General features: G+C 40.2%; 4 protein-coding genes and 1 long non-coding RNA gene across 12 annotated transcripts; 2 read left to right on the forward strand and 3 right to left on the reverse strand.

Annotated features, from left to right (window-relative positions):
* Positions 1 to 6650: 6650 nt before the first annotated feature.
* On the reverse strand, positions 6651 to 17286 carry NRPD1A (nuclear RNA polymerase D1A). 2 transcript variants are annotated; one of them, XM_089604551.1, is made up of 18 exons: positions 17157 to 17286; positions 15803 to 15919; positions 15415 to 15535; positions 15195 to 15319; positions 14778 to 14816; positions 14502 to 14693; positions 14266 to 14421; positions 14088 to 14183; positions 12110 to 13993; positions 11308 to 11477; positions 11156 to 11222; positions 10910 to 11028; positions 10199 to 10341; positions 9739 to 10001; positions 9115 to 9288; positions 8894 to 9031; positions 7967 to 8226; positions 6651 to 7433 (listed from the first exon to the last, which is right to left on the reverse strand). In XM_089604551.1, exons 2-18 carry the CDS (start codon positions 15887 to 15889, stop codon positions 7148 to 7150), a joined length of 4320 nt encoding a protein of 1439 aa, XP_089460677.1. In that variant the 5' UTR covers positions 15890 to 15919; positions 17157 to 17286; the 3' UTR covers positions 6651 to 7147. The 2 variants fall into 2 exon arrangements, with proteins under 2 accessions (XP_089460677.1, XP_089460686.1); XM_089604560.1 differs by lacking the exons at positions 15415 to 15535; positions 15803 to 15919; positions 17157 to 17286 and having other exon boundaries at positions 15190 to 15289.
* A 33185-nt stretch (positions 17287 to 50471) lies between these two features.
* On the reverse strand, positions 50472 to 62661 carry LOC149404300 (uncharacterized). The gene is made up of 5 exons (XM_089607482.1): positions 62519 to 62661; positions 56814 to 57306; positions 56647 to 56739; positions 56474 to 56575; positions 50472 to 50690 (listed from the first exon to the last, which is right to left on the reverse strand). The coding sequence occupies exons 1-5, from the start codon at positions 62659 to 62661 to the stop codon at positions 50472 to 50474; spliced, it is 1050 nt and encodes a 349-aa protein (XP_089463608.1).
* Positions 62662 to 93205: 30544 nt separating this feature from the next.
* On the forward strand, positions 93206 to 99130 carry LOC149404301 (lysine-specific demethylase JMJ26-like). Of its 5 annotated transcripts, none has more exons than XM_089602863.1 (14): positions 93206 to 94154; positions 94245 to 94345; positions 94437 to 94536; positions 94616 to 94757; positions 94887 to 94950; positions 95056 to 95770; positions 96144 to 96473; positions 96636 to 96827; positions 96904 to 97071; positions 97582 to 97654; positions 97786 to 97871; positions 98384 to 98503; positions 98635 to 98696; positions 98819 to 99130. In XM_089602863.1, the coding sequence occupies exons 1-14, from the start codon at positions 93297 to 93299 to the stop codon at positions 98934 to 98936; spliced, it is 3129 nt and encodes a 1042-aa protein (XP_089458989.1). In that variant the 5' UTR covers positions 93206 to 93296; the 3' UTR covers positions 98937 to 99130. The 5 variants fall into 5 exon arrangements, 4 of the variants coding, with proteins under 4 accessions (XP_089458989.1, XP_089459009.1, XP_089459001.1 ...); XM_089602883.1 differs by having other exon boundaries at positions 98833 to 99130; XM_089602875.1 differs by having other exon boundaries at positions 96916 to 97071.
* Positions 99131 to 101992: 2862 nt separating this feature from the next.
* LOC149404302 (uncharacterized) lies at positions 101993 to 103680 on the reverse strand. 2 transcript variants are annotated; one of them, XR_016295455.1, is made up of 3 exons: positions 103614 to 103680; positions 102957 to 103050; positions 101993 to 102300 (listed from the first exon to the last, which is right to left on the reverse strand). It is a non-coding gene; the product is annotated as an uncharacterized LOC149404302 (long non-coding RNA). The 2 variants fall into 2 exon arrangements; XR_016295454.1 differs by lacking the exon at positions 101993 to 102300 and having other exon boundaries at positions 102321 to 103050.
* A 14165-nt stretch (positions 103681 to 117845) lies between these two features.
* On the forward strand, positions 117846 to 119485 carry LOC149404303 (uncharacterized). 2 transcript variants are annotated; one of them, XM_089606716.1, is made up of 3 exons: positions 117846 to 118027; positions 118126 to 118275; positions 118870 to 119485. In XM_089606716.1, the coding sequence occupies exons 1-3, from the start codon at positions 118013 to 118015 to the stop codon at positions 119287 to 119289; spliced, it is 585 nt and encodes a 194-aa protein (XP_089462842.1). In that variant the 5' UTR covers positions 117846 to 118012; the 3' UTR covers positions 119290 to 119485. The 2 variants fall into 2 exon arrangements, with proteins under 2 accessions (XP_089462842.1, XP_089462843.1); XM_089606717.1 differs by having other exon boundaries at positions 117847 to 118027; positions 118121 to 118275.
* The last annotated feature ends 24694 nt before the right edge of the window (positions 119486 to 144179 follow it).

Raw genomic sequence — 144179 nt, forward strand, 5'->3', positions numbered from 1 at the left:
GATACCTAGAAGAACTATAGAGTCTCCAACTCTCAATGCCTCATAACCAGACATCATAGATTCTTCTAACAATCGTACTGAGGTCAATAGTCCTTTGACCCTTAGATTGTGAATATATCGTTTTAAACAAACTACGAAGAGTTTGTTCGTGCAAATCTACATTTGTCTCTTCGTAAGTTGTTTAGTTTGTTTATGGACTAAAAGACTAAGGTTTTATCATAAAGCTTCAAACAAGGAAGATTGAATGAACGTTTCAACTTTTATTAATAAATAAGCAGTTACAAGCAAGAGTCTTCGTAAGACTATATGACATCAAATGTACATAAATACACACTACAACTCTTCATGTGGGCACCATTGACAACATGCCTGTGGGAGGATTGATGCCGATGAAGATTCCTCTCATATAGGCGATAGCAAAATGGCCGAATATGACCCTTACGCCTACAGTGATGGCAGACCCAACAAGGTCTTTTGACAAGAGACCTGGTTGGTCTATAAGGATTCTGCTGATGCTGATTCTGGAACTTGTCACGACCAGATGTCTGAGACATATTTCGCGGCATCTGGGCAGCAGACTTTTGAGGGACAAAAGTAGTCTGAGACGTGGAAGCACCGTGAGTATACCCAAGCCCCGTCATGTTCTTTGCAGGCTTTCCAACTGTGAGAATTTTATCAAGACTGTCGGTGCCATAGTTCAACATCCTGACAGATTTTGTCATCTGGTCAAGTTCCCCATTTAAGCGGCTGACTTCACGCTTTAGATCGACAATGGTTTCTAAGAGCCTTGTCTTATCTTTAGTAAGAGCCAGTATGAGAGCACTTTGCTTGTCAAGAACCTGGGACTCTTGCCCATTTAGTATGTAAGACGTTATAAGCATCATTCATAACATCATCAGAAAATTCATCATCAGTAACAATTTTCTTTGAGGAACCAGCAACTTCACTGAAGGATTCAGAGTTATGACTAGGAATAGAAGTTGTGAAAGCAACAAAATTGCTTATCTGGTCAGAGTTGCTATCTTCTTCTTCCTCATCAAAGAGAGTGACCTTTGTAACCCTTATCTTGCTTCTTTAAAAAGTTAGGACACTCTTTCTGAATATGCCCAAAGCCTTCACACTCATGGCACTGTATGCCTCTCCCTTTTCCAACGGTATTGTGAGAACGTTCACCACCTTTGCCATTTCTGTGAAAATTTCCATTCTTCTGAAACTTTTGCTGAAAGTTGTCTGCGACATCTTGAGGGACATTCTTCCCGGTCACCTGGCTGAATCTCTTCATAACCCTGCCGTAGTTTTTGGCCAACATAGCTATAGTATCATCCATCTTATTATCCGAGTCAGAGTATACATGCTCCTTCCGATCAATGATAGAGCTTTTGAGAGCCACTCGTTTGTGTTTCTTCTCGATCTTGGGAAGAGATAGCTCGAAAGTCATGAGAGATTCCATAACTTCATCAAACTTCAGTTCTTAAGGTCATGAACCTCCTCTATGGCAGTGATCTTCATCTTGAATCTTGGACTTAAAGCTCTCAAGGTTTTTCTGACCAGGTCTTCATCCGTCATAGGTTTTCCAAGAGAGTAAGACTCATTGGCGAGATCTCGAATACGCATGTTGAAATTGGCAACCGATTCATCTTCAAACATGGTGATGTTGGAATTGATCTAGGGTTTAAGAAAAAGTTTAACGCTTCGTTAAGCGGCGGAATTTTAAAAATTTTCTTTTTCAAGTAAACAGTTTTTACTAACCTAGACAAAGAGCAAGCACATGCAAATAAAAACTAATATGAGCATAGAAATTTACTAACCTTTTTAGACACTTGAACGTTGAGAAGCTTTTGGAAAAAGGTTGCAACGTTCGTCTCTCCTCGCAGCACGTCTCTCTTCCTTCCTCGGCAACTCGAGCAACCACGAAAGTTTCTATCACTAAATCACTCGAGAGAAAAGGAATTAGTGTGTGGGCACTTTTAAATACTACGACTTAAGAACGAGTCTTGAAGTCACAGAGCTAAACACTAGGTCAAATGAGGACCTAGGTGCCAAAACAAAAATCGAAAATTAACTAGAGAGAGAGAGGAGTTCGGCCAAGTTCTAGAGAGAGAATCTCTCAAATCTCTTAAACTTGGATGAATGAAATGTATGGAATGAGGCTCCTATTTATAGGAGAGGTCTCACCTTCTATAAGGTAGTTTCCTCTTCGATAGAATATCACATATTCATGAGCCAATTTTCCTTTTTCCTTCATAGAGTCACACAGCCAACATAGGCTTCAATAAGCCTTGGATTTGTTTCCTATTTTGTTCCATGCCTTGCCTTTGACTCTCTCTTGGCCGAATATCCTCATGCATGCATGGGAAATTTGTTTCCTCTTTTTCTTGTGGCAAGTATCTTGATACATTTATGCACAAAATATTCTCTCTTTCTCTTGGGTAGTAGGCGCCCATTTCAACTCTAGATGGAGCTTCTAGAAGCTTCTTCATTTGTTCATGACAACATGAAAAAGACCCATTAAGAATTTTCAATAAAATTCTTATGAAATGAAATTAATCCACAAGGCCCAATGATCAAGTCATGGCCGAGTGTTATTAAGTCATCAAATGACATTGTAAAAAAAATTTATTGACATTCATTTCATCCTATGTCTCAAAAGACAAAAATACTCTTTTGACAATTTTCGTTCTTGTTTTGACTTAGCTTCCAGTTTAACTATTCCTACTCGATGTGATTCGTGACAGTGACCTCATGGATCCAAATGAACAAAGCTTGAGTTAAATACTTGGACTCAATAGTTCACAAACCTTTTCCAAGTTTAGCTTAATGTATACTGACTCCACTAAAGAGTTGACACTGAAAATCTCTCGGTTCAAATGAATTTATTTTCTACTCTAGAATTCAACCTAATTGTAATGAGTGGATCCACAGAATATTATCAGTGTTTACCCTTCATGAATATCATCAGCTAGTCGGGATTTACAAAATTACCCTTTTACCCTTCTAGCTGTTATTTCCTCAACTCCTTTGTCGCTTGTGAATAAGTTAGAAACAATGTATTGACGAGGAGCTAACAAGTCACATTGTTTCATCCAAAAGAGTCAAGACTCAATTTGGACATTGGCCAGTTCATTTATTCACACTCCAAGGAACAAAGCATGAGGTGATATACATTGCATTTCAGCAATCTTGTACATGAATTCCATATCTATGAGAACTTCACAAAGTTGCTCATGACATTCTCACAACTTAGTATTTCACCAATAGGCCATATTCGGAATCACATAGTGAGTCCGAACTCTGACTTTCTCAAATGAGACTACGTAAGCTGTGAAATGGCATGTCTCATTTCAGGATTAAGGTAAGCACGATGCAATTCATACGTAGTGACTTCGAGACATAAGAGGTTAAATGGTTTGTTCTTATCTTGTCTCTAGAAGTGTACTGGTCAATTCAGTACCTTCGGAAGATACCTAGAAGAACTATAGAGTCTCCAACTCTCAATGCCTCATAACCAGACATCATAGATTCTTCTAACAATCATATTGAGGTCAATATTCCTTTGACCCTTAGATTGTGAATATATCGTTTTAAGCAAACTACGAAGAATTTGTTCATGCAAATCTACATTTGTCTCTTCGTAAGTTGTTTAGTTTGTTTATGGACTAAAGACTAGTGTTTTATCATAAAGCTTCAAACAGACAAGGAGGAATGAATGAACGTTTCAACTTTTTATTAACGAATAAGCAATTACAAGCAAGAGTCTTCATGAGACTTTATTACATCAAATGTACAATATAAAGATTACAACTCTTCTTGTGCGCACCATTGACAACAGGTGAGCGCTTCAAAATTCGTAGTGATGTATTGAAGCTTCCGTTCTCGCACTTTAGTGGTTCCCTCATAGGCAACAGCAAGGATTTCTCAAGCTTCTTTGACACTCGTGCTGGTGTTTATAAGCCTGAAAACATTTTTATCAACCTCATTAAAGATAGCATTGAGAGCACGAGAATTACCCAAGGATGCCTCATCTTCTGTAGGACTCAAATTACCCAAGGATGCCTCATCTTCTGTAGGACTCCAGTCCTTCTCTGATTTGGGACCGGTCACTGCCCATTTATCATCAACAGTTACGGGAGCTTCCCAACCGTGGATCACAGCTTTCCAGGTCTTGTTGTCGAGGGATTTCATAAAGGCGCTCATTCTAGCTTTCCAATAAACATAGTTGGTTCCATCAAGAACTGGAGGACAATAGACAGACTCTCCTTCTCTGGAACTATCCATCTCTGGTAAATAGAATAAAATACCCAGGAAACCACCTAAAGATCTAGGTGCCTGCTCTGATACCAATTGAAATTCTGATTAGTCACAAAGGTAATATGTCGCACACAATGTGTTGACAATGTGTCCGACAACTTGCTTGAACACAGATAATGGATAATCAACAAACAGTGCGACAAATAAACGACACAAAATATGGTTACCCAGTTCGGTGCAACATCACCTACGTCAGGGGGCACTCTGCCAGTGGAAAGGATTTCACTATATAATAGTCAATAGTACAAGCAATGTCTTATATGATTACAACACAAAATCAACGCCCTAGAGACTACTACCACGAGTGAATACCTAGACCAAGGACTCCCCCTGAATTTGAGATCCTCCTCAATTCCAGTCTTCGAGCAAACGCTTATGTTCGGATGACTTCAGTCTTCAAACGCACGCGAGTCTTCAATCACGTAAACACAGAACCCATAATCTCACAAACACTTAATCTTCTGGAATAGTGTTTGAGGAATTACACCGCTCTTATCAATACACAAAGCCTCTCAATCCGCCGGTCTTGCACGTCTAGGAGCTCTAAGTATTTTGATAAAGCGTCAAAGATGCTAATGGGGTTGCACAGGGCTTTTATAGCAGTTGTACAATTACCTGGAAGTGTATCTAGGGTTTCCTTACTCATTCTCGCAAGAATATCACGCAGTAAAGTCACCAGCGAGGCAATCTGACAAAACCGGAAACTTGCCAGAAATACTGTCTGCGCACAGGAGGAAGAATGTCTTAACAGAAGCTGGAGCATGGAGACCAACATTTTTCCATACAACTTGCACTAAAAAATAAAGCCAACATATAACGTAACAACAATATGCACATTCCAATATCCCTCTATTGATCATTGCAGCGAGTCAAAATTTAATAAAGTTGTGAAAAAAAAAAATTCGGCATTGGATAAGTATTCTTGATGCCAAAAAAAAAAAATGAAACCTATACATGACAATCGAAAAAAAATATATATATTTTATTCTCAATAAATAAATAAAAAGCATTTCTTCCATGCACTGTAACACGGAAGTATCAATAATTTTTAAGATTTGTAACTAGTTAGCCACTTTAAACATGTGATTTTTTATCTAGCCTACATTTTACAATTTTTAGGGATATAGCCAAATGGCTTATGTGGCAATAATTAATGTCTTATTTGTCCTTATTTATTAACAAATCCGTCACTTTCTTTCTTCTATTTTTTTCAAATAATTTTTTTTACATCAAAACTTCGAAAATTCATATATTTTTCATACGAACTCGAAATTGAGTGATTTCTGATCCTACAAATTCATGGTGTCGAGATCTTCAAAAATAAACTCATTGTGTGTGATGAAAAATTATGTTTAATGCATCATATTTACGTTTCCATTTATTTTTTTTTATAATTTAAAAAAATTTCAATTATTTCCATATTTAATGTAGTAACATGATTTTTCTACATTTATGGTATTAAACATGACTTTTCATCAAACACAATGGATCTAGTTTTGAAAATCTTGGCGTCACGAATCCGTAGGATTTGGAATCACTCAATTTCGAATTCATATGAGATAAATATGGTTTTTTGAAGTTTTTATGTAAAAAAAATGTAAAAAAAAAAATAGAAGAGAGAAAATGACGAATTTGTTATTAAATAAAAGCTAATCAGACCTTAATTATTGTCACATAAACCTGTTGGCTATTTCCCTAAAAGTTGTGAAACGTAGACTAAAAACAAATTTCATGATTTTATTTTGGTTATTTTGCTACAGTGCCCATAATTTTTTTTAATTTATCCCTATGTCAAAGAATATTGTAGGTTTTCAGTCTTAGCGAGAGATGCATAATTAGTTAATATTTTATTTTATAAGTGTCTTACTACTTAAATGCGTTTGAGGTTTACCTAATATCCAAAAATAAAATTAAAAAAAAAAATTTGAATAATCTATCATTAATCGAGATCATAAAAAAAGTAATAGACAACTTTGGATGAAAAGAAAAATTAGTAAAAATTGATTAGCTTGTGTTAGCCGTTGACCAAAATTTTTGCTAATTTTTGGGTACTGATCAACTTGAACTAACCCGAAAATTAACCAATGTCTAGTGATCACCAGAAATTAATTTTCTGATTATTAAGAATTTTTTTTAAGTATACAAGGATAAGGGCCAACTTGTTTTCCAAGAGCCGTATTAAACAGACGATGAGACAACGTTGGGGCATTTAAGTTTTAGAAAATAATCAATTACGTAAACAACAAATAAATAATCTATATGCAAATATGGAGTTGGCGCTTGAGGCTGGTCCACAGAGAACGTACTTGCGCATTTATAACAGAAATAAGACACGCCAAATAAGACAATGCAATGCAGATGTAATGTAAAGCAGAAAACTCGAGGGCAAAAAAAATAGAGTAAAATACTGAATAATTTTCATTTGATTCAAAAGAAGAAAAAGAAAAGGCAAAATGGCCTTTCACAGCTTCTCTTTGCTGCTTCAACTACAACTTTTTTGCCTTGTTATGATTTCAAGGCAAAGAAGCTATAGTGGAAGGAGCAAAAAGAAGCTTTCCCAATTAAGGCCTTGGTGGTTACACTTATATGAGAAACTATAGCACAGTATATTACAACACCCAGGATAACAAAATGCTACAAATATGGCTACACTAACTACATGTGTGTACAAAACATTTGATCACCAAAAAATCAAGTCTCCACCATCATTCTTTTTTCTTTTCTTTTTTCTTTTTTTAGGGGAACTCCACCATCATTCTGTTAGACCCTGATAATCTATAGTTGGCTCTAAAAATGTTGCTTTCAATTTAAGGATAGAAGAGAACCGAATGACCAAACCTCAATTTTGATGGCCATTTTGCGACAATTTTGACTTATACTTGTCGGCTTCTTTGGGGTCAAGGATCTCAAAAGCGCCGAGTATGCACTTCCGGTACGAGAAATCTTCCATGGTTCCGTCGTCTCTCACCAACATGAAGCAACGCGAGCTTGGGTGTTTTGGGTGATTCGCAACTTTAATGGACTTAGCTCCCGCGCCGATTTTCGAGTTCATTTTGGGATGAAAACACAAACCCATCATTACGGTTGAGTAGTCAAGCTCGTTAAGGTTGCTGTTTATTTGGCACCTGCGTCGAAAAACGGTAGCAAAAACATGAAAAGAAAAAATACTTGGTATAAATGTTTCCTATATCATAAATATGTCCAATCACAAGGCTAAATAATAATAATAATAATAATAATAAACTTTAAATCCTAAAGTCCATTTGTTTTGGTCTTTTTGTACTCGCTTGTTCTTGTTTTCCGGCTTTTCCGTGTTGAATTAATAAAGTTCCGATGTTTCTTTTAAAAAAAAAATCCTAAAGTCCAACTACTCTGCCCATTTTTAATGTAGCTTTTCTGTTATTATACTCGGTTTTTTTTATTGTAATTTTCAGTAATAGGCAAAGTTTGAGGGAAAATAGAGCAGGAAATATTTTAAGTAAAAATGCATGTCTACAATCACAGGCTTAAATCATGATAAGAATAAATAATAAACCTAGAGTCAGAATTTTCTTGTCAAATTTTTTATGGAGCTTTTCTGGTATTAATCATACTCAGATTTTATTCAATAATAAAAAACATATCGATAATAAGCAAAGTTCAAGGGTATGTGACTTACTCTTGCAAGATATTGTTCAGTGCATAGTTGAGATTCCAAATATCTTTCACCTTGAAGAGCCTCCTTAGCATCTCCTTTGTGATACCCAACTTATCCTTGCCCTTTGAGGAATACCTTTTGTACTTGTTGTACAAAAGCTGAGCGAAATTTACCGTTAAATGATTATCAGCTTCGGGGTTTTTGACAGAATTAGGCTCCTCAGAACTCGTGCATTGCCTCAGTAACTCGAACACATCTTTAGGCTTATCAATCTCGTGACCCTGGTTCGGTGAAAATTCCGTTAAAAAATAAATAAATAAAGGGACTCGTACGTGAGAGAAGGGAAATAGAACATGCATTGATTTGGAAAATAAAAAAAAATAAAAATAAAAACACGACCCCGAAATCGTAGAACACATTCATTCTATAGCCCAAGAAAAATTACGTAGTTACAATAAATAGGAAGATGATGCGACTTCAATTTCCAGCTCCGTAGTCCCAGATAATATGACCATCAGGATCTTAGATAGGTGTTGGATTTAGAATAATTAGAAGTTCTTATTACCATTTATTCTAAATTTAGTTTCTACCTAAAAGTGTCCTAAACTTGAAACATATGACTCGTTGGATCCTTAATGGCTAAAAAGTCAGTGCAGCCGGATGCCCTTTTCTTTTTTTTTCTTTTTTGTGTCTAGCTGTGGTGAACAGTAGAATCATAGCTTGCTCTTCTAGTTTGGTCTCTAGGGGAATTTTGGTCTAGTCATATTTTCCCATTGTTTTACACTGTTGAGGTAGAAGCCATATTGCATGCGTTATTAGTCATATATTTTCAGATTCCTGTTTCCATAATAGCTAATAAGAAAAAACAGTATTTAGTGTGTCGGATCCAATATTCACATTGCAACAACCTTGAACTCAAACAAAACAGAAAGGGACAAAGAGTTTTACCTTTCCAGAATATAAAAGTTCAAATTGAGCCCCAGTTCCAAGAGGTGGGATATTCCCCCACGAAAGAGCTTCGATAGAACCTTCGAGACCATCTATCACCTCATTCTTTGCGGCTTTTATGAAGCAATTCGCCGGGGTCTGCAATGTGTTACAAAAGCGAAGTTGAAAAGCATGTATCTATTTGTTTATAACTACAACCGACGTTTAGTTTAAGGACTAACCGAAAAACATGCTTGCACAAGAGGCGACGCAGTAGACGTGTGATCTTTCTGTTGAGCAAAGCCCTTGGAATTTAGCCCGACAAATTCTCCGGTGGCCGACAGAGAATTCGCAACGAGTATTAGATGTTGCGGAAGTACGCTCTTTCCCACATCTGATACGGCAGACTCCAAGTTCTGCACCGAGAAAAATGTTATTTTGGATTATTTAGTAATATATTGATCTGTAAATAGACTAAAAATTATAACCTTTTGGGAAGAAAAGCATAGGTTGGAGTAAATTTGGGCTTTTTCAAGAGTTTTGAGTCTCATATACCAGTTTTATCTTGGAATTTTTTTTTTTTTTTTTTTTTGGTTGCTCGATGATTTCTCGTCAAAATTCTTTCATTGATTAAATGCTCCCTACACTAAAATATAATAAATAAATAGAAATTTATATTTTGTTCTATAGATAATACCTGTTTCACCTTTTTTTTTTTTGCTCAATGATTATTTATCAAAATGCTTTCAACGGTATCGATTTGTAAGTACATAATAAATAAATGCAATTTATCAATATGCTCACACAAATTACATAATAAAAAAACAATTTGTAATTTTTTTTTTATGAAGAGAGATGAAACTCACATTGAGAAAATGTTTAAATCCAGCACCGATTCCATAGGTGACACAGAACTCGTTTACATTCTCAGGACGACTTCGTGACCAATCAATCAAATCCATTATTGGAAGACAGTTGTCTATAAGCACACTCCAGAATGTTCTAGATCTCCGGCCTCTTTTGCCCAACATAGTAACTCTCATGTAGAGTTCACCACAATGATTCGGAACAGTAGATTTCGATGCCCAGTCTTTCCACAAGATATCAACTCGCTTTATCTCTTGGAATCCTAAATTTACCATTAACGAACATGTAAGAAATTCAGGGACAAAAAGAAAAGTTTCGAAAGATGAGATAGCCTTTACAGAAATCTACTATACGCCCGAGTGCAAAGAGATATGATATTAGGATATACATAGGATTCTCAAGGCTAAATTCGCCCATACACCAGAAACAGCTGATTTTTATATTAGTTTGGGACCGAACCTTTTACAAATGTTCCAAGGAGGTAAGGTATGATTAAATTCTGAATAGATTTCAACTCTACTGTTGAATCTGTAGAGCTTTCACTAACCGCCACAGAAATGCAATATGTATCATCGTCTTCCACGTCAGACACAGTACAACTCCTAGAAGCAAAATGTATCAACAAAGTCAAAACTAGAGAGATATAGGTAGAATAATAAAAGTGTGTGATAATGGCAAAATGAAGTATTGAGACGGTAAATTTTTCATGCAAAACATTGTATTTTTTTTTAAAGATTACATGATATATTAGCAGTGCAAAGCGCATCTGAAACTATTGACCAATATTACATAATTTATAATAAATCTTAAGGAGACATGTATTTCTGCAACTCATGAGACTCGAACCCATGAGCTCTCCGTCGAGATATGTGTGAGATTACCCATGCAAAACATTGTATAGTTGCAAGTTTTTTTTTTAAAGAAAGATTCAACTATGGAGAAAGAAATCGATTATTGTTACGATTCTATTGTGTAAAACAAGCATTGTAAATACTAAGATTCTAAAATAGGACACGTTTTAGCTATAGTATGAAGTAATTATAAAATGCATTTTTTTTTTTTTTGAAGAAATAAATTCTTTTATTGAAGAAAAATATTGGTACAAAAAAATAGTAAATATTTTTGTTTGTATATAGTAGAGAGCCATAATATAGAAGAGGAATAGCTTACTTGCTAGTTATCAGCATGTTCGGTAGGACAACTTTTGATTTTTTTGTCGCACTGCTACACCTCTGGTACATTGAGTCAATTACCGATTCCACATTCAATCTTCTTTTTGTCAGAGCATTCTGAAAAAGGTATCAAACGATCTTTAAACCAATACACTACACCATTTGAAGAGGAAAAACTAAACAAGACAAAACAAACAAAAAAACAAAAAAAAACAAAAAGAAAGAGTTTAAAATTATTAATCACCTTGCATACATGGAAATGGCAAACCCAAGGACTCAGGCGGTTCTTGCCACTAGACCGCGGCGTGAAGCTGAAATCAACACAATACAATCAATTAGACAGACGAAGAAAAACAAAAAAGACAAAATCCCAAGCAACAAAGTTCAGAAACAAACATAATCGCGACCGAAGAAGTAACGTCCTTGAGCAAAACTCTCTCCAAGTGACCTTTGACTTTCAGAGCTCCTAATTCGAACCCGTGCCTCAATCTTCCAAGTTCGCCGGATAAATACAGCGACATGGTTTGGTCGCCGGTACTTTTTCTCGAACCGCACTCGAGCGCGTTCTGTTTCACCAAGCGATATACAGTTCATATTACCTTTTCTTGTTACTGTATTGTATGAGATTGAATCTCGTGTTGTGTTGAGATTGTATTCAAAATAGGATTTTCAAACTCAGAACATGCATGAGATAAATATTCAAGATGGTCTAGGAAGCATAACATAATGAAAACGAGTGAATACAGAAGAAAAAAAAAACTACACAGAAGAAGGAAAAAAAGTAGCGCAAAAGATTATTATTAATGCATTTAATTCCGACCGAGCTGAGTCGAGCCGAGTTAAGGAATCCAATGTAAGAACTATACAATACTTAATGGCATGTAATGTAATTGTAAAGGGTACATTTTGGAGCAATGTTGATATCAAACTCAGACCACGTTCAATATGTATTGGACATACACAGAGTCACAAAATAACATAATTACAAGCATCAAAACAATAAACATTTGTAGCATGAATACATCAATCGAAACACATATCACAACCATAATCTAAAGACGCTTCGCTCGATCTTTTACACTTACATTTGTATATTTTTTTATGTATTTATGACGCATGAAGAAATACATTCATTTTCTGGTTGTAAAATGTGATGAATGGAATAAACCCAGAAAACAATAGAAGATGTTTCGCATACCTTCAGATTCAACAGCGGAGACGTTTCGAGCAAGCTAACGGGCTGATCTAAAGCACTGTACGCGGCTTCCGACAGAGCACAACCAGCCAGAACGCCGACAGGATGGCCTGCGATGGCACGATCAACATCGCCGACGTTGTTAGTATTGTACGAGAGCTGAACGAGCTGATTCCCGTAAGCGCTCCTGACTGTGCCGTCATAGGCCATGTAAATATCTCGCATGAAGAACATGAGCTTCCGCGTGAGAGTCCCGGGAAGCTGAGCATTGTCGCTGAACGAGCTGTCCCGGGTCGTCACGGAGTGAGCGAAGGACTCGAGCGGGTTCAACCCCGTCAGGAAAGAGCTCTTCACCACGCCAAACGGGACGTACTTCGCGTAAGTCTCGCGGGAGCTCGCCGACTTGTGGTCATTCCATCCGGCGCACGAGAGCTCGCGGGGGAACCGGAACGAAAGCGGAGTCAGCGAGCTCACCGCGCCGAGGCACATGCTCTGCTGGACCAGCTTCATGATGTTCCCCTTGCTTCCGGATTTGAGCATGGCGAGCAGAGAGTTATCTCTCTCGGCGTATTTGAAGACGCGTGTACTCACGTCCCTGAATACCCTCTTGAACGCTTCGACCGAGGCTTGGCTGACTGCAGCCGACGTCTGTCTCTCGAGGCACAACTGCTCGGCTTGGTCATAGAGGGAGCTCGGGCTTGGAAGATCAACGAATCTCTCGGAACTGTTCAGGAGCTGCTGGTAAGCACACGCCCTTTCGGCTTCCTCTAGGCCTGAGAGCACTTCATTGGTCAAGTTCTCGCGGGAGCGAGGGTCGGCGGCGAGGCTCAAGTCGAGAAGAGAGACGCTGAGACCGACAGTCGAGAACCACTGACAGAGGACATCTTGTGCGGTGTAGAGAGTCTCGAGAACCTCTCCACCAAAACGCTTTGCGAGGTTATGGAAGAGGTTTCCGTCTGCGTTGTTACTAAGCCATGAAGAACCGTCTGACGAAGCCGATATGAGCAGCCCGTTCTCGACACGGACGCCGCTTGGCTCGAACGAATAATCAAACCCCCGAGGCAGGATCATGTTGAACACCTGCTTTCCAGTCCAGGCAGGAGTGCCGACATTGATCGACGGAGCTTTGATGATCGCCGGAAAAAGCTCGGGCGGGTCCCGGCAGAGCATCTCCAGCTGTTGCTTGTTGTACAAGTCAACGACACAAGTGTCGTCCAACATCAGGTACGCGGCAGTGAGGCTGTCGTGACTGAGCGAGAGGAGACTCTTACCGCTCTGCCCATTAAATAATTGCTTGTCCAGAGCAACGAGGTCTTTCAGTTCGCTCCTTGTGTCGACGGACTGAGGCACGTAGCCGTGAAGGCAGTCTCCGTCGAAATCTCCGCGGAACGGTGAACAGCAGAGCGGATTTAGTGACAAGACTGAAGAGGTTTGAAGTACCTTCGCCGATAGAGCGATCATCGAGTGTTGGTGAATCGACGGAGGTCGGTTCACCAACACCGTGTCTCCGTCGCACAGAGGCCGGTAGATCGTATCCCCAATATGTAGCTTATCGGTCGGCCGAACCCGAACAACTGCATGTTCCCTTTTGACAAATATCGCTCCCTCCTCGAAGAGACTCAGATTCCAACCCTCGCCGAGCTTTTTGAGGTTTCGCCGATTCAGAATCTCGGGAACAAGCATCCTCTCTGCTATGTGAGACGGTACACCGATTTCGGTTAGCTTTATCTTGGGGTCTCCGTGAACCACCATTCTGAAGCAATTATCGCTTCGTTTGGCCAGAACGACTTCTTTGACCCACTTCAAGCCGGAGATTTGCGAGGGACAGTCTGTTTTCTCTTGTTGGGGCATAATATGATCATCTTTCAAGGATTGCCCAGAGTAAAGCTGAAATCAAGGAGTTAGACTTTCAGTTAGAAGCTTCCTTTTTTTATAGATTATTTACATTATTTACCCAAAACAAAAAAATAGGTAGGCTTGCCTTAGAAGCTTTGAATGTCTCATAAACACGAGAACCCAACTCATTAGCTGTCCCCCGAAATCCTACCACTCTCCTGTAACCGCTCGTGAGTTTATCCTAGAATCAATAATTCGCATGACTACGCAGTTATGAACCAAAATCAGTCAAGGAAAAGTAAGTACGTATGAACTTGACTTACAAAAGTCAGCCGGCGTTCATTAGAAACTCCATGAACAAACTCTTTGACGCGATGGCGATTCGGAGTTACCGGAAAACAGTTCACATACATTGACTCGGGGCTCGGAATAAACTTCTTGAGGAAGTTGGAATCGAGATCTTTTATCAAGAAATGAACCTAAAATCAAGCAATAGGCATTGTCATTAAACAAAAATCAGGCAATATATTTAAATTAAGTGAAAGAAAACACATAATACCTGAGCATGTGACAATACTCTCTTCATTGTATTTGCGCTACATTCTTCTAAGTGAGGATCAGTTGGTAAAAACTTCCAATATGTTTCGGAAATTTCTTTTGATCTCCTTTGTGCACATATCTCTGCAACGATCGAACTTTTTTTGAAGTCTTCGGCCGAGGAGACTTTAAATTTCATTCTCGGGTAAGTTCCCTGCAGCATTGACAACAAATTTAGATTTTCCTTTTTGTGGGAGACAAGGATAGAAGAAATAAACAAAGAGCTTTACCGACTTACATTGCAATGATTGCAATCCGTTTGTTGATCAACAGGCACCTGGAATTTTTATCAACAATGTATGTTAGAGATTTTTACTTATTGTCGGATTCTTTAGAACAAAAAATTACTTTCTGATGATAAAGTTTAATTGATTGAATATTGTATGAATATTTCCTTGCGTTAAAAAATTGTTACTTATTAACATTTAACAACAATATAATACAAGCTTCAAAAAAATAAATTTAGCAATGCGTCAGGTAATTGTCTTTTTTGAACTACGGATAATATTCGTTGATCTCAATTATACAATTTAAATGAAAAGGAAGAATCTTTTTTACATAACTGAAAGAATTTGTTGCATTCCTTCAATAAAAAAAACTTAGAACAAACTTCTAACGCATTCAATCTATACAGAGCATGAAGAGTGTACCTGACCTTGGCCCGATTTTCTTTCCGGATAGATTTACACCCCGGACAAATCTTATTTAGAATCTTGGTGATTTCCGGAAGAAAATGAGGATTTAAAACGGTAGACACTAAATTTATACGTCCAAAATGGCCTATAAGAAAAAGAAAAAAATAAATAAATAAATAACACATTCTAGGTTATCTTCAGCAAACAATGAGAGTTCCATGTAAAAAGTTACATCCATACCTTCGCAGTACTTCATATTTGTGGCGCCACATGTTAAACAAGTGGCTGATGGATTAGGAAGGCCCAACCTTGAATCGGTTACCTCACTTGATGACTCAATTTGCACAGCACAACTATTTTCCTGATTTAAGAAAAAAAAATCTATATCGCATCTCATTCAAGTCATCACAAAATCCAATTATACGTGTACTCTACAAATTTACTTTTGTTACTGCAAGTATAATTTATGCACAAGTCGTGGAAGTAACTTCGGACCCATCCTATACTCAAGAGCTTACCTAAAATTCGCTCCGCTCGACAAAATTTTAAAAAATTCATATATATATATATATATATATACCTAGTTATAAGTATAATATACTGTAAATAGAAGATGATAAAGGCTTACAATATCATCTTGAGTTGCGATGCCAAATCTAATGCCCGTCAAGCGACAAAGGGGGAGTCGATCTTCTTCACTGAGTCTCTTCTCCATTGCTAGGCCGTCAGAAACAAATCAAGCACCCTGAAAAAGAAATGGCCAGATTCAAATAAACAAGTTACCACACACTTACGCATTTCAATCGGTAGATGAAAACAAACTCAGAAAAGTGCCCAAGAGAGAGAAAATATGAACTTTAACGAGAAAAACCCAAGAATTATCTAATGCCTAAAGTCTCAGTATGTCAAGCATAGTTTCTAGACATTGGATAGTCTAAATCATGACACAGTAATTAATCACAGCAAACCAAGAACAGGGATGAAAACAGTGAGCTTATATTCATAATGATGTCCTGTCCATTATGAGATAAAGATGTATAACAATCCTATATAAAAACAAATATAAAAAATAGTACAAAAAAAATTAAAAACCTTTAACCCCCTGAAGAAATAAAATAACTAAAACCTCTTGTTCACAAAGGCATATCACAATTCATCAAACATTCATCTGCCAAATAGTTAATATTTTAATGGAAAAAAGAATGTAAAGTTTACTTGAATGACCAATCTCCAAAATCAGATGCAAATACAGACGAAACGGAATTAACTTCTCGAGTTTCAGAGAGTACAAATAGTGTTTAGATGTCAAGATCCTTTTACATTCATATGTCGAGTAATAAGGTCAATCCAACGATTCGCTCTCCAAAATAAATAATTAAAAAAAAAAGGACTTAGTTATGTTGAGGAAGAGAAAGAGAAAGGAAGCCTACGAACACTGCAACTTCCGGACTAACTTATTTTCTACACAGTAACGGAGAAAGATAAGAAGCAAAGAAGAAGAAGAAGAAGAAGAAGATGAAAATCCGAAAACGGACAAAAAAAAAAAAAATACTTACGGGAAACTCAAGCTATGATCCACTCTTTTAAGTGTTTATGTAGAAGATTCAGAGTATAAAAACGAAATGACAACATGCCTTAAATAGAAAAGGAAACCCTAACAAATATCAAGGCGTTACAGAAATCCTTTAGTTCCTACCAGGAAAAAAAAAAAAAAAAAAAAAAAACTCGTAAACTTCCACAAGCCTTTTGCTAACCACATTGACCAATCACAACATGCAAAGAAGCGAGTTTAACAAAGAGGCGAAAATTCATCGGCTGCGAAAACTCAGAGCCAGAGCAATAATAGATTTTCAGTTTCGCGAAACCAGTGCTTATGATCAAATCATCCAAATACAACCAAACAGAACATTTGCGAGATAAAAACAATGTTAACAATCACTCTCATGGTTTAACACCTAATATGCAGAGAGAAAGAGACTGACCGAGTGCGAGCTTGTTTTCTGAGGCCTGAGAGACTGTTGATTCCCAGACTAGAGAGAGAGAGAGAGAGAGAGAGAGAGAGACGAATAAAAAGACGAAAGGTTTCTAAATAGTACTCAGTTTACGACTGAAATCTCTGACCACTTCCCAAGAAATTGTATTATTTGGCCTTTTTAGTTTTTTTTTTTTTTAGTGCACGTCATTTTTTTTATTTGCTTGTTATTCATGATGCTCCATTTTCCCTTTTCGTACGAATTTTCTTTCAAAATAATGGAAAAATAATATAACAATGACATTTGTAACTAATTAACACATGTGATTTTGTATCAACAATTTTTAGGGATATTGCCAAATGACTTATATGGCAATAATTTAAGGTCTGATTTGTCTTTATTTATTAACAAATTCGTCACTTTCTCTATCCTATTTTTTTCAAATAATTTTTTTTTCATCAAAACTTCAAAAATTCGTATTTTTCTCATACAAACTCGAAATTGAGTGATTTCAGATCCTACAAATTCATGACGTCGAGATCTTCAAAATAGATCCATTGTGTTTGATGAAAAATTATGTTTAATGTATCATATTTACGTTTCCATTTATTTTTTTGATAATTTCAAAAAACTTCAGTTATTTTCATATTTAAGATAGTAACGTGCTTTTTCTACATCTATGATATTAAACATGATTTTTCATCAAACACAATGGATCTATTTTTTAAGATCTCGGCGTCACGGATCCGTAGGATTTGGAATCACTCGATTTCGAGTTCATGTGAGATAGATATGATTTTTTGAAGTTTTTATGTAAAAAAATGTAGGAAAAAAGTAGGAGAGGGAAAAAGTTGGAATCACTTAATTATTGACACATAAACCTGTTAGCTATTTCCATAAAAGTTGTGAAACGTAGGCTAGAAACAAATTTCATAGTTTCATTTTGGCTATTTAGCTACACTGCCCTATAACAATTAGTGGTAATATTTAAAATCTCTTCTTCTATTGGATTTATTTGTATAAAATAAATGAATTATTGTATATGCTAAATATTTAAATTAAAAATAAATGTATAATTACAAAAAATAACCAATGTTTTAATAATGATGACTACATATAGTCGGACTTGGAAAGAGGCTTGTCAATGAGTTATTTTACATTTTGAGTTACTTTACATCAATGAAGGGGAGTAACTCTAATTCAAGGCTATGAAAACAATGAAAATGATATTTATCAGCGCCATCAGCACGCTGATACGGACACATAAGGTGGAGTTCATTGATGTATCTTACAATGATAGCGTTGAAGCTACCAATCCCTAAAACGGACTATGTAATGTACTTTATCCGCTAGTAGGCATTTTAACAGATGTTTTTTTTGTATCAATATGAATAATGCCTAGCAATACTCTGAAAACAAAAGAGAGAACGCTTGAAATTGAACCACAAATAAAATTTTAAAATATATGTGTATGCACATGTTTACAAAACTACCCAATAAGTCTAACTTACTCTAGCTTCAAAAGAGAAATCACTTGCCAATAATTTATTTTGCATTTTGATTTTTTAGTACACCTAATGTAAAATTCCCTTTTGTTTTATTGTTTATATTCAATATCGCCGATTGTCCTTGTCGTTTGACATTTCATTGAAAACGAGAAAAAATTAAGAAAGGTTTATTTTGACACGTCTATATTAAACTATGAAATTAGTTTCCTACTTACCATTTCTTCGTGACCGATTTGGTACTAGATGTGTCAAGATGGAATATAACTAGGGTTCAAACTTTCATTTTATAAAAGCGATTTGTAACAAAATAGCCAATTTGAATGGATGCAATTAAGAGAATAGCCAAACTACGGGTTTTATCAAGAGAATGGTGTTGGTGATTAATGCACCTTAAATAACCAATTTAATGTGGAAAAGAATAATTACGCTAACAAGAGCTAATTATTAACATGGTTATTAAACAAGATCTAGATTACTTAATTAATTAATCATAAGAAACTTCATCAAGCAACCATATAAGATAAAAGACGAGTTTAAGAAAACTTACAGTTTTTTGCTCATGAACCGAAAGCTTTCACAATCTGTCTTCGCCTTGAACGTACGAGCATCCACACGATCAGATATGGACCTCATCCTTCAAGGACTCGATGTGATTACACCAAAGTCTTCCGAAACGTAATCTTCAAGGAAGATAAGACAAAAGAGTGGGCTTCGTTATATCTCACTAGATCAGAAAACGGGGTGTTTCGATCTTTCTCTCTTATTTCTAAGAATGGAATTGAAGAAATTTCGAGGGGAAGGAGTAGAGGAATTAGGTCGGCACACTCATGGGAGAGAGGCCACGAAATTCCTTGGCAATTTTGGTTAGATTTTGCTTGACAACAGCCATCTATATATAGCAGTTTAAAAGGTATCTTTATAAAATATTCCAGAATATTCTAAAAGATATTATTTCATTTTATTGTGTTCACACTAGTGGATTAAATCTAAGCCATTGGATCTCAACAAGCGAATCCTATTTTTTCTCTCATCCGTCAGATCAGTATCTATGAAACGAGTGAGTTATGAGTTCAGCAGTGTTTCGGTACTCAAATTCGGGTTACCTGTCTCGAGGGGTCGAGCCTCGTATTTATAGGCGACCAAGGGACGTTTTGAAGGCCCCTTGGCCGAGTGAAGTTGAGCCGGACATTGGCTGAATGAGGCTCACTCGGCCAATAGCCGAGAGAAGCGTTTGGGCCGGCCAATGGCCGAGTGAAGATGGGCAGGCCATTGACCGGATGAGTTTCGCTCGGCCGAGTGCCGAATGAGTCGTCTTGGCCGACCAATGGCCGAGTGAAGCTGGGCCGGCCATTGGCCGGGTAAGTTTCTCTCGGCCTAGGGCCGGGTGAGGCGTCTGGGCCGGCCAATGGTCGAGTGAAGCTGGGCCGGCCATTGGCCGGGTGAGTTTCTCTCGGCCAAGGGCCGAGTGAGAGGCCTGGGCCTGCCAATGGCCGAGTGAATCTGGGCCGGCCATTGGCCGGGTGAATTTCTCTTGGCCAAGGGCCGAGTGAGAGGCCTGGGCTGGCCAATGGCCGAGTGAATTTGGGCCGGCCATTGGCCGGGTGAGTCCGTCCGGTCGCTCGAGCAGCCGGTAGCGTTGTCGGGTCTCCCTGGGCCGATAACATTAGCCCCTCGAGTTTGCCGCCAAGCGTAGCCCGTGCGGTAAACTCAAGTGAGCTTCGTCTCGTCGGATCACCTCTCGTTGAACCGGTAAGTCCCTTTTCCTTAGTTATTTTATTCTTTTTCCGATGTCTTTTCTCGTTACACGTGCTCATGGGGTCCCCCAATCACCTATCGGCACGTGGGCCCCCTGAGGACATTTTCACATTTTTCCTTGACAATTCGCACGAGACCTTAGACGATCTCTTGGACCAATTTTCACCGCCTCCCATTGATCATCAATTCCTCCTGACTTTGGGCTTGGATTTCTCCGGCCGGGCGACGATGGGCTCGGGCGACAACGACTCTTCCTCCGTGGATGCGTGGTTGACAGGTGAGGACGTCCAACCGGCGGCCGGCCACGCTATCGCGCCACCTAGGCCGGCCGAGCAGGCCCCGGGCGACGCAGGGCGGGGAAGGGCCTGCACGTCCCGGACGACGGGCGCACGACCGAGGGACGCGCCCAGGAGCGCCTCGGCGGGCCGCGCGCGACAGACCCGACCGGGACGTGCGCCGATGAGGCCGTCTCGCTGCGCACTGGCAGCGCTGGGGGACTGTCTGCGCCAGGCGGGGCCGCGCCGGGCCGGGAGTGCGCTGGGGACGAGGCGCCGGTGCCAGACAAGGGCGGTCGGGTGGATGCTAGTGTCGGCGACGGGCTGCGCCGACTGGGCGACGCTGAGGGGCCGCGTTCGGCCGGGAGCGCGCCGGAGGTGACGCGCCGGCGGAGGGCGGCCGGGCAGGCGCCGGTGCCGAAGACGAGATGCGCCGGCTGGGCAACGTTGGCCGGGGGGCGGCGGCCGAGGTGTTGCCCGCCCAAACCCTAAGGGTTGGCGGGCTAGGGCTGTGCGAGGACAGCCCACCCAGTCACGGGACGGGCCACGCTGCTGGGTCGGAGGGGTGCGTCCCTAGGCTGGGGAGGCGCGCCATTGGGCCGGGGGAGAGCAAGGGAGGCCCAGACGACCTACGCGCGCGAGGGGGTACCCCGGCCGGGCCTATCACCCGGGAGTTGGGCCCTGTTGGGCCGAGCGTAGGTGAGGCCGGCCCAATGGTTTTGGGCGCTCAAGATGGGGGCCCGGACGGGTCCATTGGGCATGGAGCGCACGAGGGGTTCTGCCCGACCAGGCCAAGCGTAAGCGGGGAGGCCCTTCTGGCCGGCCCGGGCGCGGGCGAGGGAGCACGACCCGCCGGCCCGGGTACCGGCATGGGGGACCACCCGGCCGGCCCAGGCGCGGGCGAGGAGGCCCGACCGGCCGGCCCGGGCGCGTGCGATGGAGCACGACCGGCCGGCCCGGGTGCCGGCGTGGGGGACCACCCGGCCGGCCGAGGCGCGGGCGAGAAGGCCCGACCGGCCAGCTCCGCCCCGGCAGCCCGCCTTGCCGGTCCGGGCGCACGCCGAGACGATGATCTCACCGACTCGATGGGTCACGCTGTGGATGCCCCGACCTGCCTTGAAGACTCAGCGAACCCGGAGGGCTCAGGTGAGTCTCTTCTACTTCGTTCGTCGACGACCGAGGTGCGCACTTTGACCACCCGAGAGGAGGAGCGCGCCTCGTCATTCCCTATCGGAGAATCAGCGATTCGAGGCGGCTTCGACTGTTCCGGAGTTGACTTCCCGACTTCCCTTTCACTCGCAAGCTTCAGGGGCCTGAGGAAGCGATTCCACATCCCGTCATCGGTATCGTTATTACGACCGCTACCCTACGACCTTCCGACTCGTCCGCGACGGGGATACGCCGTTATCCACGAGGCGAGTCTCCGCGGGGGGCTACGGCTGCCTTTCCAGCCCGTGATCCAAGATCTTTTAGTTCGATTGAACGTCCACGCGTCGCAGATGTCCCCATCTTTCTACCGTGTGGTGGCGGCGTGCCACATGATGCTTCACCGAGCGAAGGGCCAAGCCCTGACGGCCGACGATATCAGGAATCTTGTGTCCGTCTACGACGTCCCCGGGAAGCCTGGCTTCTACAAGGTCCAACATCGCAAGCGCTTCCCCTTACACACCAAGCTATCTTCCAAACACCGTTATCCTTGGGTGTGGGTATCCAAATCCACCTTTGGGGCGGCGCCTCTCGTCTTTGGCCCTGCGGCCGACTTCCTGGCCGACCGGGGCACTGAGAGCTCCGAGCTCGCGCTTGTGATTGGAGCTGTTCCGGACTCGAGGCAACAAGGGTCGCTCTTCAAATCCCCGGATCTTATGGCGACTACCAGATGGTTCGTGCCTGGAGATGAAGCTCCCCGATGCCCTAGCCTTGGTGCAGAGGTTATGGAGGACCCCGAGTCTGAGGCGAGGGGTTCGTCTGCTCCCCTCCCTGACGTGGGGGGTACTAACCATATATATGCTTTTGCGCTATCGCAGCTTTCTATTGTTTACGCTTAATGTTATGTTATAACCGATTGACGCCTTTTCTTTTCTTTTTTGGCAGATACCATGGTCCGGGATCGTTCGCGTGCGCGAGTGCCAAGGGTAGAACCTACTGCCGAAGTTGTGGCCGCGGCTCGTTCCCGAGTTGAGGTTCGTCGCGGGGGATCACCGGTGCGGGCGAGGAATGAGGCGATCTCTTCGAACAAGCAACCGTCGTCATTGATCTCCCTCGGTTCACCCTCCAGCCATAAGCGTGCTCATACGTCGGCAGTGCCAGACGGCATGGATTCGATGCTCCTAGCGGAGGCGGCGGAGCTGAGAGGCCAATGTTCCCAGGGAATCCTTGAAACCTCCCTACGAGATTTTAAGGGTCTCCTGACGACGAGCGACCTCGAGTACTTCCAAAACAGGATCAGCGACGCTCAAAGGTATGATCCGCTTGTTCGACTTACATGCAGCCATTACACTTATCCTGATTGTACGTACATCACCCTCTTTCGCATATGTTTGCGCGTCAAGAACAAGGCGACCGCATTCTCCGAGACCTGTTGTGGTGAATGCAGATCATGAAGACGGACATGGAGAGTGCGGCCGCCGACCATGCCGCCGCTCTAGTGGGGGTCCGGACTGCCCAGGAGTTTCAGGCGCTCGAGGAGGAGTCGAAGCGAACCCGCGAGGAATTGATCGCCGAGAGATCACTGCGTATGGCTGAACAGGCGTCTCGGGAGAAGGCGGAGCAAGCGGCCGACATTTTCTTGGGGGAGACGAAGAAACTTCAAGCGGCGCTCTCAGGCCGAGACGAGGAGCTGAAGATCGTTCATGCTCGGCTATCGGCGAGCGAGATCTCTCGCGTCAAGGCGGAGAGGGAGAGGGATTATTCTACTAGTGGAGATGCAGACCCTCATCGAAGAGAAAGATGACATCGTGCGATCCAAGGCGGACCTAGAGGATGATTGGGACCTCGCGTTGGAAGAGGCTCGTTACGCGGCGGCCATACGGGTTCGAGACGCGACCGCGAAGGAGAACCCGTCTCGCGGGACCACCTTTTCCTTCTTCGATGCCATATTTCCTCCTTTGGACGACGCGCCACAGGTGGATGACCCACGTCCCCAGGCTCCCGCGGAGGCTGCTCAATCAGCGAACCGCCCGCTCGACGAAGAGGCCACCAATGGGTCGGGCGCCCTTTTCCCCGAGAACGATGAGGAGCACATCGACTTCGGTTCTGAGTAGTCGGCTTTATTTTGGTTTCCCGCGCACTTGTTTAGCGCTTGCCTTGTTTTTCCTTTCGGATATTTGTTATATTTTCTTTTGTTGGATATTTGTCGTATTTCCTTTTCTTTCCGTTGGGTTGTTTATGCAACATTGCTTGTTTTAGCTAAAGCTTTTTCCGGTTTATCATGCGTCTTATTTTCTCGATTTACTATGCTTAGCGTAATCGATTCGCGTAATCCGACTAGTGCGTGTCTTACGACCCCCGGTTTACTATATCTAGCGTAACCGGTTTACACGGCTTAGTGCCACACTTGGCGGCGAGGTTTTCCGCGGACGCAGGCTAGACCAGTTTCGCCGGGCAGCTGCGAGTATTTGCCGTTCATTCGTGACTCGCTGCCTATCGGCGCGTGCGAGCTGAACGGCTGTCGCGCCCATCTTCCTGCACGTACGCTACATGTCGACGTGCGTGTTGTGTGCCAGAACGGGCTCGAGGCGAGCGCAGTTCGCAGTGAGTGCGATACTTGTCGGTACGCGTATCACGTTTTGGGTTTTGGCTGCCAAGATCAACGGTCCGGTGCGCGGACGCGATCAGTCGACGCCCCACTACCTATCGGCGTGCGAGGCGTGGAATCGTGCGAGAGTGTCGCGCGAAAGACGTGTAGGGTCAGAGGTCCGGTGCGCGAATCCGACCCGTTGGTGTCTCGCTACTTTTCGGTGCGTGAAGCGTTGAATCGTGCAAGGGTGTCGTACGAAAAATGCGTGCCTGTTACCTGTTACTTGTTAGCCCCCCGAGTTTCTTGTGTACTCGTAGAGGAGATTAGAAATTATAACACTATAGGATAAAGGTTTCGAGGCGAAATGTAATCCGATTGCCATGTCAAAATAGTTAAAAATTACATTCCCAGACCGTTGACCTTGCTTAAACTTGACATTGTCTTTCATTAACATCGAAAATAAGATGAAAACAATCAAACATAAAGAAATCGAGAGCGGGCTTCTATTGGTAGTATTGCCGCAGATGTTCCGCGTTCCACGGGTGAATGAACACGAGCCCTTCTAGGTTCTCGAGCTCGTACGTGCCGTTTTGTATGCGCACGCGGTACGGGCCTTCCCAGGTGGGACCCAGGACTCCCGCTCCCTGCACTTTGGTGTTTTGGAACACCCTTCTGAGGACGAGGCTCCCGTCAGCGAATTTCCGTAGCTTGACCTTGGAATTGTAGTACTTCTCGACCTTCCTCTTTTGTGCGGCAAGGCGAGTGAGTGCGTCCGCCCTCTTCTCATCTATGAGGTCCAGCTCGAGTTTAATTGCTTCGTTGTTGGCGGCTTCTTCGTACTCTTCGGTGCGAAAGGTGGGCAGCTTGGTCTCGACGGGTACCACGGCCTCGATGCCGAATGCAAGTATGAAAGGGGTTTCGCCGATTGCGTTCCGCGTGGTGGTCCGGTACACCCAGAGGACCATGGGGAGCTCTTCGGCCCAAGCCCCATTTCTCTCTTCCAGCTTCTTCTTCAGGTTTTCTTTGATTGTCTTGTTAACCGCCTCGACTTGACCGTTGGCTTAAGGATGGCGGGGAGAGGAGAAAGTCTTGCTGATGCCCAACTGTTCACATATGTCCTGGAGGCGCGCATTATCGAATTGCTTTCCGTTGTCGGTCACAATCGATGCGGGGATTCCGAAGCGGCAGACAATGTTCTTCCAGATGAAGTTAGTCGTATCCGCCTCCGTGATCTTTGCCAGCGGCTCTGCCTCTACCCACTTTGTGAAGTAATTAATAGCCACGATCGCATGCTTGTACTGTCTTGGGGCCGTGGATAGCTTACCTATGAGGTCGATTCCCCACTTTGCGAAGGATCGAGGTACGACGATCGGGCACAGTGGGGCGGGCAGTTGGCGTGGGATGTGGGCAAAAACCTTTGGCATTTGTCGCATCTTTTGGCCCACTCGTGGGAGTCCTTTTTCAAGGTAGGCCAAAAGTACCCGAGCCTTAGCAACTTCAGGGCCAAAGATTGTCCGGCGGCGTGGGTTGCGCACACCCCTTCGTGCACCTCGCGGAGCACTTTCTTTGCCTCGACCTCGGTCAAGCATCGGAGAAGGGGCATTGAGTATCCTCTCTTGAATAGGTTATACTCCCTCATAGTGTATTTCGGCGTCAAGCTTCTCAGTTTTCTAGCCTTTTCCTTGTCTTCAGGGATGACTCCTCGTTTGAGGTACTCCATGAGTGGCGTCATCCATGAGGGGGGCGGAGTTTTGTCGACCACCCCTACGTCGCTTCTCAAGACGTAGGGCCGAGTTAGTACTTCTATTGGGACGCTGCCTTCTCCCTCTTCGTCTATCCCTGACGCAAGGCGCGCCAGGGCGTCGGCATCAATGTTCGCCTCTCGGGGAACCTGGACTATCTCGAACCATGACAGGGCCTCCAGATTTTTCTGAGTCTTTAACAGATACGCGACCATGTTCGGCTCCTTGGCTGCGTAGTCGCCTTTAACCTTCACAATCAATTGTGAGTCACAATGGATGCGCAGGTTTTGAATTCCTAGCTTGTTCGCCAACTCCAAGCCAACGATCGGAGCCTCGTACTCTGCCTCGTTGTTGGAGGCCTTGAACTCGAATCGCATGGCGTATCTCAGTTTTTCCCTATCGGGATTTGTGAGCACGACGTCGGCGCCAGCCCCCCGGGCGTTCGATGCGCCATCTACGTGTAAGTCCCAGACCGGCCCTATCGGGTCAGTGGTCCTCTTCTTTGACGACCCATTGTGGTCGTTCTCCTTGTCTTCCTCGTTCTCGTTGTCTTCGTTGCCCTTGCCTGTTGAGGGTGCGTTTGTGAATTCGGCCACAAAGTCGGCGAGGGCATGGACTTTGATAGCGGTTCTCGGTTGAAGCTCGACCCCGTACTCGCCCAGCTCTTGGGACCATATGGCCATCCGAGACGAGGTCCCTTTTTGTAAGGCCTTCTCGATGGGATGTCCCGTGCGCACCACGATTGGATGCGCTTGGAAGTAAGGGCGAAGTTTTCTCGCGCTCATGATAAGGGCGAGGGACAATCTCTCGATTTCCGGGTATCGAGTCTCGGCGTCGAGGAGCGCCTTGCTTACGTAATAGACCGGCCATTGGACCTTGTTTTCTTCGCGCACTAGGACCGCGCTCACGGCCCTGTCGGAAACCGCAAGGTAGACATACAAGGTATCGCCGTCGTTTGGTTTCGCAAGGAACAGAGGAGAGCTAAAGTAGGTTTTCATTTCGCTGAACGCCTCCTCACACTCCTTTGTCCACACGAACCCGTCAGTTTTCTTCAATGCTTTGAAAAATGACTGGCACCTATCGGTGGCTTTGGAGATGAATCGCGTCAGGGCGGCGATTCTTCCTGTTAGACTCTGCACTTCTTTGACTTTTTGTGGCAACCTCATCTCTAAGATCGCCTTAATCTTCTCGGGATTAGCTTCGATCCCGCGGCGGCTCACCATGTAGCCTAGGAGTTTTCCAAACTCAACCCCGAAGGCGCACTTGTTGGGATTGAGCTTTATCTTGTAGCGCCGCAGGATTGCGAACATCTTCCTGAGGTCTCGAACGTGGTTATGGGCTTTGAGGCTTTTCACTGACATGTCGTCCACGTAGACCTCCATTGTCTTGCCAATCTGTTTGGCGAACATTCGGTTTACCAACCTTTGATACGTTGCACCTGCGTTTTTTAGGCCAAATGGCATGACCTTGTAACAATAGAGTCCGCAGTTCGTAACAAAGGTGGTCTTGATCTGATCCAGCTCGTGCATGCGGATCTGATTGTAGCCCGAGTAGGCGTCCATGAAGCTGAGCAGTTCATGGCCCACCGTGGCATCCACGAGTTGCTCAATTCTCGGGAGAGGAAAGTTGTCTTTCGGGCAGGCCTTGTTGAGGTCTTTCTAATCGATACAAATCCGTCACTTTCCGTTTGGCGTCTTTACCATGACGACATTGGACACCCACTTGGGGTGTTCCGCCTCCCTGATGAAGTTGGCGGTGAGAAGTTTGTCAACTTCTTCACCAATGGCCTGGTACCTCTCTCCGCTGAACGCCCGTCTTGGTTGGACGCGCTCGGTCATCCTCTTGTCGTCGTTGAGACGGTGGACCATTATCTTGGGGGTCGATCCCTGGCATGTTGGCGTGTGTCCACGCGAAGATGTCTTTGAACTCGCGGAGGAAGGCGGTGAGTTTGAGTCGGATCTCGGATGGGAGCTGGGCGCCTATCTTGACTAATTGGTCAGGTTTGGCGTCATCCAACACGACGGGAACGAGGTCATCCGGTGTCTCCACCTTCCGACGCTCGACGTCGTCCCTCTGGTCCAATTCTCCGAAGGTGCCCCATTCCGCTGGAAGATGGTGCTCACCATCTTCCCCTTCCTCTCTCCGTTCACACCTTGGATGTAGCACATCCTCGCCATTGATTGGTCTCCCAGCATTATGGCGATTCCCTTCTCGGTTGGGAATTTCACCATTAGGTGGTAGGTGGTGTTGGAATCGATCTAGGGTTTAAGAAAAAGTTTAACGCTTCGTTAAGCGGCGGAATTTTAAAAATTTTCTTTTTAAGTAAAACTAGTTTTTACTAACCTAGACAAGAGCATGTACATGTAAATAAAAACTAATATGAGCTATTAAAGTTACTAACCTTTCTTGAAGCTTGAACCTTGTAGAAGCTTTTGGAAAGTTGCAACGCTCGTCTCCCCTCGCAGCACGTCTCTCTTCCTTTCCTCGGCACCTCGAGCAACCACGAAAGTTTCTATCACTAAATCACTCGAAAAGAAGGAATCAGTGAGTGGGCACTTTTAAACACTACGACTTAAGAACGAGTCTCGAAGTCGCAGAGCTAAACACTAGGTCGAGTGAGGACCTAGGTGCCAAGACAAGAAAAATCGAAAATATAAACTAGAGAGAGAGAGAGGAAGGGGCGGCCAAGTCTAGAGAGAGAAGCTCTCAATCTCTTAAACTTGGATGAATGAATTGTGAGAAAAAGGGGCTCCTATTTATAGGAGAGGTCTCACCTTCTATAAGGTAGTTTCCTCTTCTATAGAATATCACATATTCATGAGCCAATTACCTCTTTTCCCACTTGAGATGCTCGGCCAAGGATGCCTTCTAGAAGGCTTGGATTTGTTTCCATTTTTGTTCCTTGCCTTGCCTTGTTCTCTCTTGGCCGATTACCCTAAAGCATCCTCATGCAAATTTGTTTCCTCTTTTTCTTTTGGCAAGTATCTTGATACATTTATGCACAAAATATTCTCTCTTGGTTGGGTATGTTGGGCGCCTATGTCCTTCTAGAATGGGCTTCTAGAAGCTTTTCCATTTGTTCATGACAACATGAAAAAGGCCCATTAAGAATTTTCAATAAAATTCTTATGAAATGAAATTAATTCACAAGGCCCAATGATCAAGTCATGGCCGAGTGAAACATGTCATAAAATGACCTTGTCAAAAATTTATTGACATTTATTTCATCGTTTGTCTCAAAAGACAAAAATACCTTTTTCACTATTTTCGTTCTTGTTTTGACTTAGCTTCCAGTTTAACTATTCCTATCGATGTGATTCGTGACAGTGACCTCATGGACCCAAATGAACAAAGCTTTAGCTAAACACTTGGACTCAAAAGTTCACAAACCTTTTCCAAGTTTAGCTTAATGCCAACTGACTCCACTTAAGAGCTGACACTGAAAATCTCTCGGTTCAAATGAATTTATTTTCTACTCAAGAATTCGACCTAATTATGATGAGCGGATCCACTGAATATTATCTATGTTTACCCTTCATGAATGTCATCAGCTAGTCGGGATTTACTAAATTACCATTTTACCCTTCTAGCTGTTATTTCCTCAACTCCTTTGTCGCTTGTGAATAAGTTAGAAACAATGTATTGACGAGGAGCTAACAAGTCACATTGTTTCATCCAAAAGAGTCAGGACTCAATTTGGACACTGGCCAGTTCATTTATTCACACTCCAAGGAACAAAGCATGAGGTGACATACATTGCATTTCAGCAATCTTGTACATGAATTCCATATCTATGAGAACTTCACAAAGTTACCCATGACAGACTCACAACTTAGTACTTCACCAATAGGCCTTGTTCGGAATCACATAGTGAGTCCGAAATTTGACTTTCTCAAATGAGAATACTAAGGTGTGAAATGGCATGTCTCATTTCAGGATTAAGGTAAGCATGATGCAATTCATACATAGTGACTTCGAGACATAAGAGGTTAAATGGTTTGTTCTTATATTGTCTCTAGAAGTGCACTGGTCAATTCAGTACCTTCGGAAGATACTTAGAAGAACTATAGAGTCTCCAACTCTCAATGCCTCAAAACCAGACATCATAGATTCTTCTAACAATCATACTGAGGTCAATAGTCCTTTGACCCTAATATTGCGAATATATCGTTTTAAGCAAACTACGAAGAGTTTGTTCATGCAAATCTACATTTGTCTCTTCGTAAGTTGTTTAGTTTGTTTATGGACTAAAAGACTATGGTTTTATCATAAAGCTTCAGACAAGGAAGATTGAATGAACGTTTCAACTTTTTATTAATGAATAAGCAATTACAAGCAAGAGTCTTCGTAAGACTATATGACATCAAATGTACATAAATAGACACTACTACTCTTCTTGTGGGCACCATTGACAACAGGTGGAAGTTATGGCCTTCAACCGGTTGAGCGTCGGGCGGCCTATGATGATGTTGTATGCCGACGGCTGGTCCACAACCAGGAATGACATGACGTGGGTGACCTCGATTCTCCCAGGAGTCCCTAAGGTCACCGAGAGGTCGATGGTGCCCTCCGTCATGACCCTCTCCTTGGAGAAGCCGAAGAGTGGGGTCACGATCGGGGTCGGTCTCAGTCCGGTTAGCTTCATCCTGTCCAAAGCCAATTTGAAGATGATGTCGGCAGAGCTGCCGTTGTCGATCAGGATTCTTCGGACAAGATTGTTTGCGACCGGGGCTGAGACGACTATCGCGTCATTATGCGGGTGGAGAACTCGCACCGCCTCTTGGTTAGTGAAGAACATGGACTCGAACGGGGTCAGATGGGGAGCCTCATACGTGTGGTTGATGTAGTGCGCTATCTTCCCTTGGGAGACTTCCCGCACGTACTTCTTTCGTTGCGTGCTCGAGTCCCCGAACTCCGCACCGCCCATGATCGAGCTCACGACGTGCATTTGCGAGCTCTCTGGTTCTTGGTTCGTCGTCCGATCTATGACGGTTACCGTCGTCGGACCCTTCCTTTCCTGCCGCGGGCGTTCTCCGTTTGCCGCGGCCGTCCCGATCGTTCTAAGGACGTATTCCTTCAACTTTCCATCTTGAATGAGGGCTTCGATCTGACGTTTGAGCTAGTAACATTCGGACGTCAGGTGCCCATGGTCTTGGTGGTATTCACAAAATTTACTTCGGTCCCGCTTCGCGGGATCCTTCGTGAAAGAAGCGGGGCTTCCTAGCTTGTCGCGGTGCAGAGCCAGGATCCGCTCTTACGGAGTGTTCAGGGGGGTGAACGCCGAAAAATTTCGGAAGCTATCGACATGTGAGGGTCTCGGCCCGGGGAGGGAGCGATCGTTAGGGGCCTGGCCTCCCTTGTTCCTCCTCTTTCGAGGGTCGGGACGATCTCCGTCCTGGTTGTCGCGACGGCGACCGCTTTGTCCCCCAGACTTCCAGCAGTCTCGACCATCGAGGTAGTCCTCGATCCCCATGTAGGTGCGGGCTCTCGACATCAGCTCCACCATGTCCTGCGGGACCTTTCCAACAATAGACTTGAGGAAAACGCTTGTGTGTGCTCTCTCTGTGATCGCCGTGATGGCATCCTTGTCGTCGAACCCTTCGACCTTATGAGATTCTTCAGTGAAGCGAGCAAGGTATTGCCTCAAGGTCTCGTCTCTCCCATGCCGGATGGACAGGAGGTAGGTTTTCGACTTCTTTTGTGCCACGAGAGTGGCGAAACGAGCAAGGAAGGCCTCTCGCAAGGCCCGGAATGACGAGATGCTCCCCGATCTTAGACTCCGGAACCATTTGAATCCCGACCCTGTGAGGGTCAGGCTGAAGGCTTGACACAGGGTGGCGTCCGACTGTCCCTGCATTGTCATCCACGTCTCGTAATGTTGGATATGGAAGTTTGGGTCCGTCCGTCCGTCGTAAGGAGGGATGGACGGTAACTTGAAATTCCCCATGCAAGGTTGCGTGAGGATTTGGGCGGCGAAGGGAGAGTATGACTCCTCGATCCCTCCATAAGGCATTTGCCTCCCAGACTCCCTCATTTCGATGATCTGGTTTTGGAGGCTCTGGATCATCGTTACCATGTCAAGCCCGTTAGCTGGGCTGACCGCCGGGACCGCGGGAGTCGCCTGTTGATGCTCGTTGGACGCCTGGTCCCCGGCATTGGCCTGAGGTCGGCCAACAGTGGTGGCGGGGAGTGCGTCCCTCCGGGAGTTGAGCCTTTGGCGGAGATCATCCCCTCGGGAGTTTCTCTGCGCCGTTAGGTGCTCACTCAGGTCTACACTCGGTGCTTGGTGGGGTGAGGTCGCCCTTGGCCGGATTGTCCGGCGAGCGCTTCGGCTATCGGCCCCATCGTCCCCGAGGGCGGCTCTCTCCCCGGCGAGGGGCCGTGTCCGGCCGCCTCTTGAAACCGAGGGGGCAAGTCCTCGGGAGTGTGACCATGCGTGTTGCCGCGCCGGGTGTGACGGTCCGGCCGGGGCGTCATTCGTCCTTACGGACCGTGACTGGGCGAGGCTAGGCGTTGCCTCGTCGGTTCTTGACTCCCCCACATAATCGGGGTCGGAGTCGCCTCGGGCGGATCTATCCTCGACGTCGTAGCCGAGAAGGTCGACGATAAGTGTGCCGTCGACGCCGAGACGGTCTAGGAGCTCGGCGAGCCTTCGAGCCGTGTCTTCTCGGAGTGCGGCCTCGGGGTCATTCACCGGGTCTTGGGGCTGGCTCTCGTTGTCACGAGGCTGCCCTCCTAGACGATGCGCGAGGCTTCGGAGGCCGTATCTCGAGCCCGTCGCTCGTGTGCCTGCGGAGGTAGTAGGAATTTGACTCATCTCTCGAGAGTCGTAGAAGTAGCAAGAAAATGGATTGGAAGGGAGAGCGTCGCCAAGGTCGGGAGGTCCCCTCCTTCTAGCACCAAAATGTTGTCGGACCTAGTAGTAAAAGCTTAACAATCTCGATAAAAGACAAAATATTCCATTTTCTTTTCTAATCGAATTGTCTAGTCCCTGACAATACTCCACCGTTTAATCCAGGACTAAACCCAACTTTTATACTAGAATTATATTTACTCATCGTAACGAGTGTCCACTGATTTAGTCAGTATGTTGTCTCTCGTTTTCGGACAACGATTTAGGAGCCCCAAACGGTTCGACCGAAGGCCGGACCAAGTGATCGTGTTCGGGCTCAAGCGTGTCGGACTTGGTATCCCAAATCGTCTTTTAGCTGTAGATGATGTTTGCCTCGTCTCAACACCTCCGACGCTCAACATTAGTAGGATTAAGGTGGGTAAAAGAGGTTAGGTGTTTAGAGAGCTGAGGCTTGAGAGAAACGAGTGAGTTATAAGTTCAGCAGCGTTTCGGTACTCAAATTTGGGTTACCTGTCTCGAGGGGTCGACCCTAATATTTATAGGCGACCAAGGGACGTTTTGAAGGCCCCTTGGCCGAGTGAAGTTGAGCCGGCCATTGGCTGAATGAGGCTCACTCGGCCAATGGCCGAGAGAAGCATTTGGGCCGGCTAATGGCCGAGAAAAGCATTTGGGCCGGCCAATGGCCGAGTGAAGATGGGCCGGCCATTGGCCGGATGAGTTTCGCTCGGCCGAGAGCCGAATGAGTCGTCTGGGCCAGCCAATGGCCGAGTGAAGCTGGGCCGACCATTGGTCGGGTGAGTTTCTCTCGGCCAAGGGCCGGGTGAGGCGTCTGGGCTGGGCAATGGCCGAGTGAAGCTGGGCCGGCCATTGGGCGGGTGAGTTTCTCTCGGCCAAGGGCTGAGTGAGAGGCCTAAGCCGGCCAATGGCCGAGTGAATCTGGGCCGGCCATTGGCCTGGTGAATTTCTCTCGGCCAAGGGCCGAGTGAGAGGCCTGGGCCGGCCAATGGCCGAGTGAATTTGGGCCGGCCATTGGCCGGGTGAGTCCGTCCGGTCGCTCGAGCGGCCGATAGCGTCGTCGGGTCTCCCCGGGCCGATAACACAGTACGTGATCATGACCCTCCAGGTTTTGCCTGTATCGAGATTGGTCAATTTGTTCCGTTATACCTTTCTCGTTACATATAAGCCCTAAGCATCGTTGTTTCTCCAGCGAAATATTCAACCGAACGTAAGCCAACTTCGGAAGTGTGCACACTAAATCGGTTCTGGAATCAACTCTTAGGTGAGAGAACATTAACCTTCTTTCAGGAATGATGGATTCCGTAGTGATCAACCATCACTCATGTTCCACATATTTGACTTTAGATAAGGCTTTCTAGTCGCATATCAGTCACAACCAAGTTTTAGTTCACCGCCCGATCTCGGATGTCCATGATGCGATTTAGTTTGATACGGAGACTATAGATGATAGTTGTTATTGATTCCGAATGTTATCAGATCTCAACCCACTAATCATATGATGATAATAAAGTAACTTCTTATCTTATTTAGCAATCATCATCTTCTAGTGGGCAATATTCCTAACAGTCTCCCACTTTGACCAGAGAAGATAAGTTACCATGAGCCAATTTATTCTTAGCCATCGTGAAGATAGTTTAAGAAGTTTTGACCCATGATTGAGATTCCCATGGATTCTCAATTTTATCATACTCCACAAATTATGTTGATTCGTCTTATATCCCAAATATATATCCATAGTTCATGCTAACATGCAAGTATTCTTGACTTACCTCTTAAGGTCAAGTCATTTTGTTCTTAGTAAATCAATTTACTTTAGAACATTCTAAAACTTTGCATGTTTCAGACTATACACCAGACTTCATATCTAAAGATACGAAGTTACCCTATTCGTTGGTGCACATCTATTGGTGCCTTCAATAATTTGCCGTTGCATGCTTAGATCTCATCACCACTAACCATAATGTGATTAAATATGTTTCAATAAGAACTTTATTGACTTCTTCCATTACTTAGTTATTTATTGTGCATCCTTGTTGGTCAAGTCATATTCAATATACATGACTTTATGGATTTACAATTAAATAATTAAGTATCTCACTATTTCCAGAATATTACAGTGTTTTAAAACACTCGTTAGTATTCTCGAAAATTTGACGTTATCAAAAGGGCTAATTTATAGTCCACTTATTGACAATGTCCTTAGCCTCAACTTTGAGCTCATACCTTATCACAATAAGTATGTTTGAGACATTTATGGAACGAGCTTGTCGTTTCTAAACCTCAAGTTTCAGAAATTGTTTTAACTCAGTCAATCGTGTCATCATCAAGTCTATTACACAACGGTAATAACTTTCTCAATGACACGTGTATAATAATAACACTTATCGATCATTCCAAGAATATCGATTATAACAAAATTCCAAGAGTCATCATGATTATTTGTTCATTTTTAAAGATCTACCTTTTAATAAAAGATTCGGTAATATCTAACTACTTAGATCCAAAGTCAACAGAAAATGTTCCTCAAAGGACAGTTCATCTTATTTTAAATAAGATCCCAAATGAACTGGTTCGTGGTATAAGAGAGAAGAGCAACATCGTTGCCAATTTCTCTTCTCAAGGGTTCAATCCCTTAAGTACCAATCCGCTTGTTCAATTTATAGATCTCTCAAATCCTTCAAGCTAATAGCTTGATAGGTTGATCTACTAAATAAGGGTTTATTGACTTAAAACAAGTTAGCTTGATTTTAATTATTAAAGATCAATACTTTCATTTAATGAAAGATTTTGTTGATGATTAAAGACAATGATCCATTAATGGATGCTTTCTACTTAATGGCAAGTAATGCATACTTCCATTTAATGTACGATTTAATAGCTTATTAGATTCATTTAAGCATCTCATCATAAATGATGCATAAAATCCTGTGAAATCACTTGATAGGGAATTCAGGATAATTCCCACCTGAGTGACCTCATCCATGAAATCCCCATGGAGTTTAGTTTCTGTGAAGTAATTAACATTTTCATGACATGATCCCTCACATGAGTTCCCCCAATCATCCTAGTGCTAGTGCACTTACGGGTGAATTCAATACGGACTTGCTCGCTCTGCATCCCAAACATTTCCTACAGCGAGTCAAGGACCTCCACAGCAGTCTCCTTACCTTCCAACTTTGTTCGCAACGCATCAGATATGCTCGCGAGTATGTAGGCTATGGCTTTGTTGTTAGCCACAGTCCACCTGTCAAAATCATCCTTCTGTGAGCGGGATGAATTTGATGTCGGAGAATGAGGTCTCTCTTCAGTGAGGATAAAGCGAATGCTTTCACTCACCAGCACAATATTCAGGTTAGACTTCCATTTTGGGAAGTTCTCATCAGTCAGGACGTCTTTCGATAACAGGGCCATAATAGGGTTCGACATGATTACTAAAATATAAAAAGCACATATATTAGCAATATGAAAAGAAACAAGCTATCAATAAGATTTAAGAAAATAAAAACATAATGCAACCAAGCACGGGATAAAATACTAAAGAAAAGAACCCAGTTTTTATATTCCACGGTATTCCACCAATAGCCACAGTTCGTCCCACTATGGTGGCGTAACGGAGTGCACCTAGTGAAAATTGAGAGCCATCTCAGACTAGTGAACAATTGTGGTTCATGACACTTCATAACTATGTTCATTAACTACCAATTAATTAGGAATCTTTGACCACGTGAGCAATCACCGGTTGAATTCACGCATGAGTCAACCCAACATTTCAGCAGAAAGAGTATCACCCGAATGCACTGACTGAGCCAGTACACGCCGAACTCAACTCCCCCACCTATCGCTAGAGACACAACCTTGTTATTGGAATCAGAAAAGCCTGTCCTTAGGAGTAGATCACCATGTCTAAAATACCGTCGATCAAGCAGTGATCTTTCATCCTCACGGTATTGTGGCAATGTTGGAGGTCCACGACTCAATATACTTTCAGTATTATTTTTTTTTTATCTCTTAGCATTCACTTTCATCTATGTGATCCACTCGAATTATCTAATCATATTAAAAACTCGAGTGTTTCTAAACTACCCCTAAAAACAATTAAGTTTTGATATAGCTTAGTGATTAAAAGTATCGTGACATCTAGTCTTGATTATCCTAATAGCATTCATTCATAGAAAAAGCTTCCAGCGAGGAGGGAAGACATAGTCTTTTATTAACCCCCAAGCTTAGTCTCTTATCGACTTGGTGACAAAGCTTCTCCGATCCGTTCAACTCATTTATTGAAAACTACCCTAATCATATTAGATAAGTTACATATAATAAATGAAAGCCGATGATAACCCACAAAACAATTTTCAAGATATATCATACATGGCAAAGCAATTAATTAAACAAGCATGACAAAGCATATATGGTTTTGATTCGGATTGATCGTATCCTAATTGATTCTTATAAATCTAACTTGATGAACTCAATCACATTAGTTCATTGATTCTTGTTGAGCACATTCTATGTCTCAAGTGAAAAATAAATCAATGTCAAAGATTATTTATTTTTCCATAGTTGTAAAAAAAAATTAATGATTAAGGCCCAATACAATTGGCCTTTGAAAAATAAATCGATGTCCTTGACCATTTATTTTTCATGTTTTAAATAAAATTTATTAGGGTCCAGCCCATATAATTAATTTAAATAAAACATCAAAAAATTAATTTTTTTTTTATAAAAATCGGTTTGGACCTCTTGGGCCCAACCGGGCTAACGGGCTTTGACCGGTAGAATCCTTGAGCCCACTTGCCAAGGTAGAGCTCAACAAGTTAGCTCAGATAAAGAGCCAACGGGGCAAAAAATCCGAGACTCCTATCTAAGGGGTAGGCGGAATTTTGTGACAAGGATGTGACAAAATTTATCTTCTTCGTCAAAGGTGGATCTCTGGAACTCCGATGGGGCTGTGCTTCAGACAGTCATCTTATCTCGCATTGGGTAGTCAGCCCTCCGAATTTCACGACGATTGGATTACAGCAAGTATTTTAAATAAAATTACAAAAATCATATACCCTTTGAATTTCGGGTTTAACAACAATTCTAGAAAAACAAGAATAAAAAATCTACGATCAACCACGAATCACAATTCACATATCATATCATACTGAATTGAATGAATAACATATCATAATATAAATTCATAAAAACCAAATTAAAATTAATTACTAGAACGAATCGATTAATTAAGTAATCATCTAGCTCTGATACCACTTGTTGGTGATTAATGAACCTTAAATAACCAATTTAATGAGGAAAAGAATAATTACGCTAACAAGAGCTTATTATTAACATGGTTATTAAACAAGATCTAGATTACTTAATTAATTAATCATAAGAAACTTCATCAAGCAACCATATCAGATAAAAGACGAGTTTAAGAAAACTTACAGTTTTTGGCTCATGAACCGAAAACTTTCACAATCCGTCTTCGTCTTGAACGTACGAGCCTCCACACAATCAGATCTGAAATTCCTCCTTCAAGGACTCGATGTGATGACACCAAAGTCTTCCGAAACGTAATCTTCGAGGAGGATAAGACAAAAGAGTGGGCTTCGTTATATCTCACTAGATCTGGAAACCGGGTGTTTCGATCTTTCTCTTTTATTTCTAAGAATGGAATTGAAGCAATTCCGATGGGAAGGAGTAGAGGAATTAGGTCGGCACACTCAAGGGAGAGAGGCCACGAAATTCCTTGGCAATTCTGGTTAAATTTTGCGTCACATCAGCCCTCTATTTATAGCAGTTTAAAAGGTATCTTTATAGAATATTTCAGAATATTCTAAAAGTTATTATTTCATTTTATTGTGTTCACACTAGTGGATTAAATCTCAACCATTGGATCTCAACAAGTGAATCCTATTTTTTCTCTCATCCGTCAGATTAGCATCTAGGATTTTATTCTCTTAGATATTCTCCTAAATATCCTCCTAATATTTAGCCTAAATATTAGGAGAGAATATAGGAACATATATCTCCTATTTATTCTCCTACATTTTAGGAACAGAAAAACAGAAAAAATACTGGTTACCATACCAGTGCAAAAAATGTCCAACACCGTAGGGGGGGTATGCGATTTTTTGCTTTTTCAAGGCCCAATACATTTAAGACCATTAAACACTTATTTACTTGTCCAACAATAAATAATAAGTTTATTTACTTGATCTAGTGTTGTCTGTCGTTTTCGGAAAACCCGAAACGCCGAGAAGACACGCCGTTCAAAGGGCAGATGGTGAGGCCGGAGGTCCTGAAGAACGGCAAGCCTTCCACCACGAGTCGATTGGCAAGTCCTCGTGCCGAAACTTTTAGCTCTTTGAGTCGAGCCTTGCTCCTCGAGTCGAGTCACTCTCCTCGAGTCGAGCGTTGCTCCTTGAATCGAGTCACTCTCCTTAAGTCGAGCCTTGCTCCTCGAGTCGAGTCACCCTCCTCGAGTCGAGCCACTCTCCTCAAGTCAAGCCTTGCTCCTCGAGTCGAGTCACCATCCTCGAGTCAAGTCACTCTCCTTGAGTCGAGCCTTACTCCTCGAGTTGAGTCACTCTTCTCGAGTCGAAATAACTCCTCGAGTAGAATTACGTGTACACGAGTTGATTGACGAGTTCTCGTGTTGACCTTAATTCCTCGAGTAGAGACTTTTATGTTTCACGCGACTTGCATGAAATCCTGAGCCCCGAAGGCCCAATGGGCCGGATAAACGAAGACCACTAAAGCCCACAAAAGGCCGACAAGTCAGGTGCGCACCCCTCAAGGAAAGCGCGCGTGCGCAGCAAGCCATGCGCCGCGCCGCACCAAGTACGCCGCGCGCCCCTCAAGGAGAGCGCGCGCGGTCTTGAAAGCGAGGCGTACGCGCATAGCGCACTGCACACCGCACCAGGCAGGCCGCGCGCGCTGCGCTCCTCTTCTTTGCGGTGCGCGCTCCTCCTCGAGGAGAGCGCGCCGCGCGCGCTGCTCTCCTCTTCTTGGCAGAGCGCGCTCCTCCTTGGGGAGAGCGCACTCTCGAGTCCCACATGGTCAAGCTATATGCCTCTTACTCCAACTACTATAAATACCCCCTCTTATTGAGGGGAAACTCATCCCATTCATTCTCAAGAAACTTGAGACTTCTCTCTGCTTCTCTGGATGCCATCCTTGGCCTGAAGCAGATTCTCCTCGATTTCTTGTTCTCAGAGATTCCGAAGCGCTCACGGAGACTCCCGAGCGCCATCTCTCTCAATCGAATCTCGAGTCCACAAGTGCTCACGCGGTTTTCCTGTGAAAATTGCCTACGCGTCTAGCACACTAGACACGTCCACCATTTCTGACAGGAAATTGCCTACGCGTCCCGCATTTCTAACTAGAAATCGCCTACGCCTCTGGAACCTCCGCCACGACAAGGAACTCTTGACTGAGAGTCTCCGACGTCTCCAAAAGAGAGAAAACACACATTCTCTCTCGGGGCACTCGATCCTGGAGTTCTGAGACGTCAACGAGGACTCCTCCGAGCCCCGTCTCCTCTGTCGAGCATACCTTCCAGGTTTCGCACCTCATACTGCGTTACAAACGCCTTGAACTACGTTCTGACCTGATCCCTATTCACACGGGTACGTAGGCAGCCTACACAAAAGGCACGGTCACTCCCCCTATTCACCTATTCTCTCCTCAGAGAAGCCCTTCGACTGGAGGAAACCCAACTCGAGACTTTCGAGTTCACACATTTGGCTCGGGTGCAGCCACTTGGTCCGACATTGGGTCGAACCACCCGAAGCTTTAAATCGTTGTTCATTTTCGTGTGACAACATTTTGGCGCTAGAAGGAGGGCACTTCCCGACTGATACAGCCCTTAATCCCTTCTATCCATCTTCTTCTTCTGTTATGAAAATCGACTTTCTCGGACCCGAGAAAAGATGAGTAATCAGCCACCCATACCAAAAAATATTTCTTGCGCTTCCGAGCGCATGGTGACGAAGAGTCGCTCCCTGAAGAGAACTCGACCCGCTCACCATCTCCATCTCCAGATAGCAGGGACAACCGTATCATAGAGTTGGAGGAGAATATCCGCCAACTAAAGGCGAAGAATGCAAGGTACCAGAGCCGACTGGCTGCAAAACAACCTATGCATAACTCGGTGATTTCCAATAGGGATCCCGGGAACCTAAATGAGGAAAGTCGCGACCGCGGCCCAGATTACAAGGGCGCTGATGATTCGTAGGATATCGAGACTTCTCTCACAAAGGACGGGGAACTCCCCGCTGTGAATGAAGCCGGTCCTTTGGATTCTTCACCCAAGACAAGGAATGCACCTACGACCTCCCAGGAGGGGAACTCTCGACGTTCGGCCCTTGACCGACTTGGTCAAAGGGAGAATGTTGCGGAAAGTCAAGGCATGCGAAGAGCGCGCAGCCTTAGACGAAGTCTGCACCTCCATGCGGTAAGCCCCGATCTCAGGGATCATCTTACTGCTCAATGCAACGAGCGTGGCAATGACCTGAGAGAGCGACTAAGCTCTCGGTCGAACATCCCTTTGGCAGCCCAACTAACGGGAACCGCCGTACGGGTCAAGGGTCCAATGAGAGGCGACATGTGACTTCTCCCGAACAGGGAGTTACTCCGACTACTGGTCTCAATGTGGTCACCATGATCGACAATCTTCAAAACGAAGTACGAGATCTCCGAGAGTATTGAATAGGCGGAAAAGCCTATGGGGTCGTTGAGGAGAATTCCTCACCTTTTACGGCCCAGATATTGGCCGAGGTATGTAAGGGAAATTTCAAACTCTCAAACCTCGCTCCATACGGCGAGAAAGTAGATCCCGCTTACCATATCAAGCACTATGAAACCTGGATGACAATGCAGGGTATTGCTCCCGACGCCATGTGCCAAGCTTTTAGTTTTACCCTCGTCGGACCCGGCTTCGAGTGGTTCAAGAACTTAAGGTCGGGAAGCGTCCCATCGTTCAAAGACCTGAAGGACATGTTCCTAGCACGCTTCACTACATCTATGGTCCAAAAGAAGACCAAGATGTACCTGTGGTCAATCAGGCAAGAGAGTGGAGAGTCTCTTAGACGATACTTTGCCCGATTCACTAAAGAATCGAATAAAGTCGACCGCTTTGACGACAATGACGTAATCGCCGCCATCATTGAAGGCTTTCGCACAAGTGACTTCCTCAAGTCCGTCGTTGGCCATGTCCCTTCTACCATGGCTGAGTTAATGACTCGAGCCAAGACCTTCATGGGAGTCGAAGATTACCTCGACAGCCGCAAGAGCAACAATCAAAGCTCTCGCTGTCGAGACGAACCTAGCAACGAGCAAGATGACTCCCGTAAAACGCGAAAGAGAGGGGGTCAGGCTTCTAATAGCCAACCTCTGATGCCGCAGAAACCACGACTTGCGGAAGATTTTAAGGGCTACTCGGCATTCACACCGTTGAACACGATGCCAGATCAAATCCTAGCTATGGCGCGTGACAAGTTCACTACCTCGACTCCAATGAAAAAAGACCCCGCGACTGGCCTAAATATTGCGAGTTCCATCAAGAATACGATCACCTGACCTTCGAGTGCCACAATCTCAAAAGGAAAATGGAGGCTCTGATCCAACGGGGTGAGCTAAAAGAGTTCGTGTTGCGCATGATTAGCGTTGCGGGCCCCACCTCAAGCAGACCCAGTCTAGCAAAGGAGGAGGAGCAACTGCTAATGCCGACTGAACCACAGTAACTGCTGCCGCCAATCCACAGCTCAACGTGGTAACCACCATACTGGGTGGTCACCAAGGTAGAGACTCAGCCCGACAACGGAAGAAATTTCTAAGGGCCGCGTCCCAAGAAGACGCCTCTATGAACGTCAACCTTACCTACGAGGAACCTCCATCCGTGCCTCACGAGACAATGTACTTCACCAACGAAGAGGCCAAGCAAGTTGTGCATCTGCACAATGACGCGATAGTGCTCAAAGCCCAAGTGGCTAATAAATTGGTGAAGAGGGTTCTCATCGACAATGGCAGTGCTGCTGATATAATTTTCAAGACCACCCTAGAGCGCATGAAGCTCGGGGGGTTACGCCCAACTCTGACCCAAACACCCTTATTTGGGTTCACTTGAGAGAGAGTCATGACAGAAGGCATCATTAATCTGTCGGTCACCTTCGGAACTCCCGGAGGCATTGAAGTCGTTCACATGGTCCCTTTCCTAGTGGTTGATCAGGAGTCGCCCTGCAATGTAATCATTGGGCGACCCACGCTGAACCGACTAGGGGCTATTACTTCTACGTACCACCTACTAGTGAAGTTCCCTACCGATGAGGGAATCGGCATCATGGTTGGAGATCAATCCCAAGCCAGAATATGTTACATCCAAGGAATCGATGGAAAATCCGCTAGAAATGCGGTTAACAAGATCTCCCAACTTAGAAATAGCGTCGAGTCGACCAAGGTCCTCCGTAAAATCCTCGAAGACATCTGCATGACACCTAAGTGCAACGTGGCGGCGTCCTCGTCCCAAACTGGGAGGGACCCTACAGAGTCTGCCAAGTCATACATGACGGGACCTCACTAGTACAAAATATAGCATCAGGTGCGACTTTTTTCGCACCTGAAAGTGCAAAAGTCGCACCTGAAAATACTTTCAGGTGCGACTTTAGATGCGACAAAGTCGCACCCGAAAGTCCGCACCTGATAATCCTCTTGATTATCAGGTGCGACAAGTCGCACCTGAAAGTCCTATACTATCAGGTGCGACTAGTCGCACCTGAAAGTCTTGACTATCAGGTGCGACAAGTCGCACCTGATGCTCTTTATCTTTTTAAAAAAAAATTAATATGCTGATTATATATTACAATATATAATCAGCATATTAAAACTAATCAAAACTAATTTCATTATATTCCTAATTAATATGCTGATTATATATTAATTTTAACCTAAACTAATCACATTATTATAACCTAAACTTAATTTTAATCTAAACTAATTTTAACCTAAACTAATAATTATATAAATGATTTAATAGAAACACTAACCTAAACATATTACAAAACATTAACATGTTATCAAATTAATTACAATTACAATTACAATTAACATAGACTAATCAAAATTAAATTACTAACTATCTAATTAACATTTACAATTATTAACATATATTAACTTACATATTTCACATTAATTAACTAACCTAACATATTAACTAACATATTATATATGCACTAACCTAACTAACTAATATATACACTAATATATATTTATACACTAATATATATTTATCAACCTAACTAACCTAGCTAACTAACTAATATATGATTATATAAAAAAAAAACTAATATATACACTAACCTAGGACAGCCGACCGGGGACTCGGGGACAGCGGCTCGGAGGCTGGGACTCGGGGACAACGGCTCGGTGGTTGGGACTCGGAGGCAGCGGGGCCGGGGCTGAGCGCACAGCGGAGGCTGCTGGCCGAATCGAGGCCAAAACCTTCAAGGTTCGTGCCGTCCCGCTGCCGAAACAGCAGCGTCCTCGTAGCCCCCGTACAACGCATACGTTAATTTCTCATAACCCACTTCATCCAAATAAATTTCTAGAAATTAGACAAGCGATTCTCATATTCACGTCCCAAAACCGATTCAAATCGAACAAGGCCACTCCTATAATTGTCACGGCCAATGAATCACAGCATGCACACCAACAATCAAAATGAATCACATAGCCAAAACAAGTGTCACGGCCAATGAATCACAGCAAAATCACAAACTCATTTCAGCCAAGTCAAAAGAATTCCCGACAGCCTGACCCACTAGCGCTTAAGCCATCATAACTCGAGCTACAAAACTTGAAATCGATTGATTCTAGCGGCAAATGAAAGTAGACTCATGTAGCTTTCTAACGAGATACGACAAGAATAGCTATCTCAAAAACAGCCCGTAATTCACTGTTACAATTCTGGAAATCCCGTTTTACTGCTGCGAAACACAAACTTTGGAAATTCATAACTCATTCAATACTCCATGGATTTACATGTTCTTGGCCATTTTAGAAAGCTCATACAATCTACTATCCATGAAAAATATCCATAAAAATTATCTCAGACCATATCGGACTGTCTACGTCCGTTTACAGAGGCTCTTCAAACAGTTTATCAAATCAAACGAAAATTCGAGAAATCATCACAACTCATCATTAATCCAAGTACAACCACCAAGAATTCGAGTCCAATCACATGAAAAACACATCAAAACAGCTCGGAGAAGGAAAGCCCCAATTCAAAAATATGAACCCTAATTTTCGGATTCAAAAATTGGGAAAAAAAATTAATTCCTCACCTTCAATTCCTCACAACGTATCTAAAATCATCTCAACTTACAAATCATACTTTCAATTCCAAATTCCCAAATCCGACTAAAATCATAATAATCAAAACTCATTTCATTTCTTCAAATCACTTTAACCAAATCAAAGCCTAAATTCTCAAATCAAAAAAACAATTTCAAATTCACAAGCAACCACACACGCTCAAACTAGCACACAGCCAACAAGAACTCGAAATCCCCAGAAATCCAAAGATTAAACACACGGCCGAAACAAATTTCAAACCAATTCTCATCAATTCCTTAAAATCATCATAGACTCAACAATTACTCCACAAAACCAAGTCAACACGAGCTCAAAAAACCCATATCTAACCACGACACTAACCAGAAGAAGAAAACCCCAAATCAATTCCTCTAACCCTAAACTTGAATTTCAATTTGGGTAAAAGGAATTTCACCTCGTTTCTGGAGGGATTGGACTCCTCGGCGTGCTCTCTCTCTTTCCCGACGTCTCTTTCTCGGGCGGCGGCCACAGCGAACTCGCGGCGGTGGCGCTCTGCTCGGCTGGGACGCGCGCGCGGTGGAGCTGTGATGGCACGCGAGGGCTGAGCGAATAGGAAGAAGCGGCGGCGGGGGTGGAAAGGGCGGAGCGCGGAGGAGGTGGCAGAGAGAGAGAGAAGCGGCGCAATTGCAGAGAGAGAGAGGGTTTTTTTTAAAAAAAAATCGGTGATTGACGAAGTTCAGATGAAATGAGGGGGAGAATTGGCCCGACTTAAATTTTAAACTATCAGGTGCGACTTTGTCGCACCGGATAGTTTTTTTGACTATCGGATGCGACTAGTCGCACCTGATACTCAAAAGCAAAAACAATTTTAGCGAAATTTTTTACATCTTCGGGTTGACAATCTGGTGCGACTAGTCTCACCCGAAAGTCATTTAGATGCGACTTTTAGGTGCGACTAGTCGCACCTGATAGTGATGCGCATCAGAAAACCAAATTTGTAGTAGTGCCTACTACATCGAATACATGGGCGGGGCGCCGATCTATCACCCGTGGAATACAGAACACTTGAGGCAGTACTACCAGTAGCCAGTGCTTTCCTCATTTTATTGTTTTTCTTTCCAACATTCAATAAGGCCTACGAGCCAATGTTTTAGGATTTCAATTTATACAATATTAATAAAGTTTGACGTTTTTCTTTAAAAATCCGCTTTATCAAAGTTTTTCGGTCATCAAGATAACGTTTGTAAACCCAAAAACTTGGGGGCTAGTGACATAGGAAACGGTAAGAAAATCACCAAGAAAGTACGCTCCACCCAAAAAATATTTAAGTCTCAACCCAAACACAAACGAGAACAAAGACGCTAAGACGCCTACATGGCGCATTTAAGCCGCCTATATGGCGCATCTATGACACCTACATGGCGCATCTAAGACGCCTACATGGCGCACGTAAGACGCCCACATGGTGCACCTAAGACGCCTACATGGCATGCCTAAGACGCCTACATGGCGCATCCAAGCCATCCCTCGCGACGCACTTAAGATGCCTACATGACGCACTTAAAATGCCTACTTGGCGCACGTAAGACGCCTACATGGCGCACTTAAGACGCCTACATGGCGCGCCTAAGACACTGTTGTCAATGGTGCCCACAAGAAGAGTAGTAGTGTCTATTTGTGTACATTTGATGTAATATAGTCTTACGAAGACTCTTGCTTGTAATTGCTTATTCATTAATAAAGTTGAAACGTTCATTCATTCTTTCTTTGTTTGTTTGAAGCTTTATGATAAAACCTTAGTCTTTTAGTCCATAAACAAACTTAACAACTTACGAAGAGACAAATGTAGATTTGCATGAACAAACTCTTCGTAGTTTGCTTAAAACGATATATTCGCAATCTAAGGGTCAAAGGACTATTGACCTCAGTATGATTGTTAGAAGAATCTATGATGTCTGGTTATGAGGCATTGAGAGTTGGAGACTCTATAGTTCTTCTAGGTATCTTCCGAAGGTACTGAATTGACCAGTGCACTTCTAGAGACAAGATAAGAACAAACCATTTAACCTCTTATGTCTCGAAGTCACTATGTATGAATTGCATCAGGCTTACCTTAATCCTGAAATGAGGCATGCCATTTCACACCTTAGTATTCTCATTTGAGAAAGTCAGAGTTCGGACTCACTATGTGATTCCGAACAGGGCCTATTGGTGAAGTACTAAGTTGTGAGAATGTCATGAGTAACTTTGTGAAGTTCTCATAGATATGGAATTCATGTACAAGATTGCTGAAATGCAATGTATGTCACCTCATGCTTTGTTCCTTGGTGTGTGAATAAATGAACTGGCCAGTGTCCAAATTGAGTCCTGACTCTTTTGGATGAAACAATGTGACTTGTTAGCTCCTCGTCATATACATTGTTTCTAACTTATTCACAAGCGACAAAGGAGTTGAGGAAATAACAGCTAGAAGGGTAAAATGGTAATTTAGTAAATCCCGACTAGCTTATGACATTCATGAAGGGTAAACATAGATAATATTCAGTGGATCCTCCCATTATAATTAGGTGAATTCTTGAGTAGAAAATAAATTCATTTGAACCGAGAGATTTTCAGTGTCAACTCTTTAGTGGAGTCAGTTGGCATTAAGCTAAACTTGGAAAAGGTTTGTGAACTTTTGAGTCCAAGTGTTTAGCTCAAGCTTTGTTCATTTGGGTCCATGAGGTCACTGTCACGAATCACATCGATAGGAATAGTTAAACTGGAAGCTAAGTCAAAACAAGAACGAAAATAGTCAAAAGGGTATTTCTGTCTTTTGAGACAAAGGATGAAATGAATGTCAATAAATTTTTTGACAAGTTCATTTGATGACTTAATAACACTCGGCCATGACTTGATCATTGGGCCTTGTGAATTAATTTCATTTCATAAGAATTTTATTGAAAATTCTAAATGGGCATTTTCTTATGTTGTCATGAACAAGTGAAGAAAATTCTAGAAGCCTTTTCTAGAAAATATGGGCGCCTACCCTATAGAGAAATAGGAGAGATTATTTTGTGCATAAATGTATCAAGATACTTGCCAAAAGAAAAAGAGGAAACAAATTTCCCACACATGCTTGTAGGAATTTCGGCCAAGTGAGAAAAAGGCAAGCCAAGGAACAAAAAAGGAAACAAATCCAAGCCTCTAGGAGGCTGCCTTGGGCGCCCAAAATGGAATGGGAAATAAGGGATTTTTGCTCATGAATATGTGATATTCTATAGAAGAGGAAACTACCTTATTGAAGGTAAAGCCTCACCTATAAATAGGAGCCTCATTCCACACATTTCATTCATCCAAGTTTAAGAGATTTGAGAGACTCTCTCTCTAGAACTTTGGCCGCCCCTTCCTCTCTCTCTCTAGTTTATTTTCGATTTTTTGTTTTGGCACCTAGGTCCTCATTCGACCTAGAGTTTAGCTCTGCGACTTCAAGACTCGTTCTTAAGTCGTAGTGTTTAAAAGTGCCCACTCACTAATTCCTTTATTTCGAGTGATTTAGTGATAGAAACTTTCGTGGTTGCTCGAGGTGCCGAGGAAAGAAAGAGAGACGCGCTGCGAGGGGAGACGAGCGTTGCAAACTTTCCAAAAGCTTCTCAAAGTTCAAGCTTCAAGAAAGGTTAGTAAGCTTCTTAGCTCATATTAGTTTTAATTACATGTACTTGCTCCTTGTCTAGGTTAGTAAAAACTGTTTTTACTTATAAAAGAAAATTTTTAAAATTCCGCCGCTTACCGAAGCGTTAATTATTTTCTTAAACCCTAGATCGGTTCCAACAGACACCTACATGACGCATCTAAGCCGTCCCTTGCGACGCACTTAAGACGCCTACATGGCGCACTAAAGACGCCTCCGTGGCGCGCCATAAGTCATCCAAGAGATGCAGGCTAAAGACGCCTACATGGCACATCAAAGCCGCCTACATGGCGTACTTAAGATGCCTACATGGCGCATGTAAGACGTCTACATGGCGCATCTAAGCCGTCCCTCGCGGTGCACTTAAGACGCCTACATGGCGCACTTAAGATACCTACATGGCACACCTAAAGACGCTTACGTGGCGCACGTAAGATGCCTACATGGCGCATCCAAGCCGTTCATCGCGACGAACTTAAGACGCCTACATGGCGCACTAAAGACTCCTCCGCAGCACGCCATAAGATATCCAAGAGATGCAGGCTAAAGACGCCTCTGCGGCGTACCATAAGACATCCAAGAGATGCAGGCTAAAGACGCCTACACGGCGCGCCATAAGACATCCAAGAGATGAAGACTAAAGAAGCCTCTGCGGTGCGCCATAATACATCCAAGAGACGCAGGCTAAAGACATCTACATGGCGCACCTAAGATGCCTACATGGCGCACCTAAGCCGCCCACGCTGGCGCACCCTATAATGCCTACATGGCGCACCTAAGACGCCTACATGGCGCAGCTAAGACGCCTACATGGCGCACCTAAGATGCCCTCATGGCACATCTAAGCCGTCCCTCGCGACGTACCGAAGCCACCTACATGGCGCGCCTAAGACGCCTACATGGCACACTAAGCCGCCTCTCAGGATGCACCAAAGCCGCCTACATGGCACTGCGTGTGATGACTAATAACAACACACTCGAAGCCGCAACAGGGCACACCTGAACCGCCATACTAGGCGCAACTCATGCCATATCGCGTGATGCACCCACGCCATCGCAACTGCAACAGGTTTGTCCAAACTCAAAGAAGCGACACGTCCGCTCGGGAACAAAGATGCGAACCATACAACGGTTTCCACGTCTAAGGCCGAATCCGCAAAGGCGACAAGCCAAGCTGCTATGGGAAGGAAGGCCACATCCTGCTAAGGCAGAAGACTTGTCGAAACTGTCGATAAAAAACGCGTATCTACTGAGACATGCCATAGCTAATCGGAATAAGAACACACGATCAAAATAAGTAGACATGTTCGTAAAAGAAAAAAGATCATATTTAATAAAAAGAAGGCAAATGCCCCCAAAAATCCCAGAAAGCAAGCGCTGAGGCAAGTGCGTTGAAAGGAAACTCTTAAAGAAAGCAATGCGCTAAACACTTGCAAGAAAAAATTACTAGAACACAACGTGTTCGTCGCTAAGAGGCTCAATCCCGTCAAGCAGCGGGAAAAAGAGAATCGAAGAAGTCGAAAGTGATCCCTCGAGAGACGTTCTCAATATGGTAGCTTCCCGACACTCCACTGCCGCAGCGTGCCTCGTCTTCTCGACCCCGACATCGAAGTCGTCCTGCAAATCAGATGCAAGTTGTTCCGCCGCTGCCTTCTCCGTGATAAGCTGAGCTGTTGTCAATGGTGCCCACAAGAAGAGTTGCAATCTTTATATTCTACATTTGATGTAATAAAGTCTCATGAAGACTCTTGCTTGTAATTGCTTATTCATTAATAAAAAGTTGAAACGTTCATTCAATCTTCCTTGTTTGAAGCTTTATGATAAAAAACCTTAGTCTTTAGTCCATAAACAAACTAAACAACTTACGAAGAGACAAATGTAGATTTGCATGAACAAACTCTTCGTAGTTTGCTTAAAACGATATAATCGCAATCTAAGGGTCAAAGGACTATTGACCCCAGTATGATTGTTAGAAGAATCTATGATGTCTGGTTATGAGGCATTGAGAGTTGGAGACTCTATAGTTCTTCTAGGTATCTTCCGAAGGTACTGAATTGACCAGTGCACTTCTAGAGACAAGATAAGAACAAACCATTTAACCTCTTATGTCTCGAAGTCACTACGTATGAATTGCATCGTGCTTACCTTAATCCTGAAATGAGACATGTCATTTCACACCTTAGTATTCTCATTTGAGAAAGTCAGAGTTCGGACTCACCATGTGATTCCGAACAAGGCCTATTGGTGAAGTACTAAGTTGTGAGAATGTCATGAGTAACTTTGTGAAGTTCTCATAGACATGGAATTCATGTACAAGATTGCTGAAATGCAATGTATATCACCTCATGCTTTGTTCCTTGGAATGTGAATAAATGAACTGGCCAGTGTCCAAATTGAGTCTTGACTTTTTTGGATGAAACAATGTGACTTGTTAGCTCCTCGTCAATACATCGTTTCTAACTTATTCACAAGCGACAAAGGAGTTGAGGAAATAACAGCTAGAAGGGTAAAATGGTAATTTTGTAAATCTGGACTAGCTGATGATATTCATGAAGGGTAAACACTGATAATATTCTGTGGATCCGCTCATTATAATTAGGTTGAATTCTTGAGTACAAAATAAATTCATTTGAACCGAGAGATTTTCAGTGTCAACTCTTTAGTGGAGTCAGTTGACATTAAGCTGAACTTGGAAAACGTTTGTGAACTTTTGAGTCCAAGTATTTTAGCTCAAGCTTTGTTCATTTGGATCCATGAGGTCACTGTCACGAATCACATCGATTAGGAATAGTTAAACTGGAAGCTAAGTCATAACAAGAACGAAAATAGTCAAAAGGGTATTTATGTCTTTTGAGACAAAGGATGAAATGAATGTCAATAAATTTTTTGACAAGTTCATTTGATGACTTAATGTCACTCGGCCATGACTTTATCATTGGGCCTTGTGAATTAATTTCATTTCATAAGAATTTTATTGAAAATTCTTAATGGGCTTTTCTCATGTTGTCATGAACAAATGAAGAAGCTTCTTCTAGAGACATAATGGGCACCCAAATACCCAAGAGATAGAGAGAATATTTTGTGCATAAATGTATCAAGATACTTGCCAAAAGAAAAAGAGGAAACAAATTTCCTCTATGAGGAAACAAGGAATTAGGCCAAGGCTAGAAAGGAACAAAATAGGAAACAAATCAAGGCTTCTAGAAGACTTGTGTTGGCCGAGTATCTCAAGAGGAAAAAGAGGAAATTGGCTCATGAATATGTGATATTCTATAGAAGAGGAAACTACCTTATTGAAGGTAAAGCCTCTCCTATAAATAGGAGCCTCATTCCTCACATTTCATTCATTCCAAGTTTTAGAGATTTGAGAGACTCTCTCTCTATAACCTTGGCTGATCCTCTCTCTCTCTCTCTCTCTCTCTCTCTCTCTATCTCTCTCTCTCTCTCTTCAATTTCGTTTTATTGTTTTGGCACTTAGGTCGTCATTTGACCTAGAGTTTAGCTCTGCGACTTCAAGACTCGTTCTTAAGTCGTAGTGTTTAAAAGTGCCCACTCACTAATTCCTTTATTTCGAGTGATTTAGTGATAGAAACTTTCGTGGTTGCTCGAGGTGTCGAGGAAAGAAAGAGAGACATGCTGCGAGGGAGTGATAGAAACTTTCGTGGTTGCTCGAGGTGCCGAGGAAAGAAAGAGAGACGTGCTGCGAGGGGAGACGAGCGTTGCAAACTTTCCAAAAGCTTCTCAAAGTTCAAGCTTCAAGAAAGGTTAGTAAACTTCTATGCTCATAATAGTTTTTATTTATATGTACTTGCTCTTTGTCTAGGTTAGTAAAAAAACTGTTTTTACTTGAAAAGAAAATTTTTAAAATTCCGCCGCTTTGCGAAGCGTTAAACTTTTTTTTAAACCCTAGATCAATTCCAACAAATGGTATCAGAGCTATGGTTAAAGATTAGCATGTACATGTATTTAAAAATATGAGCTTGAAAATCGTTTTCGAAAGTTTACTAATTTTGTGACAAGTTAGAATTGTTTTCTTAGATTTTTTTTAATTTATTGCTCTTGCCTTTAAATTAAATATCATGTTGATTTTCTATGAGTTTGGGATGTTTTTAAAACACATTAGAATCAGTTCTAAAATTTTTTAATTTTTTATATTGAAAAACGTGTTTTAAAGGTTAGAGAAATTTCGAGTAAAATTTTGTGACTAGTTTTCTTGTTTGACTAGTTTCTTATTTTACTTGAATCGTTTTATGCTTGTTGTTATTTCTTTTATATCATGTTATTACCTTGCTAATAAAACACAAATAAAAGCTTTAACAACCTTCACAAAACGTTCTGTTACACTCGATTCTTTTTCGCACCTAAAAAGGACCAAACTTTAATTATTTCTTTTTCTTCGAGCTGGAGTAATACCCGCAGTAAAAGTGGCATAACTCTCCGCTTAGAAATCTAAATTTAATGATTCTTGAATCAAATTAAAGCTCTGTCTGTCCTCTGTCCAATACCACCGGTTTCAGGTCAAAAGGACATCGGAGCCGCCAGTTATGGCGATTTTACTCCAAGGTGCGCGGCTGTTCCGAAAGTACAGTTTTTTGGAATTCCGGATTTTCAGCCCCACTACCATGAGTTATAGAACTCTAATGAGAAAAATTTCTGGAGCAAAAATGTTTTTCATAAGATTATAAACATGATGTGTAAGATTAAAATGTTTTGATTTTTGAAAGTTTAATTAAAATTGAATTTTTACAAAACTAGTTTGAATTTTGAAAAACCGTTTTCGCTTTCAAACTTGAAAAATATTTTGTCATCCAAATCAAATAAATTTTCAAAATGTTTTCAAAACTATATCTATATCACATATGTTCAAAATCTATATGCTCTTAAAAATTTGAGTGGGAGGTCTCCTTGTAGACAAGCCGAAAAATAAAAAGATGAGTAATCTCAAACTTTCAAGTGTTCGAGTGAGTTGAAGTTCACACTTCCCTCACGCACTTTCCCGAAATAGAAAATAGGAAAAGATCGAGTATGTACCTTGTGTCTTTATGCACTAATACTGCTCTGAACATGTCGATCTAGGATTCTCTTCTAGTTGTCCGCTCTGTCGCTCTCTAACTAGGAAATCTGTTTCCGAACTTATAAGAGTCGATGAACCAACTCCAAAAACTAAGTGGGAGGGTTATACTTGTTGTTTGTAACCCACGATCCCCAACACTAATGAAAGAAGCAATTAACGTAGGACTAAGAGCCGCTCTTGCGACCCTCACTTAAATGGGAGTACTCCAAGGCATTTTTGCTTCGATCATTGCTCAATGAGCTATGTCCGAGAGTGAGACGATGATGACAAGGCCTCCCCTTGGGGGATTGTTTTTCAAAGTTGATCTTTTGGACTAAGAGGTTGGTTGCACACTTAGGCTCAATCCCTAGTAATCCTCCCTTGAGTCTCTGCGAAAGGATGTGAGTGATCAAACCAATTTAAAAGGTGGCTAGTCAAAATTGACGTATTGACATCTTGGCTAAGCATTAATGATGTATCATTTACTTATAAATGGAGATTTTTTGCGGCCTTCTCTCGAGGGAGTAAATTATCGTTTGGTTTATAACACCTTTGGATTTTATAAAAGTCTTAATAAAACTTAAATCCTAAACCAAAGACTAATCATAAACTTGTTTCAACTTTTATAGGCAATATGTCTCTCAACCCTCTCTCAACCATTCTTTCCTCGAATAAACTCGAAGGCGACAATTACGTCGACTGGAAACGTAACCTCGACATAGTCCTTACTGTCGACAAGCACAAATGGGTTCTCACCACCCCATGTCCTCAAACGAATGAAGATTCGATGCAAGAGGATTGCGAGATGCTATATTTTGGCATCAATGAACAATGTGTTGCAACAACAACATCGTGACTACGAAACTGCCACCGATATGCTCTACAATCTCCATGAGATGTTTGGAGGGCAAGGACGTCAAGCTAGGCAACAAGCGGTCCGACAATTCACGAACTGTCGTATGAAGGCTGGAACTCCCGTTAGAGATTATATGATGCTGATCATTAGCTATCTAAACGAAATGCAGATCCTTGGATCCGAGATTGATGGGGAGACTAAAATAGATATGATCTTGGAAACTCTCCCCGAAACCTTTGATACCTTCAAGATGAACTACTCCCACTAGTACAAAAAACAGCATTGGGTGCGACTTTTTTCGCACCTGAAAGTCAATTTTCGCACCCAATGATACCTTTAGGTGCGACTTTAGGTGCGACTTTTTCGCACCCGAAAGTTCGCACCTAAAGGTCATGGGTGCGAAAATTCGCACCCGATGGTCATGACTTTTAGGTGCGACTTTTAGGTGCGGTTTTTCGCACCCATAAGTCATAAAAAATGTGCGAAAAAGTCCGCGGGAATGCCATTGGGTGCGACTTTTCGCACCCAAAGGTCTACCCGTCAAACCTTTGGGTGCGACTAGTCGCACCCGTTGGCCTACCCGCCAAATTTATGGGTGCGACTAGTCGCACCCGATAGTTTTTTTTAAATTTTTATTTATTTATTATGCTTATGACTTCTATAATTATAATCAAATAATATGTACTAAATAGTTTATTAATTAGAAAATTCATTAATTAATATTCATAATAATAATAATAAAAACTTCGATTACAATAATTATTATAATGTACGACAAATAATTAAAAAAAATATTCATTCTTTTCCCTTTCCTTTTCCTCGGTTCGTAAACCACTCCTTGAACATTTTACTGCCTCTTCCGCCAAATCTTGCTCCAGAACTGCTACTACCTCCTCCTCCATTGCCGCTCGTACGCTCTCGCTGGAAATCTGCTGAAGCTGGCGGCGTCGTCTGAGCATCTGCCATTGAAACTGATGGCGGCATTGTCTGATGCATAGGGTGCATCTGAGGCGACGGGTGCATTTGATGCGACGGCGTCGTCTGAGGCATCTGTGGCATCATGCCGGGCGACATCTGTGGCATCGTGCCGGACGACATCTGAGGCGAAAACTGTTGCGTGAACGCGAACATTTGTCGCTGCATCTCCTCCATCTGCTGTTGGTTGGCTCGCCTCATCTCATCCATAGCGAGTTGTTGTGCCGCCACCTGAGCTTGGAGCTCGCCAACCACTAGATCTGGAACGCGGCGCCGCGACGAGCCTGAGCCTGACGAGGAGCTTTCGTCCTGAGCCTGAGCAATAGCCCAAGTTGATCTCGGGACCGTTGGACCTATTCCAACGTACCAATCTCGACGGTTCCCGAGAATTTCTAGCATTGCGTGCTCCTCTGCGTCGTCCTGGTTAAAGACTACGCCTTGCTCTTCTGCTTGTCGCTGAAGATCCGCCAGTAGAGTAATTATACGCGCCTTTACACATAAAAAAATTATTAAAAATTAATTATTGTGTAAGTAACGTAATCTTAATTATCACATATGACTTACATGTGCTCGTCTCGCCCAATCTGTCGTCCATTCACCTTTTCTATTATGGTGTTTTTGCTCCCGCGTCGTTAACGCGAAGCCCAAAGTCCCATCATCCTTACTCTGCAATTGTTATGAAAATATAAGTATTGAATTTATTTCAAATTAAGTATTTCAAAATTAGAATAACTTACGTTCAAATGACGATGAGCCAAGAAAGAAAGAGATCCTTGAGTCGACCTCGTCTTCTTCTTCTTCGAATTCTCCTTGTTGCGATTAGACTTTTTCTGCAAATAATTAATTTTGTCATTATTCAATCTGATAAAGATATTGTGATTTATTACAATCATACATTACGTACCTTCCAATCGTCAGTTGCAAACTCGTCTACCACCGCCTCCCAATCCTCTTTCTTATATCCCGGTGGTGTTTCTGCCTTAGCGTTTTCTGTGCTCCCACAAAACTCCAACCTGAACTTCTCTGATAGCTTGGACTTCTGGTTGCGTCGCCTGATCTTGGCATTCCGAATGATAACCTGATCAATCGTATTCTGATAGCAATCCGCAGGCAGATCCTCGCCGGTGTCAAGATCCGTGTACACAAATCTGAACTCGGAATGAAGTGCGCTCAAAATAGCAGCCAACGTCTGGGGCGTCACTTCACTCCAATCACGAGTCGTAGGCGGGATATGTGTTTTCACCAAAGCACCGAGGCGGTTGTTAAATAGTCCAACCTTTTTATTTTCTTTCCTTATCTCTTGATAGAATGTTTGGTTTATTGGGTCCCACTTGACCACCTTCGCACCCGGTACACCCTGTGTTGCTCGCGCTGACGTCGAGCCGGTTGTTGGTACCCTTGATTTCTTAGGACCTTGGGAATCAGGTTCCCGTGGCGGACCTTGAGAATCCGGTCTCTGTGGCGAATCTCCACCAGAACCCGAAGCGGTCGACATCCTATTGCTAAGTGACGAAGACGAATGAAGTCGATTATTAAGAGTTGTTGCTAAACTAATCAAAACTAAACAACCTAAACATATTATTAAATTAATTACAATTTCAATTAACCTAAACTAATCAAAACTAAACAACTTAAACATATTATTAAACTAATTACAATTTCAATTTGACAATTTCAATTAATTAACCTAAACCAATCAAAACTAAACAACCTAAACATATTATTAAACTAATTACAATTTCAATTTGAAAATGTCAATTAACCTAAACAAATTAAAACTAAACAAGTTAAACATATTATTAAACTAATTACAATTTCAATTTGACAATTTTAATTAAGCTAAATTAATCAAAACTAAACAACCTAAACATGTAAGTATTAAACTAAAAAACCTAAAATTAATTAGAACAAATTTCATTTAATAAATTAATTACAAACTAATTAACTAATTCATTACAAATCAATTACAAACTAACTAACTAATTATAAACTAAACTACTAATCAAAATACAAATCAAATTATGAAAAATTACTAACTAAATTAATTTCAACTACATAAAATATTTTACCAATTTTACTAATTATATCAAATTAATTTCAATTACATAATTAACAACTTTTATAATTATATCAAATTAATTTCAATTACATAATTAACAATTTTATCAAACTAACTACATTATTATTACATATATACATATAAAAAACTATTTATTACCTAACTAATTAACAATTCGACTAATTATACTAATTACAATTAATCTAAATTAATTAAAAACACAATTAAAAAGGCTTCGAGAGGCTAACCTGTAGGCGGGACTTGAGCACGGCGAGGCTGCGAGAGGCACGACGGTGCTGCGACGGGGAGTTCGTGGGCGTCGCTGCCTGGGTTTCGCCAAACCAACCGAAACAAAAATATAAGATGAGATTATGAATTTTATGTTATTTGAGAATAATAGGCTAGAAACTCAATCTAAAATTCGGCAGAGTTTCCCCTATAATACTAACAAACCAAAAACCTGCAAACTCATTTAAAAGCATATACAAATCATCTAAAACTATCCTAATAATCAACTAAACCCTAAACAGAACCTATGTGGCTCGTTTACAACAAAAATACAATATTCCCAACTCATTTATACAATAACTTAACTAATTTTAATTTCATGATTAACAATTTAAAACATATTATTAATTAAACTAATTACAATTTCAATTTGACAATTTCAATTAATCTAAACTAATCAAAACTAAACAACTTAAACATATTTTTAAACTAATTACAATTTCAATTTGACAATTTTAATTAACCTAAACAAATTAAAATTAAACAACTTAAACATATTATTAAACTAAACAACTTAAACATATTATTAAACTAATTACAATTTCAATTTGACAATTTTAATTAACCTAAACAAATTAAAATTAAACAACTTAAACATATTATTAAACTAATTACAATTTGACAATTTCTATCAATTAACCTAAACTAATCAAAACTAAACAACCTAAACATATTATTAAACTAATTACAATTTCAATTTAACAACTTCAATTAACCTAAACAAATTTAAACTAAACAACTTAAACATATTATTAAACTAATTACAATTTCAATTTGACAATTTCAATTAACCTAAACTAATCAAAACTAAACAAACTAAACATGTAAGTATTAAACTAAAAAACCTAAAACTAATTAGAACAAATTTCATTTCATAAATTAATTACAAACTAATTAACTAATTCATTACAAATCAATGACAAACTAACTAATTATAAACTAAACTACTAATCAAACTAAACCAGTAATCAAAATACTAATCAAATTATGAAAAATACCTAATGAAGCGGAGGGGCTGGTCGGAGGCTCGGGACAAGTCGGAGGAGCTGGTCGGAGAGGCAGCAGCGGAGGGGCTCGTCGGAATCAATCAACACGCAGAAATCAAAAGCCCCAAAATTCGAAACTTCAAACCCTAGTTCATCAAATTTCGGCCAAATCACTAACAAACCAAGGAAATCCGAACTCAATCCACAAATTCAAGCTCTCACCATCACTAATCGAGTTCAATGAGCAACCAAAACCAATCAATTTCACAAAAATCATCTTTGAAATCCGAAATCCCAAATTTGAATTTCGGAGCTCAAAAATCCAAAATCAACTCGAGGTCAAGAATCCTCACCTTGTGGTAGTGGTGGCGGTCGGAGTGGTGGCTGCGACGGGGTGTGAGAGAGAGAGGGTAGTGGCGGCGGTTGTAGGAGCGTAGTGATGGCGGTCGGAGGCTGAGAGAGAGTGGTAGTGGTGGCGGTCGGAGTGGTGGCTGCGACGGGGTGGGAGAGAGAGAGGGTAGTGGCGGCGGTCCTCGTGACGGAGGCTGAGAGAGAGAGGGTCGTGGCGGCGGTCGGAGGAGCATAGTGGTGGCGGTCGGAGGCTGAGAGAGAGTGGTAGTGGTGGCGGCGACGGGGTGGGAGAGCAGGAGAGACTCGGAGACAGAGAGAAATCGCAGAGGTTTTTTTTTTGGGTGTTTGAATGAAAACCCAATCGAGCTGCTGCTGCTTTATATATAAAGACTTTTGAATTTGGGTGCGACAAAGTCGCACCCACTGACTTGTGTCAGTGGTTTCCGGTGCGAGAATGTCGCGCCCAATGACATTTGTAAAAAAAGGGGGAAGTTTTGGCCGCCGAAAATTTTAGGTCATTTAGGTGCGACTTAGTCGCACCTATAACTTTGGAGAAAGTATTGGGTGCGACTAAGTCGCACCCAATAGTATTACTACACTTTTGGGTGCAACTAGTCGCACCCAAATTAAAAAAAAATCGCGAAAATTTTCCAGCGCTTAATTGATTTTTGGGTCCGACTATTCGCACCTGAAAGTCTTTTTGGTGCGACTTTTAGGTGCGAAAAGTCGCACCCAAAAGTCATCCGCACCGGAAAACTGTATTTGTAGTAGTGTCCATAAACAAGCTAGAGTACGCTGTTACCAAGCTTATGAAGGAGCTTCACACTGTTGTAGGTCTCACTAAGGGAAAGAGGAATAAAGGAGAGGCACATGCTACTGAGCACAAAGCCTCCGCCTCTGGAACTAAGAAGAGACCTCACAAGGCCGATAAAAAGGACTGTCCTGCCTATCTCAAAGCAAAGGAACATAGTATTGTACTAGTTACCGAAGCATGCTTAGTAGCTGATAATGTATCAACGTGGATTCTTGACTCCGCTGCTACTAACCATATTTTTTGTTCCTTGAATGGTTTCAAGAAAACCAAAAGCTTAGAGGAAGGCGAGTTCTGTTTCAAATGGGGTGATGGGAGCCTGGTGTCTGCGAAGGCTGTGGGATCCGTGACGCTGTCTTTTGAAGACCGCACTTTAAACTTGAATAATGTTTATTTTGTTCCTACCTTTGGGAAGAACTTAATATCCGTTACTCGTCTTCTTGAGCAAGATTATTGTTTAAAGTTCATTAAGAATGGAATTCGTATTTCGTTTCCTGATAATTCTTTTGTCACTGATGCATGTATGAAGAATTCTCTTTTCTACATCTATCCCACTCAACCTTTTCTTTTAGACACCGAAATAGATAATGATCTAATTAGGGAGCCAAAGAGGATCAAACTTTCTGAATCCTCCGATCTAACAAAATCAACATACCTATGGCACTTAAGACTTGGTCATATCAGTCTAGATAGTATTAAGAGACTTGTGAGGGACGGTCCACTCCAAGCCTCTGTAATAGGTTCACTACCTACTTGTGAATACTGCATAGAAGGAAAAATGACAAGCGACCCTTCTCCAATAAGGGTCGAAGAGCCACTGAGTTGCTGGAACTAGTACATTGTGATGTATTGGGTCCGCTCAGCCAATAGGCACGTGGAGGATACGAATACTTCGTTACCTTCACCGATGATTACTCACGATATGGTTTTGTCTATTTGCTCAAACACAAATCCGACACCTTTAACGTATTTAAGGTCTTTAGGGCTTTAGTGGAAAAGCAAACTGGCAAAGTGATCAAAACCCTTCGATCTGATCGAGGTGGTGAGTATATGTTTGGAGAGTTCGATGACTTTCTTAAAGAAGAAGGTATCGCTTCTCAGCTTACCGCACCTGGCACACCTCAACAAAACGGAGTGTCAGAGAGAAGGAACCGAACTCTTATGGAGATGGTTAGATCAATTATGAGTTACTCATCACTCCCTATTTCCTTTTGGGGATATGCCCTCGAAACAGCCGCTTATATTCTGAACCAAGTTCCGTCCAAGACGGTTCCTGGTACTCCCTATGAACGATGGACTGGCCGTAAAGTGAATCTTGGCCGCATCAGAATTTGGGGTTGCCCTGCACACGTGCTAAGGCAAAAGACTAGCAAGTTTGCTAGCAGGTCAGAATTATGCTTATTTGTGGTATATCCAAAGGAAACCAAGGGTTTCATCTTCTATAGTCCTGAGGACGATAAGACTTTCGTTAGCACGAATGCTCGTTTCCTTGAGGAGGACTTTATGAAGGATGCAAAACGTAGAAGCAAAATTGTGCTTGAAGAAAAGTTGGGTGAGGAAGCTTCTACCTCATCTGTAAGAACTGTTCTTACCCCAACTGAAACACAACCTAACTCATCAGAATCTCGTCAAGTAGTACTTCGACGTAGTGGGGGGGCTACTCAAAAGCCTGACAGGTACATGTCTTATGGAGACTCTCTCGTAGCCGTCTCTAACATGGATGATCCTATTTCCTATAGCCAAGCGATGGCTTGTTCTGAATCAAACCTTTGGCTTGACGCCATGAAAGTTGAGATGCACTCGATGTATGTCAACAAAGTCTGGAAACTTGTAGACCTTCCTGAAGGGATTAAACCCGTAGGGTGTAAATGGATATACAAGAAGAAAAGGGGTCCTGATGGGAACGTCGAGACGTTCAAAGCACGACTTGTGGCGAAGGGTTATACCCAACAAGAAGGGATTGACTATGAAGAAACCTTCTCGCCAGTCGCGATGCTTAAATCCATCTGTGTGGTATCAGAGCCCCAAGTTTAGCCGTTTCTGTAGACTTGGGATACGTGTTCTCGGTATGGGTCGGGAGTATGCCATGTGATAGTGTTGTGCTTAGAGCTGACCTGTCTAGAGATAGGTTCGACATGATGCAGGATGAGTTGCTAGGAGTTAGATCTCTCATCTCCGATGAGATTCGTATGTACTGCGATGCGGTCACGTGAATTCCTTCAACCGTAAGTACGTTCAGTGTCGTGGGAAGCACCATCACTTAGGGGCCGGTGGACCGGTCTGACTTGTGAGTGGATGAGTATCATCTCGATGCTTCAGTGATCCCGTACGAATGTCACGATGACCCCTCCTTATTGGCCGACGATGAGTCGATGGACTCTTTTCACCGGTGACGGCATTATCAGCCGAGATCGTGAGATGTTCCAGAAGGTGATACAATACACGATCGGGGCCAGGGGAGACGAACAAATGGGAGGAGCAAGCTTACGGATTCTACTAGCTCGGGTTAGAATCGGTTGTCCGATATGAAAATCGATTTGTCCAAGAGATTGTGGACCAGTGCCTGATGTGCTCGAGGATAAACTCCAGTGAGGTATCGAGTATTGGGAGCTGTGTGTAGTGCTCCAATATCCGACGCTGGAATCTGATTGTCCCTCGTTCACTATCTTGCGAATGTAGACTGAGTTCCTCGTCGTGACGCGAAGCGGAACTTGGGTACCTCACTACCGATGGTTGTTTCCGGTAGTTGTTCCGCATGATGACGAGATGGTTTATTATGACGAGGGGGATTCCGAATAGGATCCTTTCGAGCCTCCGGTTGACCCAGCTGCGTAGACGTTTGCTTGGCGACCACGAGAGATGGTGGCATTCTTGTTTTTGTGAAGATAACAAGGGGACTAGTGTTTTATCTTCGAGTCCCTTGTTCGACTAAGCCATATGAGGCTAGTCTCTTTTCGGTTGAGTATACTCTTGAATAGGGTGGGTTGTATATATCTTTTGATATGTATATATGGATGTATATGGTTGTATATATAAAATCTCGTTTCGGTTTCAGTTTGATCATGTGTTAATTGTATGTCTCTCGCATTTCGGTATGGATATATGAGTAACTATGTTTGTTCTCGTTTGTAGAACTGGGAAAATATGTTGGGACAAGACCCATCTCCTGTCGGAAATGCTACGGCGGCAGATCTCGCAGAAATGCGACACGCCTTGGAGAGACAGGCTGCCAGCGCAGCACAACGAGATCAGATAGTTGCGCAGCAACTTGAAGCCCAAAATCGCACGATCACTGAACTTCTGACGAGATTGAATACGCCACCTCCACCAAACCCGGAGCCCCTAGCTCAAGATGAACGATGTGAACATCCACCGCAGGCATACGTGGATCCCCAGGAAGAGCTGAATTTTTAAATTCCTGACGTAGTTCCTCCAGTGGGCGAGCCTGTGTACGAGAGGTTTCGTAAGCAGAAGCCTCCGACATTTGACGGCCATGTTGATCCAGCTGCAGCTGAGAATTGGGTCAAGAAGACTCAGCAGATCTTCAATTACATACAGCTGTCTGATACAGAGAGAGTGGCTTGCGCCGTGAATCAGCTGGAGGATGAGGCTAGGGGCTGGTGGGAGGTGATGGCATCAGTCGAGGATGTCAACTTGATGATGTGGATTCGCTTCCTCAATCTATTCCATGGGAAGTACATGAGTGAAGCTAACCTGTCAAACAAGGTACGGGAGTTTATGAGCCTGCGGCAAGATTCAATGTCTGTATTTGAATATACGACGAAGTTTGACGCGTTGGCAAGGTTTGCTCCTTCCCTAGTCCCTACTGATCAGGCTCGGAAGATGAAATATATGCATGGTCTCAACGTGGACATCGTGAGCCAGGTGGATAGTGGTGATACTGGACCTCGCACCTATGCCAATGCTGTGCAGAGAGCCCTACGAATTGCGGGATGGCGCAAGGCGAATCCAACTCATGCTCTAAAGCCGGGTACTACAGTTCCACCAGAGACCCCCAACCTAAATCGGGTCGACACCCGGAAGCGAAATAGATTTCAATCGAGATATGAGGATAGGAATGAATCCTTACAAAGATCTAATAATCGACCAAAGCCGTAAAAAAAAAAGCCAAGAATTCTGCAAACGACCAGTCGTCGCAATGCAGAAGGTGTGGTGGAGTACATAAGGGAGATTGCTTTGCGCGTACGTTGGTGTGTTTCCGCTGTGGACAGGAAGGTCATTTGTCTTGGGTCTGTCAGAATGTAGAGAATAATGCACCAGCACCACAAGAGCAATCGAAGGTAAATGCACGAGTCTTCACGATCTGCCAGGGTGAAGACCGAGCAGGGACGCCCACAACTACCACCAAGAACCAGAGCAAATGTTAGGATGACTCAGAGTTTAGGGTCCTGAAGTTTTTTTTGAAAAAACTCTCTTTTGTTTCGCTATCATTAGTGGATGATGATAAGCGTTTTCTTGTAAGAGTTTGTTTATATTTTCCTGTTACCTTTGGGAATGGAAGGTGTATAACTGTGTATGCACTGTGGGAGGTTTATGACTTTATTAGTGTTAATAAAGTATGTTTAAGTATCATTAAACTCACATCCTATCAGCTAAGGGGTTGAGATTTCTCCTGACATTAGAAGTGAAAAACCAGTCGTCGTAATCCTAGATCGCAAGGAGAAAGTCTTAAGGAATAAGACTATACCTCTGGTCAAAGTACTTTGGAAGAGTCACTCCGCGGAAGAAGCAACTTGGGAACTTAAGAGCGAAATGCAAAAGAAATACCCTGCCTTGTTCTAAGTTTCGAGGACGAAACTCTTCTAAGGGGGTAGGGATTGTAATGTATAAACTTTTGTAACCGCTCGACTTGTGAATTTGAATAAAATGGACGAGTTTTAATTCAAATTCTTGTTGCATATGAGACGTCCTTAAATTTTAAATATCTTGGAAAATAATAATATTTAAGGTTGACGAGATTTCGGAATATGAATATTCGAGTAAACTCGATATTATTTCCGAATAAAATTATTCGGAACATACTCGGAGATTTAAAAATCCCAAGAGTAAAAATAAATTTTGGAATCCCTTAAATATATTCAAGATAACGGGAAATCATGATAATTTTCTCGGTTATTTTTCAAGATTATTATTTTTAATTAATTAAGGACAGAATTGTGAGGTTTTATTTTAAAAGGACTTATGTGCAACATTTTGAAGGACGAGATTGAAAGAAAAAAAAGGAAAAGGGGGTCGTTTTAAGAGAATCGTGGCAATTTTTGAGTGGACCACCTGGGTGCATGTGGCGTGGCGAGAGTGTGCCACATAGCCACTTATTCCACTCTTCATTTCTCTTTCGCTGCCACCTCACCATCCCTCACTCTCTCTATTTCTCTCATTCTCGGTCTCTCTCTAATCTCTCTTCTCCTTCCTCACATCACTCGGCCGAAAGAACCAGACAAGAAAAAAAAAACCCCGAGCTCGATCTTCAGCCGTCACCAAGCCCCATCATCACTGCCATCCTCTCTCACTCTTCTCCTTCCTTCCTCTTCTTCGCGCGTCACCCAGCACCGAGCTGTTGTCAATGGTGCCCAAAAGAAGAGTTGTAATCTTTATTTTGTACATTTGATGTAATAAAGTCTCATGAAGACTCTTGCTTGTAATTGCCTATTCATTCACTAATAAAGTTGAAACGTTCATTCATTCTTTCTTTGTTTGAAGCTTTATGATAAAACCTTAGTCTTTTAGTCCATAAACAAACTAAACAACTTACGAAGAGACAAATGTAGATTTGCATGAACAAACTCTTCGTAGTTTGCTTAAAACGATATATTCGCAATCTTAGGGTCAAAGGACTATTGACCTCAGTACGATTGTTGGAAGAATCTATGATGTCTGGTTATGAGGCATTGAGAGTTGGAGACTCTATAGTTCTTCTAGGTATCTTCCGAAGGTACTGAATTGACCAGTGCACTTCTAGAGACAAGATAAGAACAAACCATTTAACCTCTTATGTCTCGAAGTCACTATGTATGAATTGCATCATGCTTACCTTAATCCTGAAATGAGACATGCCATTTCACACCTTAGTATTCTCATTTGAGAAAGTCAGAGTTCGGACTCACTATGTGATTCCGAACAGGGCCTATTGGTGAAGTACTAAGTTGTGAGTATGTCATGAGTAACTTTGTGAAGTTCTCATAGATATGGAATTCATGTACAAGATTGCTGAAATGCAATGTATGTCACCTCATGCTTTGTTCCTTGGAGTGTGAATAAACGAACTGGCCAGTGTCCAAATTGAGTCCCGACTCTTTTGGATGAAACAATGTGACTTGTTAGCTCCTCGTCAATACATTGTTTCTAACTTATTCACAAGCGACAAAGGAGTTGAGGAAATAACAGCTAGAAGGGTAAAATGGTAATTTAGTAAATCCCGACTGGCTGATGACATTCATGAAGGGTAGCATAGATAATATTCAGTGGATCCGCTCATTATAATTAGGTCGAATTCTTGAGTAGAAAACAATTTCATTTGAACCGAGAGATTTTCAGTGTCAGCTCTTTAGTGGAGTCAGTTGGCATTAAGCTAAACTTGGAAAAGGTTTGTGAACTTTTGAGTCCAAGTGTTTAGCTCAAGCTTTGTTCATTTGGGTCCATGAGGTCACTGTCACGAATCACATCGATAGGAATAGTTAAACTGGAAGCTAAGTCAAAACAAGAACGAAAATAGTTAAAAGGGTATTTTTGTCTTTTGAGACATAGGATGAAATGAATGTCAATAAATTTTTTGACAAGGTCATTTGACGACATGCATCACTCGGCCAATACTAGTCTTATTGGGCCTTGTGGATTAATTTCATTTCATAAGAATTTTATTGAAAATTCTTAATGGGCCTTTCTCATGTTGTCATGAACAAATGAGGAAGCTTCTAGAAGCTCCTTCTAGAGAGACTTGGGCGCCTACCCTATAGAGAAATAGGAGAGATTATTTTGTGCATAAATGTATCAAGATACTTGCCAAAAGAAAAAGAGGAAACAAATTTGCATATGCATGCATAAGGGAATCGGCCATGTTGAGAGAAAAGGCAAGCCTTGAACAAAATAGGAAACAAATCAAGGCTTCTAGAAGCCTTGTGTTGGCCGAGTGTCTCAAAGGGAAAAAAAGAGGAAATTGGCTCATGAATATGTGATATTCTATAGAAGAGGAAACTACCTTATTGAAGGTGAGACCTCTCCTATAAATAGGAGCCTCATTTCCTCACATTTGATTCATCCAAGTTTAAGAGATTTGAGAGACTCTCTCTCTAGAACTTGTGGCCGAAAATCCTCTCTCTCTCTCTCTCTAGTTTATTTTCGATTTTTTCTTGTCTTGGCACCTAGGTCCTCACTCGACCTAGTGTTTAGCTCTGCGACTTCAAGACTTGTTCTTAAGTCGTAGTGTTTAAAAGTGCCCACTCACTAATTCCTTTATTTCGAGTGATTTAGTGATAGAAACTTTCGTGGTTGCTCGAGGTGCCGAGGAAAGGAAGAGAGACGTGCTGCGAGGGGAGACGAGCGTTGCAAACTTTCCGAAAGCTTCTTCAAAGTTCAAGCTTCAAGAAAGGTTAGTAAACTCTTAGCTCATATTGATTTTTAATTACATGTACTTGCTTCTTTGTCTAGGTTAGTAAAAACTGTTTTTACTTGAAAAGAAATTTTTTAAAATTCCGCCGCTTCCCGAAGCGTTTAATCTTTTTCTTAAACCCTACATCAATTCCAACACGAGCCACGTCACCGCGAGCTTGCCGTGACCACCACCCGAGGAAGAGACGCCGGAAAAGAAGGGTAGCACGCCGAGGAGTCCAGATTCACAAGGAATTTGGGTAAGCACTCAAACCCGAAATGGATTTTGGGGATTTTAGGGTTCTTGATTTCCAATTTAGGGGTTTTGAATCCGGGTTGATTTTGGTGAAATTGATGGGTTTTGTGTGTTGATTGGACTCGGTTGTTGAGGTTTATAGCTTTGTTCTGTTCATTGATCTCGGATTTATCATCTTGGATTGAGTTTCTTGGTCGAAAATCCCATGAACTAGGGTTTGTTTAGGGGTTTTTGATTTCTGCGTTTCATTTGAGGTCTTTGAGACGTTTATGAACCTGTTTAAAGCTTGGGTTTTGATTAGAAGTGGCTGTTTGAATTTTGGACGAATTTTCAGTGTTTTTGTTTGTCTTGGCCGTGCGATCCTTTGAGGCTTGTTTAATTTCTGATAGTTGTTGTTGTCAATAAGAGGCTGTGATGATGAATCTGAGAACCTGTATGTTTTGGTTGAGTGATTGCTTGACCGTGAGTTTGTTTGGTTGTGGTTTTGGCCGTGTGAGTCTCTGGCTGTGTAATTTGTTGGCTGAGTGTTTTATTTTGATGTTTGGCCGTGAGCAATAATTTTGGCTGGTTCGGTCTGACTATATTTTGATATTTCTGAGCCTCGGGTTGTTGAGTTTGTGGTCGTTATTGTGTTAGGACGGTTCCGGTTAGTTGGATTTGTGTTGAGTTCGTTTGATTTAGTTATGGGTTCGGGTTTTGAATTGTGATATCGGGATTTGGATTTTGAACTGATAAGGGTTTGGAATTTAAGGTGTTAACTCGTCGTTGGGTTTCAGGTTTAAATTACAGATCTTGACGGACGAACGGGAACCAGACGAGTCAAGAGCGACGAGATCCGTTTCTGAAGATATCAAGTGAAAGAGTTATCGAAATAAAGCTCGATTAACTCGTGAGTTTTAAATCGCTTATAGCGTTTAAATACTCTTAGATATGTACTTTCAGTATTTAAATAAATAATTTATAATTATTTATTTAATAATGTTTATGAATTTAATTTAATTATTCGTTTGGAATTCTCGGTTATTTTGATTTCGGATTATTTGATTTATTTAAGACTCATGATTACTCGTTGAACTTTATTTCGTATCATTCTCGATACGAGAACACGTGAGTCTTGAATAAACTTCTGAAGAACCGGGGAATAATAAATTAAATTCTCGAATTCCGAACCAACTCTAATCCCGACAACGAACCCTATCCTCTTTAAGTAAACTTGAATCCAATAACTAACGGATATTCAACTCCGGATGCTAGTTCTTTCGACGTTTCGACAAGAGCCAAGTGCCTCGAAGAACGTGCGAAGCAAGACATCTACGGGAATCGTCGAGCTGTCTGTCGAACAATTCCAAGTAAGTGAGGGGACATAAGTCAACTACATACCAAGGGAATAACCCTGTTTGTTTGTGCATTTATTTGCTACTAAACAAGAGTAGGCGAAAGCCCTAAAATGAATAAACATGAAAGTTAAGGCTTCGGCCACTCTTGCTTGAAAATTTTAGTTCGGGTTTTGCCCGTAAGGTTCAAACGCTAACTTGAACCAACCACGATGTTATCTTGTTTTGTTAGATCCCTCTGCTAACCATAGTGGATAGGTTAGATCAAGGGTGACGGGAGAGCATAAGTCAAACTCTTGGATTCGAACCAAGGGTGGAAGTACCGGGAGTCACATCTCGAATCTTCTTTCTAAAGCACTTAACGAGCACGAAAGATCGAAACATTAACTCCTTCGGGATTTATCCCGAGTTGCTCTCCTGTAGTAGTATGAGTGTGTACTCTGCGTGCTGTAGAGTACCCAAACTTTAATTGAACGGTTGTCGGTGGTACCCACAAGTCAACGACTTGTGTTTGTGGCAGACCAAGGTGGCCTGTATGGCGCTGAGTACTCAAATTTGGGGAGAACCCAACAATGCGGGAAGACGCCTCGAGCGAACCCGATGGTAAAGGGCAGTCGCCTCGAGCGAACCCAACGATAACGAGCAGTCGCCACGAGCGAACCCGATGGTAAAGGGCAGTCGCCTCGAGCGAACCCAACGGTAACAGGCAGTCGCCATGAGCGAACCCGATGATAAAGGGCAGTCGCCTCGAGCGAACCCAACGATAACGGGCAGTCGCCACGAGCGAACCCGATGATAAAGGGCAGTCGCCTCGAGCGAACCCAACGATAACGGGCAGACGCCTCGAGCGAACCCGATGGTAATGGGCAGTCGCCTAGAGTGAACCCATTCAGCAATGAGCAGCCGCCTCGAGTGAACTCATTATCGTGCCAAGGTGGCACACATGCGCCGACGTCAAATGAACAGGGTACCACTAGTGGATCCCAGACAAATGTTAAAACTTAGGTCAGCTGATGACTGCTGCTCGAGGTCTAAAGCTGGTCTCTGGTTGGACCGGAGGAAATAGCAGTGAGTAGTGTATAACCTTGCGGGTTGACAAGTGAGTAGATAGAATGTGATATCACGCGTCAATCATGCTCTAATGTTATGTTCTAGCTACATCTAGCAATCATTCTGCATTCTTGTATGCTTGTTTGCACGTCACATGGCATTAGTCGTTTTACTTTATAGATAGACTCCCACTTACTGAGTCAATCGACTCATAGTTTTATGACCCTTGGTAATGTAGATAAGGGAAAAGCTGGTAAGCGGGAAACGAGATTGAAGACCGAGACCGAGCGCGTATTGCCTTGACCTATGGGCTATGGGGTTTCTTAATCGGGGGTTAGTGTCTTCTGTTAAAACGTTCCGGAACATATTTGTATAGGAGTCGCTATAAGACTCTAAGTTATAAAAGCGAAAAATTTCCCCGAATTTTCGCAAACTATTTTATTATGTTTAATTTATGTGTTTATATTATGAGTTATGTACAGATTTGAGTTGATCAGTCGCGGTTCGTGGGCGAGCTATCGCTTGCGGGTCGTGACAATCCGCATACTCCTATCCATAGCTGCAGCTCTCGACTATGAGATCTGGCAAATGGATGTCAAGACAGCCTTCCTGAATGGCAATCTTGACGAGCGCATTTACATGGCTCAACCAGACGGTTTCGTGGAAGAAGGTCAAGAGACCAAGGATTGTGAGTTGCTTAAGTTATTTATGGATTAAAGCAAGCATCTAGGTCATGGAATATTAGATTCGATGAAACTGTGAAGAGCTTCGGCTTTGAACAGTCAATAGATGAGCCTTGTGTTTACAAGTTAATACACGAAGGCAAAGTTGTGTTTCTGGTGCTATATGTCGATGATATAGTACACATTTGTAATGACGTGGGTAAGTTATCTAAGGTTAAGGTCTGGCTAGCAAAGCAATTCGATATGAAGGATCTAGGAGAAGCCGCGTACATTCTGGGGATCCAAATCTTTCAAGATAGGAAAAACCGGACACTGTCGCTCTCTCAAGCATCTTATATTGATAACGTAATGGATCGCTTCTCGATGCAAGACTCCAAGAAGGGCCAAACACCCTTTAGGCATGGAGTTTCACTCTTTAAGGACCAGTCTCCCAAGATTGCACAAGAGATTGAAGACATGAGGAAAATTCCTTACGCCTCTGCCGTAGGAAGCCTCATGTATGCTATGCTTTGCACTAGATCTGACATTTGTTTCGTCGTTGGCGTAGTTAGCCGTTTCCAATCCAACCCTGGACCCGAGCACTGGATTGCTGTTAAGCATGTTATTAAGTATCTTCGAAGAACTAGGAACTTGATGCTTACATACTCAGGTACTGACCTGACTATGACGGGATATACCGACTCCGATTTTCAAGCGGATAAGGATTCCAGGAAATCCACTTCAGGATCTGTGTTCATCCTTAATGGTGGAGCTGTTGTGTGGAGAAGTATTAAGCAATCTTGCATTGCTGACTCCACAATGGAAGCAGAATATGTGGCTGCTTGTGAAGCATCCAAAGAGGCTGTATGGCTTAGAAAATTCCTTAAGTATTTGGAAGTTGTTCCAAATGTCGACGAGCCCATGACCCTTTATTGTGATAATAGTGGGGCTGTCGCTAACTCAAAGGAACCTCGAAGCCATAAGCGCTCTAAACATATTGAGAGGAAATACCATTTGATTCGAGAGATCGTGCAGCGCGGAGACGTGGAAGTGAAGAAGATCTCAACGGTGGACATCCTAGCAGATCCATTCACAAAGGCCCTAGCGAACAAGGTCTTCGACCAACATCGAGATGGATTAGGCATGAAGGACTACACACATCTTCTTTGAGTCAAGTGGAAGTTTGTTGTCAATGGTGCCCACAAGAAGAGTTGTAATCTTTATATTCTACATTTGATGTAATAAAGTCTCATGAAGACTCTTGCTTGTAATTGCTTATTCATTAATAAAAAGTTGAAACGTTCATTCAATCTTCCTTGTTTGAAGCTTTATGATAAAAACCTTAGTCTTTAGTCAATAAACAAACTAAACAACTTACGAAGAGACAAATGTAGATTTGCATGAACAAACTCTTCGTAGTTTGCTTAAAACGATATATTCGCAATCTAAGGGTCAAAGGACTATTGACCCCAGTATGATTGTTAGAAGAATCTATGATGTCTGGTTATGAGGCATTGAGAGTTGGAGACTCTATAGTTCTTCTAGGTATCTTCCGAAGGTACTGAATTGACCAGTGCACTTCTAGAGACAAGATAAGAACAAACCATTTAACCTCTTATGTCTCGAAGTCACTACGTATGAATTGCATCGTGCTTACCTTAATCCTGAAATGAGACATGTCATTTCACACCTTAGTATTCTCATTTGAGAAAGTTAGAGTTCGGACTCACTATGTGATTCCGAACAAGGCCTATTGGTGAAGTACTAAGTTGTGAGAATGTCATGAGTAACTTTGTGAAGTTCTCATAGACATGGAATTCATGTACAAGATTGCTGAAATGCAATGTATATCACCTCATGCTTTATTCCTTGGAATGTGAATGAATGAACTGGCCAGTGTCCAAATTGAGTCTTGACTTTTTTGGATGAAACAATGTGACTTGTTAGCTCCTCGTCAATACATTGTTTCTAACTTATTCACAAGTGACAAAGGAGTTGAGGAAATAACAGCTAGAAGGGTAAAATGGTAATTTTGTAAATCTCGACTAGCTGATGATATTCATGAAGGGTAAACACTGATAATATTCTGTGGATCCGCTCATTACAATTAGGTTGAATTCTTGAGTACAAAATAAATTCATTTGAACCGAGAGATTTTCAGTGTCAACTCTTTAGTGGAGTCAGTTGACATTAAGCTGAACTTGGAAAAGGTTTGTGAACTTTTGAGTCCAAGTATTTTAGCTCAAGCTTTGTTCATTTGGATCCATGAGGTCACTGTCACGAATCACATCGATTAGGAATAGTTAAACTGGAAGCTAAGTCATAACAAGAACGAAAATAGTCAAAAGGGTATTTTTGTCTTTTGAGACAAAGGATGAAATGAATGTCAATAAATTTTTTGACAAGTTCATTTGATGACTTAATGTCACTCGGCCATGACTTGATCATTGGGCCTTGTGAATTAATTTCATTTCATAAGAATTTTATTGAAAATTCTTAATGGGCTTTTCTCATGTTGTCATGAACAAATGAAGAAGCTTCTTCTAGAGACATAATGGGCGCCCAAATACCCAAGAGATAGAGAGAATATTTTGTGCATAAATGTATCAAGATACTTGCCAAAAGAAAAAGAGGAAACAAATTTCCTCTATGAGGAAACAAGGAATTCGGCCAAGGCTAGAAAGGAACAAAATAGGAAACAAATCAAGGCTTCTAGAAGCCTTGTGTTGGCCGAGTATCTCAAGAGGAAAAAGAGGAAATTGGCTCATGAATATGTGATATTCTATAGAAGAGGAAACTACCTTATTGAAGGTAAAGCCTCTCCTATAAATAGGAGCCTCATTCCTCACATTTCATTCATTCCAAGTTGTAGAGATTTGAGAGACTCTCTCTCTATAACCTTGGCCGATCCTCTCTCTCTCTCTCTCTCTCTCTCTCTCTCTCTTCAATTTTGTTTTATTGTTTTGGCACCTAGGTCCTCATTTAACCTAGAGTTTAGCTCTGTGACTTCAAGACTCGTTCTTAAGTCGTAGTGTTTAAAAGTGCCCACTCACTAATTCCTTTATTTCAAGTGATTTAGTGATAGAAACTTTCCTGGTTGCTCGAGGTGTCGAGGAAAGAAAGAGAGACGTGCTGCGATGGAGTGATAGAAACTTTCGTGGTTGCTCGAGGTGCCGAGGAAAGAAAGAGAGACGTGCTGCGAGGGGAGACGAGCGTTGCAAACTTTCCAAAAGCTTCTCAAAGTTCAAGCTTCAAGAAAGGTTAGTAAACTTCTATGCTCATAATAGTTTTTATTTATATGTACTTGCTCTTTGTCTAGGTTAGTATAAAAACTGTTTTTACTTGAAAATAAAATTTTTAAAATTCCGCCGCTTTGCGAAGCGTTAAACTTTTTCTTAAACCCTAGATCAATTCCAACACGAGCTACTTCCTCCGTTATAAATTCACGCGCATGCTCCGCCCGTACGCAGGCAGCCGCTCTTGACAGAAGCTGGCCCTGTATAATGACCACCTCATCCGTTCGCGTGTCTAACTGGCGTCAAAGGTCACGCACCTCGCTCCGGTAAACTTTCGATGACCGAGTCGCCACCTATAGGGCTTGACATCCCATAGTCAACTCTCCAGCCATCTTCGCCACCGCCGCTGAGCACGATCACACTTTCCTTAGGAGACTCCCCATTCCACGCGAGCTAATTGAAGATGCTCTCAAAGACTCGCGAACTCCGCCTTTGAGCGAGAACCTCACTCGGCCTGAGCTAGCTGAGACTTCGCTGGAGCAAACTCCTCCTGGAGGAGTCCCATGCGACGAATGAAGTCGTGTAGAATCTTCTCGCCTCGGTTTGCACGACCAAGCACTTGAAGCCATTTGAAGAGTAGGTTAGCCAAAGCAAGATGTTTGCCAAACAAAGTGAAAAGACAAACAGAGGGAAACTTACCCTCTGGGCTTCAAAAACGCCATGACAAAAGAATTCCACATCGCTACTCATTACGATGCCCTTTCACGTCTTCAACGGAGACTACTCGATCCCCCGAGAATACTCCCCTCTGAATTCCGCAACCACCGCCTCGATCATCGATTTGCACGCTTCGAGTCTGAAGTCGCATCTGGTAGTGCCAAGAAAGAGGGTCGCTTCAAAGAAGTGCGGGGACCGCTCTCTACCAGACATTTGGTATCGGACTTCAATTTGCCGTTCCGCACCGCGATCCAAGAACGAGTCTTTGCCAAGGACTTCGAGTCTCGAGAAGACTTCGCCAAACGCCCACGAACCCTCACCCTAGCCAAGGAAGCTGCAAAGATAATAAAAGTCAGGATTCTGACTAAAAAAGAGACTCAAGCTACGAAGCCAAAGACGAAAGTACCTGGAAGACCGGTGCTCGAGGGAGACACCGCGGCGCGATGGACTTCCTCCGCTTGCTCGACATCTTCGTGACCGGGAAAGAAAGATGGGAGCCACCCAGTCGACGTCATCAACTCGTATGAACGGAATCGCTCGCCAGCTATCCGAGCCTCTGACATGCTTCAGATCTCCTTCACGAACTCTGTTGTCAATGGTGCCCACAAGAAGAGTAGTAGTGTCTATTTATGTACATTTGATGTCATATAGTCTTACCAAGACTCTTGCTTGTAATTGATTATTCATTCATTAATAAAGTTGAAACGTTCATTCATTCTTTCTTTGTTTGAAGCTTTATGATAAAACCTTAGTCTTTTAGTCCATAAACAAACCAAACAACTTATGAAGAGACAAATGTAGATTTGCATGAACAAACTCTTCGTAGTTTGCTTAAAACGATATATTCGCAATCTTAGGGTCAAAGGACTATTGACCTCAGTACGATTGTTAGAAGAATCTATGATGTCTGGTTATGAGGCATTGAGAGTTGGAGACTCTATAGTTCTTCTAGGTATCTTCCGAAGGTACTGAATTGACCAGTGCACTTCTAGAGACAAGATAAGAACATTTAACCTTTTATGTCTCGAAGTCACTATGTATGAATTGCATCATGCTTACCTTAATCCTGAAATGAGACATGCCATTTCACACCTTAGTATTCTCATTTGAGAAAGTCAGAGTTCGGACTCACTATGTGATTCCGAACAGGGCCTATTGGTGAAGTACTAAGTTGTGAGTATGTCATGAGTAACTTTGTGAAGTTCTCATAGATATGGAATTCATGTACAAGATTGCTGAAATGCAATGTATGTCACCTCATGCTTTGTTCCTTGGAGTGTGAATAAATGAACTGGCCAGTGTCCAAATTGAGTCCCGACTCTTTTGGATTAAACAATGTGACTTGTTAGCTCCTCGTCAATACATTGTTTCTAACTTATTCACAAGCGACAAAGGAGTTGAGGAAATAACAGCTAGAAGGGTAAAATGGTAATTTAGTAAATCCCGACTGGCTGATGACATTCATGAAGGGTAAACATAGATAATATTCAGTGGATCCGCTCATTATAATTAGGTGAATTCTTGAGTAGAAAATAAATTCATTTGAACCGAGAGATTTTCAGTGTCAGCTCTTTAGTGGAGTCAGTTGGCATTAAGCTAAACTTGGAAAAGGTTTGTGAACTTTTGAGTCCAAGTGTTTAGCTCAAGCTTTGTTCATTTGGGTCCATGAGGTCACTGTCACGAATCACATCGATAGGAATAGTTAAATTGGAAGCTAAGTCAAAACAAGAACGAAAATTGTCAAAAGGGTATTTTTGTCTTTTGAGACATATGAGGAAATGAATGTCAATAAATTTTTTGACAAGGTCATTTGATGACATGCATCACTCGGCCATGACTTGATCATTGGGCCTTGTGGATTATTTTCATTTCATAAGAATTTTATTGAAAATTCTTAATGGGCCTTTCTCATGTTGTCATGAACAAATGAAGAAGCTTCTAGAAGCTCCTTCTAGATGAAAAGTAGGCGCCCATTATACCCATAGGAAGAGAGAATATTTTGTGCATAAATGTATCATGATACTTGCCAAAAGAAAAAGAGGAAACAAATTTCCCCTAAGAGGAAGCATGTGGGCGCCCAAATATGGTCAAGAGAGAAGCAAACAAAAGAGGAAACAAATCCAAGGACTTCCTTGTTTTGTCTTGGACGTGCACCTCTATGAAGGAAAAGGGAAATTGGCTCATGAATATGTGATATTCTATAGAAGAGGAAACTACCTTATTGAAGGTGAGACCTCTCCTATAAATAGGAGCCTCATTCCACACTTTTCATTCATTCCAAGTTTTAGAGATTGAGAGCTTCTCTCTCTAGCTTGGCCGCCCCTCTCCTCTCTCTCTCTATTCAATTTCGATTTTTTGTTTTGGCACCTAGGTCCTCATTTGACCTAGAGTTTAGCTCTGCGACTTCAAGACTCGTTCTTAAGTCGTAGTGTTTAAAAGTGCCCACTCACTAATTCCTTTATTTCGAGTGATTTAGTGATAGAAACTTTCGTGGTTGCTCGAGGTGCCGAGGAAAGAAAGAGAGACGTGCTGCGAGGGGAGACGAGCGTTGCAACTTTCCAAAAGCTTCTTCAAAGTTCAAGCTTCAAGAAAGGTTAGTAAACTTCTAGCTCATATTACCTTTTAATTACATGTACTTGCTCCTTTGTCTAGGTTAGTAAAAACTGTTTTTACTTGAAAAGAAATTTTTTAAAAATTCCGCCGCTTCCCGAAGCGTTTAATCTTTTTCTTAAACCCTAGATCGATTCCAACAAACTCGAGACTAGCTGCCCCCACATCGGCAGAAAAGTCGGCCAAAATCGGAGCCGCACTGCACCAAAGGCCTCAGATGAGAACCGCACTCACGTCTGGGGAATAAGGGTCGATCTTCCAAACGCAGATGGAGAAGCGCCACCAAAGTCGGAATGGCAGATGCCTCCGTGAGACCGACTTATGCGCGATGCATGATCGAACTTCTAGCGTCGATTCCCAAGCAGTCGAATCCCTCCAGAGTGGCAGAGCCTTCCACCGGATACCACTCCGTCTTCTCGAAGCATCAGCCTGCAGCATCGACCTCTGTCTTCGAGACATCGGAATGAGCACGCCCTTGCGAAACATAAAAGTGCAGAGAGCTGTGGGCAGAGACTTGCAATCTTGGCAAGTCAAATTTTGGAGGGGAACGCTCAATCGCATCAAAGAGCTCAAGAAATAGAGAGATCATTGACATTCAAATCGGGGGGTTCTTGAAAGCCTCTATTCATCAGGAAGCGGAGTTAAAAAAAAGGGAAATCATAGAGTTGAGAAAACTTGAGGAGAAAATGTGGAGGTAAAAGTCTAGAGAAGTTTGGTTAAAGATTGATATGGAAATTCTCGATTATTATGTACGGATTCGGTGATTAGAAGGAAAATAAACTTCATTGGGAGTCTCAAGTTGGAGGATGGAAGGTGGCTTGAGTCGAGAGCGATGATCGGGGATTATTTCGAAACTAAATTCGGGGAATCATTTAGATCCTCAAACCCGACTAGTCGGAAGATCTCGACATTCTTATTGATCCCGTTTTAAATTTTGGAGGAAAACGAAGAGATTGCAAGGGTCCCGAGTGAGGAGGAGATCAAGAACACAGGTTGGGAAAATGTATGAAAACTCCTAGCCTAGATGGCCTTCAATGTACTTTTTACAAGAGATTTTGGAATATTGTGGGTGTTTTTCTTATGGATTGTATTTATAGTTTTTTTGGTTTCGAAGAGATTGGAAGAGAATATGAGTTTTGCGCATGTGGTACTCATTCGCAAAACCAAAGGAGCGGACTCTTTTGACAACCGGCATATTAGCCTTTGTAACTTTAGCTTTAAAGTTTTTACCCGGACCATCACGGTGAGGTTGAGGAAGTACTTGGATAGGATGATCTCTCCCTTTCAATCGCCTATTGTGGCGGGGAGATGGATACGGAGAAGAAGACTCATGAAGTGATGGATACGTTGAAGAAGAAGGAGGTAGGGAAGGGTGCGGATTAAAATTAAAATGAAAAAGGCCAATGACCGTATGGAATGGAGTTTCATACTCAAAGTTATTGAGTGATTTGGGTCCTCCAAGGAAGTTCAGGATCTTGTGGAACAATGTGTGTGCACCGCATTGAACAAGATGTTTATGCGGCAGTTAGCGACGAACTGCCTTTCGACCGAGGTTGTGCTCACGATGAGATGGCTTCAATTTGAAGATGAGTGTAGGCTATGTTCGGCTATGACGGAGAATGTTATGCACATGTTCTTCAAATGTCCAGCGGTGAGAGGTTTTTGGTAGGTTGGTGCAGAAAAATCGAAAAACTGTCAACCGGACCAGACCAGTGGACTCATGTCATATATCAATGGATAGATTTGTAACGTGGCTGAATTAAAAAATAATCCGTTCTTGTCAGAGGAATGACTAGTTGTAACAAATTACTATTACACAATAAATAATTTTTATATTAAATTTAAATATAACACGTGATTTAGAGACATGTCAACAAACATGAACTTCCACTCCAACTAACATGTACTTAATAAAATTAAAAATTAGAAGTAATAGTAATAGTAAACAAATTTTCTTAAGGTTTTGTTGCCCATTTTTGCAGCTCACAGGAAATTTGAACTTCCACTCCAACTAACATGAACTAGGAGATTCGTTGCGGTAGAAAGTGGAATTTCCGTTTAAATCTGGTTATGGTGCCCAAGTCTAGTCCATATTCACCCTTAGATTAAAAAAATTACACTCTAATTAAAGACAAATGAATAAATGATGAGCACCAACTAACCAATAAAAAAGTAAACAAGTTTTAAATCTTATAGTGAATCTGGATTCTGGACCAAAAGAATTCTATCTAATGACATTTGTGAATTGATTAACCCTAGTCTCGACCTTTGAACCAATAAAAATAGATTTAATATTAATATGGGCGCTTATTTCCCTAAAAAGAGAAAGAGCATATCTTTGCCAACAAAAAAATATTTTGGCTTTTATTGATGGAAACCAAGGAATTGTTTTGTTCTTGTCGTTAAAAGATTTTTATATATGCTTTCAATTTTTGACCTATGTATCATATGCCTCATTAAAATATTGATACTTTTCACTGTATTAAAATGTGTAACGATATTTCAAACACGTTGAGGAATTAAGAATATAAAACAAAAGATGGAAACAAGAACCGAGGAATTACAATGGAGAGAAAAGAGGGTTATAAAGAAATTAAGATAAGGTAAACTTAAGCAAATATATAAATAAATAAATAAATAAAAATAAAAATGAGAAACTTATGGCTTAACTTAATTTCTTTAGTTAGGTGATCCTGAAAATAAGGATGACGAAACTGAACTTAAAAAAAAAAAAAAATCATGTCCTTGATGATGCTTGACAGTTTTAGTTCCTTTTACTTTTGCATCAAAGGTTTTTGACCTTTTGCAGCAAAGGCTATAAATGTAGAAAGGCTGAAAGAGACAGAAGAAAAGTGTGAAATAAGAGCAAGTATATATTTAGTAAGAGGGAAAAATGGATAAGAGTATGAAAAAAAAATTAGTTTTAAAAAAATGAGAAAAATAAATAACCTTATATCAATCAATACCTTCATTTTTTTTTTGAAGGGATCAATACCTTCGTTAGAAGTGACTTTTTTATTTATTAAAAAAAAGAAGTGACTTTTTTAAGCAAAAAAAAGTAAAATCCTTAAGCTCAGTATGGTCCAATCTTAGTTTCTGGCTATATTTAGGGAAAACACAGCCCAAGAGTAAAGTAAAGAGTCAAACAAATAAAATTGAGTGGAAAAGGGTGATATTTTTATTATAAAAATATCATTTTTTAAGTTGTAAACAATTAATAATCTTGATATTCACATAATTTTTAAAAATGTGTTTACTGTTTTAAGTTTCTTTTAAATTTGGTTTTCTATAAAAATTGTTTACGGTTCGACAAAACATCATTATTGAAAGGATTTAAAACACGTGATTTTGGATATGTTGTAAAGTACTCTCTCTCGGAATTTATCCAAAAATGAATTGATTTTGGAAATGTTGTAATTGTAAACTCCTCCTTTTATTTATTATTAGTTTTTTAGGCAATGTCCTAGCATGACCATATTTATATTTTTATTAGAATTTTTACTTAATATTGATGAAGTATTATCCAAATAGAATTTGAAATGCAAAAAAATTAGTATAAAAAAAGGCAAATTATAGTTGCGATACATTTGAATAACTTAAAATTATTATATATTAAGTTATAAACAAATGATTATGAATTTAAAATTAAAATACATTAAATCGATTAAGGAATAGTAAAATAAGTATTTAAAATTGATCGATTAGAATCATATTCATTTATGAAAATGTACTTAGAAATAAACTGGATATTACCAAATATAGCTACAAATCAAGTAGAATGTAATCAAATTAACGGGAAAAAAAAAGGTAGGAAACTAAATTTTCATATCTATATGACAACTACAAATATTTTAAAGGACAAAAAACAGGAAACTATTTTTCTATAAATTTTAAAATATGAGAATACAATCAACTGTCATAATAATAGTGTTTAACGAGACTTATCCTCATTAATAATGAAAATTCGATAATTTTTTTTTAAAGTTTATACAGTATAATTTATCATCAAATAAAAATAAAATGATAAACAAAACCTATACGATTTGCTCTATGATTTTGTTTAGAAAATCTCACATAATTTCATACAAAAATGTACGTATGTCAAAAAATAAACGGAAAAATTTAAGAATTAATGATATTTTTTGCACCCTGAACTATGTCACTTGTAACGAATGTCCGTTAGAACTTTTTTTTATATATATATTTTTGCCCTTCAAACTTTGTTTTTTGACATTTTGCTCATTCCATTAAAATTTTGTCAAACCTTCAGTTAAATGTGACATGTATTTGTCACGTGACATTTAAATAAAGAGTAAATTTGTATTTTATAGAAAAATAAAAAAAATAAAAAATTATAAAAAGAAAATAAATATGTGCCTAAACATAAAATTTAAATGTATGATATATCATCACCGATCACCGATCACTTGACTCTCTCTCTCTGATCCATCATCAAAATTCGCCAATGAAGTTCCCTATCATGATTCAAGGTTTTCGAATGATACACACACATATATATATATATATATATATATATATATATATATATGATACACACTTACACTCGTATAAAATATATACAAACCTATTATTACCTGGAGAAGATAAAGATACAAGGACACAAATACAAAAACCACCACCACCACCACGGGACCCCATCAAAGAGATACTTACCTGTCTATCGAACAATCGCTGCTAAAAAAAAAAAAAAAAAAAAAAAAAAAAAAAAAAAAAAAAAACTCGCTGCCACCACCGGCTACTGCCGTCGTCACCGTTTTGCTACCTGCCTCAATTTCGGAAAACAATTTCTCAAAGAAATTGGGTAAAAGACTTAAAATTATAATGTTAACTTTATTCATAATATTTTAAAGCTTAAATTGGGATAAAATCATGGAGAAGAGATGCAATATTCTGCTTATGCTTCCTATGCCGACAATTTTGAGAAAAAAAAAAAAAAAAAAAAAAAAAAAAAACTCTATTGGTGGTGGATTAGTTTTGCCTTATGAAAAAGGTACAATCATCTCGAAAGTCAAATCGTGTCAAAATCATTAGGACAACTCCAACACATGCATCAAATTTGGTATTGAAATCACACAACGTTTTTGTAAATTTAACACCAATTTTTTTTCAACTCCAACAACAACACTAAATTTCACACCAAAAATATTATTCACCATTATTATATTATTAAAACTAGGGCAGCGCAGAAAAATCAATGAACTCGTAAATCAGACATGACCATTGATTTTTAGACTAACGGTCTGGTTTTATATGGTTTAAAATTTCAACAGTCCTATGTAGTCTAGTTTGTACTTTTACACGTTCTGGTCCGGTCTCAAAATTTTAAACCGCGGTCTAGACCGCACCAGGCCGGTTTGTATTTAAAAAAAAATGTCTAAAACGATCCATTCTAAAACGGTCCAAAAATGGACCACACCGATTACTATTTTAGAAAATACAAATAAAAAATAGGTCAAACTAAAAAAATCCGATTTAAAACGGTCTAACGGTCCGGTCTAAAATGGTCCAAATGGTCTAAAATAATCTGAAACAGTTTAAACCGGACCGGACCGTACTCTTTGAACCGGTTTGGTCCAGTCCAGTTTAATTTTTTTTAAACCGTTTAGACCAGTCCGGTTTGATTTTTTTGACCGGTTTTACTCCACACCGGACCGTGCACACCCCTAACTAAAAATACATAATCTCTTTAAAAATAAATATTTCAATAAATAATTATAATGTTTATATTTTTTTTAACTATGCAATTGAAATTATTTAATACTAGTTCTGATAGAATTGAAATTCAGAGAAAAAAATGAACTTCGAAAGAAAAACAATGAACTAGCTCTAATGAAAGAAGATAATAAAATTTTATTCATGAATTTGGATGCTATACCGATCCAAATATGCGTGAATTTCTAGAAAACGAAAAAGAAAAAATTATGTGAAAAAGTGCACAGAAAAACCAATATGAAGAACAAGGAGAAGGTTCCCAAGATCTCAATATCGAGCATCTAATTATCAATTATCAACGAGATCAAGCTCAGAGAGATCAAACTCATGAAGGACAAGTTCAAGAATATCAAAATCAAGATTTTACTCAGCATTATAATTATCTCGGTGGAACTAGAAATAATTTTCTGGTTATTAAATTATGTTTTAATGTTGTTACTACGTCTTTTAAAAATTATGTTATTATTTTCAGTTTTTATGTTTATTTTGTGTGTTTAATTTGAACTTTGTAATCTATGTTTAAATTCTTTTTTTTTTGTTTTAATTGAACTTTGTTTTAAAGTGTTTTTAGTCAATTTATGAGTTTTTGTTTTTTTGTTATAAATATTAATAAGGTTGAAATATATACACATGTATATAGTTTTTGTTTAGGAGAAATGACATTTTTGACCCCTCGACTATGTGACGCTTAATAGTGTGGTCCTTGAACTAAAGAAACTGCTAATTCACCCATTCATGAATGTCATGATTACTCATTTAGCTCTTCTATCAATTGGATCGTAAAAAATACGGAATTTGACCACGTGTATGTCACGAGTTGGCCATTAATTGGGTAAAATGATAATGTTGTATAAAGCAATAAATAAATAAATAATGCGGAAATTAACCGTGTGAAATTGTGAAAATAATTAGGGAAAGAAATTAAAAAGAAACGAGCCAAAATTCAATGAAACAATTCAAACCTTCAAGAATTGGTATTGACACATGATAGACTCGAACTGTGTCTGAAACCCTAATTTTTTAATGGCGAGAGCGAAGGGTAGATCGAAAGCGAAGCAACGTCGAAGTCAAGTCCGTCGGTGGGATAGCCGTCGAAATCGCCCCCAAAATCGCCTCCGAGAAAGACATCTCCTCTGAAAAGAAATGGGACCCCGATGCAAAGTGAGGGTTATGGTGAGTTATTAACATAGTAAAGAATTAGAGATTCTGGGACCACTGATTTTTTTGTCGAGCATAGTGTTGATGTTAGTGTACCCCTGTTTAGTTGTCCCCTACAAAAAAGATGTGGGGTCTCCATATATATTGATTGGTCTGAGATGGTGGTTGTGATTGAATTAAATTTATTTTTTGTCACTTTTTTCCAGAGGAATTGTTGAATTGTTTCAAACTGAATGTGTACCGTGGAGGGGTGATGCTATTCAAGAATGGTGGATTAAAGTACGATGCCAGGACTGTTAGTGTTGTTGAGTTTGCCGATGTCGACAAGTTGTCTGTTGTGGTGTTGAACAAGATGATGACAAATTATTTGGGTATTCAACTGCTCCTGCCTACTTCTTGAAATTTTGTACTGGCCCGTTCAGACTTTCGTTTGTTGAAAATGACGCGGGTTTAACTGAAGACATCTCTGAGATTTTGAAGACAAACTGGGAGGTACACATGTAATGTGAGCATCTGGCTGGAGATCCATAGATGAAACAAGATGAAAATACTGCCAGTAAGCAAGATGAGCCTGATAAAGCTGCCAGTGAGCACGCAGAGGCTGACGAAGGTGCGACTGAGCAAGCAGAGCCCAATGAAGTTGTGACTGAGCAACAAGAGAAGCATGATCATGATGAACCTGATGATGATCATAATACTTCGGATGGATGAAGATACATGGGAAGCGTATCAGAGTCAACCAACGGAGGAAGAATTTAGGTTTGAGTTGAGCGATGAGGACATCGATGTGGACGGCCGAGCTGTTGATGTTTTTCTTGCAAGGCCACGTGATAAAGACAAGGGTGTTCTCAGTGATGACAATTCTAAAGATGGTAGTGATGAAGACTACGACATCGATGTTGATGTTGGAGGATTTGACACAGAATCAGACGACAAAGACGAAATAATAGATGATAAGTATAGGAACAAGAGAAACCTCAAGAGAAAGTTACCATGGTTTCAGGAGTTCAAGCCGGAATTTAATATGAGACATGTCAATTTTAAATTAGGGTTATCGTTCCCTAATTATCAAGTCTTCAAGGACGCAATAAGAGTATACGCTATTTGAGAAGGCAAATACATATACTTCAAGAAAAACGAGGACAAACGTGTAAGGACAGCGTGTAAGGATAAATGATGTTTATGGGTTTGTTTCGCATCCAGTTTGGGAACTAATGGTGCATTCATCATTAAGACGTATAATTCTTTCTAGTCTTCTACTCGAGTGAATCGCAAGCGGTTTGGTACGGTGGCATGGCTCACCAAGACGTACATGTAGACATTCAAAGATCAACAAGCGTGGTCAGCACCGAACTTCATGAATGTTGTGCAAAAAGACTTTGTCTTAGAGTGCAACCACATGAAAGCGTACCGAGCAAAAAAGATTGCGACGAAGGTGATTGAATGATCTAACAAAGATCAATACGCTAAACTATGAGACTACGTAGTAGAATTGAGGCGGTCAAATCATGGTTCAACTGTAAAAATTGAAACATAACAAGGTCCTGAAGGTAAGCCGTCTTTTAAGAGAATGTACATACGTTTTGAGGCTTGCAAACTAGGTTTTGCGCACTGTCGACCAATGATTGGAGATGATGGGTGCCATATCAAAGGTCACAACACTTGCCAGTTACTCTCTGCAATAGGGATTGACGCTAACAACTCTATGTTCCCTATTACCTATGTTGTGGTCGAAGCTGAAACAAAATCGTCTTGGAGTTGGTTTTTTTATTTCTTGAAAGAAGATGTCAAAATAAACAACGGAAACCACTAGACATTCATCTCAGATAAGCAAAAGGGTCTGCAAGAGACGTTGAATGACCTATGGGCAGAGGCTTTAGTTCAAGGTGAGCACCGACATTACGCACGCCATCTTCAAGGAAACTTCACGAAGGTAATTAATGAATTTCCTTGATGAATGTCCTTAATGAATAACTAATTTGTGTAGAATATAGGAATTATATAACAAGATTTTGTGTATGAAACATGTTTTTAAAGGCCAATTTCTGAAGACAAAAATGATGGCCTCGGCTAGGCATACTCTAAATCTCAATTCGAGGCAGAACTAGAGCAAATCAAGTCCGAAGACGAAGAAGCATATAAGTGGTTAATCGAAAAAGGTCCTCATCATTGGGCCAAGAGTCATTTCAGGTAGGGGCATAAGTGCGAGATTTTACTGAATAATTTGTGTGGATGTTTGAACGGCACTAGGGCAATGCTTATGGCACGGAAAAAACCGATCCTCTCATTGTTGGAGCGCATCCGGATGCATTTGTTACAAAGATTCACGAAACAAAGACTCGGCGGAGATAAGTGGAAGTCTGAAATCGGACCAAGAATTTCCAGGATTCTGGAAGCCAATAAAGAATTAAGTTCACAGAATATACCATCTTAGGCCGGTGGTGATGACTTCCAAGTCTCCAACATGTATGGATTGATGTACGCTGTCAATTTGAGAAACAAGACATGCTCATGTAACAGATGGGATCTTTCAGGTAATTCAATTGACTGACAGTCATATTGTTCGATTTCATAAACGATTCATACTGTTTGTAGGCATTCCATGTTCCCATGCAATCAATTGCATTTGGTACAATAAGGAAGACCCGGTGACGTATTGTCGAGTTGGTACAAGAAGCCAGTTTACGAGAACACATACATTCACAAGATTTTTCCCATAAACCCCTTAGAACAATGGCCATGTACTGGAATGGCCCATAGTCAAACCTGAAAGACCGAAGAAGATTCGGCGACTCCAGCATGACGAGATTGTTTCTCGGCGGGGTACTAAAATGACAAGGAAATGTGTAATCTCAAAGTGCTCTTAGTGTGGCAAATATGAGCATAATATGAAAACATGTTTCAGATGCAAACAAGAACAACATGTAAGATTCTTTTCAATTTTAAAGTTTAATGTAACGTGTGTGCAATGAAACAGAGGTATTCTTCACAGCCCTCTACAAGACCTTCACAACCTTCAAGTCAATCAACCCAACAACTTGGAGCTTCACATTCTTCACAGCCATCTACAAGACCTTCAAAAGCTTCAAATCAATCAACCCAACAATCTGGAGCTTCACAATCTTCACAGCCGTCTACAAGACCTTCAAAAGCTTCAAGTCAATTAACCCAATCACCTCGACCATCACAATGTTCACAGCCACTGAGGGTATAATCTCGGTACATTATTTTTCACTGACTATTTTCTAAACTTACATGATTATGTTGTTTTGAACAGAGAAGTCCTAGGTCCAGGATTCAGAACACAATGAAGGATGTAATGCAACTGCGGGGTTTATTCAGAGACTAAGGTCAAAGTTGTCTACTTTTTGTGTTCATATGACGGTGTTCAAGCTTGTCATGTCCTCATTTTGGAAGCTATTTTTGGTTACAAGTTCGCTTCTGTACAACCTTGTATATGTTGAAAAAGTCTCAAAACTTGTATATTACTTGTGCTTATTTCAATAGATAATCAATGCATAGACAAATAATGTCAAGCAATGGTTTTTGAGTATTGAATCAATGATATGCAAAAGTAGTTGTTTTTGACATACTACCAGTTTTTTAGTATTGAATTTGAATATGTCAAAAATTGTATATTTGAAATGCATATCCATACATAAATGATAATCAATGCAAATCTGAGTACATTACTTGAACAATAGTACACTAACAATTCAGAAGGTGATCATTGATAGACATACTATTTTACCAAAACATAACTTACAAAATCAACAAAATCCGAGTACATTACTTGAACAAAAGTATAATAACAACCAACAATACAATCATAATCATCAGCTTCATCTGTTTCAGATCATTTCTTTCTTGTAAAACCAACCCCGCACGTCCTTCGTGATAATGAGACTCTTCGGTTGATCGGCTCTTCGATCGTGCTTTCAAACGAGTTAATGTTCATCGATAGCCCCAGAATTATCGTCATTGATCTAGAACACATTGGAGGGTCCACCCACTCGAGAAATCCACATCCTCTATTCATCTTATTATGAATAACCAAAACATGAAAATAAATCCAACCATTTACTTAATAACCAAAAGCCTGAAAATAAACAACAACAATTATACCGACACCCATCAAATTGTACGATTCAAAATATGAAATATTCTAAAATGAAAATAAACCGAACCTTATACTTAGGGTATCCAAAAAATCTTCGCCCAGGATTATCTGTTGTCAATGGTGCCCACAAGAAGAGTTGTAGTCTTTTCTTATGTACATTTGATGTAATAAAGTCTCACGAAGACCCTTGCTTGTAACTGCTGAATCATTACTAAAAGTTGAAATGTTCATTCATTCTTCCTTGTCTGTTTGAAGCTTTATGATAAACTATAGTCTTTAGTCCTTAAACAAACCTAACAACATATGAAGAGACAAATGTAGATTTGCATGAACAAACTCTTCATGGTTTTCTTAAAATAATATATTCTCAATCTAAGGATCAAAGGACTATTGATCTCAGTACGATAGTTAGGAGAATCTTTGATGTCTGGTTATGGGACATTGAGAGTTGGAGACTCTATACTTCTTCTAGGTATCTTCTGAAGGTACTGAATTGACCAATGCACTTCTAGAGACAGAATAAGAACAAACCATTTAACCTCTTATGTCTCGAAGTCACTACGTATGAATTACATCATGCTTACCTCAATCCTGAAATGAGACATATCATTTCAAGCTTACGTATTCTCATTTGAGAAAGTCAGAGTTCGGATTCACTATGTGATTCTGAACAGGACCTATTGGTGAAGTACTAAGTCATGAAGATGCCATGAGTAACTTTGTGAAGATCTCATAGATAAGGAATTCATGTACAAGATTGCTGAAATGCAATGTACATCACCTCATGCTTTGTTCATTGGAATGTGAATAAATGAACTGGCCAGTGTCCAAATTGATTCATGACTCTTTTGGATGAATCAATGTGACTTGTTAGCTCCTCGTCAATACATTGTTTCTAACTTATTTACAAGCGACAAAGGAGTTGAGGAAATAACAGCTAGAAGGGTGAAATGGTAATTTTGTAAATCCTGTCTAGGTGATGATATTCATCAAGGGTAAACATAGATAATATTCAGTGGATCCACTCATCACAATTAAGTTGAATTCTTGAGTAGAAAACAAATTCATTTGAACCGAGAGATTCTCAGTGTCAACTCTTTAGCGGAGTCAGTTGACATTAAGCTAAACTTGGAAAAGGTTTGCGAACTTTTGAGTCCAAGTATGTTAGCTCAAACTTTGTTCATTTGGATCTATGAGGTCACTGTCACAAGTCATTTCTAGTAGGATTAGTTAAACTAGAAGTTAAGTCAAAACAAGAACTAGACAAGTTTTACGAAAATTGTCTAAAGAGTAATTTTGTCTTTTTGGACATAGGATGAAATGAATGTCAATAAATAAGTTTTTTTTTGACATTTTCATATGATGACAAGCAATTTAAATCACACGGTCAAGTTCATGAATTTGGGCCTTGAGGATTAATTTCATTTCATGGAATTTTACTTGAAAATTCTTAATGGGCTTTTCTTATGTTGTCATGAACAAATGAAGAAATATCTAGACGCTCCTTCTAGAAGCCTTGGCCGTCCAACATAGAAAGAAAACGAGATTATTTTGTGCATTGATGTATGAAGATACTTGCCAAAAGAAAAAGAGGAAACAAATTTCCTCTACAAGGAAGTGATATGTGCGGCAAAGAGAGAGAAAAACAAAAGAGGAAACAAATTCAAGGGCTTGCATGGCAAGGCTTGGACGTGTGACATGAAGAAAGAGAGGCAAATATTTGCTCATGAATATGTGATATTCTATAGAAGAGGAAACTACCTTTTTGAAGGTAATCCTTCTCCTATAAATGGAGCCCTCATTCTCATTGTTTCTCATCCCAAAATTTTAGAGATTGAGAGCTTCTCTCTCTAGAATACTTGGCCGCCCACTTATCTCTCTCTCTCTCTCTCTCTCTCTCTCACTCTTTTCATTTTTGTTTTAGCACCTAGGTCCACATTTGACCTAGCGTTTTTTTTTAACTCTTCGACTCTAAGACTTGTTCTTGAGTCGTTGTGTTTAAAAGTGCCCACACACTTATTCCTTCTTACCTCGAGTGATTTATGTGATAGAAACTTTCGTGGTTACTCGAGTTCCCGAAGAACGAAGAAAGACGAGCTGCATGGGGAGACGAGCGATTCAACCTCCACAAGCTTCTCAAAGATCAAGCTTCATAAAGGTTAGTAAATGCGTAATCGCTCTTAGATAGTTTTAATAATAACATGTGCTTGCTCTTTGTTTAGGTTAGTAAAAATCGTTTTTACTTGTTTAAAGAAAATTTTTATTTTCCGCCGCTTGCTAGAAGCATTAAATTTTTTTCTTAATCCTAGATCTATTCCAACATTTTCGACCGTCCATGCCGTCCGTTCGACCCCAGTCAACCAGCATGAACACTTTGGAGCTGTCCATGCCTCGCCGTCGTTGTTCGGTCATGCGCGTAATCTTCTTTGCAATGACAAAATCTGACTAGATTCCATCGATTTTGAACTAGACTTGACTCTGAAGCGGAGATGAAATGTCCGAGTAGCTCAATCGGGGGGCAATTCCTCGTGCCCTAATTATTTGTTTTGGGGATTTCCTTTCTTTCGAATAAAATGTAATTGCAATGTAATTTCTTTAACGTTTAATATATAAGTGAATTAAAACAATGATTTCTATATAAAAAAAATAGCATTCCATTATATAACTTCGAGTGGGGGCAAAATCATAATTTTCCAATTAATGGCCAACTCATGACATGCACTCGGTCGAATTCCGGCATTTTTTGATGACCCAATTGACAGAAAGGCTAAGTGAGTAATCGTGACATTCGCGAATGAGTGAATCGGCATTTTTTTTGTTCAATGACCACACTGTTAAACGTCACGTAGTCGAGGGACCAAAAATGTGATTTCTCCTTTTAAAAAAAAGATAGCGTTTATATAGTGCCACGCTAAATATAGCAGGACATTGTATATCATATTATATTTGACGTTATATTTACCGTTGAGTTGGAGAAATCATACGCCAAACATGATGGGGTGCCGTACGATGGGAGACGCCCTTAAAGTCAAGTGTTGTATCTTTAAATGATTTTTGTTCTTTCTTTCTATCTATCTCTCTCTCTCTCTCTCTCTCTCTCTCTATCTCTCTTCCAAGGACTTTGAAATCGAACCGAACCAGGTTGTTCGGGCTTAAATCGAGAATGATGAGGACACTGCATTCGTCGATGTCGCTCGATACCGATACCCATACCGATGTTCTGATTTTACGGATATATCGAGTATCGACGGATATTTTATAACAATTTCAATACCGGCTACCGATTATATCGGTGATATATCGATGATATATCGATTACCGACGGATATATCGACAAAAATTTTATAACAAAATATAATAAAATATGTACCACTATTTATATTTTTAAATTTCTAATAAAACAATCAAATTTAAAATATATCCTATAACTTTTTTTTTATTGTTAATATTTACATTACTTTCTCAATATTAAAAAATATAATAAAATAATTTTTTTTCAAAGAAATGTAATATTTTTCTACTAAATTACAAATATTCTTTAAACTAAAAAAAATAGTATTATATATTTAATTATTTAGTCTATTAGTATAGATATTATATATATATATATAATACGTTATTAACATTTTCTCCACCTATATATTGATTACACGTTATTATATATATATATATATATATATATATATATATATATATAAATGTTTATCTTTATCAATCAGATATGAAAGCAAATAACGTGTAAATATATACACGTTATAAATTTATATATATATATATAGTATGTGCACGTTATTATATATATATGTTTATTATATATATATATATATGTTTATCTATTAGAATATATATATTACAAATGTATATAAATTTATAGCAAAACATCACAAAAGTAAAGCAAAGAAAGTAAGATAAAAAAGTCTTACATTACGTTTGAAGAACTAATTTTGTCATTTAAAAAAACTATATAAAGAGTCGTATCTTCTACCATAATCCTCACTTAACAGCCTTTTGTTGGACCTTAGTGAAGTCGGCTCATATTTATGTATCGACTAATTTTTTTTTTTTTTTTTTTTTTTTTTTTAATTTCAAGTCTGACTGATATTTTGCCTATTTCAATTGATATTTTGACTTAATTTATATTTATCATGATATTTTGATTTAATTGTAGATATATCGCGATATATTACCTATATTTTATAAAACGGTATATATTTTGAACTCTTTTTATTTTTCTTTTTTCTTTTTTCTTTTTTCTTTTTTCTTTATGTTTTGGTTTCTGTTTCAATAATTTAAACTTATTTGGCATGACTTGTCGGTAGCTCACACTGAGACTTCTACGCTCTTTTATATAGTAAGGGATCGAGTACATATAGATTATTGCGTCCAGCGGAAGCCTCTCGCAAGCGTAGAGATGGCTCCGGCCCATCATGCAAAAGATGTTCCCATTGCGAGGAAGAGGAAAGGTGAGCACGGAAAGAAACCGAAACAATTTCCACAGGAAGGGAAGTCAGGATTGGAGCCACCGCCGACTGACTGCTTGCCGGGAGAATCTCGGACGACGCCTCTCGCAGGCGTAGAGATGGTTCCGGCGAATCATGGAAAAGATGTTCCCGTGGCGAGGAAGAAGAAAGGTAAGCGAGGCATAAAGAGATCGAATCAATTTCCAGAGGAAGAGGAAGATGAAAAAGATGTTGTCGCTGCTGTGAGGAAGAGGAGACGTAAGCGAGACAGAGAGAGAGGACTGAAGGTGAAGGAGGCTCAGCAAGCTAGGGTTTTGGAGAAGCAGAATGATTCAGAAGAGGTTCTCGAAGGAGTTGAGAAGAAGAAAAAGCCCAAAAGGCGAGAGCTTTGCATGAAGGCCGTTGCTGTTGATGAATGTGGAGAAAAGGCAAACCTGTGTGTGGAGGATAATAAAAGCGGAGATATTCTGTTGAAGAACCGACTGAGGACTCGGAGAACCAATGTTATATATTCGGAGGATCACATTCCGTGTTTTAGGGATATTGACGAGGTTGTCGGAGCCCAGCGTGGGCCCAAGGCAAGTCGGAAGAGGAAAGAGTTTAAGGACAAATCAGACGGGAATGAGAAAGGAAAGCGCATAAATGTCGAAAATGGGGATTTGAAGGCTGAACAGAAAGAGGAGTGTCAGTTAAATGGCAACGAGGAACCAAAAAAACAACGCCTGACGAGGGCTTTGAGAAGATTGGAAAAGGAAGGGCACTTCAAAGATGAGGGAAAAGAGGAGTCAAAAAGAAAGTTGGATCCACAAGTAAGATACTCTCTTTTTTCGGTTTGCTGTTATAAAACCCGATATCTTTCAGGTATACTGCTGAGGACTCACTTAAAGTTTATTGAAAAGGCGTGCCATCAATGTAAACGGAAACGGAAAGACAAAGGCCGAGTTGTTTGGTGTCAAAAGTGCGAGAGAAAGAGATATTGTATTCATTGTATAGAGACCTGGTAAGTGAAGAGTCGACCTTTAAGCTATATTTAGCAAGCAAAATTTTACGTTTTCTTCTACGGTTATCGCTGAAAAGCATCGTAATTTCAGGTACCCTGGAAAACCGCAGGATTACTTTGCTGAGGCTTGTCCCGTGTGCCGTGGAAATTGTAACTGCAAATCATGCTTGCGCTTAGAGACAGACGTAAATGTTAGATTTCCATTTTTACTTCACGCATCTCAATTGAAGCATCATTCGAATATATTTAATGATGTCAATAATACCGCAGTTTTACAAAAGGGTGGAAGTGAAGTATACAAGAGAGGCTGAGATTGAACACTCACGTTACTTGATTCATGGGCTCCTTCCATTTCTGAAAAAAATACACCAAGAACAAGAAACCGAAAGGAAGTTGGAAGCCAAGAGACTAGGTGAACTCTGTGACTAACGTGATATGACATTATTTGCTCCGAAGTAACTAGTATCTCCACTATTTTGGTCTGCTGTCATATGATGTACCTCTGTGTAGTATTTCTTATATGGTGTATTTATGTGGGCAGGGTTATTGCTGACAGATCTAGAGATACAAGAGTCATCTTGCTCCCCAGATGAGCGGGTTTACTGGTAGGCCAATCTGAAAAATAACGATTTCTGTAGATTGTTGATTGTTTGGATGCCTGAAATATAATAATTTTTATTTATTTATTTATTATTATTATTTTTTTGCAGCAACAACTGCAATACATCCATTTTTGATTTTCACAGAAGCTGCTCTAGATGTTCATATGACCTTTGCCTCATTTGTTGCCGGGAAATTCGAGCCGGAAATCTTCACGGTGCCGGGGACGATGTGGTTTCCCGAGGAGTTGATCATTTGCACAGCGGAAAGAGAAAGTATAGACTTCCGTCTGAGGTTAGCTTAGATGAAACGATGAAAGCAACCTCTAAGTGGAAGGCAAATAAAGACGGAACCATTCCTTGCCCTCAAGAGGACAGGCAGGGTTGTGGCGGTGGGCTTCTAGAACTGAATTCCATCTTGAGAGATAATTTTGTGCGGCGTTTAGTAAAGAAAGCTGAGAAACTAGTTGCTCGGACACTTGATAGCATGTCTGAAACTCTAATACATCAATGTTCGTGCTGTAGTGGCAGTGGTACTAGTGATTTGACCAACAAGAACGTAAGGAAGGCTTCTTCTAGAGAAGGTTCCGATGGAAATTATTTGTACTGTCCTGTGGCCAGTGAAATTGTACCTGAGGAGGATCTGAAGCATTTCCGATGGCATTGGAAAAGAGGTGAACCAATCATTGTCAGTAACGTTCTTGACACCACGTTGGGCTTGAGCTGGGAGCCACTTGTGATGTGGCGTGCATGTCGTCAACTTACTCATACCAAACATGCAAAGGAAACGGACGTCAAGGCCATCAATTGCTTGAATTGGTCTGAGGTTTGTGTTCTCAACATTTCGCAACCTGTGTATGACTTCCATTTAAATAGGTTCCTGGGAAGACCATAATCTCTGCAAGGGTAAACGAGTTTTTTATTTTTTATTTTTATTTTTATTCCCTTTACTGAAAAAAATCTCCAGAATCTTCTTTCGGGCGGGCCGCGGGTTATCTTTATTTAGCAAAAATTTAACGGGATTGGATGTACCCTCTTGCTGGTATGGGTTATTATTTGTACTTGAAACTTTATGATTGCATTTGGTGTGTAAAGCGTAGGTGATATGGTTTTCTATTAGCGAAGCCATAGAGCTGTTTTGAATTGATTTATGATATTTGGATTTAAATCATTGATATGAATATTCTTATGAAATGCAGGTAGAGGTTAACACCCATGAGTTTTTCACTGGATACTTGAAGGGCCAGTTTGATAAAGAAAATTGGCCGCTGATGCTCAAACTGAAAGATTGGCCAACTTCTACGACATTTGAGCAGCGTCTTCCTCGTCACAATGCCGAGTTTCTCTGCTGCTTGCCATTCAAAGAATATACACATCCAACGAGAGGCTTGCTTAACTTGGCTGTCAAATTGCCCAAGCAGTCTTTGAAACCGGACATGGGTCCCAAGACATATATTGCTTATGGCTTTCAGGAGGAGCTTGGACGTGCAGACTCTGTAACCAAGCTACACTGTGACATGTCCGATGCTGTATGTTTGACATTCACTTCCTTTGCAGTGCATACACTTGCTAATACTGAACTATCTTTGCAGCATCTAATATAAAACAATATCAATTAAATTAATGATAAATGCATTCTCTCCTTTATTTCTTGATGAGAGCGTTACTTAGGCTGCAATGTAATATTTCAGGTGAATGTTCTGATGCACACTGCTGAAGTGACCTGGGAACCTAAGAAGCTTAAGGCTATGAAAAAGCTGAGGAAGAAGCTCTTTAAGCAAGACCAGATGGAGATTTTCAGGAATTGTTCATCTCTGAATAATGGTTTTAACTATAGGGAATCTCATGCGGGGTCTTCTAGCTCGGTTTACGATGGGGATCAGGTCAGTTCTGCTATAAAGTGTGGATGGTAACAATTTAATATCTGGCTTGCCCAAGTAGTAGTAACATAATTCTCAGTGTGTTTTTAAGGATAAAAGAGGTGAAGTGGAAGAAGGAATTCAAGATATAAACGAGGGTGGTGCTCTATGGGATATTTTCCGGATAGAGGATTCTCCCAAGTTGCAGGAATATCTGAAAAAGCATTTTCGGGAGTTCAGACACACGTCCGGCTGTCCAGTGCCACAGGTATTTGCAGAGATTGTTCCATTAACTTCACTCTATTGGATCATTTAACTTCCCTTTAAAGATTTTAAATTTGTTATGACTCAAAATATTCTCAGTATCGTATTCAGCCACTGGATACCAACGAAATCCCAGAAGTCTGCAAATAGCTATAATACTTTTATAGAAGTGCAATATGGCACAAATTTGGACAAGCATCAGTCAGCGCTGGGATTCTATTGACTTTCATTTATCGATAGATTCTCCGAAGTTATATATTGGTGCTCCAGAACTATCAGTAATCATTATGGTTCAAATCAAATTGCTGATTTATGATGCCCTTCATTTAATTGATTAGTAGAATGAACTTTTATTCCTCTAGTGTGATCCAAAATATAATTATTATCAAATCTGCTCAACTATATAAAGATAAGGGTTTCTCTTTTAATTTTATATTTTAAATCACACGTTGAGCTGGCAAGACATTGATGGTTTCGTTACTTGGATCATATCTTATCCTTGTATTCATCATAGGTTATCCATGCTATTCATGATCAGACAATGTATCTGAATGCTGAGCACAAGAGAAAGCTCAAAGAAGAATACGGTAAGTTACGCATACCATCTCTGGATGAGCTGGAATAAATAACATGGACATTTGTTCAAAAGCACGGAGATGCGATTATATCTATTATTAATAGAGTATGCATTCATACCAGTAAAAATGCTTTGTTACAGAAATTGAACCATGGACATTTATTCAAAAGTATGGAGATGCTGTCTTCATACCCGCAGGCTGTCCTCATCAAGTTCGGAATTTGAAGGTGAATCAATAATCAATAATGTTCTGCTTGGCTTTAAGAAGTTACGAATCTTTTCTGATTTTTTAGTTGCCCAAAATTTAAAAAAGGTTTGCTAATCTGCATTAAGTTATTGTTTCACCCTCTCTAAGATTCTTCAACTACATTGTAATAAATTGTAGTGCTAAAGTCCATAGAAATTGTAGGCATTACAAATGCAGAGGAACATCTAAAACTGGAACAAAAATGGTTACAACTTTGTCAGTAAACATAAGGCTTTAATTTGATTGGGCTCAAGGAACTAGGTGGGACGGATTGGAATTGCGAAGGAAAGAAGAAAACAAGTCACAAATTTCCGTAGCTGTGTTTGGCAAGAGAGAATGAAAAAAAGTGTAGAAAAGTCTATAAAATTAATTGTTGGCCTGCATTTGTGCAAACAATTGATTGTGGATGAATTCTTGAACACATGTTTGTTCTTACTAGTTTTTGAGAGTACACAAAAATGACAAGTAAATTTTGCATTTTTTTCCCACCAGTCTTGCATAAAGGTTGCGATGGACTTCGTCTCACCTGAAAATGTTGGCAAATGCCTTCGGTTGACTGAAGAATTCCGCATGCTTCCTCCAAATCACGGGACGAAGGAGGACAAATTGGAGGTATGCCAAATGCTGTATTATAAGCTTCATTGTCTATCGTTGCCACCATTTTCATATTTGCTATTGTATATAAGCCAATTCGTGCTGAGTCTTGAAACGACATAAATTCTATCTTACTAATATTGGAGCAGGTGAAGAAGATGATCGTTTATGCTGTGAAGAATGCTGCTAGTGCTTTGAATCGATATAAAAGGTTTGTTTCTTTTGAAAGCTAACATTTTAGCCCGTTGATGTGATTTAACGAAAAAAATTGTTGGCTAACGGATGATAATCTAAATCATTTCCCGAGATTCACTGCACTTCGTTCGAAATAAGTCTTCCATTTTCAGGTCAGCTAAAGAGCGATCAGAAGCTGTGGAGAAAAAGAAAAAATCCCATAGGCGAACGAAGATGCGGTAAACTAATAATTGATGTCAGAATATGTAATAGCTAATCTTGTCACTTTGAAAATTGACGCTCCTTGCACTAATGACGAGTTTTTGTAATGGGCGTCATAACTGATCAGAAAAGGTTAACGTGGTTTTTTTGGAAAAATCGTGGTGGTTTTAATTTTTTCGTACAATCACGGTGTTTCTGTAAATATCTTTTGTTGTTTCTTAGTTAGATTGCCCGTCTGTGAAAACGAAAGGATGCTTTCATCATCTTGCACGTGAATTCAAGGATAAACAGTGTTCAGCTAGTTATGCTAGACTTAAGGATCATGTTGAGTTAACTTAAATATGTTTTAAGCTAGAGGACGTAACAGATGAACGTGTTGCTTGGAGTGATGCGCACTAAAGATTCTTCTAGAGAGAGTTTCTAGAGATAGTGGCTACTCGGGTTTACCGTTTACCCTAATCTAACACGAACATCTCGGAATCTTCAAAAAGTAACTTTGAGGTCCTAAAGAACGAAACACATGTCTAGCTTCAATCCCGTCGTATCTCATGAGTCTTATCCAAAAAATCGTATTAACATAGCTCATCAAGGTCAAATGGAAGTATAAATATTCATGAACCATAAGATAAAAGAGTGATAAAAACTGCAAACAACATAAAATTCAACAAAGTCTAAACCTTGATTATTATTTCATATCATAGAATTGAAACCGATTGTGTAAAATCTAGACATAATTTAATAAAAATAATATTATATATATATATATATTATTATATATATATAAAGAAGAACGCATCTTTACTGTTCATCAAGACTCAAATTCCTGTTACGCCATTCTCTAAAATTACGAAAATGCCCTTTAATGATACCATAATTACAAAAATACCACTTATCAGAAGAAAAAAAAATCAGAAAATTCTAGAGATGAAAATTCTAGATATCACCGGAAGCTGCTCTGACTTTTCATATGCCTTTTTGCGCATATATATGGATATAAAAAAAATCAGAAAATTCTAGAGACGAAAATTCCAGATATCACCGGAAGCTGCTGTGACTTTTCATATGCGTTTTTGTGCGTATATATATGGATATCAATCTGAAAAAAAAATACACAACATCACTTAGCAGAAAACACATCAAACTCCTCTCCCTAGATAAAAAAAAATACGCTTCCAGTGTTAAGAAAGTACTAAAAGCATTATTATGATTATTGTAAATGTTCAAGTATATGAAAATGAGAAATTGATTTTAAAGAAACTCTTGACCTGTTGTGCAAGAAAATGCTTTTCTTCTTGCAAGAATTGAATTCTCTCAATATCAGCACTAAGAACATGCTACAAGACTAAGGGATTTATGATGAGTCTCTGAAACAAAATATATATGAGCAGAAGAAATTAAAAAAAAAATACTACAATGTCTAGGTTTAAGGGGTCGTCGCCTAGGCGGCCGCGGAACAGTACGCCATCTAAAAAAAGCCTTTAAAAAATGCTGGAAAAAAATCATAATACCAAACCAATGGCCAGGAAATTGCAGAGGATCCCATAGATAAACCAACTTGCTAACGACACAAGCTCAAAGTTAAGGGTCGGATCATTTTCCTTTCTGAGTTAAAAAAAATTGAGAAACCATTTTTTTAGGAAACTCATTAAAAATGCCTAACACTTCTAAAAATTAGTGATACCTGGATGAGGGGTGTTTTCGGCCTAAGGTAGTCAGAGAGAGAGAGAGAGAGAGAGAGAGAGAGAGAGAGAGAGAGAGAGAGAGAGAGAGAGAGAATGAACCCATGAACTATTAAAATAAGTTAATGGTAGAAAGTAGAAACAAAGAGAACTGAGAAATAGAACAATAGAGAGAGAGAGAGGGAGAGAGAGAGAGAGAGAGAGAGAGAGAGCTATCTCGATCATTATGGACAAACTCTTAGTATCATTATTCTAATTAAAAGATGATAAAAGGCTTTGGGATTGAGCCTGAGTCATTTAGGCCTGATTTGAAAGAAAAAAAAAGTAAAAATTGCCGGTTTTTTATTGCAGTATTTGCATTAGCGAAAATTGCATTAATGCTTTTTTAAGTATTGCCGGTTTTTTTTATTGCAATATTTGAAATATATATTCTCAAACGGTATACATAAGTAAATTAAATTTATATAAATATTTTGCTCTCATATATACCATATATACAAGTAATACATATAGTTGTTATTTCTTTTCTCTTATATGATTTGCATATGAATATATAATTATATATATTGTAATGTTTTACGCTTACGTCTATAAATTATTATCTAAATGCCATATAATTTTTATTTTGTATTTCATTAATTATACAATCAATTGTTAATTGTAAAAAAAAATTATTAGGGAAAATAATGTTCGCTGCAGTTGAACAAAATCAATCAAATAAGTTGTATACTCTTAAATTTTTAATTGGTGCTCCTGTTTACATTTATAGGTCTAAATGCATAATTTAAATTAAAAAAGATATTCAATTAGTTGTGTTTTTTTTTTTTTTTTTATGAATATTCAATGCAGAAATATTTTTAAAATGTATTAATACATGGTATACACTGTTCACCTAGATACATTTTATTATTATGTTTGCAGTACGCTACTGAAATTGCCCTCTGATACTTTCGAAATTACATATTTTGGCATCATCAAAATATCATTTAAAACAACATATTGCATCTCATTTATTCAGACAACTAGATTTTTTTGGAACTCAGACAACCAAAATTTTATGGAAATGAACCTTTGACATTCCTTAAATCATCATGACATATCTTCTTTCGTGTATATATAAACCTGTAAACCAGACTATACACCAAACCGAGTAAAGACAAAAACTCAACATAAAAAACAATTAATGATTTTTTAAATAATTTACACTAATTAAAGCATAAAATTAGTTTATTAATATTTAAATATACCAATTACCCCGGGCAACGCCGGGGTATTACACTTGTATATATATGCCCGGGGTATTACACTTGTATATATATATATATATATATATATATATATATATATATATATATAAAGCAAAACACATTTTTACTATTCACCTAGATTCATATTATTGTACCGAAAATACCTTCTGATTTTATTCTTCATCAGCGGACGGTTCAAATTCTGGATTATTTGGATGTGGATGTATATACTAAATGAACTCATACATTAAATTGATAGTTTTGTCCTTTGAATCTTTAAAATTACATTCATGTCATTAAGAGCAAAAAAAAATATTATAAAAATAAGACTGTTGTGATGATTCTCTGGACTCTTCCAGAGGACGTCTTCTGCTGAAACAGCTGAGTTCCGGAGGTAACTCGAAATTTCTGAGAATTTTTTATACATACATATACACAAACACACGTTACAATCTCCAATTAAACAAGTACATGACCCTACTGCTCTTCCAACCTGCAAACATCATATCATCATGTAATAGTCGAACCTCACTATAACAACTATTTTTCTTGGCTTTTCAGTCTATATCAGCAACAATTTCCAAATACAAAGAGCTATGAGTAATAATTTCATTTCGAATTTTCTGAGAATTTTTTATATATACATACATACATACACAAACACAAATTACAATCTCCAATTAAATAAGCACATGACCCTACTGCTCTTTCAACCTGCAAACATCATATCATCAGGTAATAATATTCTTAACCTGACTTTTTCTCCCTCCATTTTTAGTTTTGCAGCAGGTGACAATTAAGGCAAAGGATTGAACGCTTCCTTCATACAACTTATTTTAAACCTATTCTTGCCGCCCCAAAGATTATTGGATGTGTGGGTATAAAATCAACACCAAATTTGAACAAATTATAGTGAAAATTAGAGTGCAAACGGGTATTGAAAATAAGAGTTTGGTAAGTAAATTTCAACTTGATTCCGATTCAGCTTCAGCTGCATAAAGCTTACAATAGATAAACCAATTGCTTACACTGAATAATGGTAATGAATTAAAGGAAACAAAATTAAACTAACGAAAACTATTAGAGTCTTAGGTCGCTGAATATCAGTATGAAATTAATCTTTCTACATTATAAAAACTCAAAACTTACCTCAACAGCTGAAATGCCATTGTTTTTTTTTAAGAAGAACCAGTTGAAATGAAGAAATTAGGATGTGAGGATTTGCGTTGTTCCTTTCTCCGATCTGTTGAAGACCCAAATAAAAACCAACCCTTATATATTAGTGTAGTCAGTGACGGATCTAGGTGGGGGCTAGGGTGGGCCAATGCCCCCCCTCAATTTTTGAAAATTATTTTTTTACCCCAAATTTTTATATTTTTTTATAATTTTACCCCTAAATTTTACTAATAATTATGTTTTTGACCCAAATTTGTAAGTTTTTTTTTCAATAATGCCCCTCCTAAAAAAAATTTCTCAAATTTGCCCCCCCTTGATTGAAATCCTAGATCCGTCACTGAGTGTAGTGCAAACATTAAAACACAAAAGTAACAAATAAACCATTATAGCTAAAATGTGCACGAAAAGAGAGACCGGTGAGAGAGAGAGTAGGTAAAATAAGTACAGAAAATGATATGGGATAAGATATATATTTTTTTTTAAACCGGCTTAGGAAATGCATGAAGGTACTTAAAAAAATGAGTCCCCTTCCAAGAACATTTCATATAAATGAATCACAAAACAAAGTATACAAAAGCCCCAAATATCCTAAATCGGACCAAAACAAAGAAATCAATGATTTTATTTTACCTTGATACGATATCGAGCAACCACGAGCTTAAAATCCTTTGTTCCGCCTTGAATCACGTCGAGGTCATTATGGTCTGAGGAAAGAAGTGAGGGCATTATGGTCTGAGCCGAATATATGAGCTATTTGCTTAATAAAATGAAAGTTGAGCTATTCCCCCAATAAGAATGACAAACTTGGTTAGTTACAACAAATTTCACTTGTAAAATTTATGTTAAATATGTAATCAGTGCTCTTAGTATATACTTTATGTTAAAAATTTTAAAATTTATATTGAATATCTATCTAAAATATAATACGATTCTTTTTAATTGGGAAATTAATTTAAGCGGAAAAATTGTATTATTATTATTTTTTCAAATTAAAAACTTTGATTTTTCTTAAACATACAAAATTACATTTTCACAAATTATTATCTAAGTGTTTTCTTTTATTTTGTACATAAATTAAAAAAATAACGTATATCTTTATTACCAACTTCTCAGTATTTTCTACTTAATGGTTGGTCTCATATATAAATAATATTATATGATATATTTATATATTATTGTAATTATTTTGACTAAATATTTATCATTGCAAGTCTTTAATCTACATATTTTAACAGAACTATTTATTATTTTTAATGATAATAAATTAATGAATTATATGTTTAACTTATTATCGTAAAAATGCAACAAGTATCTCCGTTCTGCTGCAACGCGCGGGTAAGAAATAAAAAGAGAACAAAACTAAAATATGCTTGGATGTCGCGCACGATTGCTATGTGTCCAAGAGTTCTCCTTTCCTCCTCCGAATATGCATGTCTCCTCCATTAAAACTGAAGCATAAATATATGGGATTCGGACTTGAATGTTAGTAGAATTAAAGATTAATTTTCCAAAACCAACCAAGAGAATAATTATGACAAAAATATTAGTGGGCCTCATAATTTAGGAATATGCATGTCAACAAATCCGTGACATCTATGCCAATGAAATATGAAATTGTTGACATACAACTATGGGACCCACTGATACATTTGCACATATTTTATGTTTGGTTGATTTTTGGTCAACATCTTCAATTTTATTAATATCCGGGTTTAATTCGTATTAGAATTTGTTGCAACTGCCCGATCCTCTAACTCCTTTTAATATTCTAGCCATAATTTTATTTTATTAAAAAAAAATAGTTCACCAGATCTGTGGTAAATTAATTAACTAAAGAGTAAATTTAATTAACCAAAGAGTAAATAAATTTACTCTTTAGTTAATTACTTTACTGTGGACTTGATGAACTATATTTTTTTTTATTAGTAAGCTGAATGCAAAATGTTATATTTATTGGGTTTAAGATGTGTCATTATGTGATCTGAATACTTAGAGAGTTTTAATTAGTTTTGAATTGTGTTATTCAGTTTTGAATAGGCTTTTGGTTATCCTAGCATGAAGGATTGTTTCATGCCTATAAATTCCTCTTCTTTTAATGATAAAGGAGTTCCAGATTCTGAAAAGAAAAATGAGAGTCTTCTCTTGAGTTCTATATTGACTTTTATCGAACTTATCAAGACTGAAACTTGAGCTATTTTTTTAAAAGGATTGTGAGTTATCGAGCTACTAACTTAATTAACCCTTATATATAGGGGTTTAATCCTTATATAAGGTTTTAGGGATTTCCAATAAATTAATAGATTTCCCGCTACCAATATAAGTAATTAATGGATTTTGGTCAAATTTTATTATTTTTTAAATAAATAATCATTGTTTCGGAATTATACTATATTTTTTGCGCCATAAAAAATCGTTGTGCCTAGTTTCTCCATATATATATATATATATGAGTATCACAAAGTAAAATGTGACTTGAGTCATAACTCTTCTAGGTCGTTGATCCATGGCATGTGATCTTTCCAATCAACTACGCACAAGAGCATATAATTAATAGTATTTCTTATCAATCAGTACTTAAATTCGATTTTTTCTTTCTATCAATAGATTGCTAATTTAAGCTTGAAACAAACTTAGAAGTTTGTGTAAACTAATGAAAGAATGAATAGATCAACTTTGTTTATTAATAGTTTATTCAGATTTACAAGAAAACGTCTAATAAAGAGAAAATACATCTACAATAATTTGTATCTACTTGATATCATGTACATAAAAAACCATAAATTAATATAGCTAACGAAGACGAAGCAGACAACGAATAATTCGAAGAAGAAAGAAAACGACAACAACACATAATGTGAACATGAAAATATAATTTGAACGTGAAAGACAAGGGATTGAAGGAGAAGTGGATACGTAAGAAAAACAAATGGTGAGAGATTTTAGCTGAACTTTTGAAAGCAATATCAAGAGGAGAAAGAAAGAACGTTGTTTTTTTCTCATCATTTCAGAATGATTATAAAGTGTATAAACAACTCCTTTAAATAATACAATGTTGATCTAGAAAAGATGTGACCGTCTATCCTATGATAATTAGAAATAAATAACTTCCTATTTGACTAAATAGAATAAAATATAATAACTGCCTAGTGATTATTTAATAGCTATACATGGGTAATAATAATAATTGAAATTCTGTATAATGAGAGAAACAAGATGTCGCACACAATGTAGCGACAATGTGTTCAACAACTTGCTATGATGCAAAAAATGGGTAGTAAAATAAAGTGCGTAAAGTAAATGACACACAATATGGTAACCCAGTTCGTGCAATATTACCTACGTCTGGGGGCTCACATTCAGTGGAAATGAATTCACTATAAAGTAGTCAATAGTACAAACATGGACTTATATGAATAAAGCAAATAAACAATGCCCTAAGTCTATTACTACAAGTGATTACCAAGTCAGGGACTCCCCATGAATTTGAGTCCCCTCTCAATTCCACTCTTCAAGCACTCTCCTATGCTTGGAAACCTTCAATGACAACTTGCATGGACACTTCAATCACGAACCACAAGAACCCAAAAACTCACAAACACTCAGATAGAAATGTGTGTTTTTGAGATATACATTGATAAAGATCAAAATACCCAGTTTCCCAGTCCGCCAATCGAGCACGTCTAAGAACACTGAAGATTTTTTCAAAAGTGTCAAGAGGCTGTTAGGGTAGAAGCTCGGCTTTTTATAGCAGTCCAATCCAAAAGGAAGACAACTTAGAGTTTCCTTACCCATACAAACGGCAAGATGAACAAGGAAAGTCTTAGGCGAAAAATATGTCATAAATCGGAAACTTGCCAGAAATACACGGCGAAAGATGTCACTAACAATCCTGAAGCATAATGACCGACATATTTTGCGAATGCTTTCCATGTAAAAATAAGCCAACAAACCAGTAACAACAATAATAGAATATTGTACACACTTACAAATTGTACAAGCCAAGCTTGATGATACAAATTGTACAAGCCAAGCTTGTTTACAAGTTTATGAAATCTCGGTCTAAACAAGGCTTGGTTAATCAATATATCTATCTATATATATATATATATATATATATATATATAAATATATATTATATCTTATATCAAGGATGGCTTCATCAACTTTCTACTTTATAGTGTTGATCGATTTCAACATGTTTGACTCGATCATGAGTACTGGATTGTGCGACACGGAGATGGCAATTTTGTTGTCGCAGAAGGTTGATATTTGATCTTGCATATTAAATCCATGTTCGCTGAGGAGCATCTTTATCCACATTTCTTCACAAATCCCAAGAGACCTCAATCATAATTCAGCTTTGGTGCTACTTCTAGCCACTACTGGCTATTTCTTCGTCCTCCACGTGACAAAATCACCCCAAACAAATGAGCAATAGCAGGACGTATATCGCGATCCATTGGTCTCTGATGAACCAACCCAATCAACATCTGTTAGATGCGAACACTTTTGTCCGTCCCTTCTTAAACAACAGTCACATTCTCGGTGTTCCTTTAAGATATTTCAAAATTTGGTACACTGCTTGCAGAGCGGTACTAGAGGGCGAGTGAATAAATTGACTCACGTAGCTAAAAAACAGGCTATATTGGGTCTGGTATAGGCTAATTGAATCACTTTACCCACTAACCTCTAGTACCGTCCCTTGTAAACCAAATCTACATGAACATTTATTTTGAATTTTATGTTCTGGTCCATTGGTGTTTCCACCGGTCGAGCTCCAAGCAATCCTATTTCGCTGAGAAGATCAAGTATGTATTTTTCGAGACGTTGACACACCTGATTGATTTCGCACGATTTCCATACCTAGGAAGTGCCTCAGGTATCCCAAGTCTTTCATCTCGAACTTCGCAATCAATTTCCTCTTAATTTGTTGAATTTCCTCTTGAACATCTCTGGTTAGAATGATATCATCAATGTAGACAATTAAAATGGTGATTCCGTATGGCTGCCTCTTGATAAAGAGAGTGTGGTTCGACTGGGTTTATGTGTATTTGTGTTCTCGAACAGCCTTCGTGAACCCGCCGAACCATGCTCGTGGTGATTGTTTTAATCCATAAGAGGGATTTTCGCAGATAACACATATTTATCGCAGTGTCATCATTGAATCTGGATGGGAGAGTCATGTAAACCTCTTCTTCCAAGTCACCATTTAGAAAGATGTTATGCAGGTCAAGTTGGAACAGAGGCCAATCCAAATTAACCGTGAGAGAAATCAGAATTCTAATGGAGTTGATCTTTGCACCCGGGGCAAATGTTTCTTGATATCAACTGCATAGGTTTAAGTGGAACCTTTCATGACTAACCTGTTGTCAATGGTGCCCACAAGAAGAGTAGTAGTCTTTACTTATGTACATTTGATGTAATAAAGTCTCACGAAGAGTCTTGCTTGTAACTGCTGAATCATTAATAAAAGTTGAAACGTTCATTCATTCTTCCTTGTCTGTTTGAAGCTTTATGATAATATATAGTCTTTAGTCCTTAAACAAACCTAACAACATATGAAGAGACAAATGTAGATTTGCATGAACAAACTCTTCATGGTTTGCTTAAAACAATACATTTGCAATCTAAGGATCAAAGGAGTATTGATCTCAGTACGATTGTTAGGAGAATCTATGATGTCTGGTTATGGGACATTGAGAGTTGGAGACTCTATAGTTCTTCTAGGTATCTTCTGAAGGTACTGAATTGACCAGTGCACTTCTAGAGACAGAATAAGAACAAACCATTTAACCTCTTATGTCTCGAAGTCACTACGTATGAATTACATCATGCTTACATCAATCCTGAAATGAGACATGTCATTTCATAGCTTACGTATTCTCATTTGAGAAAGTCAGAGTTCGGATTCACTATGTGATTCTGAACAGGACCTATTGGTGAAGTACTAAGTTATGGAGATGTCATGAGTAACTTTGTGAAGATCTCATAGATATGGAATTCATGTACAAGATTGCTGAAATGCAATGTATATCACTTCATGCTTTGTTCCTTGGAGTGTGAATAAATGAACTGGCCAGTGTCCAAATCGATTCTTGACTCTTTTGGATGAATCAATGTGACTTGTTAGCTCCTCGTCAATACATTATTTCTAACTTATTCACAAGCGACAAAAGAGTTGATAAAATAACAGCTAGAAGGATAAAATGGTAATTTCGTAAATCCCGTCTAGCTGATGATATTCATGAATGGTAACAATAGATAATATTCAGTGGATCCACTCATCACAATTAAGTTGAATTCTTGAGTAGAAAATAAATTCATTTGAACCGAGAGATTCTCAGTGTCAACTCTTTAGTGGAGTAAGTTGACATTAAGCTAAACTTGGAAAAAGTTTGTGAACTTTTGAGTCCAAGTATGTTAGCTCAAGCTTTGTTCATTTGGATCCATGAGATCACTGTCACAAGTCATTTCGAGTATGATAAGTTAAACTAGAAGCTAAGTCAAAACAAAAACTAGACAAGTTTTACGAAAATTATCTAAAGGGTAATTTTGTCTTTTTGGACATGTGATGAAATGGATGTCAATAAATAATTTTTTTACACTGTCATATGATGACATATAACTTAAACCACTCGGCCATGTTAAGAATATTGGGCCTTGAGGATTAATTTCATTTCATAGAATTTTACTTGAAAATTCTTAATGGGTTTTTCTTATGTTGTCATGAACAAATGAAGAAAAACCTAGAACCACCTTCTACAAGATGTTGGCCGTCCAAATAAGAGGGAAAAAGAGAGATTATTTTGTACATTGATGTATCAAGATACTTGCCAAAAGAAAAAGGGGAAAAAAATTTCCTCTAAATGGCAAGAGGATGGGCGGCAACACAAGGCAAGAGAGAAGCAAAACAAAAGAGGAAACAAATCCAAGGACTTGCAAGGCAAGCCTTGGCCGTGTGACATAAGAGAGAAATAGGAAATATTTGCTCATGAATATGTGATATTCTATAGAGAAGAGGGAACTACCTTTTGAAGGTAACCCTTCTCCTATAAATACATCCCTCATTCTCATTGTTTCTCATCCAATTTCTTTAGAGATTGAGATCTTCTCTCTCTAGAATACTTGGCCGCCCACTTCTCTCTATCTCTCTCTAACTCTTTTCGTTTTTGTTTTGGCAACTAGGTCCACATTTGACCCAGCGTTTGTTTTAGCTCTTTGACTCTAAGATTTGTTCTTGAGTCGTTGTGTTTAGAAGTGCCCACACACTTATTCCTTCTTACCTCGATTGATTTATGTGATAGAAACTTTCGTGGTTACTCGAGTTCCCGAAGAACGAAGAAAGACGAGCTGCGTGGGGAAACGAGCGGTTCAACCTCTACAAGCTTCTCAACGATCAAGCTTCATTAAGGTTAGTAAACATGTAATCGCTCTTAGATAGTTTTAATAATAACATGTGCTTTCTCTTTATCTAGATTAGTAAAAATCGTTTTACTTATTTAAGGAAATTTTTTATTTTCCGCCGCTTGCTAGAAGCGTTATTTTTTTTTTCTTAACCCTAGTTCAATTCCAACATAACCTTGCTTTGTAGTGATTCACTGAGCCATCCATGTTTAATTTGACCGTAAATACCCATTTGCATCCGACTGGGGCTTTGTCGTTTGGTCGGGGTACTGGATCCCAAGTGCCGTTTTTTTTCAGCACCAATATCTTCTCTAGGATAGCCTTCTTCCAATGTTCATGAGGCCAAGCTTCTTCAAAGGTATTTGGAACAATGTTGATGGAGAGATTCGTTACCAAAGCCCTCATCGCTTGCGATAGATGCTCATAACCAAAAAAAATTGTAGATTGGATGTTGAGTGCCTGTACGAGTTCCCTTCCTGATGGCGCTATTAGCATGTCAACACCACTGGCATCGTTCTTGGACTAAAAAAAAAATACCATTATTAGCTGTTTCATGCTCGGACCCGGAATCACTGACCGGTTCATGTGAGGTAGGAGATGCTGGACATTTTGTAATAGATTCCAAAGGGATGGGTTCCAATGGGATAGATTTGATGTTGCGATGGTAATGCTTTAGGTATGGTTGAAGATGAGCTTTAGACACTTTGTCAAGTTGTTGACACATTTCAGTTAGTGGTTCAAGAGGTAAATGCGCTGATTTAGTGAGTGAATCATGTGTTGGGTCTTCCTGATTTGGTTTGGAATGGATAAGATACAATGGAGCAGAATCAAAAGATGAATCGGAACATGAAGAAGTTTGTGTTTGCTAGACACATTGAATTTTCTTAAAAGAGGATGGCATATCACAAAAAAATCAAATCTAGATTATCCCAAAAATTCTCTTCTAATGACTCACATGTTGCGATTTGAGGATTTTGAGGAAAAAAGATTGATTTTCCTGAAAGGTGACATCGTGGGATATGAAATATTTCCTAGACTGAGGATAAAAACAGAGATTATACCCTTTCTTGTTGAGGAATATCCGAGGAAGATGCAAGGGATAGATCATGGATCAAGTTTACCCCTTTGCGAACTTAGATTATGGATGAAGGCCTTGCAGCCAAACAACCATAATTCTAATTAAGAAAAAAAACACGATTTTGAGGAATGCTTGGTGAAGTACCGAAATCAAAGTTTTGAGCTGGAGAAATTTTGATGGTTGTCAATTGATAAGATGACATGTCGTAAGGACAACATCGCCCCATATTTTTAGGGTGCATTTGCTGTGAAGAGTAGTGATCGAGCAACTTCCAATAAATGGCAATTATTTTGCTCGGAGATGCCATTCATAGGCGGAGAATTGACACAGGAGCTATGGTGAATGAGACCGTGGTTTAAAACAAATTTGTTAAAGGTGAAATTGAACTACTCCATATCGTTGTCAATACGTAATACTTTGATTGAAGAGTCAAACTGAATTTTTATCGTTGAATAAAATTGTTCAAAGATTTTTGGTACATCACTTTTATCCTTGAGGAGTTATATCCAAATACTCATGTGTGGAGTAAGGAACCACCTTTGATTTGATGGAGTGCAAATCCGGGACGGTCCCCATAAATCACCATGAATGAGGGAAAATGTATTAGATGTTTGGTATGGACGAGATAGAAAATTGGTTCTTTTGTGTTTGGATAGCTGACATATATCACAAGAAAAACATATTTATTAATCACGAACAACTTTGGGAGCATACATTTCAGGTACAAAAAATTGGGATGATCCATACGACAATGAAGATGCATTATTTTTTGATGACTTAAAGACTCGATGTAGAACTGACAAAGGGAGATGGCTAATTATTGGAAGAAAATTCTCTCACAAAATATTATAGTCCAGATCTCTCCTTATCACTCCAATCACTCGTCCCGAATCCTTTTCCTGAAAATCACAAACATATGGTCCAAAACAGAATTGAGATGACTAGTTGCTATTAATTTACTTTTAGACACCAAATTGCACAAAGAAATTGGGAATATATATAGAACATTAGCTAAGCAAATTTTTGAGCTTAAAAAAACTGAACCGGTGCCACTAATAGTGAAAAGAGACCCATTTGCAATTTTAACTGATCGAGAGACATCGCATAGAGAGTAAGATGAGATGAGTAGTAAATTCCCCTTCATATGATCAGAAGCCCCATAATCAATAATCCTGGGTTCGCTGATGTGATCCGAAAAAGCTGGAGTGAGCATTATCAGATTGAGCTACAAAGGATGAGCCATTTGGAGATGACATCAACAACATCATATGATTGAGTTGAGCGTTGGAGAATGAAGAGAATGAAGACAAAGGCTCGAAACTTGTCACAACATTGCCAACGGTTGCACGGTTATGTTCACGGTCATTGTCACGGGAACTTTTCGAGATCCAATATGCGGGCTTTCCATGGAGCTTCCAGCACTTGAATTTCGTGTGATAGGGCTTGTGGCAATACTCACAATAAGTGGCAGCTTTATGTTAGGAATATTGTCCACTGAAGATAATAAAATAAACACGAATGATGAATGAATATAATAATAAGTTTACTTTATTAGCATTATTGATTAGTGGGTTGTTTTTTAGTTAGAATAAATAACAACTATCATCCATAGCCTCTGTATTAAACTGAATTACATGCTGAGCATCTAAGTTTGGGTGGTGAGCTAAAACATGGTCGATGATTGATCCATGCATGGATAGTTGAATCTAAAATCACATATGTGGAACACAAGTGAAAGGTTGATAACTTGAGGGGAGCATTCTACACATTTGGTATGTATATGACCTAGACATACTTTGGTTGTTGATGTGTCATTTAAGCACCGTTACGACACACTAACCGGGGTCACTATGATGGTCACAGTGAGACTTGATCTAAATCTTTGAGTGGTCATGGATTTCTAGGTTATATTACCAGGTTATTTGACTCATTCGTGAATGGCTACTTGAAGATGCCTACATACTTATGTCTTGAAAATTCGGGATATGATCTGAGCGGAAAGTGGTTCACATATACATAATCCAGTCTTCCTGAAAAAGGTCAATGTTCACTCACCTAAGGGTTAATTCCAGTACCGATTGATTGCACACACTTTCGTCGTAAGTACGTACGAAAGAATATTTCGTTGGGAAGCAACGATGCTTAGAGCTCATATGTATAAAGAAAGGTATAACAGAATAATTGACCTTTCTCGATACGAGTTGAACCTGGAGGATTGAGCTCATGTACTAACTATATCAATGGACGCTCATATATATCGAGTAAAATATAACTCTAGTAACAAGAAGAGTACAGTCTCGGCTCATCTTGTGGAGTGACGCCGAGATTGACAAATCGAATGAATAAGAGAGAATAGAGATTTTGTCTATTTTGTTCGGATTCGTAAGAGTTTCAATTACTAGGTCTTTAGTCCTAAGGGTTACTCTGATAAGATGGATATAGATGCACGTAATAATTAGATAATTGATTACACTCTCACTACTGCAACTTGGTTACAATTTCTTTCGCATTCGTAACAAAGTATTTTACGAATAAGTTATTAATTGTTTAAGTAACTTTGGAATATCACTTAGATTTAAATGAGATTGTAAAAGAGTAATTTAAATTAGCCCACAAGGCCCAATAGGGCTTGTGGTATGCGTGTATATCATGGTACATGGGCATTAGATTTGTTGGATCAAAGCTCAATTATATTGAGACTTTTCTCAATAGGAAGTAAATATTATATATTAAATATGTTCCGATTTGATGAATATTTAATGTAGTAATTATTTATGAGAGTATCATTGAGATATTCTCTACTTTTTCTTTTATGGAATAGTATATCCTATTGTTAGAGATAAATAATATATTAATTATGTTATTTATTGAGAGTATCATGAAGATATTCTCTACTATCCTATTTATAGAATATTATCTCTTATTGTGAGAAATAAATAATATATTAATGATGTTATTTATTGAAAATATCATAGAGATATTCCATATTAATCAGTTACCTAATTAATATATTCTAAAGTGAGAAGTAAATAAATATCAAATATGAACTGTATATTCTATTTATTAAAGTTTCTTGAAGATATTGATTTATTGTATTCATAGAATAAATATCTCAGATTAAAAGATAAAAGGAAATCAAGTAAGTGCATATTCTGTTTTGGGTAAGCTAGATAGTTATAAATAAGGGGCTTGGGGTAGTGCAAAGTTTGCCCAAGACAATGTCTTCCACCCTTGGAATTCAAGCCCAACGGCTTTGTTCCTCACTTGGAATTTTTGGCAACCCCTTCCCTATTGGCTTGGACGTTTTTTTCTCTCTCTCCCTTGGAGTTGAAAAATTGTTCATTCCATCTCCCAAAGAAAGAAAGAATTATTCCAATACTTTGTTGGAGTAATTAGTGAGAAAAGAGTTGTACTACACCTTGGTCTCTTTCCTTCTGGAGATTACATCTTGGAAGATTGTGGTATCGATCATCTTGAGCGTGAAGATCCGAAGATTCAAGAAGCAAGGAGTTACTGAGTAATCCGAAGGATTGAAGATCCGAAGATCCAAGGAGCAAGGAGCAACCGAATAGATCAAGAGCTTTGAGATCCGAAGATCCAAAGAGAAAGGAGTCACCGAGGAGTCTGAGAGCTTGGAGATCCGAAGATCCAAAGAGCAAGGAACCGCTCAGGAATCCGAGAATCTAGGAGATCCAAAAGTATGTATTACCAAATCCTCTTATGATTTGTGTTGATTGTGCTTGTCTTAAATATTAGATATGTTGTAGTTGAATAATTGGGATTATCTTGGTAATTATTGTATACGTTAAAGATTAGCGATTGTTCGTGTAGTCTTCTATTCCGCACTAATAAACATATTGTAAGGGTTAAGAGATTGGTTACCCAATAAGAAGTATTGAAACGATTGCTTGTGTTCAATACATGAGAACCGCAATTAACCATAGGGAAGTAATTTACCCATCAAATGAGACAACAGAGCGATCGTTCATGTCTGATACTAACAACTCAACAATTGATATTAGAGCGATTGTTCGTATTTGATACCGACTTGTGACTTCCAAACAATTGGTTATTGTTCGTGTCTGATACCATCTTATTTCCCAACAATTCGTATCAGAGCGATAGTTCGTGTCCGATACCATATTGTCTTCCCTACAATTGGTATCAGAGCGATAGTTCATGGAAATCGCCGAACCAAACAATCCGATCATCTAAACTAAACCGCACTATTTTTTAAACCGCCCCATTAAAATTCGATGAAGTTTGGATTGTAACCAACCCGAACTGCAATTGTTTCGGGTTGGTTTGGGTTTTTATAGTCGTGAGATTGGGTTGAACCAAACCAACCACATTGTGTTAATTCTTTAATTTTTTTAAGATTGAAAATATTTATATGTACTATTGTTAAAAAAATATCATTTTTTAATAATATTATAATTAAATAAAAAATATTTAGTATTATTCTTTATTATTTGTGAATACATGAAGATTTGATAATTAAAAATATGCGTAATTTTTATTTTAATATGTACATTTTCTAAACATAAGTAAAATTTTGATTTTATTTGACATAACATATTAGATATAGTATACAAAGATGATTTTCATTCGAGTTGTATAGTCGTTTGTCGAGAATTATAATCCAAAAAACCAACCCAAACCAACCCGGTTATTTTTGGTTGGTTTGGTTTTGTTTTTCCTTTCAATCAGGTTGGTTGGGGTTTTAAAATTAAAAAATTAGTTGTAGCGTTTCGGGTTGATAGCACATGAAAAAACCGACTAACCCACCCGATTACACCCATATCTAAAAGTATATTGTCTTCCCACACTTTGGACTTGTTGAACCGGGCAGCCATGACAGTTGTCTCCGAGCTGGGCAACGATGAGTTTGTGCCGAGCATAACAGATCTCCGATGCTCTTCACGATGAACATCGACGAAGATCTCATCCAGACTCGGCAGCGGTTTAGATCCAAGAATACGACCCCAAACTTCATCAATGGACGAGTTTAGACCGAACAAAAAATGATACACCCTTTCCTTGGCCAAGAAATGTCGAAACAAGTCGGAATCAACTTCATCCTTCCACGCATGTGGTTGAAAGAGGTCTAATTCCTGCCAAAGACGAGTAAGTGAGTGGAAGTATGTTGTTACTGATGAGTCGTCTTGTCGAAGATTGCGGATGCGAGTCAGGAGGGTAAATATTTGGGAAGAATCTTCTAAATCTGAGTAAGCAAGAGTGACAATATCTCAAATTACTTTAGCGGTCGGATAAAGAAGGTAGATCTCCCCGAGATGGACATCCATTGAGTTAATCAGCCATGACATAATAATAGAGTTATTCATCTCTCAAGCAGAAAAAGAAGGATTGTAAGAGTGTGATTGAGGTAACTATCTGTTGATGTAGCCAATTTTTTTATCACCGCGCAGAAGAATTTGAATAGAAGAAATAGATTATCAGCAAATGGATTAGCAACGTGCACGATTGTGGCATTCTTCTGAGAGGCATCAAAGGCCACCTCAAATTCATCACCAGTCGTACTAGCCATAAGACCAAAGGAATTCATCTCTCTCACTTTAAGTATGCTGAGGCTGGCTCTGATACCATGAAAGCAATATCAAGAGGAGAAAGTTTTGCTTTTTCATATTAATTCTGAATGATTCTAGAGTGTATAAACAACTCCTTTAAATAATAAAATATTGACCTAAAAAAGATGTGACATAGTATCATATAATAAATAGAAATAAATAACTTCTTATTTTGATGAAATGGAATAAAATATAATAACTGTAATGTGATAACTTAATAGCTATACATAGGTAATAATAATAATAATAATAATAATAATAATAATAATAATAATAATAATAATAATAATAATAATAATAATAGAGTATACACGCTTACAATTTCAACATAATATAGCTTTATTTTTTGTTCTTCCTATCCTACCTAAATGACTCATAAAAAATAAAATAAAAACACTCTTAAAAATATCATTTTGAAAACAAATCTACTTTTGTGTCAATTGCCTTGCCCTACTCATGCCCATTCACGTGATTTTGAGAGATGTTTTCCGTTTTTTTTCCTTTAGATGTCGCCCTTGTACATTCTTGTGCACAATTATTGCCCTTGTACAGTCTTTATATTTTGAGGGCGAGGGTACTAAGGTAAATGTGCGAAAGGAGGAGGCTTCCCCTCGGTGTGGGCATTCAGTCAAAGTGAGGTCAAAGTTCAAACTATGAAGATATATACTTAAAGAGGAACGTATAATTGTTGTGGTACGTGAAATACGTACATTGAGAGTGGTTTGGTAACATTGGGTCTCGCGAACTCAGTACGTACTTCGGTAACAAGTCACCCTCGAAGCATAGCTCTATCTCACTTGCCTACTGTTGGGATATCGCTTTTGGACATCTCTCTCTGCTCTCTCTTTCTCTCTCTCAAACCAACTAAGCATTTGTATATACTTGAAACTCGGTATTCTTTTGGTCTCATTCATTTTCATCTAGTCCTGCATTTGTTTTCGTTTCCATCATAACATCAAATGCCTCGTCGTCAGGTACGCAATAGACAGTAAGATTCTGATACGTACATAGTAATGCCATAATGTTTGTGATATATGATGACTAAATCGAGAAGTGAGTTTGAGTAGCGCAGGACGGTATAGAAGGATGGCCACTGGGGCTGAGACCACTCATGAATTCTAGACTCGTCTTCGGATTCTCAGGCGGATCAAGTTCCTTCAACACTTTGCTCACCGCTTCTCCAAACCCCTCAACACTTTGCTCTTCAGATCTTGACTCCCAGGTCAGTTTCACAGCCTCTCATCTTTTTCCTTTTCGGAAACCAAATGTTCATCACGTGATTTCCTTTTAACTGCTATCACCGACAACATCTTAGTTTCTCTTTATTATATTGATAAATGATTAAAGAACTCGTCTTTCTATTGCTTTTGTACGTTGGTGTCCAAAGTTATGCACTGTTTACACTTCTCTAGGAATTACTTGGTAAAGTTGAAAACCTCTCTCTCTCTCTCTCTCTCTCTCTCTCTCGTTTTAATTGGCTGCCACATGTATAACTTCATTCATATGTATATAATATTCATATTTAACGATGCAAGTTTGCACTTAGACTTGGAGATAGGATCTAGTTTTTTCGTGCCCTTTTCAAAATACTTTGGTCTTATATATTGAACATTTTAAGTTCATCAATTTGCATAAACCTAAATAACAAACATTATTAAGGTCAGCAGAATCTAAACTGTAGTAACAACATGACACGTCACGTGCCATATAGGTTGTTAGTTGTACTTGTATGTTGTCCCAAGCGCACATTGGTGGGCCCGAATCCATTGTCATGCTCAATAATTGACTGGTTTTGACGGTGTGTTGTGATTCCCAGTCCACAGGGTCTTTTTTCAAGGACAAGAGCAAAACACTTGGAAGCCTCATCGGCGTGTCGACGGAGAGCGTGGTGGTGTCAAGGGACACAGAGGTGAGGAGGGTCAACGCTAAGGTCAAGCCAAAGCCTTGGCTCTTCTCACTCTGCTCCGATCTCGCAACCACCGACTCTGTGATCATCACAACTAATAATAGACCAACAAACACACCGTCTCTCTCCCACTTTCTTGAGGCCGAGAGGACACGTGTTTCGACAAGGCGACCTGAAAGCCAGAGTTGCAATCCTCTGCTTCTCAACCCATCATATGCAAGCAACACAGTCAAGAAGACCAACACACACTTACTACAGCACGCTGGTCATGCTATTGGGCTTCCGTCGCTGTTCCCACGCTTGTGTACTGGACAACTCATTAAATGGTGATAAAAAAAAAAAGAAAAGCTTGCGATACACAATACTTTGCTTTTTTGTTTTTGTTTTTTTTTTTGTTTTTTTTCCCTTTCTACTGCTTAGATTCTCTTTGTCATTAATATTATATTGTTAGTCTTTTGAGGTAAAAATATGTCATAATATAACATCTTACCTGGCCTCTCTACTCTGCAATTTCAATGTTGCGCCTTCCGAAAGATTCCTTGGCTCTGTCTGTGCTACAAATTTTTGCATTTTACATTCTGTTGTCACACAAGGTTACAGTAGAGGAGGTTAACATATCGTTGGTGATTTGGATAAAAAAGGAGCATGAATATATGCCAAAATAACTAGTTCACGTAAAATAAGATTAATACTTCGTTTTTTTGTACCTCACGATTGATCTTTTTTTATGATTATTTATTCACTATCTTGCTCAGAACCTCACGAATGATCTGGGAGTATGCCTGTCATGTCTGGTGATGATTGAGATATTTTATCAACCACATCATTAATCATGATATAATGAGGCCTTTGTTAATCTTGTACAAATTTAAGCTAGCCACAACAATTGGGAAAAACTTGTTTGGCTGCTTAATGCTCATTCTGACTTTAAACATACTATTCATGAGAAGAAATCAGGAAAACGTAGAACTGAAATTACTATCCACACCTTCAAATTTATTTATTTATTTTTTACTTTTTATTTATTTATTTATTTATTTTTATCGGATCCACCTTCATATAAATACACTATTTGGACCAAAGTCCTTTGAATGCATGGTATTCTCAATGGCCTCGGTGGGGACCACCTTTTGTAAGGTTGTATGATAAGCTGAAGAACTCTTGAAGTTCAGCTCGTCTTCGCAGCTCGTCTCTTCTTTGTCGAGTTGACAGCTTGTCAGTCCAAGTTGGTGCAACCTCGAAATCACCACTAATGTTGAGAACATAATATACGAAATTATGTATATTTATTCTTGCTTTTTTTTTTTTCCGATGTAGAGTTAGTTGAGAATGTTCTCATTTAATTCATCTCTTTTTTTTTGTAAATATATATATATATATATATATATATATTTATTATTCATAAAAACAAGTAGAATATACATTCTCGGAATTTAGGAAATTTCTCTCTTTTCTTCCGATTCTCTTTCTCTCCCAGAAATACAATCACCATGAACACATTCGATTACTTCTTTGCCCTCAATACCACTTCATCCGCCTCTCAAATAATGCCCACTAAGTCAAACCTCGACCAATACTCTCATCATGTCACGAGTCACAAACTCAGTGGGCACAACTTTCTCCAATAGTCACAATCTATACTCATATTCATCTCCGGGCGAAGCAAGGACGACTACCTCACCAATATGGCCAAAGTTTCGAAGTGCGAAGATCCGGCATACAAGGGTTGGAAGGCTGAAAATAACATGGTGATGTCCTGGCTCATAAATTCAATGAACCCCGAAATCGGGGAGACCTTCTAGAGAAATCTGTGAGTCAGCTAGAGAAATCTTTTGCAACTTAGCGTCTAAGCTATTTGAGACTGAAAACACTCTCCATGACTTGCGTTAAGGAGAGATGTCTGTTACTCAGTACTTCAGCTCGCTCACGCATCTCTGGCAGAAGATCGACCTTTACAAACACCACCAGTGGACCTGCCCTGAAAACACAAAAGCTCTTCCGCCGAATTGTGGAGACCAAACGTGTGCCCAAACGGTTATCCGAGCTCAACAAGGACTTAGAGGAACTCCGAGGTTGGATTCTAAGTATGAAACCGCTACCATCTCTCCGAGAAGCCTTCTTTGCGACCAGACATGGCGAAAGAAGGAAGAAAATTATGCTTGGAGAAAATCAACCTATTCCAAGCGCAACTCCGAGCACAGCCTCATCAGTTTACATCACCTGTGATGAAAGCCTAACAGCCCGAGCATCCTCAAACAACAAGCCGCGGAACGCCCAGCCATACAGCCACCATTGTAGACGATCTAGTCACACTCAAGAATCATGCTGGAAAATTGATGGAAAACCACCGAATTTGAAGTCACCTCGTGATACCAAAGATCCTAACTCAAACGTTTAGTATCCAGGAGGCTTGGTCTTAACCTTTGGTATAGACCTTTTTTATTCTAAAGATGGCTAGATTTGGAAGGGTTGATCTTAACCTTTCTTTTTTATGAGAAAATTAGGCCAGTAGCCTAATACCTCATCCTCCCTTTAAAAAGTAGTCAAAGTTTAATTTATTAAAAAAATAGCCCTTCAGCTCGCAGTAAACTAAATTAACTAAAGAGTTGCTTGAATTAGTTCTTTTAGTTAATTTAATATTCTACGAGCTGGTGAGCTATTTTTGTAATAAAATTAAACTTGATTTACAATCTTAAAAGGAGCCAGTGGAATGACTAGTTGCATCAAATTTTTATTATTTATCAACTAATCTATCCAGTAGAAATGGACCTAACTATTTGACAAACATATACCTCTCGACTTGGATCCTATTAAAACAAATGATAAATTACATTATTTTTCTCTCAACTCTTACACCTTTAACGATCCACTCCCTCAATTTGGAAAATTCTAATTCTTGTCCTTGAAAATATGAATTCATTCAATTTTGGTCCTTCATTTAATTTTCATTGACGACCTGATGCATATTAGGTGACGTTTTAGGCACGTGAGGGTGTATTTGCATGAATTCTTTTGAATACCCTTGTGTTGTATCTTATATAATAATAAAAGCTTGTTTGCGATTTTTGGTGAAAATGATAAATTAGGGTTTGAAATCGAATTGTTTGGGCGTTCGATTTCTCTAGGAATTGATTGATATGGCTGAATCCAAGAGTGGTAAATTGAGGAGTCTCCATCCATCTTGTGTAGGAACGGACTCCAGGAGCAGCGACACGACGTATGGGAGCCAAGGTCGTCTCCGGCCGAATTGTTAATGCCGAATCCCGAGCTTTTAACGGACATCTTAGACTGTTGAGAATCCTGGACGAAGGTTTTATTGGTGCTCTCGATATATGGTATGATGAATTTGTCGATCTTTGTTATTATTTTTTATTTTCCAATCGTTTAACCCTAAACCCCGTCGTCGTTGCTGGTTTTGCAGAAGAGTAAGTTCAATGGTTGTGGGTTCTTGGAGTACACCAAGCTTGAAAGTTGGGTTCTGCATGTCACATTCTTCTCTGAACTTTGAAAGTCTTGGCAGTTTCTTTTTCTTATATGCACAACAAGGCTTCTTGATATCACCACCTTCATCGTCCTCATTGGATTATTCAATTGCCCCCATTTCAAACTCATCTTCGCACTTACTCTCTTCAATTGCTTCCTCGTCACTTATGTGGCTTTTTCTTTTTTGTTGAACGCACTAATGCCTACGTTCACTGCTTCATTGTCGACAATGACCTCATCGTCACTCTTTTCATAACCGCTCTCTTGCTCAATTGGAGTATCATCCTCTTGTTGCTCATCGAATTCTTACTGAGGATCCTCGTCAAATTGTGATGCAAGAGGCTCAGAAACTAGTTACTCTAGAAGCTCATCAATTTATGAGTCAGGAGGCTGAGTAAATTCAGCTTCACGATGCTTGTTAACTTGTGACTCAGGCTGATTACTAAATTTTGATTCAGAGGGTCCAATATACATGATTGGGGAACATGGATGATCACAATACAACTCTAGTCACATCCATTATCTCACATGTACAACATTTCAAATCTTTATCATTGTCTACGCATTCAATTTTTGTACTCCATACTACAGGAAGATAATATACTGTACCCACACTATAGCCTAAGAGAAATTTCATTAATTGGGCTTAATAATTGAATTAACATCAAGATTATACCTTAATTTTGAAAAATATCCAAAAATGGACTTTTGTACCATAATCGGACAAAAATACCCATCTGAACAATATTTGAACTCACTTCCCCCTCTCTCTCTCTCTCTCTCTCTCTCTCTCTCTCTCTCTCTCTCTATTTCACTAAAAAAATCTTAAAAAAACTACTCCTACGATCTTGTATGACGGCATACGATCTTGTACGCGTGGGTACGATATAGTACGGTATAGGACGATGGCGTACAATGGAGATGCTTCAAACTCCGGTGGCGATGGAACTCAGAAATCCCGAGCTCAAAATTTTCTTGTTAAATGTCATTGGAAATAGTTAGAATAGGGTTTAAGACTTAGTATTAATCTTATTTGAGTTGATTTGGATCAGATTTAGAAAGTTAGAGTTTGAAATTGGGGCTGAAGTACGATGAGAATCATGCATCATATGATGTCGTATGATGATGTACGATGTCGTACGATGCTGCACGATATCATTCATATAGTTGTACGATGTCATATGATGCGGTATGATAAGTCTAGTTTTTTTCAAAGTTTTTTATCGTACGATGTCATACGATATCGTACGATGCTGTACGACGTCATACGACGGCGTACGATGCTGTACGATGGTTTTAAAAATTTTCACAATTTTTTGTCATTAGATGCTATACGATGTTGTATGATGCGTTATGATTCTTACCTAATTTTTTCGTTTTTTAGGACAATTTGAACTATATCTACAACGTGCCATTTTCGGGTCGTATCACGTACGGTTGGGACCGGTATCTTGAAGCTTATTAGGAGGAGATTTGAAGAGCTCAAGATAAATGATCGAATAATCGGCACTTCGTTCGAGCAATTTTTTACAGAGAGCGAACTCGGTTTCTCTCCGGTGCTCGTACATACTCTTCTTCAGCGAAAGATCGAGACAACAACATGCGGGGAGATATAGTTCGGAATAGGCGGAAAAAGAGTAAGATTCGGATGCCTCAAGTACTCACTCATCTATAGGTTGAGATACGAAGACGGTCCGTCTAAGGCCGAACAAGACGAGCCCAAGAGCGACAGATTGATCACGGAGCACCTGAACGGCGTCGTCGGATGCAAGTTGAGCGCGTTGATTAACGCGTCGAATATACGTCAGAGCCAGGACGATGCATTCAAGTTCGGGCTCGTGCTATTTGTGTATGGCTATATTCTGGGGCAGCCGACCAACAAAGTCATCGAGGAAAGGTGACAGAAATTTATGTACATCGTTGAAGACCTCCCATTCTTCTTCAAGATGACTTGGAGAAATACAAGTTGGTCGGAGACATATTCCAGCCTCTCGGTGAGCCTGAAGCACTATCACGAGACGTTGGGGAAGAAGTTGAAGGAGAAGCCGGACGTCGCTCAGGAAGAGGTGAAGTACACGTTGACGGGTAATCTTCATACCCTTCATTATTGGGCGTACGAGGCTATCCCAGAGATTGGGATGAGATTCGGGTCGAATCAAGGTATTCACATGCCCAGTATGCATTCGTGGTCCAGCAACGTCGTGATAATGGTCAAAGACATCGAGGCCGTCTTGAATAAAAAAAACGGTAACTTCTAATTATTTAACTTTTATTAAATTTATGTCACATTATTTTGGAATATTAATAATTATTTTTGGTTTTGTAGGTGGGCGTTCTTTAGATGCTGAGACCAAGGGTAGCAGAGACAGAATTTTTCACTTTCCTCGAGACGCAGATGAGCAAATGTCTGTATCCGATAGACGTCGAGGGAGAAGACGTGACGGAGACTCGCAATATCGATGAAGAAATAGATCGAGTTGCGACTGCCGGGGAGGTGGCCGCTGTCATCGTCGAAGACTCTGATGACGAACACGTGTCAGACACTCCACGTGTTTGTCGTGCCAGTCCGGAAGCTCACCCACTTCCTTTCCCTAGTGTCGATTTCGCCGAGTATCCCGCTCCTGAAATGGGCTCGAGGCCCTAGCGACCCCTCGGCCCGACGTTCTTAAGCCGTATGTCATAACGCGGGAAATGTAGGAAGTACTATGCCAATCGCAGAGGATGGTCTTACACGCTCTTAACACGAACGGGCGTAGAATCGAGCGAATCAGGTGGGACCAGGTATAAAATATAATTTTAAGTTTATTTTTAGTTTAAGATTTAAATTTTAAGTTTGAAATTAGATTGTTAAATTGAATTTAAGTTTTAGACTTAAGTTCAAATTGAATTTAAGTTTTAAGTCAAGTTTAAATTTAACTGAAGTTTTAGAGTTAAGTTTAAATTGATTTTGAGTTTGAAGTTAAGTTTATTTTTAGTTTAAGTTTTAAATTTTAAGTTTGAAGTTCAATTTTCAAATTTAATTTAAGTTTTAGAGTTAAGTTTAAATTGAATTTAAGTTTAAAGTGAAGTTTAAATTTAGTTTAAGTTTTATAGTTAATTTTAAATTTAATTGAAGTTTTAAGTTATACGAAATTTTATTAAAGTTTTGTGACAAGTTTAAATTTTGTGACATATTTTGTTACTTTGACTTGCAGATTCGAATCTGGGAGAGGCTGGACATCGTCTTCACGGACGTTACGGGCTTGCCTGGGAGTGACATTCCCACGACTCAAGTTGAAGGTCGTCGTCTTCCCCAAAGTCCTCTTCCTCCTCCTCCTTCGTCTTCTCAAAAGCCGGCGTCTTCATCACCCGCACCGTCTTCTTCGCAGCGCCAGTCGTCGAAGAAGCCCCATGGTTCTTCATCTCCAAGGGGGACGTCTTCATCGAAGCGTTCTTCTAAAAGGCCGGTGTCTTCCCCAAGGCCTTCTACGTCGTCTTTGAGTCCTCGTCGTTCAGAATTTCCGGACAAGCAAATCCCGCTCGCTACCCCGCTTAAAAGGAAAAAAAGAAGATACACAACAACTTTGACATGTGCAGAGTGCCAGGTGCGATAGAAGACGATACATTCGGACGCGTTCACAGATCCGACGAAGCCGAAGTACGCAGAAAAGTGGATTTATGCATTCAACCCATTGAAGGACACGAAGGAAAATGATTTGAATCCTTTCGTGAAGTGGATGCAGACGTCGAACTGGAACGACTAATTCTTGGGTTCTGTTCGCCTGAAGACTCGCGACGCAGATCCAGAGTTCTTCAAGACGTTGTTGGAGTCCATACAATGGCTACATGATTCGGTACGTTATTTGTTATAATTCACATTCCCTTGTAATTTAAAGTAACATTATATGTGTTGTAAAAAACGAGTGGTATCAGACACGAACAATCGCTTTGATACTACTTGTTGGGAACGAACGAGTGGTATCATACACGAACAATCGCTTTGATACTACTTGTTGGTGAAACACGTAGGATACCAGACATGAACAATCACTCTAATATCACTGAGAATACAGGGGTGGTATCAGACACGAACAATCGCACTAAAACCACTTGTTGTAGTTACGGAGGTGGTATCAAACACGAACGGTCACTCTGATACCACTTGTAAGGAAACGAGGGGGGTATCAGACACGGACAATCGCTCTGATACAACTCGCCGAGATTATGTGCTCCCTTGATAACCATATAAGTTGCGGAATAAATAAATTACACTAACAAGAGTTAATTAAAAGGATGGTTATCTAACAAGATCTATATTTACTTTATTAATTAAATAAGGAAAGAATTCAAACATGTCAAGCAACCAATAAGATCAAAGAACAAGGTTCATAGAGAACTTACGGTGAAGTAGTTAGTCATTTTCATGACATGATCATTCACCAAGGTTCCCACAGTCATCCTAGTGCTATTGCACTTACGGGTGAGCTCTATGCAGACTTGCTCGCTATGCATCCCAAACATTTCTTGCAGCGAGTCAAGGATTTTCACGATAGTCTCTTTCCCTTCCATTTTTGTTCGCAACGCATCAGATATGCTCACGAGCATATATGCCATAGCTTTGTTGTTATCCATGACCCACTTGTCATAATCCTCCCTTATGTTCTTGGAGGCATTAGGAGCAGGAAATAGAGGTCTCTCTTCAGTGAGGATAAAGCATATGCTTCACTCACCAGCACGATGTTAAGGTTCGACTTTCATTTCGGAAAGTTCTCACCAGTGAGAACTTCTTTCGACAACAAGGCCATAATAGGGTTCGACATGATTACTACAATTTTATAACAACAATTATTAGCAATATGAAAAGAAACAACTATCAAAATAGTTTGGGATATAAAAACAATTCATAAGCACGGGAAAAAAATACTAATTTCTAAAAAGACCTAGTTTTTATATTCTATGATAATTCACCAGTAGCCATAGTCCGTTTCACTAAGGTGACGTAATGGAGTGCACCTAGTGAAAATGAGGACCATCTCAGATTAGTAAAGCATTTGTGGTTCATGTACATTCATAACTATGCTTTACTAACTACCAGTTTTATAGGAATCGTTGGCCATATGAGACAACCACCGGTCATCTCATACTTGATTTGACCCAACATTTCAGCAGACAAAGCTTAGCCAATGTATGCTAGGTAAGCCTAGGTCAGACACGAGATCCACTTCTCCACCTATCGCCAAAAACACAACCTTGGTATTGGAATGCGCTTACACCTTCCGAAGGGAATAGACCACCATGTCTAACAGACCGTCGGTCACGAGGCGAGCAAGACCACCCTCACGGTGTTGTGTTAATGTTGGAACCTTACACACTCAATATACTTTTAGTATTTTAATTTTCTAAGCATTAGCATTAATCTAGGTGATCCACTTGAGTTAACTAAATCGTATTTAAAACTCGAGTGTCCAAGTTACCCTTAAAACAAGAAGTTTCGATATAGCTTAGTTATTAGAAATTTCGTGACATCTAGTCTTGATTATCCTAATAGTATTCCATCATGGAAAAGCTTCCAGTTGGGAGGGAAGACATCGTCTTTTATTAACCCCCCCAGCTTAGCCTCTTATCAGCTTGGTGACAAAGCTTTCCGATTCGTTCAACTCATTCATTAATTAACTATCCTAATCATATTAGATAATTTCAAATAAATAAATGAAAGCCCATGATAACCCACTACACAAGATCTAAGTTATATCAAGCATGACAAAGTAATTAAATAAACAAGCATAATAAGCAAACATGGTTTGATTCGGTTTGATCTATCCAATTTGGCTCTTTATAAATAAAAAGATATTAACCCAATATCAAATTGGTTCAATGATAGAATATGGGCCCATATCTATGTCCAAAAAAAATATCAAACCATTTAAATTAATCACATGAGCGAATCGATTAATAAAGTAAATCATCTAGGTCTGATACCATTTGTTGTAAAAATGAGTGGTATCAGACACAAACAATCGCTCTGATGCTACTTGTTGGGAACAAACGAGTGGAATCAGACACAAACAATCGCTCTGATACCACTTGTTGTAAAAACGAGTGGTATCAGACACGAAAAATCGCTCTGATACCACTTGTTGGGAACAAACGAGTGGTATTAGACACGAACAATCGCTCTGATACCACTTGTTGGTGAAACAAGTAGGATATCAGGCATGAACAATCACTTTATATTAATTATTGGAGAATATATGGGTGGTATCGGATACGAACAATCGCACTAAAACCATTTGGTGTAGTGACGGAGGTGGTATCAGACACGAACAGTCACTTTGATACCACTTGTAAGGAAACGAGGGGGTTATCGAACACGGACAATTGATCCGATACAACTCGTCGGGATTATGTGCTCACCTTGACAACCATATAAGTTGCGGAATAAATAAATTACACTAACAAGAGGTAATTAAAAAAATGGTTATCTAACAAGATCTAGATTTTACTTTATTAATTAAATAAGGAAAGCATTCAAACATGTCAAACAACTAATAAGATCAAAGAACAAAGTTCATAGAGAACTTACGGATTGGACTCACGAACAGAAACTTCCAGCTTTCACAATCCGTCTTCAATCGCCTTGATCTCCTTATTCAAGCTTTCAGATCCCCGTCCTTGAATGACTTGATCTCCTTCTTCAAACTTTCAGATCCTCATACTCTTCTTGATGACACTGTAGTCTTCCGAAACGTAATCTCCAGACGAATAAAGAAATACGGCGTGAGACCACACTCTTTAATCTCACACATCAAGAAACAATATTGTTTCAAGATCTCACTCTTATTTTCTAAGAACGGAATAGAGAAATTTTAAGGGGAAAGGAGAGAGAGAGAGAGAGAGAGAGAGAGAGAGAGAGAGAGAGAGAGAGAGAGAGAGAGAGAGAGAATTCGGCCAAGAGGAGAGTGAGATCTTGAAACAACATTTGTTTCTTGATCGTGTGACATTAAAGAGTGTGGGCCCATGTTCTGTTTCTTTATTCGTCCAAAGATTACGTTTCAGAAGACTACGGTGTCATCAAGAGGAGGAGGAGGATCTGGAAGCTTGAAGAAGGAGATCAAGGCGTTTGAAGACAGATTGAGAAAGCTTGAAGTTTCAGTTTGTGAGCCCGATCCATAAGTTCTCTATGAACCTTGTTCTTTGTTCTTATTGGTTACTTGACATGTTTGAATGCTTTCATTATTTGATTAATAAAGTAGATCTAGATCTTGTTAGATAACCATACAATTAATTATCTCTTGTTAGTGTAATTAATTTATTCCACAAACTTACATGGTTATCAAGGTGAGGACATAATTACAATAAGTGGTATTGGAGTGATTGTGTGTGTCCGATACCGGTCGTGTTTCTTCAACAAGTTGTATCACAACGATTGTTCGTGTCTGATACCTACTTACTTTTCCGAACAAGTGGTATAAGAGCGATTGTTCATGTCTGATATCCTACGTACTTCACCGACGAGTTGTGTCGGGGCAATCGTTTGTGTCCAATACCCCCCGCTCGTCACCGACAAGTGGTATCAGAGCAATTGTTCATGTCTGATACCACTCGCTTGTTCACCGACAAGTGGTACCAGAGCTAGATGATTTACTTATTAATCGATTCGTTCAAGTGACTAATTTAAATGGTTTGAATGAAAAATAAATATTTTGATATTTATTTATTTTTGGGACATGGATATGGGCCCATAACTTATCCTTGAACCAATTTGATATTGGGTTCATCCATTTTATTTATAAAGAGTAAAATAGGATACGATCAAACCGAATCAAGCCATGCTTGCTTGCTTTGCTTGTTTATTTAATTGCTTTGCCAAGATTGATATAATTTGGATCTTGTGTCGTGGGTTATCATTGACTTTCATTTATTAATTTGAAATTATCTAATTGGATTAGGATAGTTGATTAATGAATGAGTTGAATGGATCGGAAAGCTTTGTCACCAAGCTGATAAGAGGCTAAACTAGGGGGTTAATAAAAGACAATGTCTTTCCTCCCAATTGGAAGCTTTTCCGTGAAGGAATACTATTAGGATTATCAAGACTAGATGTCACGAAATTTCTAATAACTAAGCTATACCGAAACTTATGTTTTTAAGGGTAGCTTAGAGACACTAGAGTTTTTAATGCGATTTAGTTAACTCGAGTGGATTACCTAGATTAATGTTAATGCTAAGAAAATTAAAATGCTAAAAGTACATTGACTATGTAAGGTCTCCAACATTAACACAACACCGTGAGGGTGGTCTTGCTCGCCTCGTGACCGGCGGTCTTTTAGACATGGTGGTCCATTCCCTTCGGAAGGTGTAAGCGCATTCCAATACCGAGGTTGTGTTTATGACGATAGTTGGAGAAGTGGATCTCGTGTTTGACCTACGCTTCTCTAGCACACACGGGCTAAGTTTTGTCTGCCGAAATGTTGGGTCGACTCAAGTATGAGATGACCGGTGGTTGTCTCATATGACCAATGATTCTTATAAAACTGGTAGTTAGTAACCATAGTTTTGAATGTACATGAACCACGATTGCATTACTAATCTGAGATGGTCTTCATTTTCGCTAGATGCACTCTGTTACGTCACCTTAGTGAAACAGACTTTAGGTATTGGTGAATTACTATGGAATATAAAAAATGGGTCTTTTAAGAGATTAGTATTTTTCTCCGTGCTATGCATTATGTTTTTATTTTCCTAAATATTATTGATAGTTGCTTCTTTTCATATTGCTAATAATTGCTGTTATAAATTGTAGTAATCATGTCGAACCCTATTATGGCATTGTTGTCGAAAGACGTTCTCACTGGTGACAACTTCCCAAAATGGAAGTCAAACCTTAACATCGTTTTGACGAGTGAAAACATACGCTTTATCCTCACTGAAGAGAGACATGCCTTTCTTGCTCCTAATGCCTCCAAAAAATTAAGGGAGGATTATGAAGAGTGGGTCATGGCTAACAACAAAGCTATGGTCTACATGCTCGCGAGCATATCTGATGTGTGCAAACAAAAATGGAAGGGAAGGAGACTTCTTGGAAATACTTGACTCGCTGCAGGAAATGTTTGGGATGCAAAGCAAGCAGACCCGTATAGAGCTCACACGTAAGTGGACTAGCACTAGGATGACTGTGGGAACCCTGGTGAGGGATCATGTCATGAAAATGACTAACTACTTCACTGAGCCTGAATTCCATGGGGCAGAGATGGATGAGGACACTCAGGTTGGAATGATACTGAATTCCCTTTTCGAGTGACTTCATACAGTTCACATCCAACTATATCATGAATAAGTTGAGTTATGGACTCTCTCAGCTGTTGAATGAATTACAGACTTTCGAGTCTATTACTCGACATGGGAAGAACAAAAGGTCGGCGAATTATGCTGACAAGAGTTCTTCTCAAATAACCAAGAAGAAGTGGACTTCTGGTGCTGAGTCATCTAAGGAACGACCTAGTACCTCAAAGGGGAAAGCTCCCGCTAAGAGGGAATAGAAAAAAATATTCAAGAGGATTGGAAAATGAAAAGATAAGAAGCAAGAAAATGTAGGTAAATGTAACCATTGCAATGTTGAAGGCCATTGGTGTATGCACTGTCCTTTGTACTCGGCCGAGCTTGAGAAAAACAAGAAGTATACTGGTATGGTACCTTAAAATTCATGATTAAAGATATCCTAAAAATATTTTTGAGGATAATTATTCATGAGCATACTTCTTCTCTCTTGTAGAGTAGAACTGATGGGGAACGCAAGTGTTGATGAGCTTGCTAAACAATGTCGGATTCAAGCCCGAGTTGTAGAGAAGCTGATGCTCCGTCTAAAGATCTAATTTCTTGGTAGTTTCATTTTCTTGGAATGATATGTTGAAAATATTGATGTGTCTTTATCATCTGAGGTTTTCTAAACTGTAAGCTTCGTGGCTATTTCAAATAGGATGAATCTTTTCTTTTCTCTTATACATTATTTTTTATATTCTCGTATGAACACATGGTTGTATCATATGAATATTTTTTTTCCTCCTTGATTCTTGGAATGCATTTGAATTTTTTTATGATAATGGTTATGCATGAATGCATTATGCTTAATAGTGTGGATGCCATAGAGTATGAAGGACTTTGTGTTCCGTTCATATACTATAAGTGAGCGTTATAATGTTCTATTAGTTATATCTCTGTTAGAAATTTAATTAGCATTTAATTGCTTTTTTCTTATAATTGAATATGTTTGTTTGTTTGAGAACTCTTTGGAGATCAAAGAGCGTCTAAAGAAAAGTTACCTTGTTTCGACAATTATTTTCGCGAATAAGAGGTATTACCGAAAGACAACAAAAGTTAGTGTTGATGATGATGAGTTAGTGGGAGCATCTTTGATCCTAGCCACCAATACTTCATTAATTGAGTGGGAGCTTCCTTAATTGGAACCTAGCTACTCTACTTCATGAATAAGTGGGAGCTTCCTTAATTGGAACCTAGCTACTCTAAATGAGTGGAAGATTCCTTCATTGGAACCTAGCTACTCCAGTTCACCAAATGAGTGAGAGCTTCCTTAATTGGAACCTAGCTACTCTAGTTCTCTAAATGAGTGGGAGTATTTTTAGTAAGAACCTAGCTACTCTAGTTCACTAAATAAGTGGGAGCATCCTTTAAAGGACTGTAGCCATTATGTTTTCAAATTATTAAGTGGGAGCATCCTTAATTGGATCTTTGTCACTGTTATTCGTCGATTAAATGGGAGGTTCCGAACCTAGCCACTTTTTGTTCAATGCTTAGCAACATCCTTGACATGATCAAGCTCATCATTAATGATGACCTTTTTGCTATCATTTAATAATTTGAGTGGAAGGATAATTACCTTATGGATCGATAAATCAATATATAGAACTTAAGGAAAAATAATATTTTCCTTATGAATAGTGTTAACGAAAAAGTGGGAGCATCCTTGCAAGGATCCTTTCAATATCATCAACAATGTCTTTCAATAAAATATTTGATCATGAAGATCACAATAACTTAAAATATGTCATAAACCCAATTTAGTAGATTTGCCAGTTAAGTTTTCGACTTAATGGATTAGAATGGATCTATAAATGATTAATGAAAGCGTTCAAGCTTAAATAAGCTTAATGGTGCTAATGGGGTTTGAGGTCTTGATTAGGGACATCGTCAATGATGATGCTCTTCTGATACCACGAACCAATTCATTGGGTTTTCCAATTGGAAGTTATTGAACTGTCCTTATGGATAAAGTTCTGAAAAACTTATGACATAGATCAAAGTAGTGTAACTATTAAAACTTTCACAAAGGATGATCCAATAATGAAATAAACTAAGTACGATAGTACTTAAGAGTTTATTGAATGAAATCAATATTGCAAGAATAATCGATATGTGTAACTTCTTAAACACGTGTCAACGACTGACACAAGAAAATTGACTGAGCTGACCGTTTCTATAACCTAAGTTTTTAGAAACAACAAGCTCTTTCCATATTATCTCAAATATAATTATTGACATAAGGTATATAAAGCTAGACTGACGAGGGTGAAGACATTGTCATTATAAGGGCTAACCATTAGTCCCTTGACAATGCTCAATTTCCGAGAAATCTAACAAATGTTTAAAATACGATGATTTCTTGAAATAGTGAGATACTTAGTTATTATAGATATAGTTGAACCTTGAGTCATGTTTATATTGAATATGAACACGACCAATAAGGAACAACTATGTAATAACCAAGTAATGGAAACAGGTCAATAAAAGTTCTTAAAAATATGTTCAATGATATCACACTATAGTTAATGGTGATAGATTGAAACATGTTGTGGTACAATTAGTCTTGGTACCAAAGAGATGTACACCTGTGATAGGGGAATTATAGTTGGCATTGGTACCCACAAGAAGAGTATTAGTGATAACTTATATACATTTGATGTAATAAAGTCTCATGAAGACTCTTGCTTGTAACTGCTGAATAATTAATAAAGAGTTGAAACTTTCATTCATTCTTCCTTGTTTGTTTGAAGCTTTATGATAAACCTTAGTCTTTAGTCCTTAAATAAACTTAACAACAAATGAAGAGTCAGATATAGATTTGCATGAACAAAATCTTCATGGTTTGCTTAAAACAGTATATTCACAATCTAAGGATCATAGGGCTATTGATCCCAGTATGATTGTTAGGAGAACCTATGTTGTCTGGTTATGAGACATAGAGAGTTGGAGACTCTATACTTCTTCCTAGGTATCTTCTAAAGATACTGAATCGACCAGTGCACTTCTAGAGACATTGTAAGAACAAAACCATTTAACCTTTTTTGTCTCAAAGTCACTATGTATGAATTGCATCATGCTTACCTCAATCATGAAATGAGACATGTCATTTCATAGCTTACATACTCTCATTTGAGAAATTCAGAGTTCTAGATTCACTATGTGATATAGACAAGACCTATTGATGAAGTACTAAGTTATGGAGATGTCATGAACAAGTTTGTGAAGATCTCATAGATATGAAATTCATGTACATGATTGCTGAAATACAATGTATATCACCTCATGATTTGTTCCTTGGAATGTGAATAAATGAACTGGCCAGTGTTCAAATTGAGTCATGACTCGTTTGGATGAATTAATATGACTTGTTAGCTCATCTTCAATACATTGTTTCTAACTTATTTGCAAGTGACAAAGGAGTTGAGGAAATAACAACTAGAAGGGTAAAATGGTAATTTTATAAATCTCATCTAGTTGATGATATTCATGAAGGGTAAACATAGATAATATTCAATGGATCCACTCATCATAATTAAGTTGAATTTTTTAGTAGAAAATATATTCATTTGAACCGAGAGATTTTCAGAGTCAACTCTTTAGTGGAGTCAGTTGACATTAAGCTAGAACTTGGAAAAGGTTTGTGAGCTTTTGTGTCCAATTATGCTAGCTCAAGCTTTGTTCATTTGGATCCATGAGGTCACTACCACAAGTCATTAGAGTAGGATTTGTCAAACTAGTAGCTAAGTCAAAACAAGTTCAAATGTTGAACTAGATGAATTTTACGAAAATTGTCTAAAAGGTAATTTTGTCCATAAGGACATAAGATGATATAAATGTCAAAATAAGATTTTGGACATTATCATATGAGGACAATGTGAATTGAGTCGACATGGCCAAGCATGATATTTGGGCCTTGATGATTGAATTATTTTATGGAATTTTATGTGAAAATTCTACATGGGCTTTTCTTGTATTGTCATGAACAAATAAAGAAACATCTAGAAGCTTGTTCTAGAGGACAAAACCGTGGTCACCATCATGAAAGAAAGAGGAAATTGTTATGTGCATTGATGTATGAAGATACTTTGTGTAATGAAGCTTTAGGACGGTTTTCTTTATTATTGATAGAAATTCTCTCGTTAAGACCTATGAATGAATTACAACCTCAGGTACATATTAGAACCGTGATGAGTCAATTAAACCCCCTCAAACTAAGCCCGAAAAAGCATAAACAAGAGTTTAAAAAAGATGTGTAAAGCCGGCCAGGAAGTCTGAATATAAAGTATGTATCATAGTTCTAAATACTTTGTAATATTATTGTTGCGATTTTTATGCGCTCAAGCGCACCTGTCACTCAAGTAATATAGTGAATTAAGTACGAGTGTCAATCCCATGAGGAAAAAGCTTAATTAACAAACAAATCAACTAGCACGAATTGAACTTGAAGAGGAGATGGAAAGATGTCACAAATTTTTGACAAGTTCTAAAACAATGGATAAACAAAACACTAAAATAATGGGTGTAAGTAGAAAGAGAGGCAAAGGACCAAGGCTTCATGGGTTTATTTAACGGTTTGGATACACGAATTTCACGCACAATCAATAATCAACTCACTACTATTTGCTAATCATGCTCACAAAATAATATTGCTAAATCTCTCTCGAGCATCTAACAACCCATGTCAAAATTAGAAAAATCTTCCCTCGATCTCAATCCCTAATAAAAACATGCATTAATATTAAGAGCATTCACATGAATCTATGACAACCTAGCTATCTCTAGCCTAGGAATGCATCATAGTAATTCAAACCAAAACACTAACAACCTAATCTTTCTCAAGCATCAAGTTGAAGTATAAAATCATGAACAAGGTAGCTAATCTCGATCAAGCATTAAAACGGATTTGAATTAAGCAAAGTATATAGAGAATGAATATTGAACTTCAATATATTAAATCATATCCATAACCGAATCCTAAACTCACTACGCCATAGTCCTTAATGGAATTAGTTCATGGCGTAGCGAGAAAACAAAAAGAGAATAAGAGAATAGGAAGAAAAAGAAACCATAATTAAAAACTCAATTGTAAATTAAAATACGGGAGTTCAAGAGTAAAGGAGAAGAAGAAAACTGTAATTGACGTGAATTGATGAAGAACGGCTCACCTCTTTTTCTCTATCTCTCCCAAGCACTAAGTAAAAACAATAAAAAAAAAGAACTAAGATCCTTAAACAAGAGGTTGAGAGGTGTATTTATAGGCCTAGGTCGAAATCCTTGGGTTTCTCTTAATTTTCGAAGCAGACTGGGTAATTAAAAGTGATCCAACCGCTCAGATCGACTCCAAATCCGCGTTTCCTCTTTTTGTCTCGGCGCACCTCGCGGCGTGTGGTGTAAGGGTCGCGGCGCGAGGTTGACATCTTTGGGACTTCGCATTCTGCGCCTCACGCTCGGAGATTTTCCGCGCTCAAATTCATTGACCTCGCGGCGCGCAGTAGGCATGTCGCGGCGCGAGGTTGCCCTGTTTCTTAACTCCTCCTTCGTTTTTGACTCGTTTTCGATCCTGGATGCCTCGTTTTGTACAGATTTTCCCAGAGTATCGTAAAAATCCCATCTTGACCTGAAAGCCCTCAAAACACACGAAAAACCTCAAAACTGCTCAAGAACAAGCTCAGATTTAGTCGGGATGATAGGGGTTTTCTACGTACGACACACACCTATCAATTATATATATATATATATATATATATTATGTGCTTCACATACGAACATATGACGAAATAAAACCATCTCTATCAAGATCACATACCTACCACTGTACTATCTACAGGATCCATTCTAACAAGCCACACACTCATATACCGAAAACACAGAAACAAATAAATTTTACATTCGAACTGCCAAATTAAATATAGAATGGGAAAAAAATAAGGGGTCCACCTTACCTTTAACAACTAGTTAACTTAATAGAATCTAATTTATTGAAATTCCATGCAGTAAAATAGAAGAATTATAAATCTCCAAAATAATAGACAAGAATATGAAAAATAAAGACATTGCAATACCCATTAACGGAGTAGTTCCCCACCTAGGAGCTACTTTACCATATTATGAATACAACGGTTTCAATAAAGCCCTCGACACTAGTTCGTCTTGAACCAGATCTAGAACTACCCTCGACGGTTTGTGTCGCCATGAATCCTATTTTATACTCATTGAGATTTGTTGACTTTGTTTACCATTTGGTTGTAAATAAATGATCTTAGCATAGACCATCTAGGTCTTGAAATTATAAAAAAAAATGGAAGCAACTACATTAGTTGCCATCTTTCTATCTGGTTTACTGGTAAGTTTTACTGGGTACGCCTTATATATTGCTTTTGGGCGACCCTACCAACAACTAAGACATCCATTCGAGGAACACGAAGAATAGTTGAAGTAATGAACCTTCCAATTTTGGAAGATTAATTACTTTCAATTGAGAAGAAAAAAAATCATTTTCTTTTTTAGTTAGAACTTTAGGTGGTTCTCGAAAAAAACATAGCGGAAAAGTTATTCCTAAAGTTGAGACAAAGAGGAATGTATAAACGCTTCCATAGATTCGAGCGTAATTTACAATAGCTTTCATACTTGTTGATTTGAGATCATCTTCCGGATAAAGAAAGAGCAAGATAAGAGTGAAAGATTCAAATCAAGATTTTTTGGCAGCCTATATAAAAAAAAAAAAAAACTAAATACAAACAATATATATCTATTGTATCAGACTACTTGTCTTCTTGTAGTAGGGTCTCCAAGTTTTTGGAATGCTCCAAATTCAACTTGAGCATCCAAATCCGGGTCAATACCTTAAAAAAAAATCCCGGAACAAGGTTTGAGCGCCATGCCAAATGTGTCCGAAGAAGAAGAGCTGATTAAAAGAAGCATGTCCAAAAGTAAACCAACGCCTTGGACTGTTACGAAAAACACAGTCGGATTTCAAAGTAGCACGATTGAATTAAAAAATTTCCCCCAATTGAGCATGTCCAGCATATTTTTTAGCAGTAGCAGGATGACCATAAATGTATCCATTGAGTTCACCGCCATAGAACTCAACCGTTACACCTAGTTGTTCGAAACTATATTTAGATTCTGCCATTCTAAAAGGAACATCGGCTCTAACAATTCCGTCTCCATATACCAAAATAATTGAATTTTTTTTAAAAAAAGTAGGCATACGACGTACAAAAAGTTCACGATTTATATCACTAGATCAAAATCTCAAGTATATCAAGTTGTTGTTAATTTCTTAGGCAGTGAGGTTCAACAAGCTTCATGATGAATTCCAGACGAGGCTGACCATCATAGATTGACGACTGGAGGTGCTGACTTTGGCAGTGACCCGTGCATAAACAACGAGCACGATAATGATGAAGGAGGCGTCTCACAAGATAAAGGAAAGGATCCAAAACATTAAGGTGAAGACGTTGACTAGGATCAGAAAACTTCAGCGACTCGTGCCCGTTCGAAATTATAGGCAAAGACGTAGGTGTGGCTGTTGGAGAAACTGGTTCGGGTGCAGCGATGAGGATGACATCTTCCGCGGAGTTTGAGTTCGTGCGCGACGCGATGTGAGGGTGATCGCAACTAGCGGAGTCCCAAAATCACTAGAAATAGTCTGGGCGTAGAGGCAAGATCGGCGACGGGAGATCGGCGGAGTCAAAAAGTTAATCAACCACTAGGGTTGCAACCAAAGCAACATCAACTTGGGGCGGGACGGAACATTAGGGTTTCGCTCAGATCGGGGCTCACGAGTCCTTACTATTTGACTAGCTTTTGGGGGTTGCATTTTGGTAGGTGGGGTTTCAAATGTTTCTTAGTGCACATTTTCATGACACTTTTTGATTAAATATCATTGCATAAGATACAACAACATTAAATTATAAATCTCATTGAATATGCGTAGGTAAAAGTTATTTTGCTGCAGTGCATTCGCTAATTGAATTATTTTTTTATTATATATTATTATTGATTTCGAATGTAGAAGTGAATATAATAACAAAAAATGTATAATCAGTTGATGAGAGGTACAACTGTACAAGGCATTATTGTAAATAACAAACTAAATATTACAACATTAACCAATAAAAAAAATAATTAGACTAACTACTGTATTTGTTATTTGTCTTTCTTGGTCATTCTGAGTCTTGAGAACGCTCTTTATTTCCTTTTTTTAAATATATTTTTTTATTGATGCTCTTGGTATGCGGAGATTGGATAGCACTTCAAAGGAAGATTGATTTTGGCATGTCGGAGATCTGCCAGAAAAGATACAAGATGATGAACAAAGGGATTAAAAGTGAAAGCATTGATGAAATAACTAGATGTTTTCGACAAAATGACACCCAGAGAAAGATACAAACTTGCATTTCCTCTAATCCAAAAAATTGAACAAAATGTATCTTGGGGTCAGGAGGTCACACCAGTTTTCAAGCATCTTATGAAAAAGGAAACCAAATATTTTCAAAATGCCAATCAAATCTATCATTTTACTGTTCTCTAACGATTAGTCATACATTAGTAGTATTGTCGCAGTTTTTCGGACAACGATTTAGGAGTCGCAGACGGTTAGACCCAAGGCCGGACCAAGTGGTCTCGTCTCGACTCGCGCGTGTCGGGCTTGGTATCCCAAGCCGTCCCTTAGCTGTAGATGATCTCTATCTCGTCCAAGCACCTGAAACGTGAACAGAAAGGTGTGAACTACAAAGGGGAAACAGAGGGGTTGCCTCTGTTTACCTCTCCGACGCTCAACATTAGTAGGATTGAGGTGGTTTGTAGAGGGTTTAGTGTTTAGAGGTCGAGACTTGAGAGAAACGAGCGAGGTACGAGTTCGACAGCGTTTCAACACTCAAATTCGGATTACCTGGGTCGAGGGAGAGACCCTCATATTTATAGGCGGCCAAGAGGTGTTTGAGGAACCCCTTGGCCGAGGGCCGGCCTTGGAGCGCCGGCCGTGGAGGGCCGGCCTTGGAGCGCCGGCCGAGGAGGGCCGGCCTTGGAGCGCCGGCCGTGGAGGGCCGGCCTTGGAGCGCCGGCCGTGGAGGGCCGGCCTTGGAGCGCCGGCCGAGGAGGGCCGGCCTTGGAGCGCCGGCCGTGGAGGGCCGGCCTTGGAGCGCCGGCCGTGGAGGGCCGGCCTTGGAGCGCCGGTCCTGGAGGGCCGGCCTTGGAGAGCCGGCCGTGGAGAGCCGGCCACGGCGAGTGCCGGCCCCGGACGAGTGCCGGGCTCAGGACGGCCGCCAGCGTGGCCGTCGTCGATCTACCGGACCGAGACGGACCGGTAACATTAGCCCCCCGAGTTTATCATCGATTGTAAATCGCGTGGTAAACTCAGAGTCCGACGTTGGCCCATCGGAGAAGCCCGCCGTCAAGAGGTATGCTCCGACGTCCTTTCATGTTGTTTTTATTATTATATTTTTTGTCGATCGTGCTCGCTTCGTTATTCGCGCCCATGGACCCCATTGACCCGGGATGTGGGACCGTTGACGATGGCTTACACGACTTGTTTGAGGAAAACCACGTGGATTTGGATGCTTTTTGGGCTCAATTTTCGCCCCCATCAACACCACCCGACACACGACACTCATCGCATTCGTTCAACGCTATTGAGATGACCGGAGAGGATCTTTCACTGGTTGAAGCGTGGCTGGCCGACGAGGGTGAGGGCGCGCGTGCCGGAGACGGCCAGCGCCGGCAGGAGAGCGCCGGCCTGATGGCACCAGCCGCCGGGGACAGCCGGGCCGATCAACACGAGGCCAGCCTGGCCGAGGGACGCGCCATGGAGGCCGCGCGCGCGGGGCCGACCACGCAGGAGACCGGCGGCGCTGTGCAGGCCGCCACCAACGCCGGGGGAGCCGCGCCTGGCTGGGTCGGCGCCGTCTGCGCTGGACGCCGACCGGGGAGCACGCCGACCAGGCAGAGGGGGCCGACGCCGGCGTGGAGGAGGCCGAGCCCGGCCGAGTCGGCGCCGTCTGGGGCGAACCCAGACTTGGGGGAGACGTCCCTCGTCCCGGGGGGGTCGAGCCGGTCGTGGAGGATGCGGGCGACGCGTCTGGCGAGGCCGACGCCGGCGAGGACGCGCTGGCGCAGAGGAGCGCCGCCCGGGGCGGCGTTGGCATCAGGGGGGACCCCACCCCCTCGGGTGGGGCTGCGCTGCAGGTGGTCGGCGGCCATGGGAGCCCAGGTGGGTCGGCCCCAGCCGGGCTGGAGCGCGTCTACGACGGGGGAGCGCCGCCGGCGGCGGCCGACGCTGCAGGTGGGGTCGGCGACGCCGGACAGGAGGAGTGCCGGCCGCCCAACGCCGGAGAGGAAGAGGCGGCCATCCTGGTGGCCCTGCAAACCCTAGGGCCCAATGGGCCGGGCCTAGGTGATGAGACTGCAGCCGGCCGGGAGTCGGGCCGGGCCGACGTGCGCGAGGAGGGCCCAACCGGCCGAAGGCCGGACAGGGCCGCTGGGCGACAGGCGCGCGAGGAGGACCCAGCAACCCGCGAGCTGGGCCGGGCCGGCGGGCAGGACGCGCCTGGGCTGAACGCCGGGACGCCCGGGCAAGCCTCAAACGCCGGAGACTCGACTGGCCGAGAGCCGGGCCGGGCCGACGGGCCTGGCGCGTGCGCCGAAGGCCGGAGGTCGCCGGGGCCGCGCGTGGAGGAGCCACCTAGCCAGGAGACGGGCTGGGTCCTCGGGCTTGACGCGCACGCAGGAGAGGACGTCGCCGGCCACAGGACGAGCCGGCCCGATGACAGTGACCCGGCCGGCCGGCAGCCGGTCGAGCGCCCGGGCACCGCCCCGGACTCCGGGCACTCCGGCGACTCGTCGAGCCGTCGTGCAGCACCCGCGGCGAGGGGACTTTCCTCTACTGCGCAGGAGGAAACGCGGACCTCGTCCTTCCCGGTAGGAGAGTCAGCCGTGCGGGGTAACTTTGACTGCTCGGGCGTCGATGTCCCGAGCCTGATCTCCATCGTCAGCTTCAAGAGCCTCGGGAAGCGCTACAGCATCCCAGACTCTGTGTCAATCCTCAGACCGTTGCCTGACAATCTTCCGTCCCGCCCTCGAAGGGGGTACGCCGCGGTCCACGAGGCGAGCCTCCGCGGTGGGCTAAGGTTGCCTTTCCAGCCGGTTATCCAGGAGTTGCTAGTTCGACTGGGGGTGCACGCCTTACAGATGTCTCCGGCCTTCTATCGGGTGGTCGCAGCGTGCCACATGATGCTTTACCGGGCGAAGAAGAGGGCTGTCACCGCCGACGACATCCAGGACCTCATGACGATACGAGGGGTGCCGGGGAAGCCGGGCTTCTACCAAGCGCTACATCGCAAGCGCTTCGTCATCGTCAGCAACGTTAATTCGAAGCACCGATATCCTTGGATATGGGTATCCGAATCAGCCTTCGGGGTCGCGCCTCTCTTCTTTAGTCTTGCGGCTGACTTTCCACCTATGGGCGATATCGAAAGCTCTGAGCTTCACGCGGTGATCAGGGCGCTCCCGGAATCGAGGCGACAAGGACCGCACTTCGAGTCCCCAGACCTAATGGCAAGGACTGGGTGGTTCCCGCCTGGAGACGACGCCCTTCCGAGCTCGGGCCTCGCCGCGGAGGCTACGGAGGACCCCGAATCAGAGGCGGGGGGCTCGTCTGCTCCTCCCCCTGACGTGGGGGGTACCAACCGCACACAAGCTTCTAGTTAATGTATATTCCATTGTATTGCACTCTAACCTGTCACCTCTTCATCTTTTTAAGATACGATGACCCGGCGACACCGACCACGCACGCAGGCACCGAGGGTGGCGCCCGACGCCGAGGCCGTGATCGCGGCTCAACCACAAGCTGAGGCCCGCCATAGGGGGCTTCCAACGCGGGCGAGGACCGAGGCGAACTCCTCGAATAAGCGACCGTCGTCGACGATCCTTCCCGGCTCGTCCTCCGGCCACAAGCGCGCCCATACGTCGGCGACGCCAGATGGCATGGAGTCGATGCTCCTGGCGGAGGCGGCGGAGCTGAGGGACCGATGCTCTCAGGGGATCCTTGAAACCCCACTACGGGATTACAAGAGTCTCCTGACGGTGAGCGACCTTGAGCATTTCCAGAGCGGGATCGGCGACGCCCGAAAGGTATGACTCGCTTGTTTTCCTCATTTGTGATTTGTTGTGCTTATTTCGATTGCATGTACGTTGTTTGCTTCCACAGATGCTCGCACGCCAAGAACGGAGCGACCGCATTCTCCGGGACTTGTTGCGTCGCATGCAGATCATGGAAAAAGACAAGGAGGATACAGCGGCCGCCCATGCCGCTGCCTTGGCGGGGGTCCGCCCCGTCCAAGAGTTCCAAGCGCTTGAGGAGGAACTAAAGCGAGCTCGTGAGAAGGCGGCGGCCGAGAAGGCGTCTCGGGAGAAGGCTGAGCAGGCGGCCGACACTTTCC

The sequence above is a fragment of the Urtica dioica genome, chromosome 2 (genome assembly GCF_054948205.1).
Source record: "Urtica dioica subsp. dioica isolate 48M chromosome 2, U.dioica_male_clone48M_v1_H2, whole genome shotgun sequence".
Lineage (NCBI taxonomy): Eukaryota > Viridiplantae > Streptophyta > Magnoliopsida > Rosales > Urticaceae > Urtica > Urtica dioica.

Bases quoted from the DNA above. Each gene is read 5' to 3' on its own strand.
- NRPD1A (XM_089604551.1), bottom strand. From the start codon at position 15,889: ATGGAGAAGAGACTCAGTGAAGAAGATCGACTCCCCCTTTGTCGCTTG. The intron at 14,694-14,777 runs GTAAGTCGGTAA...TCAATGCTGCAG, and splicing joins CGGATTGCAATCATTGCAAT to GGAACTTACCCGAGAATGAA. The intron at 11,029-11,155 runs GTGATTAATAAT...TACCTTTTTCAG, and splicing joins GCCATTTCCATGTATGCAAG to AATGCTCTGACAAAAAGAAG.
- LOC149404300 (XM_089607482.1), bottom strand. From the start codon at position 62,661: ATGGTGCTTCCCACGACACTGAACGTACTTACGGTTGAAGGAATTCAC. The intron at 56,740-56,813 runs GTACGTAATGTA...AATTATTTGCAG, and splicing joins TTGCAACTGACGATTGGAAG to AAAAAGTCTAATCGCAACAA. The intron at 56,576-56,646 runs GTAAGTTATTCT...TAACAATTGCAG, and splicing joins TGGCTCATCGTCATTTGAAC to AGTAAGGATGATGGGACTTT.
- LOC149404301 (XM_089602863.1), top strand. From the start codon at position 93,297: ATGGCTCCGGCCCATCATGCAAAAGATGTTCCCATTGCGAGGAAGAGG. The intron at 94,155-94,244 runs GTAAGATACTCT...TTTATTGAAAAG, and splicing joins AAAGAAAGTTGGATCCACAA to GCGTGCCATCAATGTAAACG. The intron at 94,537-94,615 runs GTTAGATTTCCA...ATAATACCGCAG, and splicing joins GCTTAGAGACAGACGTAAAT to TTTTACAAAAGGGTGGAAGT.
- LOC149404303 (XM_089606716.1), top strand. The intron at 118,276-118,869 runs GTCAGTTTCACA...TGTGATTCCCAG, and splicing joins CTTCAGATCTTGACTCCCAG to TCCACAGGGTCTTTTTTCAA.